This window comes from Brachyhypopomus gauderio, chromosome 2 (assembly GCF_052324685.1).
Source record: "Brachyhypopomus gauderio isolate BG-103 chromosome 2, BGAUD_0.2, whole genome shotgun sequence".
Taxonomy (NCBI): domain Eukaryota; kingdom Metazoa; phylum Chordata; class Actinopteri; order Gymnotiformes; family Hypopomidae; genus Brachyhypopomus; species Brachyhypopomus gauderio.
The window spans coordinates 46937162-47073324 of NC_135212.1; the positions used below are offsets into that span (position 1 = coordinate 46937162).

The 136163-nt window shown below is 42.8% G+C and overlaps 12 protein-coding genes and 2 long non-coding RNA genes across 16 annotated transcripts in view; 1 reads left to right on the top strand and 13 right to left on the bottom strand.

Moving 5' to 3' along the window:
- Nucleotides 1-3392: 3392 nt before the first annotated feature.
- Nucleotides 3393-5381, bottom strand: LOC143508498 (zona pellucida sperm-binding protein 3-like). The gene is made up of 6 exons (XM_076997042.1): nt 4766-5381; nt 4573-4691; nt 4389-4492; nt 3789-4317; nt 3620-3711; nt 3393-3498 (listed from the first exon to the last, which is right to left on the bottom strand). Exons 1-4 carry the CDS (start codon nt 5336-5338, stop codon nt 4136-4138), a joined length of 978 nt encoding a protein of 325 aa, XP_076853157.1. The 5' UTR covers nt 5339-5381; the 3' UTR covers nt 3393-3498; nt 3620-3711; nt 3789-4135.
- Nucleotides 5382-9742: 4361 nt separating this feature from the next.
- Nucleotides 9743-11729, bottom strand: LOC143508499 (zona pellucida sperm-binding protein 3-like). The gene is made up of 6 exons (XM_076997043.1): nt 11104-11729; nt 10911-11029; nt 10727-10830; nt 10127-10655; nt 9958-10049; nt 9743-9848 (listed from the first exon to the last, which is right to left on the bottom strand). Exons 1-4 carry the CDS (start codon nt 11674-11676, stop codon nt 10474-10476), a joined length of 978 nt encoding a protein of 325 aa, XP_076853158.1. The 5' UTR covers nt 11677-11729; the 3' UTR covers nt 9743-9848; nt 9958-10049; nt 10127-10473.
- A 6228-nt stretch (nt 11730-17957) lies between these two features.
- LOC143508500 (zona pellucida sperm-binding protein 3-like) lies at nt 17958-19941 on the bottom strand. Its single transcript, XM_076997044.1, has 6 exons — nt 19316-19941; nt 19123-19241; nt 18939-19042; nt 18339-18867; nt 18170-18261; nt 17958-18063 (listed from the first exon to the last, which is right to left on the bottom strand). Exons 1-4 carry the CDS (start codon nt 19886-19888, stop codon nt 18686-18688), a joined length of 978 nt encoding a protein of 325 aa, XP_076853159.1. The 5' UTR covers nt 19889-19941; the 3' UTR covers nt 17958-18063; nt 18170-18261; nt 18339-18685.
- Nucleotides 19942-24267: 4326 nt separating this feature from the next.
- LOC143508501 (uncharacterized) lies at nt 24268-25493 on the bottom strand. The gene is made up of 5 exons (XR_013129366.1): nt 25455-25493; nt 25271-25374; nt 24671-25199; nt 24502-24593; nt 24268-24373 (listed from the first exon to the last, which is right to left on the bottom strand). It is a non-coding gene; the product is annotated as an uncharacterized LOC143508501 (long non-coding RNA).
- A 115-nt stretch (nt 25494-25608) lies between these two features.
- On the bottom strand, nt 25609-26252 carry LOC143508696 (uncharacterized). Its single transcript, XM_076997357.1, has one exon. The coding sequence runs from the start codon at nt 26218-26220 to the stop codon at nt 25609-25611; it is 612 nt and encodes a 203-aa protein (XP_076853472.1). The 5' UTR covers nt 26221-26252.
- Nucleotides 26253-30649: 4397 nt separating this feature from the next.
- Nucleotides 30650-32632, bottom strand: LOC143508502 (zona pellucida sperm-binding protein 3-like). The gene is made up of 6 exons (XM_076997046.1): nt 32026-32632; nt 31833-31951; nt 31649-31752; nt 31049-31577; nt 30880-30971; nt 30650-30755 (listed from the first exon to the last, which is right to left on the bottom strand). The coding sequence occupies exons 1-4, from the start codon at nt 32596-32598 to the stop codon at nt 31396-31398; spliced, it is 978 nt and encodes a 325-aa protein (XP_076853161.1). The 5' UTR covers nt 32599-32632; the 3' UTR covers nt 30650-30755; nt 30880-30971; nt 31049-31395.
- An 8141-nt stretch (nt 32633-40773) lies between these two features.
- Nucleotides 40774-42760, bottom strand: LOC143508697 (zona pellucida sperm-binding protein 3-like). Its single transcript, XM_076997358.1, has 8 exons — nt 42153-42760; nt 41960-42078; nt 41776-41879; nt 41527-41704; nt 41332-41449; nt 41176-41267; nt 41007-41098; nt 40774-40879 (listed from the first exon to the last, which is right to left on the bottom strand). Exons 1-8 carry the CDS (start codon nt 42723-42725, stop codon nt 40821-40823), a joined length of 1335 nt encoding a protein of 444 aa, XP_076853473.1. The 5' UTR covers nt 42726-42760; the 3' UTR covers nt 40774-40820.
- Nucleotides 42761-47131: 4371 nt separating this feature from the next.
- LOC143508503 (uncharacterized) lies at nt 47132-49105 on the bottom strand. The gene is made up of 5 exons (XM_076997047.1): nt 48315-49105; nt 48131-48234; nt 47531-48059; nt 47362-47453; nt 47132-47237 (listed from the first exon to the last, which is right to left on the bottom strand). The coding sequence occupies exon 1, from the start codon at nt 49078-49080 to the stop codon at nt 48469-48471; it is 612 nt and encodes a 203-aa protein (XP_076853162.1). The 5' UTR covers nt 49081-49105; the 3' UTR covers nt 47132-47237; nt 47362-47453; nt 47531-48059; nt 48131-48234; nt 48315-48468.
- A 9955-nt stretch (nt 49106-59060) lies between these two features.
- LOC143508504 (uncharacterized) lies at nt 59061-61042 on the bottom strand. Its single transcript, XM_076997048.1, has 5 exons — nt 60244-61042; nt 60060-60163; nt 59460-59988; nt 59291-59382; nt 59061-59166 (listed from the first exon to the last, which is right to left on the bottom strand). The coding sequence occupies exon 1, from the start codon at nt 61007-61009 to the stop codon at nt 60398-60400; it is 612 nt and encodes a 203-aa protein (XP_076853163.1). The 5' UTR covers nt 61010-61042; the 3' UTR covers nt 59061-59166; nt 59291-59382; nt 59460-59988; nt 60060-60163; nt 60244-60397.
- A 4376-nt stretch (nt 61043-65418) lies between these two features.
- LOC143508505 (zona pellucida sperm-binding protein 3-like) lies at nt 65419-67401 on the bottom strand. The gene is made up of 7 exons (XM_076997049.1): nt 66795-67401; nt 66602-66720; nt 66418-66521; nt 66169-66346; nt 65818-66091; nt 65649-65740; nt 65419-65524 (listed from the first exon to the last, which is right to left on the bottom strand). The coding sequence occupies exons 1-5, from the start codon at nt 67365-67367 to the stop codon at nt 65953-65955; spliced, it is 1113 nt and encodes a 370-aa protein (XP_076853164.1). The 5' UTR covers nt 67368-67401; the 3' UTR covers nt 65419-65524; nt 65649-65740; nt 65818-65952.
- Nucleotides 67402-88484: 21083 nt separating this feature from the next.
- On the bottom strand, nt 88485-94821 carry LOC143508506 (uncharacterized). Its single transcript, XR_013129367.1, has 3 exons — nt 94762-94821; nt 94165-94262; nt 88485-88730 (listed from the first exon to the last, which is right to left on the bottom strand). It is a non-coding gene; the product is annotated as an uncharacterized LOC143508506 (long non-coding RNA).
- Nucleotides 94822-104809: 9988 nt separating this feature from the next.
- Nucleotides 104810-109891, bottom strand: ccdc47 (coiled-coil domain containing 47). 2 transcript variants are annotated; one of them, XM_076997050.1, is made up of 13 exons: nt 109782-109891; nt 108214-108506; nt 107841-107933; nt 107593-107767; nt 107183-107304; nt 107020-107085; nt 106821-106922; nt 106561-106671; nt 106314-106399; nt 106147-106205; nt 105267-105376; nt 105003-105170; nt 104810-104922 (listed from the first exon to the last, which is right to left on the bottom strand). In XM_076997050.1, exons 2-13 carry the CDS (start codon nt 108496-108498, stop codon nt 104842-104844), a joined length of 1458 nt encoding a protein of 485 aa, XP_076853165.1. In that variant the 5' UTR covers nt 108499-108506; nt 109782-109891; the 3' UTR covers nt 104810-104841. The 2 variants fall into 2 exon arrangements, with proteins under 2 accessions (XP_076853165.1, XP_076853166.1); XM_076997051.1 differs by lacking the exon at nt 109782-109891 and adding an exon at nt 109190-109615.
- Nucleotides 109892-110400: 509 nt separating this feature from the next.
- Nucleotides 110401-115390, top strand: dcaf7 (ddb1 and cul4 associated factor 7). Of its 2 annotated transcripts, none has more exons than XM_076997053.1 (7): nt 110401-110917; nt 111126-111284; nt 111377-111488; nt 111623-111741; nt 112814-113023; nt 113353-113470; nt 113698-115390. In XM_076997053.1, the coding sequence occupies exons 1-7, from the start codon at nt 110780-110782 to the stop codon at nt 113868-113870; spliced, it is 1029 nt and encodes a 342-aa protein (XP_076853168.1). In that variant the 5' UTR covers nt 110401-110779; the 3' UTR covers nt 113871-115390. The 2 variants fall into 2 exon arrangements, with proteins under 2 accessions (XP_076853168.1, XP_076853167.1); XM_076997052.1 differs by having other exon boundaries at nt 113353-113469; nt 113694-115390.
- A 304-nt stretch (nt 115391-115694) lies between these two features.
- kcnh6a (potassium voltage-gated channel, subfamily H (eag-related), member 6a) overlaps nt 115695-136163 on the bottom strand; it is a 35288-nt gene continuing 14819 nt past the window's right edge. The window contains exons 7-16 of the mRNA XM_076997054.1: nt 133227-133652; nt 131732-132149; nt 128923-129122; nt 128268-128520; nt 127618-127811; nt 126788-126884; nt 126315-126599; nt 125963-126167; nt 124749-124971; nt 115695-117942 (exon numbers count right to left, since the gene is read on the bottom strand). Of these exons, the coding sequence (XP_076853169.1) occupies nt 117535-117942; nt 124749-124971; nt 125963-126167; nt 126315-126599; nt 126788-126884; nt 127618-127811; nt 128268-128520; nt 128923-129122; nt 131732-132149; nt 133227-133652 (2709 nt within the window). The 3' untranslated portion in view covers nt 115695-117534. The remainder of the gene's footprint in view (nt 117943-124748; nt 124972-125962; nt 126168-126314; nt 126600-126787; nt 126885-127617; nt 127812-128267; nt 128521-128922; nt 129123-131731; nt 132150-133226; nt 133653-136163) is intronic.

The window sequence follows — 136163 nt, forward strand, 5'->3', positions numbered from 1 at the left end:
AATAACACTGCCATTAACTGGAAATGGCAAAACATACAAAAAAGTACAAATAAACCAAAAAAAATCTACTTACATCAACACCTCCACTCATTGGTTCAACTATAAACCAACCATCTAACAGACCTGGGGCCTCATGTATGAACGGTGCGTATGTACAAAAACATTGCGTACGCTATGATTCACGCAAACGGTCAGATGTACTAAATGTGAGTTGAACGTGAGAAAGTGCGTACCCTGACGACACTTTCACTTCAGGCGTACGCATGTTTCTAATGTGTTTTTGTCAATTAGTGACACTTAAAGGTGATGCATTGAAATTACAACTATTAAGATATCATTTACACACAAATTGTAGTAAGCCCTTATTGTGTGAAATAAAGTAAATTAATCTGAAAATTAAATACTAAATTAATCAGACATTTTCATTGCCTTACTGAAATAATTCAACGCGTTTCCACTTAGCCTAGATTATATAAACATGCATGAAATGTTGTGCTGGAGTTCTTAGGAGATGGCAGCGTTGGCATTACTGGAAGATATTGCTAATGGCCGAATTCGCCGAGAGCGCGTTTTCCGTGACCATTATGACATTTTGGCCCATGATGATGACTGGCTTATAAGCCGTTTCAGATTTCCAAGAGCTGTCCTCTTGTGCTGAGTTGGGTCCAGTTTTGGAGAGAGAAACGCGAGGAGTCGCGCATTGCCAGTTCCTTTACAGGTGCTGACAACGCTCGGCTTCCTGGCGACAGGCTCGTTTCAAAGAGAACTGGCAGACCGGTCGGGGATATCCCAGTCATCTTTGAGCCTTACCATGCCAACTGTTTTGGATGAGATCATCTGCCTATCAGCTAATTACATATGGTTTCCATATGAAGCCGTTTACCAGGCAACCATTAAAGCGCAATTTGCAGCGATAGCTGGTTTCCCTAATGTAATCGGAGCGATTGACTGCACATTTCTATAAAGGCACCATCTGAGGAGGAATTTGCTCATGTGAATAAAAAGCACTTTAATTCCATAAACGTGCAAATAATCTGATGCAAAAATGTGCCTTACTAATGTAGTGGCACGCTGGCCTAGGTCAACCCAATGATTTGTACATCCTTACAAACAGCATGGTTGGGATAAGATTACAAGCTAGCAGAGTGCGTGATGGGTGGCTTCTTGGTAAGCAACAAATTTAAAGCATTTAAATAAAAGCATGTGACATTTCCAGCTTAGAATCATTCATTTAAAACATGGGTAATTGTTAAATTACTTGGGAAACCGCGGCTACGCGCTCAATGCATGGCTAATGACCCTTTGTAATCCACAGACTGACCGGGAGCAGAGATACAATTCTCTCCATTCTCGCACCCGGTCAGTCGTGGAGAAGGCAATTGAGCAGCTGAAAAGCTGGTGGCGCTGGCTGGACAGGACCGTGGGAATGCTACTGTATCGGCCAGAGAATGTGTGTCGTATGGTGAGGGCATGTGGGGTCCTGCACAATGTTGCGCACAGGTATGCCGTGCCCTTGTTAGAGGTGGTTGAGCAACCAGCGGACCCAGAGCCACAACAAATTAAAGCACAGCCTAACCCAGGTTCCATACAAGCAATGCACAAAATCATAGCTACAATATTAAAATGTAAGAGACAGCATTCAAATTTGAACCAATTCTTTTATTGAGTGGCTGATGCTAGTGAGCGCATTTTTTAGGTGCATTATATAATTCTGCCAGTGTGCATTGTTCTGACCCCACAACATTTAAAGCTTCACACATGCTGTCCCTCTCAGACCTTTTGCACTTTGCCGTAATGCCACAACGTGACAAACAAACATTTTTTCCGCACCTCTACTTCATTGAGGAGCGTCTCCACTTCACATTCGGTGAAGTTCCTCTTCTTTCCCCGTTTAGACATGGTTTGTAATTGATCAGATAGGAAACTCTTCCAGTGCAGGGCAAATTTTAATGAATTTGCATATTTATAAGGAGGCGTGTCACAGGAGGAGTCAGCCACTCTCTTGATTGGGATGTACAAAAGAAATGTCTGTGGATTCCCGCACGGTTTGATACATCCGGCTTTTTTTTTGCGTACGCAATTTTCTGGATTTGTACGTACGCCAATTTTTAGTAAGAAATCCATGCAAGTCTTTGTACATGAGGCCCCTGGGGGGTATTTCAGAACGCAGGTTAAGCATCTATCTCAGGGTATGACAATGGCAAAACATACAAAAAAAAAGTACAAACAAGACTGCTGGTGATGATGGTAATTTTGCAAGTTGATTTTTCTTTTTCTGGTAACACTTGACGTCACAAAAGGTTAATGAAAGGGATATTTTAAGCATACTTTCAAATACTCTAACGAATGAGTTTAACAAATGCCTAGATAGCACAGACACGTCCCCGAGACGCAACATTAACATCAAAATATCACCCAAGCATCGCGTTCTATTATCGAACGTCATGTGTGTCCGATTCAATGCTCCTACATTGCTAGTGTCAAAATATCACTAGCGATCACGTTCCGATGCTTTGACGACCAATACCATCATTTAGTTATTTAACCTGGATGAATGTATGGATTGCTTATACCATCTGCACTAAAGGTACTGTGACTACTTGGCCTGGGAACTAGAACCACAACTATAGAACTACGTTTGGACCACAAATACGGACTTGTGCTAGCAGGCCGCCCAATGGAGGATGGGTTCTCTTTTGAGTCTTGGTCCTCCCGAGGTTTCTTCCTAATCCCCACCATCATAGGGAGATTTTCCTTGCCACTGTCGCCTTTGGCTTGCTCATTAGGGATCTGGACCCATACGATTGTAAAGCTGCTTTGACACATGTGTTCAAGCACTATATAAATAAATTTGACTACAGCAAAAGTTCAATATTGATCCACCCAAGACTTCTAGTCCAAATAAGCTTTGCTTGTGTAAACAGCACAGATAACGTCCCACTACGGCCTTGGTCAAACCAAGTATAAGGTGTACATGCATTCTAGGCCAATTTTAGGGATTACTGAAGGTAGGCTCAAATGGCAAGAGCAAGACTGCTTCATGAACCATTACAAATGACATTTTCAGGAGATGCAGCTACCCGAACTTCATTTCAGAAAGATCTCCAAGACAAGAAAGTTGTGCCTATTATGAGAACACCTTTCTCCAGCAGCATCTACCAACCTTCCTTTGTTACTCATGTCTGGGTTTGGCATCAAAGCTGGCATGCAGGTGTACAGCAATTTCACCTGACCTTTGGCAGTTGGTCATTTGCTCAAAATGCCATGTAGAAACCTAGGTCAAATTCAGGTTTGATCACCTTAAGCTACATTTGGCAATTAATACATTGATTTACATGACAGCTGAAGACCTAGACTAGGCTCAGCCCAATTGCATAGCAACACAGGACAGGTTGTGGAGTCAAAGCACAAGGTTTATTTCATTCAAGACATGGGGCCATCAAGCACTCTCCTTAACCATGATTGGACCAAGGATTACTTCTCCTTCCAGCAGAGTACCTGCAAAAAAAAAGGGGGGAAGGGATTTAGGCTCTGCTTGCAAGTTCACATCACCTTTAGTCCAAGCTCCAGACCTTCTCCAAGAAGGATCAGGTACCGGCACAGCATGGCAGGCACGTACCTCCGTCCTCAGACAAGTCTCGACCCTTCCGGAAGCTACAGGTGGTCTCGCAACAGCCACACACCTGGTCAGGCCCATATGCTGCAGTCCACCTGTAAAGCCAGAATACCCAAGTTTACCAGCTAGGCCTCACCAGTAACCTGCTGGTTTCAGGACCACAGCCACATACCTGTTGCTAGAGAACGAACAAGCTTTGTGCTCAGCATCAGCAGAGTAAGAAGCTGGAGTTGCCTTCATAAAGCATGTGAAGTAGAGCTGGAGAGACAGGGGTTAGTTCAGACAGCCAGTCATTCTACTCACCCCCCTACCAAACATGCTTACATACCAAACCACTGTTGTCCTGCTGAAACTTGAATGCCTCCAACTGAAACCTCAGCTTGTCTGCTTCAGTTTGGGGCAGGAAGTGAGAATGGGAACCTGTGAGCTTGGCATCAATCAGGCACCTGCAATCATTTGTGCAGTCAGACCACAACTAGCTGATCTCTACAGCCATCACAAAGCCCACAAGGAAGCCACTCACCCATGGTTATCTATGAAGGCATAACTGGGGACTGCAGTCACATCAGGAAACACCGTGGCCACACAGGTGTCCAGATACACACGAAGGGGCACATGGTAGAACTGAATTACAGATGCCTCAACACTGATCACATCATGCAGGAAGTACTGGTTGGAGAGCCTTTCAGATGTCCAGTCATCTGGGAGAAGAAACCTCATTAGGTCCAGTTCTGGCACAGATCAGTAGGTCTGGTGTAGCCATGGGACAAACCTGTCATGAGCCTCAGGGAGAAGACAAGCTGTTCCTCAGCAACTTGGGTAGAAGCATATGGGATCCAGGCAGGCATCAGAGCATTGCTGCTTACATTGTGGAGCCTACAAAGCATTTGATGGTCATCAGATTGAACAGAGCCTTCCAAATAATACTGAACAGCACATCTGGTAGGGTCCAATACCTTGGATAGTGACACTCGATGCGAACCTCAGCACCAACAGTTCTCACAATAGGAGTGTGAGCAAAATTGTGGGGAACATAGCGGACGTAGAAGACGTAGACCAGCTCATCTGGAGTCATCTGTTAAGAAAGAAGTGGTGTTATTGCATGCAGGTTTAACACAGCACTGAAGCGTTCACTTCATAGACACTCACACTGGTAGTACTGTTGCAGGCCTGCAGTGCTGACTGGAAGATGAGAACTTGAGCAGCACGGTCCTCCCCACTGACGGCACAGTTTCCCAGGGTGATCTCAGATGGATTTATCAGCTCACCGGTTCCAAACAGGTCCTTCTTGACCTCCACATGTACGCCAGTCTCACCACACTCTGCTGCTACACTTGCAGTAGGAACAGGGGGGCTCATCTGAAACTGCATTAGTGGCTGCCTTGCTGGTAGTTGAGGGTCATTGGGGAAATGCCATGCCACCTGCTTCACAGGTCCCTGAAATACTTGCTGGGACTGAACATTGGAAGGCTGCTGCACAGGTATCTGCACAGGATTCCAGGACTGCTGGCTAAATGAGCCTTGTGCAGGCCCTGTGGGGTTAGAAACATGGCTCCCCTGAGAAGCCCCTCCAGCAACCACTTGCCTTATTGCTTGAGGCTGCTGATGAGGTTGTAGTCCAGCTGGAAGTTGAGATTTGAACACTCCTTGTAGTTGTGCATCAGACAACACAAACACACCCAGCAACAGCACCACACCAAGCCCCACTTTGCTCAAACCCATTGTTGTTGTTGTTGTTGTTCTTCTTCTTCTCCCTAAAAACAATTAATTAAAAAAGCTCACACATAGCAGTCTTGTTTGACCATTCCATTTTATACCATAAAGGAGGCTTGCAGCCCCACCCCCTGCTAATGAGCTTAACGTCTCTCTGAACCTGATGATGACTTTACTACTCTTTCACAGCTGACACAAATCAATACTCCTCACTCTTAAAACAGGCTCTTAAACTGTTGTTTGCATGGGTGTATGGTTCTATAGAATTGCCCTAAAGAACTATTTTCAGTACTAGTTGGCACCTTTAAAGAGTGCTCTTGTACAGAATATATAGTAGTGGGCAAACGTTTTGAGAATGGCACAAGGTTCTGAGCAATTTTGCTGCCTCAGGTTTTTTTTAACCTTATTTCAGATGTTTATATGATATAATGATATAATTGATAGTACAATTATAAGCAATCCATATATTTATCTTTTTATTGACAAATGCATCCAGTTTAAATAATGAAATAATCTTATTATTAGTCATCAAAGCATCAAAACGTGATCGCCAGTGATGTTTTTTTGAGACTTTAGCAATGTGGGAGAATTTCATCGGTACAAATGAATGATTTACCTAACATAGATGGCAAGGAATAAATGCTCCAAGACAAAGAGGCACCTGGCCTGATTATTCGTCCATGTATAGTGTTGGTGCTATGGGTTTCTTGAGGACTGGATGGGAGACACCTGCATCTACATCACCATTGAAGCCCTAGTGTATTTGAAATGTATCTCAATGATAATTCTATGTTATGTAAGAATTTAAATTTGTGCATGTGTGTGTTTATGGCAGGGGCATATATATGGGGAGGGGGGAGTTGTGTGGTTTATATTACTGTGTGTGTGTGTGTGTGTGTGTGTGTGTCACACCTTGCTTCCAGGTGAGGGTAGATACAATCAAACGAGAGTATGGGATATATTAAAGAGCGATGGCAAGCCACCATAGCCCATTCGATACAAGGGTGTTTTTAATGAACACCCTAAATAACACTGCCATTAACTGGAAATGGCAAAACATACAAAAAAGTACAAATAAACCAAAAAAAATCTACTTACATCAACACCTCCACTCATTGGTTCAACTATAAACCAACCATCTAACAGACCTGGGGCCTCATGTATGAACGGTGCGTATGTACAAAAACATTGCGTACGCTATGATTCACGCAAACGGTCAGATGTACTAAATGTGAGTTGAACGTGAGAAAGTGCGTACCCTGACGACACTTTCACTTCAGGCGTACGCATGTTTCTAATGTGTTTTTGTCAATTAGTGACACTTAAAGGTGATGCATTGAAATTACAACTATTAAGATATCATTTACACACAAATTGTAGTAAGCCCTTATTGTGTGAAATAAAGTAAATTAATCTGAAAATTAAATACTAAATTAATCAGACATTTTCATTGCCTTACTGAAATAATTCAACGCGTTTCCACTTAGCCTAGATTATATAAACATGCATGAAATGTTGTGCTGGAGTTCTTAGGAGATGGCAGCGTTGGCATTACTGGAAGATATTGCTAATGGCCGAATTCGCCGAGAGCGCGTTTTCCGTGACCATTATGACATTTTGGCCCATGATGATGACTGGCTTATAAGCCGTTTCAGATTTCCAAGAGCTGTCCTCTTGTGCTGAGTTGGGTCCAGTTTTGGAGAGAGAAACGCGAGGAGTCGCGCATTGCCAGTTCCTTTACAGGTGCTGACAACGCTCGGCTTCCTGGCGACAGGCTCGTTTCAAAGAGAACTGGCAGACCGGTCGGGGATATCCCAGTCATCTTTGAGCCTTACCATGCCAACTGTTTTGGATGAGATCATCTGCCTATCAGCTAATTACATATGGTTTCCATATGAAGCCGTTTACCAGGCAACCATTAAAGCGCAATTTGCAGCGATAGCTGGTTTCCCTAATGTAATCGGAGCGATTGACTGCACATTTCTATAAAGGCACCATCTGAGGAGGAATTTGCTCATGTGAATAAAAAGCACTTTAATTCCATAAACGTGCAAATAATCTGATGCAAAAATGTGCCTTACTAATGTAGTGGCACGCTGGCCTAGGTCAACCCAATGATTTGTACATCCTTACAAACAGCATGGTTGGGATAAGATTACAAGCTAGCAGAGTGCGTGATGGGTGGCTTCTTGGTAAGCAACAAATTTAAAGCATTTAAATAAAAGCATGTGACATTTCCAGCTTAGAATCATTCATTTAAAACATGGGTAATTGTTAAATTACTTGGGAAACCGCGGCTACGCGCTCAATGCATGGCTAATGACCCTTTGTAATCCACAGACTGACCGGGAGCAGAGATACAATTCTCTCCATTCTCGCACCCGGTCAGTCGTGGAGAAGGCAATTGAGCAGCTGAAAAGCTGGTGGCGCTGGCTGGACAGGACCGTGGGAATGCTACTGTATCGGCCAGAGAATGTGTGTCGTATGGTGAGGGCATGTGGGGTCCTGCACAATGTTGCGCACAGGTATGCCGTGCCCTTGTTAGAGGTGGTTGAGCAACCAGCGGACCCAGAGCCACAACAAATTAAAGCACAGCCTAACCCAGGTTCCATACAAGCAATGCAACAAATCATAGCTACAATATTAAAATGTAAGAGACAGCATTCAAATTTGAACCAATTCTTTTATTGAGTGGCTGATGCTAGTGAGCGCATTTTTTAGGTGCATTATATAATTCTGCCAGTGTGCATTGTTCTGACCCCACAACATTTAAAGCTTCACACATGCTGTCCCTCTCAGACCTTTTGCACTTTGCCGTAATGCCACAACGTGACAAACATTTTTTCCGCACCTCTACTTCATTGAGGAGCGTCTCCACTTCACATTCGGTGAAGTTCCTCTTCTTTCCCCGTTTAGACATGGTTTGTAATTGATCAGATAGGAAACTCTTCCAGTGCAGGGCAAATTTTAATGAATTTGCATATTTATAAGGAGGCGTGTCACAGGAGGAGTCAGCCACTCTCTTGATTGGGATGTACAAAAGAAATGTCTGTGGATTCCCGCACGGTTTGATACATCCGGCTTTTTTTTTGCGTACGCAATTTTCTGGATTTGTACGTACGCCAATTTTTAGTAAGAAATCCATGCAAGTCTTTGTACATGAGGCCCCTGGGGGGTATTTCAGAACGCAGGTTAAGCATCTATCTCAGGGTATGACAATGGCAAAACATACAAAAAAAAAGTACAAACAAGACTGCTGGTGATGATGGTAATTTTGCAAGTTGATTTTTCTTTTTCTGGTAACACTTGACGTCACAAAAGGTTAATGAAAGGGATATTTTAAGCATACTTTCAAATACTCTAACGAATGAGTTTAACAAATGCCTAGATAGCACAGACACGTCCCCGAGACGCAACATTAACATCAAAATATCACCCAAGCATCGCGTTCTATTATCGAACGTCATGTGTGTCCGATTCAATGCTCCTACATTGCTAGTGTCAAAATATCACTAGCGATCACGTTCCGATGCTTTGACGACCAATACCATCATTTAGTTATTTAACCTGGATGAATGTATGGATTGCTTATACCATCTGCACTAAAGGTACTGTGACTACTTGGCCTGGGAACTAGAACCACAACTATAGAACTACGTTTGGACCACAAATACGGACTTGTGCTAGCAGGCCGCCCAATGGAGGATGGGTTCTCTTTTGAGTCTTGGTCCTCCCGAGGTTTCTTCCTAATCCCCACCATCATAGGGAGATTTTCCTTGCCACTGTCGCCTTTGGCTTGCTCATTAGGGATCTGGACCCATACGATTGTAAAGCTGCTTTGACACATGTGTTCAAGCACTATATAAATAAATTTGACTACAGCAAAAGTTCAATATTGATCCACCCAAGACTTCTAGTCCAAATAAGCTTTGCTTGTGTAAACAGCACAGATAACGTCCCACTACGGCCTTGGTCAAACCAAGTATAAGGTGTACATGCATTCTAGGCCAATTTTAGGGATTACTGAAGGTAGGCTCAAATGGCAAGAGCAAGACTGCTTCATGAACCATTACAAATGACATTTTCAGGAGATGCAGCTACCCGAACTTCATTTCAGAAAGATCTCCAAGACAAGAAAGTTGTGCCTATTATGAGAACACCTTTCTCCAGCAGCATCTACCAACCTTCCTTTGTTACTCATGTCTGGGTTTGGCATCAAAGCTGGCATGCAGGTGTACAGCAATTTCACCTGACCTTTGGCAGTTGGTCATTTGCTCAAAATGCCATGTAGAAACCTAGGTCAAATTCAGGTTTGATCACCTTAAGCTACATTTGGCAATTAATACATTGATTTACATGACAGCTGAAGACCTAGACTAGGCTCAGCCCAATTGCATAGCAACACAGGACAGGTTGTGGAGTCAAAGCACAAGGTTTATTTCATTCAAGACATGGGGCCATCAAGCACTCTCCTTAACCATGATTGGACCAAGGATTACTTCTCCTTCCAGCAGAGTACCTGCAAAAAAAAAGGGGGGGGAAGGGATTTAGGCTCTGCTTGCAAGTTCACATCACCTTTAGTCCAAGCTCCAGACCTTCTCCAAGAAGGATCAGGTACCGGCACGTACCTCCGTCCTCAGACAAGTCTCGACCCTTCCGGAAGCTACAGGTGGTCTCGCAACAGCCACACACCTGGTCAGGCCCATATGCTGCAGTCCACCTGTAAAGCCAGAATACCCAAGTTTACCAGCTAGGCCTCACCAGTAACCTGCTGGTTTCAGGACCACAGCCACATACCTGTTGCTAGAGAACGAACAAGCTTTGTGCTCAGCATCAGCAGAGTAAGAAGCTGGAGTTGCCTTCATAAAGCATGTGAAGTAGAGCTGGAGAGACAGGGGTTAGTTCAGACAGCCAGTCATTCTACTCACCCCCCTACCAAACATGCTTACATACCAAACCACTGTTGTCCTGCTGAAACTTGAATGCCTCCAACTGAAACCTCAGCTTGTCTGCTTCAGTTTGGGGCAGGAAGTGAGAATGGGAACCTGTGAGCTTGGCATCAATCAGGCACCTGCAATCATTTGTGCAGTCAGACCACAACTAGCTGATCTCTACAGCCATCACAAAGCCCACAAGGAAGCCACTCACCCATGGTTATCTATGAAGGCATAACTGGGGACTGCAGTCACATCAGGAAACACCGTGGCCACACAGGTGTCCAGATACACACGAAGGGGCACATGGTAGAACTGAATTACAGATGCCTCAACACTGATCACATCATGCAGGAAGTACTGGTTGGAGAGCCTTTCAGATGTCCAGTCATCTGGGAGAAGAAACCTCATTAGGTCCAGTTCTGGCACAGATCAGTAGGTCTGGTGTAGCCATGGGACAAACCTGTCATGAGCCTCAGGGAGAAGACAAGCTGTTCCTCAGCAACTTGGGTAGAAGCATATGGGATCCAGGCAGGCATCAGAGCATTGCTGCTTACATTGTGGAGCCTACAAAGCATTTGATGGTCATCAGATTGAACAGAGCCTTCCAAATAATACTGAACAGCACATCTGGTAGGGTCCAATACCTTGGATAGTGACACTCGATGCGAACCTCAGCACCAACAGTTCTCACAATAGGAGTGTGAGCAAAATTGTGGGGAACATAGCGGACGTAGAAGACGTAGACCAGCTCATCTGGAGTCATCTGTTAAGAAAGAAGTGGTGTTATTGCATGCAGGTTTAACACAGCACTGAAGCGTTCACTTCATAGACACTCACACTGGTAGTACTGTTGCAGGCCTGCAGTGCTGACTGGAAGATGAGAACTTGAGCAGCACGGTCCTCCCCACTGACGGCACAGTTTCCCAGGGTGATCTCAGATGGATTTATCAGCTCACCGGTTCCAAACAGGTCCTTCTTGACCTCCACATGTACGCCAGTCTCACCACACTCTGCTGCTACACTTGCAGTAGGAACAGGGGGGCTCATCTGAAACTGCATTAGTGGCTGCCTTGCTGGTAGTTGAGGGTCATTGGGGAAATGCCATGCCACCTGCTTCACAGGTCCCTGAAATACTTGCTGGGACTGAACATTGGAAGGCTGCTGCACAGGTATCTGCACAGGATTCCAGGACTGCTGGCTAAATGAGCCTTGTGCAGGCCCTGTGGGGTTAGAAACATGGCTCCCCTGAGAAGCCCCTCCAGCAACCACTTGCCTTATTGCTTGAGGCTGCTGATGAGGTTGTAGTCCAGCTGGAAGTTGAGATTTGAACACTCCTTGTAGTTGTGCATCAGACAACACAAACACACCCAGCAACAGCACCACACCAAGCCCCACTTTGCTCAAACCCATTGTTGTTGTTCTTCTTCTTCTCCCTAAAAACAATTAATTAAAAAAGCTCACACATAGCAGTCTTGTTTGACCATTCCATTTTATACCATAAAGGAGGCTTGCAGCCCCACCCCCTGCTAATGAGCTTAACGTCTCTCTGAACCTGATGATGACTTTACTACTCTTTCACAGCTGACACAAATCAATACTCCTCACTCTTAAAACAGGCTCTTAAACTGTTGTTTGCATGGGTGTATGGTTCTATAGAATTGCCCTAAAGAACTATTTTCAGTACTAGTTGGCACCTTTAAAGAGTGCTCTTGTACAGAATATATAGTAGTGGGCAAACGTTTTGAGAATGGCACAAGGTTCTGAGCAATTTTGCTGCCTCAGGTTTTTTTTAACCTTATTTCAGATGTTTATATGATATAATGATATAATTGATGGTACAATTATAAGCAATCCATATATTTATCTTTTTATTGACAAATGCATCCAGTTTAAATAATGAAATAATCTTATTATTAGTCATCAAAGCATCAAAACGTGATCGCCAGTGATGTCTTTTTGAGACTTTAGCAATGTGGGAGAATTTCATCGGTACAAATGAATGATTTACCTAACATAGATGGCAAGGAATAAATGCTCCAAGACAAAGAGGCACCTGGCCTGATTATTCGTCCATGTATAGTGTTGGTGCTATGGGTTTCTTGAGGACTGGATGGGAGACACCTGCATCTACATCACCATTGAAGCCCTAGTGTATTTGAAATGTATCTCAATGATAATTCTATTTTATGTAAGAATTTAAATTTGTGCATGTGTGTGTTTATGGCAGGGGCATATATATGGGGAGGGGGGAGTTGTGTGGTTTATATTAGTGTGTGTGTGTGTGTGTGTCACACCTTGCTTCCAGGTGAGGGTAGATACGATCAAACGAGAGTATGGGATATATTAAAGAGCGATGGCAAGCCACCATAGCCCATTCGATACAAGGGTGTTTTTAATGAACACCCTAAATAACACTGCCATTAACTGGAAATGGCAAAACATACAAAAAAGTACAAACAAACCAAAAAAAATCTACTTACATCAACACCTCCACTCATTGGTTCAACTATAAACCAACCATCTAACAGACCTGGGGCCTCATGTATGAACGGTGCGTATGTACAAAAACATTGCATACGCTATGATTCACGCAAACGGTCAGATGTACTAAATGTGAGTTGAACGTGAGAAAGTGCGTACCCTGACGACACTTTCACTTCAGGCGTATGCATGTTTCTAATGTGTTTTTGTCAATTAGTGACACTTAAAGGTGATGCATTGAAATTACAACTATTAAGATATCATTTACACACAAATTGTAGTAAGCCCTTATTGTGTAAAATAAAGTAAAATATAGCCGCAAGCGGCAATTGGCGGGTTCACACACGAATAGGCCACTTGGCTTCAATAGGCAATAGACCCAATAGGTTCTTTAGACCCAAAAGAAGCTGTTTGATTTATTTGTGCATTTTTTCCACTCAATGTGCAAAAAAATGTTCAATTGGGGCACTAAAGGCCCAAAAGGATCAAAATAATGTGTATTGGCAAAATGATTCAAATCACAGAACTAAATCACATGCTGAGATCAGCTTTGTGTGTGTGTTTGTGTGGTATTTCATGTGAGAAATAGTTTTCAGTCCGTTCCGATGTTTGGCCACTAGATGGAGCCCAAGTACTACCATACTGATATCTCATTAATCTCAGTAATGCAATATGACATTTTGGTGAATTAAAAGGTTCATTTCTGGTCAGGCAGTGCACTTTTTGTTATAAGATGCAATTGCAATGTTATAGAACTTATTGATCTGGATCATACAAGACCAATTACTTGTCTGTATTCTGCATAACAAGATTGCAGCATGAGTTTTTATGTTTTCTTAGGTTTTTGGGTACTGTAGCGCCCCCGACAGGCCAATTTGAACCAAACTTGGCATACCTCACAAGGACTTCAGGATATAAAAGCCTTTCAAATTGGGAATTGATTGCATACATGGTTTATGAGTTATAGCAATATAGGTCATATATGGCATGGCCACAATGATATAATGGGAAAATGGACCAATCAGAAAAATAAAAATCCAACATTTTTTTACTCAGTTTTTACCTACAGAGTCTACTGATTATGCTCATAGCAATTTTGCCATAATTGGATCAAATTCCTATGACTAGTTTGTAAATAGCTATTTTCAAACAATTGATGAATGTGACAAAAGTATGCATTTTTTAATAGGACTTGTAATTGCAAAGTTGTCAGGTCTACTGCAAGGAATAAAAAGAAACAAGTTGCATGTTCCTAAGTGAAAATTTGGAGGAGTTATGCATGATTTTCACAAATAGCGCCACCTAGTGGCCAAATGTTTCAAAACTGCACAGCATGACACATAGTCCTGAGATATGCACAGTGGTGAGGTTTCATGTTGTTTGGCCAATGGTAAGTCTGTCAAATGGCCAATTAATTCAAATAAAAATTAATTGGCTCATGGCGGCCATGTTTTTTGAGTGATGATGTCATCATTGTGTGTCTTGATATCACTTGGGCCCCTGATGATGCCTGTAAAGTTTTGGCTTGATGTGACTAATGGTTTCTGAGATACAGTTTTTCCCATGTTATAGCGCCCCCTATTGGACAATCGTGGCCAGCTTTGACGTATGACCTCGTAGTCATGTGCCCTAACAACGGTTAAAATTTTATGAAGATCGGTCAAAGCGTTGCTGAGATATGGCTGTTTAAGTAAATTTGGCCACGCCTCGGAGCTATTGATTGACATGTGACAACCAGACTGTATGCAAATCTCAAAATGTTTTTAAGCAACTTTGATAATGAGATTCTCCTGAATATTTTGACACCAAGGTTGTGGTGATCCGATGAAAAACCAGGGACTAGTACAAAAAAGTAGGTTTTGCATATTATGCAAATTAGCAAAAAATCTAAGTAGGCGGAGCTTAATGGTTCTTGAGGCTTTTTTGTTTGGCTTGAGCCAAGGAATCCATCAGAAGTGGAATTTTGTTTCTAGGCCCTACGGTTTGGGAGATAAGGACCAAAACGCAAAATGGTGCGCTATAGCGCCACCATCAGGCCAATGTGGGTCCCTGTCTCTATTTCTCTCATTGCACACCTGCTGCACCTTGCTGGCAAGTTTGGTCTTTCTGGGCCTTACGGTCTAGGCTGCAGTATGCGTTTTACAGGGGGAAAAATAATAATAATAATAATAAGAAAAATCTCAGCAATTACAATAGGTTTCCCACACTACGTGTGTGAACCCTAATTAATCTGAAAATTAAATACTAAATTAATCCGACATTTTCATTGCCTTACTGAAATAATTCAACGCGTTTCCACTTAGCGTAGATTATATAAACATGCATGAAATGTTGTGCTGGAGTTCTTAGGAGATGGCAGCGTTGGCATTACTGGAAGATATTGCTAATGGCCGAATTCGCCGAGAGCGCGTTTTCCGTGACCATTATGACATTTTGGCCCATGATGATGACTGGCTTATAAGCCGTTTCAGATTTCCAAGAGCTGTCCTCTTGTGCTGAGTTGGGTCCAGTTTTGGAGAGAGAAACGCGAGGAGTCGCGCATTGCCAGTTCCTTTACAGGTGCTGACAACGCTCGGCTTCCTGGCGACAGGCTCGTTTCAAAGAGAACTGGCAGACCGGTCGGGGATATCCCAGTCATCTTTGAGCCTTACCATGCCAACTGTTTTGGATGAGATCATCTGCCTATCAGCTAATTACATATGGTTTCCATATGAAGCCGTTTACCAGGCAACCATTAAAGCGCAATTTGCAGCGATAGCTGGTTTCCCTAATGTAATCGGAGCGATTGACTGCACATTTCTATAAAGGCACCATCTGAGGAGGAATTTGCTCATGTGAATAAAAAGCACTTTAATTCCATAAACGTGCAAATAATCTAATGCAAAAATGTGCCTTACTAATGTAGTGGCACGCTGGCCTAGGTCAACCCAATGATTTGTACATCCTTACAAACAGCATGGTTGGGATAAGATTACAAGCTAGCAGAGTGCGTGATGGGTGGCTTCTTGGTAAGCAACAAATTTAAAGCATTTAAATAAAAGCATGTGACATTTCCAGCTTAGAATCATTCATTTAAAACATGGGTAATTGTTAAATTACTTGGGAAACCGCGGCTACGCGCTCAATGCGTGGCTAATGACCCTTTGTAATCCACAGACTGACCGGGAGCAGAGATACAATTCTCTCCATTCTCGCACCCGGTCAGTCGTGGAGAAGGCAATTGGGCAGCTGAAAAGCTGGTGGCGCTGGCTGGACAGGACCGTGGGAATGCTACTGTATCGGCCAGAGAATGTGTGTCGTATGGTGAGGGCATGTGGGGTCCTGCACAATGTTGCGCACAGGTATGCCGTGCCCTTGTTAGAGGTGGTTGAGCAACCAGCGGACCCAGAGCCACAACAAATTAAAGCACAGCCTAACCCAGGTTCCATACAAGCAATGCAACAAATCATAGCTACAATATTAAAATGTAAGAGACAGCATTCAAATTTGAACCAATTCTTTTATTGAGTGGCTGATGCTAGTGAGCGCATTTTTTAGGTGCATTGTTCTGACCCCACAACATTTAAAGCTTCACACATGCTGTCCCTCTCAGACCTTTTGCACTTTGCCGTAATGCCACAACGTGCCAAACAAACATTTTTTCCGCACCTCTACTTCATTGAGGAGCGTCTCCACTTCACATTCGGTGAAGTTCCTCTTCTTTCCCCGTTTAGACATGGTTTGTAATTGATCAGATAGGAAACTCTTCCAGTGCAGGGCAAATTTTAATGAATTTGCATATTTATAAGGAGGCGTGTCACAGGAGGAGTCAGCCACTCTCTTGATTGGGATGTACAAAAGAAATGTCTGTGGATTCCCGCACGGTTTGATACATCCGGCTTTTTTTTTGCGTACGCAATTTTCTGGATTTGTACGTACGCCAATTTTTAGTAAGAAATCCATGCAAGTCTTTGTACATGAGGCCCCTGGGGGGTATTTCAGAACGCAGGTTAAGCATCTATCTCAGGGTATGACAATGGCAAAACATACAAAAAAAAAGTACAAACAAGACTGCTGGTGATGATGGTAATTTTGCAAGTTGATTTTTCTTTTTCTGGTAACACTTGACGTCACAAAAGGTTAATGAAAGGGATATTTTAAGCATACTTTCAAATACTCTAACGAATGAGTTTAACAAATGCCTAGATAGCACAGACACGTCCCCGAGACGCAACATTAACATCAAAATATCACCCAAGCATCGCGTTCTATTATCGAACGTCATGTGTGTCCGATTCAATGCTCCTACATTGCTAGTGTCAAAATATCACTAGCGATCACGTTCCGATGCTTTGACGACCAATACCATCATTTAGTTATTTAACCTGGATGAATGTATGGATTGCTTATACCATCTGCACTAAAGGTACTGTGACTACTTGGCCTGGGAACTAGAACCACAACTATAGAACTACGTTTGGACCACAAATACGGACTTGTGCTAGCAGGCCGCCCAATGGAGGATGGGTTCTCTTTTGAGTCTTGGTCCTCCCGAGGTTTCTTCCTAATCCCCACCATCATAGGGAGATTTTCCTTGCCACTGTCGCCTTTGGCTTGCTCATTAGGGATCTGGACCCATACGATTGTAAAGCTGCTTTGACACATGTGTTCAAGCACTATATAAATAAATTTGACTACAGCAAAAGTTCAATATTGATCCACCCAAGACTTCTAGTCCAAATAAGCTTTGCTTGTGTAAACAGCACAGATAACGTCCCACTACGGCCTTGGTCAAACCAAGTATAAGGTGTACATGCATTCTAGGCCAATTTTAGGGATTACTGAAGGTAGGCTCAAATGGCAAGAGCAAGACTGCTTCATGAACCATTACAAATGACATTTTCAGGAGATGCAGCTACCCGAACTTCATTTCAGAAAGATCTCCAAGACAAGAAAGTTGTGCCTATTATGAGAACACCTTTCTCCAGCAGCATCTACCAACCTTCCTTTGTTACTCATGTCTGGGTTTGGCATCAAAGCTGGCATGCAGGTGTACAGCAATTTCACCTGACCTTTGGCAGTTGGTCATTTGCTCAAAATGCCATGTAGAAACCTAGGTCAAATTCAGGTTTGATCACCTTAAGCTACATTTGGCAATTAATACATTGATTTACATGACAGCTGAAGACCTAGACTAGGCTCAGCCCAATTGCATAGCAACACAGGACAGGTTGTGGAGTCAAAGCACAAGGTTTATTTCATTCAAGACATGGGGCCATCAAGCACTCTCCTTAACCATGATTGGACCAAGGATTACTTCTCCTTCCAGCAGAGTACCTGCAAAAAAAAGGGGGGAAGGGATTTAGGCTCTGCTTGCAAGTTCACATCACCTTTAGTCCAAGCTCCAGACCTTCTCCAAGAAGGATCAGGTACCGGCACGTACCTCCGTCCTCAGACAAGTCTCGACCCTTCCGGAAGCTACAGGTGGTCTCGCAACAGCCACACACCTGGTCAGGCCCATATGCTGCAGTCCACCTGTAAAGCCAGAATACCCAAGTTTACCAGCTAGGCCTCACCAGTAACCTGCTGGTTTCAGGACCACAGCCACATACCTGTTGCTAGAGAACGAACAAGCTTTGTGCTCAGCATCAGCAGAGTAAGAAGCTGGAGTTGCCTTCATAAAGCATGTGAAGTAGAGCTGGAGAGACAGGGGTTAGTTCAGACAGCCAGTCATTCTACTCACCCCCCTACCAAACATGCTTACATACCAAACCACTGTTGTCCTGCTGAAACTTGAATGCCTCCAACTGAAACCTCAGCTTGTCTGCTTCAGTTTGGGGCAGGAAGTGAGAATGGGAACCTGTGAGCTTGGCATCAATCAGGCACCTGCAATCATTTGTGCAGTCAGACCACAACTAGCTGATCTCTACAGCCATCACAAAGCCCACAAGGAAGCCACTCACCCATGGTTATCTATGAAGGCATAACTGGGGACTGCAGTCACATCAGGAAACACCGTGGCCACACAGGTGTCCAGATACACACGAAGGGGCACATGGTAGAACTGAATTACAGATGCCTCAACACTGATCACATCATGCAGGAAGTACTGGTTGGAGAGCCTTTCAGATGTCCAGTCATCTGGGAGAAGAAACCTCATTAGGTCCAGTTCTGGCACAGATCAGTAGGTCTGGTGTAGCCATGGGACAAACCTGTCATGAGCCTCAGGGAGAAGACAAGCTGTTCCTCAGCAACTTGGGTAGAAGCATATGGGATCCAGGCAGGCATCAGAGCATTGCTGCTTACATTGTGGAGCCTACAAAGCATTTGATGGTCATCAGATTGAACAGAGCCTTCCAAATAATACTGAACAGCACATCTGGTAGGGTCCAATACCTTGGATAGTGACACTCGATGCGAACCTCAGCACCAACAGTTCTCACAATAGGAGTGTGAGCAAAATTGTGGGGAACATAGCGGACGTAGAAGACGTAGACCAGCTCATCTGGAGTCATCTGTTAAGAAAGAAGTGGTGTTATTGCATGCAGGTTTAACACAGCACTGAAGCGTTCACTTCATAGACACTCACACTGGTAGTACTGTTGCAGGCCTGCAGTGCTGACTGGAAGATGAGAACTTGAGCAGCACGGTCCTCCCCACTGACGGCACAGTTTCCCAGGGTGATCTCAGATGGATTTATCAGCTCACCGGTTCCAAACAGGTCCTTCTTGACCTCCACATGTACGCCAGTCTCACCACACTCTGCTGCTACACTTGCAGTAGGAACAGGGGGGCTCATCTGAAACTGCATTAGTGGCTGCCTTGCTGGTAGTTGAGGGTCATTGGGGAAATGCCATGCCACCTGCTTCACAGGTCCCTGAAATACTTGCTGGGACTGAACATTGGAAGGCTGCTGCACAGGTATCTGCACAGGATTCCAGGACTGCTGGCTAAATGAGCCTTGTGCAGGCCCTGTGGGGTTAGAAACATGGCTCCCCTGAGAAGCCCCTCCAGCAACCACTTGCCTTATTGCTTGAGGCTGCTGATGAGGTTGTAGTCCAGCTGGAAGTTGAGATTTGAACACTCCTTGTAGTTGTGCATCAGACAACACAAACACACCCAGCAACAGCACCACACCAAGCCCCACTTTGCTCAAACCCATTGTTGTTGTTCTTCTTCTTCTCCCTAAAAACAATTAATTAAAAAAGCTCACACATAGCAGTCTTGTTTGACCATTCCATTTTATACCATAAAGGAGGCTTGCAGCCCCACCCCCTGCTAATGAGCTTAACGTCTCTCTGAACCTGATGATGACTTTACTACTCTTTCACAGCTGACACAAATCAATACTCCTCACTCTTAAAACAGGCTCTTAAACTGTTGTTTGCATGGGTGTATGGTTCTATAGAATTGCCCTAAAGAACTATTTTCAGTACTAGTTGGCACCTTTAAAGAGTGCTCTTGTACAGAATATATAGTAGTGGGCAAACGTTTTGAGAATGGCACAAGGTTCTGAGCAATTTTGCTGCCTCAGGTTTTTTTTAACCTTATTTCAGATGTTTATATGATATAATGATATAATTGATGGTACAATTATAAGCAATCCATATATTTATCTTTTTATTGACAAATGCATCCAGTTTAAATAATGAAATAATCTTATTATTAGTCATCAAAGCATCAAAACGTGATCGCCAGTGATGTCTTTTTGAGACTTTAGCAATGTGGGAGAATTTCATCGGTACAAATGAATGATTTACCTAACATAGATGGCAAGGAATAAATGCTCCAAGACAAAGAGGCACCTGGCCTGATTATTCGTCCATGTATAGTGTTGGTGCTATGGGTTTCTTGAGGACTGGATGGGAGACACCTGCATCTACATCACCATTGAAGCCCTAGTGTATTTGAAATGTATCTCAATGATAATTCTATTTTATGTAAGAATTTAAATTTGTGCATGTGTGTGTTTATGGCAGGGGCATATATATGGGGAGGGGGGAGTTGTGTGGTTTATATTAGTGTGTGTGTGTGTGTGTGTCACACCTTGCTTCCAGGTGAGGGTAGATACGATCAAACGAGAGTATGGGATATATTAAAGAGCGATGGCAAGCCACCATAGCCCATTCGATACAAGGGTGTTTTTAATGAACACCCTAAATAACACTGCCATTAACTGGAAATGGCAAAACATACAAAAAAGTACAAACAAACCAAAAAAAATCTACTTACATCAACACCTCCACTCATTGGTTCAACTATAAACCAACCATCTAACAGACCTGGGGCCTCATGTATGAACGGTGCGTATGTACAAAAACATTGCATACGCTATGATTCACGCAAACGGTCAGATGTACTAAATGTGAGTTGAACGTGAGAAAGTGCGTACCCTGACGACACTTTCACTTCAGGCGTATGCATGTTTCTAATGTGTTTTTGTCAATTAGTGACACTTAAAGGTGATGCATTGAAATTACAACTATTAAGATATCATTTACACACAAATTGTAGTAAGCCCTTATTGTGTAAAATAAAGTAAATTAATCTGAAAATTAAATACTAAATTAATCCGACATTTTCATTGCCTTACTGAAATAATTCAACGCGTTTCCACTTAGCGTAGATTATATAAACATGCATGAAATGTTGTGCTGGAGTTCTTAGGAGATGGCAGCGTTGGCATTACTGGAAGATATTGCTAATGGCCGAATTCGCCGAGAGCGCGTTTTCCGTGACCATTATGACATTTTGGCCCATGATGATGACTGGCTTATAAGCCGTTTCAGATTTCCAAGAGCTGTCCTCTTGTGCTGAGTTGGGTCCAGTTTTGGAGAGAGAAACGCGAGGAGTCGCGCATTGCCAGTTCCTTTACAGGTGCTGACAACGCTCGGCTTCCTGGCGACAGGCTCGTTTCAAAGAGAACTGGCAGACCGGTCGGGGATATCCCAGTCATCTTTGAGCCTTACCATGCCAACTGTTTTGGATGAGATCATCTGCCTATCAGCTAATTACATATGGTTTCCATATGAAGCCGTTTACCAGGCAACCATTAAAGCGCAATTTGCAGCGATAGCTGGTTTCCCTAATGTAATCGGAGCGATTGACTGCACATTTCTATAAAGGCACCATCTGAGGAGGAATTTGCTCATGTGAATAAAAAGCACTTTAATTCCATAAACGTGCAAATAATCTAATGCAAAAATGTGCCTTACTAATGTAGTGGCACGCTGGCCTAGGTCAACCCAATGATTTGTACATCCTTACAAACAGCATGGTTGGGATAAGATTACAAGCTAGCAGAGTGCGTGATGGGTGGCTTCTTGGTAAGCAACAAATTTAAAGCATTTAAATAAAAGCATGTGACATTTCCAGCTTAGAATCATTCATTTAAAACATGGGTAATTGTTAAATTACTTGGGAAACCGCGGCTACGCGCTCAATGCGTGGCTAATGACCCTTTGTAATCCACAGACTGACCGGGAGCAGAGATACAATTCTCTCCATTCTCGCACCCGGTCAGTCGTGGAGAAGGCAATTGGGCAGCTGAAAAGCTGGTGGCGCTGGCTGGACAGGACCGTGGGAATGCTACTGTATCGGCCAGAGAATGTGTGTCGTATGGTGAGGGCATGTGGGGTCCTGCACAATGTTGCGCACAGGTATGCCGTGCCCTTGTTAGAGGTGGTTGAGCAACCAGCGGACCCAGAGCCACAACAAATTAAAGCACAGCCTAACCCAGGTTCCATACAAGCAATGCAACAAATCATAGCTACAATATTAAAATGTAAGAGACAGCATTCAAATTTGAACCAATTCTTTTATTGAGTGGCTGATGCTAGTGAGCGCATTTTTTAGGTGCATTGTTCTGACCCCACAACATTTAAAGCTTCACACATGCTGTCCCTCTCAGACCTTTTGCACTTTGCCGTAATGCCACAACGTGCCAAACAAACATTTTTTCCGCACCTCTACTTCATTGAGGAGCGTCTCCACTTCACATTCGGTGAAGTTCCTCTTCTTTCCCCGTTTAGACATGGTTTGTAATTGATCAGATAGGAAACTCTTCCAGTGCAGGGCAAATTTTAATGAATTTGCATATTTATAAGGAGGCGTGTCACAGGAGGAGTCAGCCACTCTCTTGATTGGGATGTACAAAAGAAATGTCTGTGGATTCCCGCACGGTTTGATACATCCGGCTTTTTTTTTGCGTACGCAATTTTCTGGATTTGTACGTACGCCAATTTTTAGTAAGAAATCCATGCAAGTCTTTGTACATGAGGCCCCTGGGGGGTATTTCAGAACGCAGGTTAAGCATCTATCTCAGGGTATGACAATGGCAAAACATACAAAAAAAAGTACAAACAAGACTGCTGGTGATGATGGTAATTTTGCAAGTTGATTTTTCTTTTTCTGGTAACACTTGACGTCACCTAGAATGACGTCACAAAAGGTTAATGAAAGGGATATTTTAAGCATACTTTCAAATACGCTAACGAATGAGTTTAACAAATGCCTAGATAGCACAGACACGTCCCCGAGACGCAACATTAACATCAAAATATCACCCAAGCATCGCGTTCTATTATCGAACGTCATGTGTGTCAGAGTTGCGATTTAAAGAGTGTCCGATTCAATGCTCCTACATTGCTAGTGTCAAAATATCACTAGCGATCACGTTCCGATGCTTTGACGACCAATACCATCATTTAGTTATTTAACCTGGATGAATGTATGTATTGCTTATACCATCTGCACTAAAGGTACTGTGACTACTTGGCCTGGGAACTAGAACCACAACTATAGAACTACGTTTGGACCACAAATACGGACTTGTGCTAGCAGGCCGCCCAATGGAGGATGGGTTCTCTTTTGAGTCTTGGTCCTCCCGAGGTTTCTTCCTAATCCCCACCATCATAGGGAGATTTTCCTTGCCACTGTCGCCTTTGGCTTGCTCATTAGGGATCTGGACCCATACGATTGTAAAGCTGCTTTGACACATGTGTTCAAGCACTATATAAATAAATTTGACTACAGCAAAAGTTCAATATTGATCCACCCAAGACTTCTAGTCCAAATAAGCTTTGCTTGTGTAAACAGCACAGATAACGTCCCACTACGGCCTTGGTCAAACCAAGTATAAGGTGTACATGCATTCTAGGCCAATTTTAGGGATTACTGAAGGTAGGCTCAAATGGCAAGAGCAAGACTGCTTCATGAACCATTACAAATGACATTTTCAGGAGATGCAGCTACCCGAACTTCATTTCAGAAAGATCTCCAAGACAAGAAAGTTGTGCCTATTATGAGAACACCTTTCTCCAGCAGCATCTACCAACCTTCCTTTGTTACTCATGTCTGGGTTTGGCATCAAAGCTGGCATGCAGGTGTACAGCAATTTCACCTGACCTTTGGCAGTTGGTCATTTGCTCAAAATGCCATGTAGAAACCTAGGTCAAATTCAGGTTTGATCATACATTGATTTACATGACAGCTGAAGACCTAGACTAGGCTCAGCCCAATTGCATAGCAACACAGGACAGGTTGTGGAGTCAAAGCACAAGGTTTATTTCATTCAAGACATGGGGCCATCAAGCACTCTCCTTAACCATGATTGGACCAAGGATTACTTCTCCTTCCAGCAGAGTACCTGCAAAAAAAAAAAAAGGAGGGGGGAAGGGATTTAGGCTCTGCTTGCAAGTTCACATCACCTTTAGTCCAAGCTCCAGACCTTCTCCAAGAAGGATCAGGTACCGGCACAGCATGGCAGGCACGTACCTCCGTCCTCAGACAAGTCTCGACCCTTCCGGAAGCTACAGGTGGTCTCGCAACAGCCACACACCTGGTCAGGCCCATATGCTGCAGTCCACCTGTAAAGCCAGAATACCCAAGTTTACCAGCTAGGCCTCACCAGTAACCTGCTGGTTTCAGGACCACAGCCACATACCTGTTGCTAGAGAACGAACAAGCTTTGTGCTCAGCATCAGCAGAGTAAGAAGCTGGAGTTGCCTTCATAAAGCATGTGAAGTAGAGCTGGAGAGACAGGGGTTAGTTCAGACAGCCAGTCATTCTACTCACCCCCCTACCAAACATGCTTACATACCAAACCACTGTTGTCCTGCTGAAACTTGAATGCCTCCAACTGAAACCTCAGCTTGTCTGCTTCAGTTTGGGGCAGGAAGTGAGAATGGGAACCTGTGAGCTTGGCATCAATCAGGCACCTGCAATCATTTGTGCAGTCAGACCACAACTAGCTGATCTCTACAGCCATCACAAAGCCCACAAGGAAGCCACTCACCCATGGTTATCTATGAAGGCATAACTGGGGACTGCAGTCACATCAGGAAACACCGTGGCCACACAGGTGTCCAGATACACACGAAGGGGCACATGGTAGAACTGAATTACAGATGCCTCAACACTGATCACATCATGCAGGAAGTACTGGTTGGAGAGCCTTTCAGATGTCCAGTCATCTGGGAGAAGAAACCTCATTAGGTCCAGTTCTGGCACAGATCAGTAGGTCTGGTGTAGCCATGGGACAAACCTGTCATGAGCCTCAGGGAGAAGACAAGCTGTTCCTCAGCAACTTGGGTAGAAGCATATGGGATCCAGGCAGGCATCAGAGCATTGCTGCTTACATTGTGGAGCCTACAAAGCATTTGATGGTCATCAGATTGAACAGAGCCTTCCAAATAATACTGAACAGCACATCTGGTAGGGTCCAATACCTTGGATAGTGACACTCGATGCGAACCTCAGCACCAACGGTTCTCACAATAGGAGTGTGAGCAAAATTGTGGGGAACATAGCGGACGTAGAAGACATGACTCCAGATGAGCTGGTCTATCTGTTAAGAAAGAAGTGGTGTTATTGCATGCAGGTTTAACACAGCACTGAAGCGTTCACTTCATAGACACTCACACTGGTAGTACTGTTGCAGGCCTGCAGTGCTGACTGGAAGATGAGAACTTGAGCAGCACGGTCCTCCCCACTGACGGCACAGTTTCCCAGGGTGATCTCAGATGGATTTATCAGCTCACCGGTTCCAAACAGGTCCTTCTTGACCTCCACATGTACGCCAGTCTCACCACACTCTGCTGCTACACTTGCAGTAGGAACAGGGGGGCTCATCTGAAACTGCATTAGTGGCTGCCTTGCTGGTAGTTGAGGGTCATTGGGGAAATGCCATGCCACCTGCTTCACAGGTCCCTGAAATACTTGCTGGGACTGAACATTGGAAGGCTGCTGCACAGGTATCTGCACAGGATTCCAGGACTGCTGGCTAAATGAGCCTTGTGCAGGCCCTGTGGGGTTAGAAACATGGCTCCCCTGAGAAGCCCCTCCAGCAACCACTTGCCTTATTGCTTGAGGCTGCTGATGAGGTTGTAGTCCAGCTGGAAGTTGAGATTTGAACACTCCTTGTAGTTGTGCATCAGACAACACAAACACACCCAGCAACAGCACCACACCAAGCCCCACTTTGCTCAAACCCATTGTTGTTGTTCTTGTTCTCCCTAAAAACAATTAATTAAAAAAAGCTCACACATAGCAGTCTTGTTTGACCATTCCATTTTATACCATAAAGGAGGCTTGCAGCCCCACCCCCTGCTAATGAGCTTAACGTCTCTCTGAACCTGATGATGACTTTACTACTCTTTCACAGCTGACACAAATCAATACTCCTCACTCTTAAAACAGGCTCTTAAACTGTTGTTTGCATGGGTGTATGGTTCTATAGAATTGCCCTAAAGAACTATTTTCAGTACTAGTTGGCACCTTTAAAGAGTGCTCTTGTACAGAATATATAGTAGTGGGCAAACGTTTTGAGAATGGCACAAGGTTCTGAGCAATTTTGCTGCCTCAGGTTTTTTTTAACCTTATTTCAGATGTTTATATGATATAATGATATAATTGATGGTACAATTATAAGCAATCCATATATTTATCTTTTTATTGACAAATGCATCCAGTTTAAATAATGAAATAATCTTATTATTAGTCATCAAAGCATCAAAACGTGATCGCCAGTGATGTTTTTTTGAGACTTTAGCAATGTGGGAGAATTGAATCGGTACGAATGAATGATTTACCTAACATAGATGGCAAGGAATAAATGCTCCAAGACAAAGAGGCACCTGGCCTGATTATTCGTCCATGTATAGTGTTGGTGCTATGGGTTTCTTGAGGACTGGATGGGAGACACCTGCATCTACATCACCATTGAAGCCCTAGTGTATTTGAAATGTATCTCAATGATAATTCTATTTTATGTAAGAATTTAAATTTGTGCATGTGTGTGTTTATGGCAGGGGCATATATATGGGGAGGGGGGAGTTGTGTGGTTTATATTAGTGTGTGTGTGTGTGTGTGTGTGTGTCACACCTTGCTTCCAGGTGAGGGTAGATACGATCAAACGAGAGTATGGGATATATTAAAGAGCGATGGCAAGCCACCATAGCCCATTCGATACAAGGGTGTTTTTCATGAACACCCTAAATAACACTGCCATTAACTGGAAATGGCAAAACATACAAAAAAGTACAAACAAACCAAAAAAAATCTACTTACATCAACACCTCCACTCATTGGTTCAACTATAAACCAACCATCTAACAGACCTGGGGCCTCATGTATGAACGGTGCGTATGTACAAAAACATTGCGTACGCTATGATTCACGCAAACGGTCAGATGTACTAAATGTGAGTTGATCGTGAGAAAGTGCGTACCCTGACGACACTTTCACTTCAGGCGTACGCATGTTTCTAATGTGTTTTTGTCAATTAGTGACACTTAAAGGTGATGCATTGAAATTACAACTATTAAGATATCATTTACACACAAATTGTAGTAAGCCCTTATTGTGTGAAATAAAGTAAATTAATCTGAAAATTAAATACTAAATTAATCAGACATTTTCATTGCCTTACTGAAATAATTCAACGCGTTTCCACTTAGCCTAGATTATATAAACATGCATGAAATGTTGTGCTGGAGTTCTTAGGACATGGCAGCGTTGGCATTACTGGAAGATATTGCTAATGGCCGAATTCGCCGAGAGCGCGTTTTCCGTGACCATTATGATATTATGGCCCATGATGATGACTGGCTTATAAGCCGTTTCAGATTTCCAAGAGCTGTCCTCTTGTGCTGAGTTGGGTCCAGTTTTGGAGAGAGAAACGCGAGGAGTCGCGCATTGCCAGTTCCTTTACAGGTGCTGACAACGCTCGGCTTCCTGGCGACAGGCTCGTTTCAAAGAGAACTGGCAGACCGGTCGGGGATATCCCAGTCATCTTTGAGCCTTACCATGCCAACTGTTTTGGATGAGATCATCTGCCTATCAGCTAATTACATATGGTTTCCATATGAAGCCGTTTACCAGGCAACCATTAAAGCGCAATTTGCAGCGATAGCTGGTTTCCCTAATGTAATCGGAGCGATTGACTGCACATTTCTATAAAGGCACCATCTGAGGAGGAATTTGCTCATGTGAATAAAAAGCACTTTAATTCCATAAACGTGCAAATAATCTGATGCAAAAATGTGCCTTACTAATGTAGTGGCATGCTGGCCTAGGTCAACCCAATGATTTGTACATCCTTACAAACAGCATGGTTGGGATAAGATTACAAGCAAGCAGAGTGCGTGATGGGTGGCTTCTTGGTAAGCAACAAATTTAAAGCATTTAAATAAAAGCATGTGACATTTCCAGCTTAGAATCATTCATTTAAAACATGGGTAATTGTTAAATTACTAGGGAAACCGCGGCTACACGCTCAATGCGTGGCTAATGACCCTTTGTAATCCACAGACTGACCGGGAGCAGAGATACAATTCTCTCCATTCTCGCACCCGGTCAGTCGTGGAGAAGGCAATTGGGCAGCTGAAAAGCTGGTGGCGCTGGCTGGACAGGACCGTGGGAATGCTACTGTATCGGCCAGAGAATGTGTGTCGTATGGTGAGGGCATGTGGGGTCCTGCACAATGTTGCGCACAGGTATGCCGTGCCCTTGTTAGAGGTGGTTGAGCAACCAGCGGACCCAGAGCCACAACAAATTAAAGCACAGCCTAACCCAGGTTCCATACAAGCAATGCAACAAATCATAGCTACAATATTAAAATGTAAGAGACAGCATTCAAATTTGAACCAATTCTTTTATTGAGTGGCTGATGCTAGTGAGCGCATTTTTTAGGTGCATTATATAATTCTGCCAGTGTGCATTGTTCTGACCCCACAACATTTAAAGCTTCACACATGCTGTCCCTCTCAGACCTTTTGCACTTTGCCGTAATGCCACAACGTGCCAAACAAACATTTTTTCCGCACCTCTACTTCATTGAGGAGCGTCTCCACTTCACATTCGGTGAAGTTCCTCTTCTTTCCCCGTTTAGACATGGTTTGTAATTGATCAGATAGGAAACTCTTCCAGTGCAGGGCAAATTTTAATGAATTTGCATATTTATAAGGAGGCGTGTCACAGGAGGAGTCAGCCACTCTCTTGATTGGGATGTACAAAAGAAATGTCTGAATTCCCGCACGGTTTGATACATCCGGCTTTTTTTTTGCGTACGCAATTTTCTGGATTTGTACGTACGCCAATTTTTAGTAAGAAATCCATGCAAGTCTTTGTACATGAGGCCCCTGGGGGGTATTTCAGAACGCAGGTTAAGCATCTATCTCAGGGTATGACAATGGCAAAACATACAAAAAAAAAGTACAAACAAGACTGCTGGTGATGATGGTAATTTTGCAAGTTGATTTTTCTTTTTCTGGTAACACTTGACGTCACCTAGAATGACGTCACAAAAGGTTAATGAAAGGGATATTTTAAGCATACTTTCAAATACGCTAACGAATGAGTTTAACAAATGCCTAGATAGCACAGACACGTCCCCGAGACGCAACATTAACATCAAAATATCACCCAAGCATCGCGTTCTATTATTGAACGTCATGTGTGTCAGAGTTGCGATTTAACGAGTGTCCGATTCAATGCTCCTACATTGCTAGTGTCAAAATATCACTAGCGATCACGTTCCGATGCTTTGACGACCAATACCATCATTTAGTTATTTAACCTGGATGAATGTATGGATTGCCTATACCATCTGCACTAAAGGTACTGTGACTACTTGGCCTGGGAACTAGAACCACAACTATAGAACTACGTTTGGACCACAAATACGGACTTGTGCTAGCAGGCCGCCCAATGGAGGATGGGTTCTCTTTTGAGTCTTGGTCCTCCCGAGGTTTCTTCCTAATCCCCACCATCATAGGGAGATTTTCCTTGCCACTGTCGCCTTTGGCTTGCTCATTAGGGATCTGGACCCATACGATTGTAAAGCTGCTTTGACACATGTGTTCAAGCACTATATAAATAAATTTGACTACAGCAAAAGTTCAATATTGATCCACCCAAGACTTCTAGTCCAAATAAGCTTTGCTTGTGTAAACAGCACAGATAACATCCCACTACGGCCTTGGTCAAACCAAGTATAAGGTGTACATGCATTCTAGGCCAATTTTAGGGATTACTGAAGGTAGGCTCAAATGGCAAGAGCAAGACTGCTTCATGAACCATTACAAATGACATTTTCAGGAGATGCAGCTACCCGAACTTCATTTCAGAAAGATCTCCAAGACAAGAAAGTTGTGCCTATTATGAGAACACCTTTCTCCAGCAGCATCTACCAACCTTCCTTTGTTACTCATGTCTGGGTTTGGCATCAAAGCTGGCATGCAGGTGTACAGCAATTTCACCTGACCTTTGGCAGTTGGTCATTTGCTCAAAATGCCATGTAGAAACCTAGGTCAAATTCAGGTTTGATCACCTTAAGCTACATTTGGCAATTAATACATTGATTTACATGACAGCTGAAGACCTAGACTAGGCTCAGCCCAATTGCATAGCAACACAGGACAGGTTGTGGAGTCAAAGCACAAGGTTTATTTCATTCAAGACATGGGGCCATCAAGCACTCTCCTTAACCATGATTGGACCAAGGATTACTTCTCCTTCCAGCAGAGTACCTGCAAAAAAAAGGAGGGGGGGAAGGGATTTAGGCTCTGCTTGCAAGTTCACATCACCTTTAGTCCAAGCTCCAGACCTTCTCCAAGAAGGATCAGGTACCGGCACAGCATGGCAGGCACGTACCTCCGTCCTCAGACAAGTCTCGACCCTTCCGGAAGCTACAGGTGGTCTCGCAACAGCCACACACCTGGTCAGGCCCATATGCTGCAGTCCACCTGTAAAGCCAGAATACCCAAGTTTACCAGCTAGGCCTCACCAGTAACCTGCTGGTTTCAGGACCACAGCCACATACCTGTTGCTAGAGAACGAACAAGCTTTGTGCTCAGCATCAGCAGAGTAAGAAGCTGGAGTTGCCTTCATAAAGCATGTGAAGTAGAGCTGGAGAGACAGGGGTTAGTTCAGACAGCCAGTCATTCTACTCACCCCCCTACCAAACATGCTTACATACCAAACCACTGTTGTCCTGCTGAAACTTGAATGCCTCCAACTGAAACCTCAGCTTGTCTGCTTCAGTTTGGGGCAGGAAGTGAGAATGGGAACCTGTGAGCTTGGCATCAATCAGGCACCTGCAATCATTTGTGCAGTCAGACCACAACTAGCTGATCTCTACAGCCATCACAAAGCCCACAAGGAAGCCACTCACCCATGGTTATCTATGAAGGCATAACTGGGGACTGCAGTCACATCAGGAAACACCGTGGCCACACAGGTGTCCAGATACACACGAAGGGGCACATGGTAGAACTGAATTACAGATGCCTCAACACTGATCACATCATGCAGGAAGTACTGGTTGGAGAGCCTTTCAGATGTCCAGTCATCTGGGAGAAGAAACCTCATTAGGTCCAGTTCTGGCACAGATCAGTAGGTCTGGTGTAGCCATGGGACAAACCTGTCATGAGCCTCAGGGAGAAGACAAGCTGTTCCTCAGCAACTTGGGTAGAAGCATATGGGATCCAGGCAGGCATCAGAGCATTGCTGCTTACATTGTGGAGCCTACAAAGCATTTGATGGTCATCAGATTGAACAGAGCCTTCCAAATAATACTGAACAGCACATCTGGTAGGGTCCAATACCTTGGATAGTGACACTCGATGCGAACCTCAGCACCAACAGTTCTCACAATAGGAGTGTGAGCAAAATTGTGGGGAACATAGCGGACGTAGAAGACGTAGACCAGCTCATCTGGAGTCATCTGTTAAGAAAGAAGTGGTGTTAATGCATGCAGGTTTAACACAGCACTGAAGCGTTCACTTCATAGACACTCACACTGGTAGTACTGTTGCAGGCCTGCAGTGCTGACTGGAAGATGAGAACTTGAGCAGCACGGTCCTCCCCACTGACGGCACAGTTTCCCAGGGTGATCTCAGATGGATTTATCAGCTCACCGGTTCCAAACAGGTCCTTCTTGACCTCCACATGTACGCCAGTCTCACCACACTCTGCTGCTACACTTGCAGTAGGAACAGGGGGGCTCATCTGAAACTGCATTAGTGGCTGCCTTGCTGGTAGTTGAGGGTCATTGGGGAAATGCCATGCCACCTGCTTCACAGGTCCCTGAAATACTTGCTGGGACTGAACATTGGAAGGCTGCTGCACAGGTATCTGCACAGGATTCCAGGACTGCTGGCTAAATGAGCCTTGTGCAGGCCCTGTGGGGTTAGAAACATGGCTCCCCTGAGAAGCCCCTCCAGCAACCACTTGCCTTATTGCTTGAGGCTGCTGATGAGGTTGTAGTCCAGCTGGAAGTTGAGATTTGAACACTCCTTGTAGTTGTGCATCAGACAACACAAACACACCCAGCAACAGCACCACACCAAGCCCCACTTTGCTCAAACCCATTGTTGTTGTTCTTGTTCTCCCTAAAAACAATTAATTAAAAAAGCTCACACATAGCAGTCTTGTTTGACCATTCCATTTTATACCATAAAGGAGGCTTGCAGCCCCACCCCCTGCTAATGAGCTTAACGTCTCTCTGAACCTGATGATGACTTTACTACTCTTTCACAGCTGACACAAATCAATACTCCTCACTCTTAAAACAGGCTCTTAAACTGTTGTTTGCATGGGTGTATGGTTCTATAGAATTGCCCTAAAGAACTATTTTCAGTACTAGTTGGCACCTTTAAAGAGTGCTCTTGTACAGAATATATAGTAGTGGGCAAACGTTTTGAGAATGGCACAAGGTTCTGAGCAATTTTGCTGCCTCAGGTTTTTTTTAACCTTATTTCAGATGTTTATATGATATAATGATATAATTGATGGTACAATTATAAGCAATCCATATATTTATCTTTTTATTGACAAATGCATCCAGTTTAAATAATGAAATAATCTTATTATTAGTCATCAAAGCATCAAAACGTGATCGCCAGTGATGTTTTTTTGAGACTTTAGCAATGTGGGAGAATTGAATCGGTACGAATGAATGATTTACCTAACATAGATGGCAAGGAATAAATGCTCCAAGACAAAGAGGCACCTGGCCTGATTATTCGTCCATGTATAGTGTTGGTGCTATGGGTTTCTTGAGGACTGGATGGGAGACACCTGCATCTACATCACCATTGAAGCCCTAGTGTATTTGAAATGTATCTCAATGATAATTCTATTTTATGTAAGAATTTAAATTTGTGCATGTGTGTGTTTATGGCAGGGGCATATATATGGGGAGGGGGGAGTTGTGTGGTTTATATTAGTGTGTGTGTGTGTGTGTGTGTCACACCTTGCTTCCAGGTGAGGGTAGATACGATCAAACGAGAGTATGGGATATATTAAAGAGCGATGGCAAGCCACCATAGCCCATTCGATACAAGGGTGTTTTTCATGAACACCCTAAATAACACTGCCATTAACTGGAAATGGCAAAACATACAAAAAAGTACAAACAAACCAAAAAAAATCTACTTACATCAACACCTCCACTCATTGGTTCAACTATAAACCAACCATCTAACAGACCTGGGGCCTCATGTATGAACGGTGCGTATGTACAAAAACATTGCGTACGCTATGATTCACGCAAACGGTCAGATGTACTAAATGTGAGTTGAACGTGAGAAAGTGCGTACCCTGACGACACTTTCACTTCAGGCGTACGCATGTTTCTAATGTGTTTTTGTCAATTAGTGACACTTAAAGGTGATGCATTGAAATTACAACTATTAAGATATCATTTACACACAAATTGTAGTAAGCCCTTATTGTGTGAAATAAAGTAAATTAATCTGAAAATTAAATACTAAATTAATCAGACATTTTCATTGCCTTACTGAAATAATTCAACGCGTTTCCACTTAGCCTAGATTATATAAACATGCATGAAATGTTGTGCTGGAGTTCTTAGGAGATGGCAGCGTTGGCATTACTGGAAGATATTGCTAATGGCCGAATTCGCCGAGAGCGCGTTTTCCGTGACCATTATGATATTTTGGCCCATGATGATGACTGGCTTATAAGCCGTTTCAGATTTCCAAGAGCTGTCCTCTTGTGCTGAGTTGGGTCCAGTTTTGGACAGAGAAACGCGAGGAGTCGCGCATTGCCAGTTCCTTTACAGGTGCTGACAACGCTCGGCTTCCTGGCGACAGGCTCGTTTCAAAGAGAACTGGCAGACCGGTCGGGGATAGAGCCTTACCATGCCAACTGTTTTGGATGAGATCATCTGCCTATCAGCTAATTACATATGGTTTCCATATGAAGCCGTTTACCAGGCAACCATTAAAGCGCAATTTGCAGCGATAGCTGGTTTCCCTAATGTAATCGGAGCGATTGACTGCACATTTCTATAAAGGCACCATCTGAGGAGGAATTTGCTCATGTGAATAAAAAGCACTTTAATTCCATAAACGTGCAAATAATCTGATGCAAAAATGTGCCTTACTAATGTAGTGGCACGCTGGCCTAGGTCAACCCAATGATTTGTACATCCTTACAAACAGCATGGTTGGGATAAGATTACAAGCTAGCAGAGTGCGTGATGGGTGGCTTCTTGGTAAGCAACAAATTTAAAGCATTTAAATAAAAGCATGTGACATTTCCAGCTTAGAATCATTCATTTAAAACATGGGTAATTGTTAAATTACTTGGGAAACCGCGGCTACGCGCTCAATGCGTGGCTAATGACCCTTTGTAATCCACAGACTGACCGGGAGCAGAGATACAATTCTCTCCATTCTCGCACCCGGTCAGTCATGGAGAAGGCAATTGGGCAGCTGAAAAGCTGGTGGCGCTGGCTGGACAGGACCGTGGGAATGCTACTGTATCGGCCAGAGAATGTGTGTCGTATGGTGAGGGCATGTGGGGTCCTGCACAATGTTGCGCACAGGTATGCCGTGCCCTTGTTAGAGGTGGTTGAGCAACCAGCGGACCCAGAGCCACAACAAATTAACCCTTATATGGTCCAAGGGTCTGTGGGACCCATTTTTAAAAAATCAGCTTAAAAAAATTCTACAATTTTTTTTTTTTCAAACTGAGATTCATTGGTCCTTGGCTCATTTTCTGTGAGCAACATAAATCAGAAAATATTTTCAATGACCACCCCCCCGTACCCCCCCCTTCACATTTGTATTACATACAGGGTCCAGGGTCCACGGGGCCCTGGGCTAGTCAAAGTGGGCAATCAACATTGGGTTGGGTAGTTGATAGTCGTCTGTATGACTTTAAAGGATATACAAACAAAGGACAGAGGAGTTTGGCATGCAAAGGTGAGCAACCATCAACACTTTTGATGGTTGTCACATCAGGGGTTGATTGCATATTGTCAGACAGCAGACGAAGAATCTCTATAGAGACAAAGGGGTGAGATCTGAAAGAAGCATCTTTTCTCTCAGCCCTCATTATCCCTCCCTCCTCTCTGGACCTGTGTGTGTGTGTGTGTGTGTGTGTGTGTGTGTGTGTGTGTGTGTGTGTGTGTGTGTGTGTGTGTATGTGTGTGTGAGTGTGTGTTTCATCCAATCATGGGGACATGATGCTATAAATGCTAAAAATGCTAAAAATGCTATAAAAGATGGCAAAGCGATTCTCAGTTCAGACTGCCTTACAGCTGCTATTGGAAGAGACAGAGGATTTTGATGGTGATTCAGAAGAAGAAATTTCAGGATCACATTTCTGAAATATCAGAGTCTGATAGTGATAATGAAAAGGAGGATGAGCAGCAGCCAGCTCCGTTAGCACCAGCCCGTCAGCAGCTAGCCATAGGACCAGCCTGTCAGCCAGCATGATTTATGATTCATTTCCTTATTGTGTTACATTTTAATAAAAAAGTAACTAATAAATAAATGAGAGCAAACTAATTTAACATATGTATTGTTTATTTTACTTGCAATTGGGCTAAATCTGCTGATTATTTTAACAAAAAATGCAATGGGTCCCCCACACCCTGCTGGACCCCAAGAAGGTAGACCACGCCCGGATCTCATCAGGGTTAAAGCACAGCCTAACCCAGGTTCCATACAAGCAATGCAACAAATCATAGCTACAATATTAAAATGTAAGAGACAGCATTCAAATTTGAACCAATTCTTTTATTGAGTGGCTGATGCTAGTGAGCGCATTTTTTAGGTGCATTATATAATTCTGCCAGTGTGCATTGTTCTGACCCCACAACATTTAAAGCTTCACACATGCTGTCCCTCTCAGACCTTTTGCACTTTGCCGTAATGCCACAACGTGCCAAACAAACATTTTTTCCGCACCTCTACTTCATTGAGGAGCGTCTCCACTTCACATTCGGTGAAGTTCCTCTTCTTTCCCCGTTTAGACATGGATTGTAATTGATCAGACAGGAAACTCTTCCAGTGCAGGGCAAATTTTAATGAATTTGCATATTTATAAGGAGGCGTGTCACAGGAGGAGTCAGCCACTCTCTTGATTGGGATGTACAAAAGAAATGTCTGTGGATTCCCGCACGGTTTGATACATCCGGCTTTTTTTTTGCGTACGCAATTTTCTGGATTTGTACGTACGCCAATTTTTAGTAAGAAATCCATGCAAGTCTTTGTACATGAGGCCCCTGGGGGGTATTTCAGAACGCAGGTTAAGCATCTATCTCAGGGTATGACAATGGCAAAACATACAAAAAAAAGTACAAACAAGACTGCTGGTGATGATGGTAATTTTGCGATTTTTCTTTTTCTGGTAACACTTGACGTCACCTAGAATGACGTCACAAAAGGTTAATGAAAGGGATATTTTAAGCATACTTTCAAATACGCTAACGAATGAGTTTAACAAATGCCTAGATAGCACAGACACGTCCCCGAGACGCAACATTAACATCAAAATATCACCCAAGCATCGCGTTCTATTATTGAACGTCATGTGTGTCAGAGTTGCGATTTAAAGAGTGTCCGATTCAATGCTCCTACATTGCTAGTGTCAAAATATCACTAGCGATCACGTTCCGATGCTTTGACGACCAATACCATCATTTAGTTATTTAACCTGGATGAATGTATGGATTGCCTATACCATCTGCACTAAAGGTACTGTGACTACTTGGCCTGGGAACTAGAACCACAACTATAGAACTACGTTTGGACCACAAATACGGACTTGTGCTAGCAGGCCGCCCAATGGAGGATGGGTTCTCTTTTGAGTCTTGGTCCTCCCGAGGTTTCTTCCTAATCCCCACCATCATAGGGAGATTTTCCTTGCCACTGTCGCCTTTGGCTTGCTCATTAGGGATCTGGACCCATACGATTGTAAAGCTGCTTTGACACATGTGTTCAAGCACTATATAAATAAATTTGACTACAGCAAAAGTTCAATATTGATCCACCCAAGACTTCTAGTCCAAATAAGCTTTGCTTGTGTAAACAGCACAGATAACGTCCCACTACGGCCTTGGTCAAACCAAGTATAAGGTGTACATGCATTCTAGGCCAATTTTAGGGATTACTGAAGGTAGGCTCAAATGGCAAGAGCAAGACTGCTTCATGAACCATTACAAATGACATTTTCAGGAGATGCAGCTACCCGAACTTCATTTCAGAAAGATCTCCAAGACAAGAAAGTTGTGCCTATTATGAGAACACCTTTCTCCAGCAGCATCTACCAACCTTCCTTTGTTACTCATGTCTGGGTTTGGCATCAAAGCTGGCATGCAGGTGTACAGCAATTTCACCTGACCTTTGGCAGTTGGTCATTTGCTCAAAATGCCATGTAGAAACCTAGGTCAAATTCAGGTTTGATCACCTTAAGCTACATTTGGCAATTAATACATTGATTTACATGACAGCTGAAGACCTAGACTAGGCTCAGCCCAATTGCATAGCAACACAGGACAGGTTGTGGAGTCAAAGCACAAGGTTTATTTCATTCAAGACATGGGGCCATCAAGCACTCTCCTTAACCATGATTGGACCAAGGATTACTTCTCCTTCCAGCAGAGTACCTGCAAAAAAAAAAGGAGGGGGGAAGGGATTTAGGCTCTGCTTGCAAGTTCACATCACCTTTAGTCCAAGCTCCAGACCTTCTCCAAGAAGGATCAGGTACCGGCACAGCATGGCAGGCACGTACCTCCGTCCTCAGACAAGTCTCGACCCTTCCGGAAGCTACAGGTGGTCTCGCAACAGCCACACACCTGGTCAGGCCCATATGCTGCAGTCCACCTGTAAAGCCAGAATACCCAAGTTTACCAGCTAGGCCTCACCAGTAACCTGCTGGTTTCAGGACCACAGCCACATACCTGTTGCTAGAGAACGAACAAGCTTTGTGCTCAGCATCAGCAGAGTAAGAAGCTGGAGTTGCCTTCATAAAGCATGTGAAGTAGAGCTGGAGAGACAGGGGTTAGTTCAGACAGCCAGTCATTCTACTCACCCCCCTACCAAACATGCTTACATACCAAACCACTGTTGTCCTGCTGAAACTTGAATGCCTCCAACTGAAACCTCAGCTTGTCTGCTTCAGTTTGGGGCAGGAAGTGAGAATGGGAACCTGTGAGCTTGGCATCAATCAGGCACCTGCAATCATTTGTGCAGTCAGACCACAACTAGCTGATCTCTACAGCCATCACAAAGCCCACAAGGAAGCCACTCACCCATGGTTATCTATGAAGGCATGTGGGGTCCTGCACAATGTTGCGCACAGGTATGCCGTGCCCTTGTTAGAGGTGGTTGAGCAACCAGCGGACCCAGAGCCACAACAAATTAAAGCACAGCCTAACCCAGGTTCCATACAAGCAATGCAACAAATCATAGCTACAATATTAAAATGTAAGAGACAGCATTCAAATTTGAACCAATTCTTTTATTGAGTGGCTGATGCTAGTGAGCGCATTTTTTAGGTGCATTATATAATTCTGCCAGTGTGCATTGTTCTGACCCCACAACATTTAAAGCTTCACACATGCTGTCCCTCTCAGACCTTTTGCACTTTGCCGTAATGCCACAACGTGCCAAACAAACATTTTTTCCGCACCTCTACTTCATTGAGGAGCGTCTCCACTTCACATTCGGTGAAGTTCCTCTTCTTTCCCCGTTTAGACATGGATTGTAATTGATCAGACAGGAAACTCTTCCAGTGCAGGGCAAATTTTAATGAATTTGCATATTTATAAGGAGGCGTGTCACAGGAGGAGTCAGCCACTCTCTTGATTGGGATGTACAAAAGAAATGTCTGTGGATTCCCGCACGGTTTGATACATCCGGCTTTTTTTTTGCGTACGCAATTTTCTGGATTTGTACGTACGCCAATTTTTAGTAAGAAATCCATGCAAGTCTTTGTACATGAGGCCCCTGGGGGGTATTTCAGAACGCAGGTTAAGCATCTATCTCAGGGTATGACAATGGCAAAACATACAAAAAAAAGTACAAACAAGACTGCTGGTGATGATGGTAATTTTGCAAGTTGGTTTTTCTTTTTCTGGTAACACTTGACGTCACCTAGAATGACGTCACAAAAGGTTAATGAAAGGGATATTTTAAGCATACTTTCAAATACGCTAACGAATGAGTTTAACAAATGCCTAGATAGCACAGACACGTCCCCGAGACGCAACATTAACATCAAAATATCACCCAAGCATCGCGTTCTATTATTGAACGTCATGTGTGTCAGAGTTGCGATTTAAAGAGTGTCCGATTCAATGCTCCTACATTGCTAGTGTCAAAATATCACTAGCGATCACGTTCCGATGCTTTGACGACCAATACCATCATTTAGTTATTTAACCTGGATGAATGTATGGATTGCCTATACCATCTGCACTAAAGGTACTGTGACTACTTGGCCTGGGAACTAGAACCACAACTATAGAACTACGTTTGGACCACAAATACGGACTTGTGCTAGCAGGCCGCCCAATGGAGGATGGGTTCTCTTTTGAGTCTTGGTCCTCCCGAGGTTTCTTCCTAATCCCCACCATCATAGGGAGATTTTCCTTGCCACTGTCGCCTTTGGCTTGCTCATTAGGGATCTGGACCCATACGATTGTAAAGCTGCTTTGACACATGTGTTCAAGCACTATATAAATAAATTTGACTACAGCAAAAGTTCAATATTGATCCACCCAAGACTTCTAGTCCAAATAAGCTTTGCTTGTGTAAACAGCACAGATAACGTCCCACTACGGCCTTGGTCAAACCAAGTATAAGGTGTACATGCATTCTAGGCCAATTTTAGGGATTACTGAAGGTAGGCTCAAATGGCAAGAGCAAGACTGCTTCATGAACCATTACAAATGACATTTTCAGGAGATGCAGCTACCCGAACTTCATTTCAGAAAGATCTCCAAGACAAGAAAGTTGTGCCTATTATGAGAACACCTTTCTCCAGCAGCATCTACCAACCTTCCTTTGTTACTCATGTCTGGGTTTGGCATCAAAGCTGGCATGCAGGTGTACAGCAATTTCACCTGACCTTTGGCAGTTGGTCATTTGCTCAAAATGCCATGTAGAAACCTAGGTCAAATTCAGGTTTGATCACCTTAAGCTACATTTGGCAATTAATACATTGATTTACATGACAGCTGAAGACCTAGACTAGGCTCAGCCCAATTGCATAGCAACACAGGACAGGTTGTGGAGTCAAAGCACAAGGTTTATTTCATTCAAGACATGGGGCCATCAAGCACTCTCCTTAACCATGATTGGACCAAGGATTACTTCTCCTTCCAGCAGAGTACCTGCAAAAAAAAAAAAGGAGGGGGGAAGGGATTTAGGCTCTGCTTGCAAGTTCACATCACCTTTAGTCCAAGCTCCAGACCTTCTCCAAGAAGGATCAGGTACCGGCACAGCATGGCAGGCACGTACCTCCGTCCTCAGACAAGTCTCGACCCTTCCGGAAGCTACAGGTGGTCTCGCAACAGCCACACACCTGGTCAGGCCCATATGCTGCAGTCCACCTGTAAAGCCAGAATACCCAAGTTTACCAGCTAGGCCTCACCAGTAACCTGCTGGTTTCAGGACCACAGCCACATACCTGTTGCTAGAGAACGAACAAGCTTTGTGCTCAGCATCAGCAGAGTAAGAAGCTGGAGTTGCCTTCATAAAGCATGTGAAGTAGAGCTGGAGAGACAGGGGTTAGTTCAGACAGCCAGTCATTCTACTCACCCCCCTACCAAACATGCTTACATACCAAACCACTGTTGTCCTGCTGAAACTTGAATGCCTCCAACTGAAACCTCAGCTTGTCTGCTTCAGTTTGGGGCAGGAAGTGAGAATGGGAACCTGTGAGCTTGGCATCAATCAGGCACCTGCAATCATTTGTGCAGTCAGACCACAACTAGCTGATCTCTACAGCCATCACAAAGCCCACAAGGAAGCCACTCACCCATGGTTATCTATGAAGGCATAACTGGGGACTGCAGTCACATCAGGAAACACCGTGGCCACACAGGTGTCCAGATACACACGAAGGGGCACATGGTAGAACTGAATTACAGATGCCTCAACACTGATCACATCATGCAGGAAGTACTGGTTGGAGAGCCTTTCAGATGTCCAGTCATCTGGGAGAAAAAACCTCATTAGGTCCAGTTCTGGCACAGATCAGTAGGTCTGGTGTAGCCATGGGACAAACCTGTCATGAGCCTCAGGGAGAAGACAAGCTGTTCCTCAGCAACTTGGGTAGAAGCATATGGGATCCAGGCAGGCATCAGAGCATTGCTGCTTACATTGTGGAGCCTACAAAGCATTTGATGGTCATCAGATTGAACAGAGCCTTCCAAATAATACTGAACAGCACATCTAGTAGGGTCCAATACCTTGGATAGTGACACTCGATGCGAACCTCAGCACCAACAGTTCTCACAATAGGAGTGTGAGCAAAATTGTGGGGAACATAGCGGACGTAGAAGACGTAGACCAGCTCATCTGGAGTCATCTGTTAAGAAAGAAGTGGTGTTATTGCATGCAGGTTTAACACAGCACTGAAGCGTTCACTTCATAGACACTCACACTGGTAGTACTGTTGCAGGCCTGCAGTGCTGACTGGAAGATGAGAACTTGAGCAGCACGGTCCTCCCCACTGACGGCACAGTTTCCCAGGGTGATCTCAGATGGATTTATCAGCTCACCGGTTCCAAACAGGTCCTTCTTGACCTCCACATGTACGCCAGTCTCACCACACTCTGCTGCTACACTTGCAGTAGGAACAGGGGGGCTCATCTGAAACTGCATTAGTGGCTGCCTTGCTGGTAGTTGAGGGTCATTGGGGAAATGCCATGCCACCTGCTTCACAGGTCCCTGAAATACTTGCTGGGACTGAACATTGGAAGGCTGCTGCACAGGTATCTGCACAGGATTCCAGGACTGCTGGCTAAATGAGCCTTGTGCAGGCCCTGTGGGGTTAGAAACATGGCTCCCCTGAGAAGCCCCTCCAGCAACCACTTGCCTTATTGCTTGAGGCTGCTGATGAGGTTGTAGTCCAGCTGGAAGTTGAGATTTGAACACTCCTTGTAGTTGTGCATCAGACAACACAAACACACCCAGCAACAGCACCACACCAAGCCCCACTTTGCTCAAACCCATTGTTGTTGTTCTTGTTCTCCCTAAAAACAATTAATTAAAAAAGCTCACACATAGCAGTCTTGTTTGACCATTCCATTTTATACCATAAAGGAGGCTTGCAGCCCCACCCCCTGCTAATGAGCTTAACGTCTCTCTGAACCTGATGATGACTTTACTACTCTTTCACAGCTGACACAAATCAATACTCCTCACTCTTAAAACAGGCTCTTAAACTGTTGTTTGCATGGGTGTATGGTTCTATAGAATTGCCCTAAATAACTATTTTCAGTACTAGTTGGCACCTTTAAAGAGTGCTCTTGTACAGAATATATAGTAGTGGGCAAACGTTTTGAGAATGGCACAAGGTTCTGAGCAATTTTGCTGCCTCAGGTTTTTTTAACCTTATTTCAGATGTTTATATGATATAATGATATAATTGATGGTACAATTATAAGCAATCCATATATTTATCTTTTTATTGACAAATGCATCCAGTTTAAATAATGAAATAATCTTATTATTAGTCATCAAAGCATCAAAACGTGATCGCCAGTGATGTTTTTTTGAGACTTTAGCAATGTGGGAGAATTGAATCGGTACGAATGAATGATTTACCTAACATAGATGGCAAGGAATAAATGCTCCAAGACAAAGAGGCACCTGGCCTGATTATTCGTCCATGTATAGTGTTGGTGCTATGGGTTTCTTGAGGACTGGATGGGAGACACCTGCATCTACATCACCATTGAAGCCCTAGTGTATTTGAAATGTATCTCAATGATAATTCTATTTTATGTAAGAATTTAAATTTGTGCATGTGTGTGTTTATGGCAGGGGCATATATATGGGGAGGGGGGAGTTGTGTGGTTTATATTAGTGTGTGTGTGTGTGTGTGTGTCACACCTTGCTTCCAGGTGAGGGTAGATACGATCAAACGAGAGTATGGGATATATTAAAGAGCGATGGCAAGCCACCATAGCCCATTCGATACAAGGGTGTTTTTCATGAACACCCTAAATAACACTGCCATTAACTGGAAATGGCAAAACATACAAAAAAGTACAAACAAACCAAAAAAAATCTACTTACATCAACACCTCCACTCATTGGTTCAACTATAAACCAACCATCTAACAGACCTGGGGCCTCATGTATGAACGGTGCGTATGTACAAAAACATTGCGTACGCTATGATTCACGCAAACGGTCAGATGTACTAAATGTGAGTTGAACGTGAGAAAGTGCGTACCCTGACGACACTTTCACTTCAGGCGTACGCATGTTTCTAATGTGTTTTTGTCAATTAGTGACACTTAAAGGTGATGCATTGAAATTACAACTATTAAGATATCATTTACACACAAATTGTAGTAAGCCCTTATTGTGTGAAATAAAGTAAATTAATCTGAAAATTAAATACTAAATTAATCAGACATTTTCATTGCCTTACTGAAATAATTCAACGCGTTTCCACTTAGCCTAGATTATATAAACATGCATGAAATGTTGTGCTGGAGTTCTTAGGAGATGGCAGCGTTGGCATTACTGGAAGATATTGCTAATGGCCGAATTCGCCGAGAGCGCGTTTTCCGTGACCATTATGATATTTTGGCCCATGATGATGACTGGCTTATAAGCCGTTTCAGATTTCCAAGAGCTGTCCTCTTGTGCTGAGTTGGGTCCAGTTTTGGACAGAGAAACGCGAGGAGTCGCGCATTGCCAGTTCCTTTACAGGTGCTGACAACGCTCGGCTTCCTGGCGACAGGCTCGTTTCAAAGAGAACTGGCAGACCGGTCGGGGATAGAGCCTTACCATGCCAACTGTTTTGGATGAGATCATCTGCCTATCAGCTAATTACATATGGTTTCCATATGAAGCCGTTTACCAGGCAACCATTAAAGCGCAATTTGCAGCGATAGCTGGTTTCCCTAATGTAATCGGAGCGATTGACTGCACATTTCTATAAAGGCACCATCTGAGGAGGAATTTGCTCATGTGAATAAAAAGCACTTTAATTCCATAAACGTGCAAATAATCTGATGCAAAAATGTGCCTTACTAATGTAGTGGCACGCTGGCCTAGGTCAACCCAATGATTTGTACATCCTTACAAACAGCATGGTTGGGATAAGATTACAAGCTAGCAGAGTGCGTGATGGGTGGCTTCTTGGTAAGCAACAAATTTAAAGCATTTAAATAAAAGCATGTGACATTTCCAGCTTAGAATCATTCATTTAAAACATGGGTAATTGTTAAATTACTTGGGAAACCGCGGCTACGCGCTCAATGCGTGGCTAATGACCCTTTGTAATCCACAGACTGACCGGGAGCAGAGATACAATTCTCTCCATTCTCGCACCCGGTCAGTCATGGAGAAGGCAATTGGGCAGCTGAAAAGCTGGTGGCGCTGGCTGGACAGGACCGTGGGAATGCTACTGTATCGGCCAGAGAATGTGTGTCGTATGGTGAGGGCATGTGGGGTCCTGCACAATGTTGCGCACAGGTATGCCGTGCCCTTGTTAGAGGTGGTTGAGCAACCAGCGGACCCAGAGCCACAACAAATTAAAGCACAGCCTAACCCAGGTTCCATACAAGCAATGCAACAAATCATAGCTACAATATTAAAATGTAAGAGACAGCATTCAAATTTGAACCAATTCTTTTATTGAGTGGCTGATGCTAGTGAGCGCATTTTTTAGGTGCATTATATAATTCTGCCAGTGTGCATTGTTCTGACCCCACAACATTTAAAGCTTCACACATGCTGTCCCTCTCAGACCTTTTGCACTTTGCCGTAATGCCACAACGTGCCAAACAAACATTTTTTCCGCACCTCTACTTCATTGAGGAGCGTCTCCACTTCACATTCGGTGAAGTTCCTCTTCTTTCCCCGTTTAGACATGGATTGTAATTGATCAGACAGGAAACTCTTCCAGTGCAGGGCAAATTTTAATGAATTTGCATATTTATAAGGAGGCGTGTCACAGGAGGAGTCAGCCACTCTCTTGATTGGGATGTACAAAAGAAATGTCTGTGGATTCCCGCACGGTTTGATACATCCGGCTTTTTTTTTTGCGTACGCAATTTTCTGGATTTGTACGTACGCCAATTTTTAGTAAGAAATCCATGCAAGTCTTTGTACATGAGGCCCCTGGGGGGTATTTCAGAACGCAGGTTAAGCATCTATCTCAGGGTATGACAATGGCAAAACATACAAAAAAAAGTACAAACAAGACTGCTGGTGATGATGGTAATTTTGCGATTTTTCTTTTTCTGGTAACACTTGACGTCACCTAGAATGACGTCACAAAAGGTTAATGAAAGGGATATTTTAAGCATACTTTCAAATACGCTAACGAATGAGTTTAACAAATGCCTAGATAGCACAGACACGTCCCCGAGACGCAACATTAACATCAAAATATCACCCAAGCATCGCGTTCTATTATTGAACGTCATGTGTGTCAGAGTTGCGATTTAAAGAGTGTCCGATTCAATGCTCCTACATTGCTAGTGTCAAAATATCACTAGCGATCACGTTCCGATGCTTTGACGACCAATACCATCATTTAGTTATTTAACCTGGATGAATGTATGGATTGCCTATACCATCTGCACTAAAGGTACTGTGACTACTTGGCCTGGGAACTAGAACCACAACTATAGAACTACGTTTGGACCACAAATACGGACTTGTGCTAGCAGGCCGCCCAATGGAGGATGGGTTCTCTTTTGAGTCTTGGTCCTCCCGAGGTTTCTTCCTAATCCCCACCATCATAGGGAGATTTTCCTTGCCACTGTCGCCTTTGGCTTGCTCATTAGGGATCTGGACCCATACGATTGTAAAGCTGCTTTGACACATGTGTTCAAGCACTATATAAATAAATTTGACTACAGCAAAAGTTCAATATTGATCCACCCAAGACTTCTAGTCCAAATAAGCTTTGCTTGTGTAAACAGCACAGATAACGTCCCACTACGGCCTTGGTCAAACCAAGTATAAGGTGTACATGCATTCTAGGCCAATTTTAGGGATTACTGAAGGTAGGCTCAAATGGCAAGAGCAAGACTGCTTCATGAACCATTACAAATGACATTTTCAGGAGATGCAGCTACCCGAACTTCATTTCAGAAAGATCTCCAAGACAAGAAAGTTGTGCCTATTATGAGAACACCTTTCTCCAGCAGCATCTACCAACCTTCCTTTGTTACTCATGTCTGGGTTTGGCATCAAAGCTGGCATGCAGGTGTACAGCAATTTCACCTGACCTTTGGCAGTTGGTCATTTGCTCAAAATGCCATGTAGAAACCTAGGTCAAATTCAGGTTTGATCACCTTAAGCTACATTTGGCAATTAATACATTGATTTACATGACAGCTGAAGACCTAGACTAGGCTCAGCCCAATTGCATAGCAACACAGGACAGGTTGTGGAGTCAAAGCACAAGGTTTATTTCATTCAAGACATGGGGCCATCAAGCACTCTCCTTAACCATGATTGGACCAAGGATTACTTCTCCTTCCAGCAGAGTACCTGCAAAAAAAAAGGAGGGGGGAAGGGATTTAGGCTCTGCTTGCAAGTTCACATCACCTTTAGTCCAAGCTCCAGACCTTCTCCAAGAAGGATCAGGTACCGGCACAGCATGGCAGGCACGTACCTCCGTCCTCAGACAAGTCTCGACCCTTCCGGAAGCTACAGGTGGTCTCGCAACAGCCACACACCTGGTCAGGCCCATATGCTGCAGTCCACCTGTAAAGCCAGAATACCCAAGTTTACCAGCTAGGCCTCACCAGTAACCTGCTGGTTTCAGGACCACAGCCACATACCTGTTGCTAGAGAACGAACAAGCTTTGTGCTCAGCATCAGCAGAGTAAGAAGCTGGAGTTGCCTTCATAAAGCATGTGAAGTAGAGCTGGAGAGACAGGGGTTAGTTCAGACAGCCAGTCATTCTACTCACCCCCCTACCAAACATGCTTACATACCAAACCACTGTTGTCCTGCTGAAACTTGAATGCCTCCAACTGAAACCTCAGCTTGTCTGCTTCAGTTTGGGGCAGGAAGTGAGAATGGGAACCTGTGAGCTTGGCATCAATCAGGCACCTGCAATCATTTGTGCAGTCAGACCACAACTAGCTGATCTCTACAGCCATCACAAAGCCCACAAGGAAGCCACTCACCCATGGTTATCTATGAAGGCATAACTGGGGACTGCAGTCACATCAGGAAACACCGTGGCCACACAGGTGTCCAGATACACACGAAGGGGCACATGGTAGAACTGAATTACAGATGCCTCAACACTGATCACATCATGCAGGAAGTACTGGTTGGAGAGCCTTTCAGATGTCCAGTCATCTGGGAGAAGAAACCTCATTAGGTCCAGTTCTGGCACAGATCAGTAGGTCTGGTGTAGCCATGGGACAAACCTGTCATGAGCCTCAGGGAGAAGACAAGCTGTTCCTCAGCAACTTGGGTAGAAGCATATGGGATCCAGGCAGGCATCAGAGCATTGCTGCTTACATTGTGGAGCCTACAAAGCATTTGATGGTCATCAGATTGAACAGAGCCTTCCAAATAATACTGAACAGCACATCTGGTAGGGTCCAATACCTTGGATAGTGACACTCGATGCGAACCTCAGCACCAACGGTTCTCACAATAGGAGTGTGAGCAAAATTGTGGGGAACATAGCGGACGTAGAAGACATAGACCAGCTCATCTGGAGTCATCTGTTAAGAAAGAAGTGGTGTTATTGCATGCAGGTTTAACACAGCACTGAAGCGTTCACTTCATAGACACTCACACTGGTAGTACTGTTGCAGGCCTGCAGTGCTGACTGGAAGATGAGAACTTGAGCAGCACGGTCCTCCCCACTGACGGCACAGTTTCCCAGGGTGATCTCAGATGGATTTATCAGCTCACCGGTTCCAAACAGGTCCTTCTTGACCTCCACATGTACGCCAGTCTCACCACACTCTGCTGCTACACTTGCAGTAGGAACAGGGGGGCTCATCTGAAACTGCATTAGTGGCTGCCTTGCTGGTAGTTGAGGGTCATTGGGGAAATGCCATGCCACCTGCTTCACAGGTCCCTGAAATACTTGCTGGGACTGAACATTGGAAGGCTGCTGCACAGGTATCTGCACAGGATTCCAGGACTGCTGGCTAAATGAGCCTTGTGCAGGCCCTGTGGGGTTAGAAACATGGCTCCCCTGAGAAGCCCCTCCAGCAACCACTTGCCTTATTGTTTGAGGCTGCTGATGAGGTTGTAGTCCAGCTGGAAGTTGAGATTTGAACACTCCTTGTAGTTGTGCATCAGACAACACAAACACACCCAGCAACAGCACCACACCAAGCCCCACTTTGCTCAAACCCATTGTTGTTGTTCTTGTTCTCCCTAAAAACAATTAATTAAAAAAGCTCACACATAGCAGTCTTGTTTGACCATTCCATTTTATACCATTAAGGAGGCTTGCAGCCCCACCCCCTGCTAATGAGCTTAACGTCTCTCTGAACCTGATGATGACTTTACTACTCTTTCACAGCTGACACAAATCAATACTCCTCACTCTTAAAACAGGCTCTTAAACTGTTGTTTGCATGGGTGTATGGTTCTATAGAATTGCCCTAAAGAACTATTTTCAGTACTAGTTGGCACCTTTAAAGAGTGCTCTTGTACAGAATATATAGTAGTGGGCAAACGTTTTGAGAATGGCACAAGGTTCTGAGCAATTTTGCTGCCTCAGGTTTTTTTTAACCTTATTTCAGATGTTTATATGATATAATGATATAATTGATGGTACAATTATAAGCAATCCATATATTTATCTTTTTATTGACAAATGCATCCAGTTTAAATAATGAAATAATCTTATTATTAGTCATCAAAGCATCAAAACGTGATCGCCAGTGATGTTTTTTTGAGACTTTAGCAATGTGGGAGAATTGAATCGGTACGAATGAATGATTTACCTAACATAGATGGCAAGGAATAAATGCTCCAAGACAAAGAGGCACCTGGCCTGATTATTCGTCCATGTATAGTGTTGGTGCTATGGGTTTCTTGAGGACTGGATGGGAGACACCTGCATCTACATCACCATTGAAGCCCTAGTGTATTTGAAATGTATCTCAATGATAATTCTATTTTATGTAAGAATTTAAATTTGTGCATGTGTGTGTTTATGGCAGGGGCATATATATGGGGAGGGGGGAGTTGTGTGGTTTATATTAGTGTGTGTGTGTGTGTGTGTCACACCTTGCTTCCAGGTGAGGGTAGATACGATCAAACGAGAGTATGGGATATATTAAAGAGCGATGGCAAGCCACCATAGCCCATTCGATACAAGGGTGTTTTTCATGAACACCCTAAATAACACTGCCATTAACTGGAAATGGCAAAACATACAAAAAAGTACAAACAAACCAAAAAAAATCTACTTACATCAACACCTCCACTCATTGGTTCAACTATAAACCAACCATCTAACAGACCTGGGGCCTCATGTATGAACGGTGCGTATGTACAAAAACATTGCGTACGCTATGATTCACGCAAACGGTCAGATGTACTAAATGTGAGTTGAACGTGAGAAAGTGCGTACCCTGACGACACCTTCACTTCAGGCGTACGCATGTTTCTAATGTGTTTTTGTCAATTAGTGACACTTAAAGGTGATGCATTGAAATTACAACTATTAAGATATCATTTACACACAAATTGTAGTAAGCCCTTATTGTGTGAAATAAAGTAAATTAATCTTTTTTTTTTTTTTTTTTTTTTTTGTACATATAACATGACAATAACAATACTCTGGGGTGAAGAACATATGACCAAAGGGTAAAATAATACAAAGGAGAAAAAAAGGGAGGAAAGGGGGGAGGGATTTTTTAAATATTACAGTTTTTTGTGTTTGTCCATGAGTGTGTGATTGTATGTGCCCATGTGTGTATAGGTGTGGTGAGGTGAGATATATGCAGATATATAAGTTAAATATTTGCTGTTTAGTGTTCGTTTGTGTTAGTGTGTGCATTCAGGTGCACATATACATATAAGATCTTTAGTATGTTTTATGTTTACATGTATTGTATTTGTATGTAAGGGGGGGTGTGAGGCTCACAGGCTAAGGTAACAATGTCATTTCAGAAGAGAAGTTAGTGTTGAAACCCATATGGACAGAGAATCTGTATCTGTGTGTGTATTAGAAGCGGGTGTATTATCAAGAGTAATATAGTCCAGAAGAAGATTTTTCCAGAGTGAGATGTCGGTTTTATGTCTTGTTTTCCAGTTCATGAGGATTGTTTTCTTGGCGATGGTTAAAGCTATAAGAAGCATTTTCGTATTAGTGCTATTAAGATTAGTGTTGGCTACGTCATTCAGTAAGCAGAGGGAAGGGGATAGTGGGATGTGGGAATCAAAGATGACTGATAGGGATTTTATAATTTTTTCCCAGAACTGTTGAATGGGTGTACAATGCCAGAAAGCGTGGATGTATGTGTCATGGGTATTTTGAGAGCAATTAGTACAGATGTTAGTAGTGAATCCCATTTTTGATAATCTCTCATTAGTATAGTATATTCTGTGAAGGAATTTGAATTGTAATAATTGTAAGTTTGAGTTATTAGACATACTGTAAATATTTTTGCATATCTGGGTCCAGAAGTCGGCATCGGGGGTGATCAATAGGTCCACTTCCCATTTGGATGTGGGGATGTAGAGAGAGTTATCGGCTTTGGAAATTGTTTTGTATATTTTAGATAGTAATTTTTTGGGAGTTAGGTTCATTAATGCAGATATTAAAGGTGGATGGTTTATGTTTATAGTTAATTTATTGTACCCTGCTTGTATGGCTGATTTAACTTGTAAATATTGAAGGAATTGATTACTCTTGATGCCATACCCCTGGATTAAACTGCTAAATGGGACTATGGTGTTATTGTGGAGAATATGTTGTAGGTGCGTTATACCCTTGCTTGACCATGTATGGAAGTGTAGTGTCTTTTGGTTGCTTAAAATGTCAGGGTTGTTCCAAATAGGGGTTAATTTAGATGGGGATAAGGGGGACTTAGTAATTTTATGGAATTTCCACCAGGCTGACAGAGCAGATGATATTGTTAAAGACTTGAAACAGGGCAGTGATTTAGCTGATTGGCTGAGGAATGGAAGATCTGAGAGTGGAATATTGCGACTGTGGGCTTGTTCAGAGTCTAGGAGAATATTGTCTGATTGGTACGGGTGAATCCATTTAAATATAAATTGCAATTGATTGGAAAGAAAGTATTGATAAAAATTTGGGGCGTTAAGTCCACCTTGTGTTTTTGGTTGTTGAAGTGTGTTTAGTTTGATTCTTGGTGGTTTATTTTTCCAATAAAATTTGATGATTATTGAGTCGAGTGAATTAAACCAGGAAGTTGTTGGGTGAGTGGGTATCATGGAAAAAAGGTAATTGACCTTAGGGAGGATAGACATTTTAACTGTAGCTATTCGACCAATAAGAGATAATGGAAGATTCATCCATCGATGGATATTGTCTGTTATGGTTTTGAGTAATGGGGTGTAATTGAGAGTAAATAACTCAGACAGTTTGGAGGAAATGTTAACACCCAGATAAGTGATATGAGATGTGCAGATGGGGATTGGGGGTGGGTTAGTTGTCATATCCCAGCTATTATTGCATATTGGTAGAATGGATGATTTTTGCCAATTGATTGAGTAGTCAGATATATTAGAAAAGATTTCTATGAGGTGAATAGTTTCACTTAGTGAGCTGTGGGGCTTCTGTAAAAATAGTAAAATATCATCTGCATACAGAGAGATTTTATGATGAGTATTGTTTGTTTGGATACCGATTATTGAATTATTTTGCCGTATGGCTGCTGCAAGTGGTTCTATAAAGATAGTAAATAGATATGGAGAGAGTGGGCATCCTTGTCTACATCCCCTGTGTAATGTGAATCTTTGTGATATTAATCCATTAGTAGTTACCGTGGCTGTTGGTGAAGTGTAAAGAATTTTAACCCAGTCAATGAATAACTCTCCAAATCCAAATTTCTGTAAAGTAGATATGAGGAAGGACCAATTTACTTTGTCAAATGCTTTTTCTGCGTCTAAGCTGACGATGATTGTTTCTAGTTTTTGTTGTATTGAGTAGTCAATTAGATTGAAAAGTCTGCGTGTATTATTTGATGAATGTCTGCCTTTTATGAATCCGGTTTGATCAGGGTGAATTATGGATGGGATAATTTTGTCAAGTCTGTGTGCGAGGGTTTTTGTAATAATTTTAAGATCGACATTTAGGAGAGATATAGGTCGGTAGCTAGATGGTAGAGTTGGGTCTTTATTTGGTTTCAGAATGAGTGAGATTGAAGCACTGTTCATGTGGTCCGGGATTATTGAGCATTGTTTTATTTCTAAGACTAATCTCTGAAATAAAGGGTTGAGTATGGTCCAAAAATGTTTATAGAACTCAGCAGGGAAGCCATCTGGCCCGGGTGACTTATTATTGGGCATGTTCATGAGGGATGTTAAAAGTTCTTTTTCTGATATTGGTATTTCAAGTGAATTCATTTGGGCTTGGTTAAGGTGTGGCAAGTGGATATTATCTAGAAAGGAGTGTATATGTTCTTGTTTGTTTTCTTTTGTTGATGAATATAAATTTGTATAAAAGGTTCTGAAGATATTGTTTATATGTTCTGGTGATTGGGTTGGCCTCCCTGTTGAGTCTTTTATAGAGGCTATTGTAAATCTTTCTTTATTTTGTTTGATTTTATTAGCTAGATATTTACCTGATTTGTTATTATGGTGGAACTGTTCTTGACGGAGTTGTTGGATTTTAAATTGTGTTTTTTTATTAATAATTTCATTTAATTCCATTTTGTATTTTCTTATTTCGTTTTCAAATTCATCTTGAGGGTTGTTTGCATGTAATGTTTCAAGTTGTTTTATTTTATGTTCTAGTTCTGTTTCATGTTTGGCCTCTTTTTTCTTTTTATAAGAGGAATACGAAATTGTTACACCTCTTAGTACAGCTTTTCCTGCTTGCCAGAGAATTGATGGGGATGAATTTGGAGAGTCATTCATTTCCAGATAGGATGCCCACTCTCTTTTAATAAGGGTATTAAACTGAGTATCATTGAGTAGGGAAGTGTTGAAACGCCATCTGTTCTTAGGGTTTGGTTTGTCAAGGAGTAGTGTAAAAGTGACTGGGGCATGATCGCTGATGATAATAGGATGTATTTGTGTGTTTGTAATGTTGGGTAGAAGTGAATTACTAAAAAGAAAATAATCAATGCGGCTGTAAGATTTGTGAACTGGTGAGTAAAATGTGAATTCTCTTGCTGATGGGTGTTGTAATCGCCAGCCATCACAAAGACCAAAATCACTCATGAATTGGTTTATGGTAACGGTTGACTGTGAGATGCGGTTGTTAGTGTTACTTCTGTCAATAGGTGGGTTGATAACGGAGTTGAAGTCTCCTCCTATAATAATAGGTAGGTCGAAAGTTGTGGTTAAGGTAGTAAAGATGGTATGGAAGAAATCTGGATTATCTATATTGGGTCCATATAAGTTGCATATTGTTAGAGGTTGATTGTTAATTGTTATGTTAATAATAATATAGCGACCTTCAGAGTCTGCAATGGTTGTATTATGAGTGAATGAGATATTTTTTTTAATTATTATGGAGACTCCTCTTTGTTTACTGTTGTATGTAGCTGAAAATGGTTGGTGAAAATGTTTAAAGTGTAGTGCGTTTTTGTCAGATGGGGATAGATGAGTTTCTTGCAATAAGCAAATGTCTGCTAGTTTGGAAATGTGATTTAATATTTTTGTTTTTTTTGCCTGTGAGCCGACTCCCCGGACGTTCCAGGATAGGAATTTTAATGTAGGCATCAAAGTGTTATTGTTAATGTAAGTTCTGTTAATTTCTGTGTGTGAGTAGGTGACAATAAAACAGGTGGTGAACAGATAAGGGGAAGCATAACATTAAATAAACAGAAAAGGATAAGTGTAGGGGGGTGAGACATTTTGAGGTGGGGGATCATAGGGTACATGTGCTGAGACTTCTTGGAGACAACTGCGTAGACATATTCAATATTTTTTTTTTGTTGTGTAATTAGGGTAATGCTCGGGTTTGTTTAGAGTTCACTGGCTTGTGTGTTTATGTTGGTGTGTATGAGTGTATGGCTGCTGTGATGTGATGATTGAGTGAGAGAGTTAGTAGAGCCAGTGGGTAGTGTCCTTGTTCCTGTATAGTTGTCCATTAATGTATAGTTTATCTACTATAATGACTGCTTTATGTCCTTGTTGAATCATTTCTTTGCGAATTGGAAATAATTTTTGACGTCGTTGCATGATTTCTTTTGGGAATTGGTCATTCAATCCGAAGTTGGTTCCTTTAAGCTCCTTTCCTTGTCGCTGTACTTGTATCTTTTGTTTAAAATGTTCGAACTTTGCGACTATCGGGCGGGGGCGCTTGTTCGTGGTGTTGTCTGATTTAGGTCCTATGCGGTGTACACGGGCAAAGGTGATATTTTGAACGGTGGTGGTCGGTATTTTGAGTTGAGTTTTAATGAATTGTTTGACTACTTGTTCTGCGTCTTCTGAGGGTTGTTCTGGAATGCCGTTAAAAATGAGATTGTCTCTCATGCTGCGCGTCTGCAGGTCCAGAATGGTTTCCTTCATGGCTTTGCTGTCCGTAGTTATAATAGCCAGTTCTGATGTGAGTGTAGTGACTGAGTTTTTGAGTGTATTGTTTTCTTTCGTCAAAGTTTCGATTTGGTGTTGACTGAATTCAAGACTTTGGCGAAGAGCAGAAAATTCCTTGTGTATAAGTTCAACAATAGAGATCCGGGTGTCCATGGCGGTGAGTTTAATATCAATTGAGCTAAGTATAACTGCGAGGTTTGCACAGCATGACGAGTCTGATTGTATGTCAGAGTTCATGTTGGTTGTGGTACCTGGGCTTGGAGAATCCGAGACTCGTGGACGCTTTTTATCGTGGCCGACGACCGGAGTCGAACCCGCGTTGTTATCTGTATTGTCCATTGTACACAGCTGGGTGTAATATCCGTCAATGAAGCTTTCTAACTGGTCCAGGGTGTTGCTTTGTAGTCCGGTTATTGTCAGGTAGATGAATAGGTTATATTGTGGTGGTAGTAGCCGTAGAGAAAAGTGCTAGTTTCGGATGTATCAGGAGTTGTTTTTTATCTAGCAGCAGATCGCCGCCATTTTGCTTCACGCAGAGTCTCACGAGAAAGTCAGCCCCTCACGAGAAAGTCAGCCATGTACACAGTAAATTAATCTGAAATTTACTTTAATTTACAAAGTAAATTAATCTGAAAATTAAATACTAAATTAATCAGACATTTTCATTGCCTTACTGAAATAATTCAACGCGTTTCCACTTAGCCTAGATTATATAAACATGCATGAAATGTTGTGCTGGAGTTCTTAGGAGATGGCAGCGTTGGCATTACTGGAAGATATTGCTAATGGCCGAATTCGCAGAGAGCGCGTTTTCCGTGACCATTATGATATTTTGGCCCATGATGATGACTGGCTTATAAGCCGTTTCAGATTTCCAAGAGCTGTCCTCTTGTGCTGAGTTGGGTCCAGTTTTGGACAGAGAAACGCGAGGAGTCGCGCATTGCCAGTTCCTTTACAGGTGCTGACAACGCTCGGCTTCCTGGCGACAGGCTCGTTTCAAAGAGAACTGGCAGACCGGTCGGGGATAGAGCCTTACCATGCCAACTGTTTTGGATGAGATCATCTGCCTATCAGCTAATTACATATGGTTTCCATATGAAGCCGTTTACCAGGCAACCATTAAAGCGCAATTTGCAGCGATAGCTGGTTTCCCTAATGTAATCGGAGCGATTGACTGCACATTTCTATAAAGGCACCATCTGAGGAGGAATTTGCTCATGTGAATAAAAAGCACTTTAATTCCATAAACGTGCAAATAATCTGATGCAAAAATGTGCCTTACTAATGTAGTGGCACGCTGGCCTAGGTCAACCCAATGATTTGTACATCCTTACAAACAGCATGGTTGGGATAAGATTACAAGCTAGCAGAGTGCGTGATGGGTGGCTTCTTGGTAAGCAACAAATTTAAAGCATTTAAATAAAAGCATGTGACATTTCCAGCTTAGAATCATTCATTTAAAACATGGGTAATTGTTAAATTACTTGGGAAACCGCGGCTACGCGCTCAATGCGTGGCTAATGACCCTTTGTAATCCACAGACTGACCGGGAGCAGAGATACAATTCTCTCCATTCTCGCACCCGGTCAGTCATGGAGAAGGCAATTGGGCAGCTGAAAAGCTGGTGGCGCTGGCTGGACAGGACCGTGGGAATGCTACTGTATCGGCCAGAGAATGTGTGTCGTATGGTGAGGGCATGTGGGGTCCTGCACAATGTTGCGCACAGGTATGCCGTGCCCTTGTTAGAGGTGGTTGAGCAACCAGCGGACCCAGAGCCACAACAAATTAAAGCACAGCCTAACCCAGGTTCCATACAAGCAATGCAACAAATCATAGCTACAATATTAAAATGTAAGAGACAGCATTCAAATTTGAACCAATTCTTTTATTGAGTGGCTGATGCTAGTGAGCGCATTTTTTAGGTGCATTATATAATTCTGCCAGTGTGCATTGTTCTGACCCCACAACATTTAAAGCTTCACACATGCTGTCCCTCTCAGACCTTTTGCACTTTGCCGTAATGCCACAACGTGCCAAACAAACATTTTTTCCGCACCTCTACTTCATTGAGGAGCGTCTCCACTTCACATTCGGTGAAGTTCCTCTTCTTTCCCCGTTTAGACATGGATTGTAATTGATCAGACAGGAAACTCTTCCAGTGCAGGGCAAATTTTAATGAATTTGCATATTTATAAGGAGGCGTGTCACAGGAGGAGTCAGCCACTCTTGATTGGGATGTACAAAAGAAATGTCTGTGGATTCCCGCACGGTTTGATACATCCGGCTTTTTTTTTGCGTACGCAATTTTCTGGATTTGTACGTACGCCAATTTTTAGTAAGAAATCCATGCAAGTCTTTGTACATGAGGCCCCTGGGGGGTATTTCAGAACGCAGGTCAAGCATCTATCTCAGGGTATGACAATGGCAAAACATACAAAAAAAAGTACAAACAAGACTGCTGGTGATGATGGTAATTTTGCAAGTTGATTTTTCTTTTTCTGGTAACACGACGTCACCTAGAATGACGTCACAAAAGGTTAATGAAAGGGATATTTTAAGCATACTTTCAAATACGCTAACGAATGAGTTTAACAAATGCCTAGATAGCACAGACACGTCCCCGAGACGCAACTTTAACATCAAAATATCACCCAAGCATCGCGTTCTATTATTGAACGTCATGTGTGTCAGAGTTGCGATTTAAAGAGTGTCCGATTCAATGCTCCTACATTGCTAGTGTCAAAATATCACTAGCGATCACGTTCCGATGCTTTGACGACCAATACCATCATTTAGTTATTTAACCTGGATGAATGTATGGATTGCCTATACCATCTGCACTAAAGGTACTGTGACTACTTGGCCTGGGAACTAGAACCACAACTATAGAACTACGTTTGGACCACAAATACGGACTTGTGCTAGCAGGCCGCCCAATGGAGGATGGGTTCTCTTTTGAGTCTTGGTCCTCCCGAGGTTTCTTCCTAATCCCCACCATCATAGGGAGATTTTCCTTGCCACTGTCGCCTTTGGCTTGCTCATTAGGGATCTGGACCCATACGATTGTAAAGCTGCTTTGACACATGTGTTCAAGCACTATATAAATAAATTTGACTACAGCAAAAGTTCAATATTGATCCACCCAAGACTTCTAGTCCAAATAAGCTTTGCTTGTGTAAACAGCACAGATAACGTCCCACTACGGCCTTGGTCAAACCAAGTATAAGGTGTACATGCATTCTAGGCCAATTTTAGGGATTACTGAAGGTAGGCTCAAATGGCAAGAGCAAGACTGCTTCATGAACCATTACAAATGACATTTTCAGGAGATGCAGCTACCCGAACTTCATTTCAGAAAGATCTCCAAGACAAGAAAGTTGTGCCTATTATGAGAACACCTTTCTCCAGCAGCATCTACCAACCTTCCTTTGTTACTCATGTCTGGGTTTGGCATCAAAGCTGGCATGCAGGTGTACAGCAATTTCACCTGACCTTTGGCAGTTGGTCATTTGCTCAAAATGCCATGTAGAAACCTAGGTCAAATTCAGGTTTGATCACCTTAAGCTACATTTGGCAATTAATACATTGATTTACATGACAGCTGAAGACCTAGACTAGGCTCAGCCCAATTGCATAGCAACACAGGACAGGTTGTGGAGTCAAAGCACAAGGTTTATTTCATTCAAGACATGGGGCCATCAAGCACTCTCCTTAACCATGATTGGACCAAGGATTACTTCTCCTTCCAGCAGAGTACCTGCAAAAAAAAAGGAGGGGGGAAGGGATTTAGGCTCTGCTTGCAAGTTCACATCACCTTTAGTCCAAGCTCCAGACCTTCTCCAAGAAGGATCAGGTACCGGCACAGCATGGCAGGCACGTACCTCCGTCCTCAGACAAGTCTCGACCCTTCCGGAAGCTACAGGTGGTCTCGCAACAGCCACACACCTGGTCAGGCCCATATGCTGCAGTCCACCTGTAAAGCCAGAATACCCAAGTTTACCAGCTAGGCCTCACCAGTAACCTGCTGGTTTCAGGACCACAGCCACATACCTGTTGCTAGAGAACGAACAAGCTTTGTGCTCAGCATCAGCAGAGTAAGAAGCTGGAGTTGCCTTCATAAAGCATGTGAAGTAGAGCTGGAGAGACAGGGGTTAGTTCAGACAGCCAGTCATTCTACTCACCCCCCTACCAAACATGCTTACATACCAAACCACTGTTGTCCTGCTGAAACTTGAATGCCTCCAACTGAAACCTCAGCTTGTCTGCTTCAGTTTGGGGCAGGAAGTGAGAATGGGAACCTGTGAGCTTGGCATCAATCAGGCACCTGCAATCATTTGTGCAGTCAGACCACAACTAGCTGATCTCTACAGCCATCACAAAGCCCACAAGGAAGCCACTCACCCATGGTTATCTATGAAGGCATAACTGGGGACTGCAGTCACATCAGGAAACACCGTGGCCACACAGGTGTCCAGATACACACGAAGGGGCACATGGTAGAACTGAATTACAGATGCCTCAACACTGATCACATCATGCAGGAAGTACTGGTTGGAGAGCCTTTCAGATGTCCAGTCATCTGGGAGAAGAAACCTCATTAGGTCCAGTTCTGGCACAGATCAGTAGGTCTGGTGTAGCCATGGGACAAACCTGTCATGAGCCTCAGGGAGAAGACAAGCTGTTCCTCAGCAACTTGGGTAGAAGCATATGGGATCCAGGCAGGCATCAGAGCATTGCTGCTTACATTGTGGAGCCTACAAAGCATTTGATGGTCATCAGATTGAACAGAGCCTTCCAAATAATACTGAACAGCACATCTGGTAGGGTCCAATACCTTGGATAGTGACACTCGATGCGAACCTCAGCACCAACGGTTCTCACAATAGGAGTGTGAGCAAAATTGTGGGGAACATAGCGGACGTAGAAGACATAGACCAGCTCATCTGGAGTCATCTGTTAAGAAAGAAGTGGTGTTATTGCATGCAGGTTTAACACAGCACTGAAGCGTTCACTTCATAGACACTCACACTGGTAGTACTGTTGCAGGCCTGCAGTGCTGACTGGAAGATGAGAACTTGAGCAGCACGGTCCTCCCCACTGACGGCACAGTTTCCCAGGGTGATCTCAGATGGATTTATCAGCTCACCGGTTCCAAACAGGTCCTTCTTGACCTCCACATGTACGCCAGTCTCACCACACTCTGCTGCTACACTTGCAGTAGGAACAGGGGGGCTCATCTGAAACTGCATTAGTGGCTGCCTTGCTGGTAGTTGAGGGTCATTGGGGAAATGCCATGCCACCTGCTTCACAGGTCCCTGAAATACTTGCTGGGACTGAACATTGGAAGGCTGCTGCACAGGTATCTGCACAGGATTCCAGGACTGCTGGCTAAATGAGCCTTGTGCAGGCCCTGTGGGGTTAGAAACATGGCTCCCCTGAGAAGCCCCTCCAGCAACCACTTGCCTTATTGCTTGAGGCTGCTGATGAGGTTGTAGTCCAGCTGGAAGTTGAGATTTGAACACTCCTTGTAGTTGTGCATCAGACAACACAAACACACCCAGCAACAGCACCACACCAAGCCCCACTTTGCTCAAACCCATTGTTGTTGTTCTTGTTCTCCCTAAAAACAATTAATTAAAAAAGCTCACACATAGCAGTCTTGTTTGACCATTCCATTTTATACCATAAAGGAGGCTTGCAGCCCCACCCCCTGCTAATGAGCTTAACGTCTCTCTGAACCTGATGATGACTTTACTACTCTTTCACAGCTGACACAAATCAATACTCCTCACTCTTAAAACAGGCTCTTAAACTGTTGTTTGCATGGGTGTATGGTTCTATAGAATTGCCCTAAAGAACTATTTTCAGTACTAGTTGGCACCTTTAAAGAGTGCTCTTGTACAGAATATATAGTAGTGGGCAAACGTTTTGAGAATGGCACAAGGTTCTGAGCAATTTTGCTGCCTCAGGTTTTTTTTAACCTTATTTCAGATGTTTATATGATATAATGATATAATTGATGGTACAATTATAAGCAATCCATATATTTATCTTTTTATTGACAAATGCATCCAGTTTAAATAATGAAATAATCTTATTATTAGTCATCAAAGCATCAAAACGTGATCGCCAGTGATGTTTTTTTGAGACTTTAGCAATGTGGGAGAATTGAATCGGTACGAATGAATGATTTACCTAACATAGATGGCAAGGAATAAATGCTCCAAGACAAAGAGGCACCTGGCCTGATTATTCGTCCATGTATAGTGTTGGTGCTATGGGTTTCTTGAGGACTGGATGGGAGACACCTGCATCTACATCACCATTGAAGCCCTAGTGTATTTGAAATGTATCTCAATGATAATTCTATTTTATGTAAGAATTTAAATTTGTGCATGTGTGTGTTTATGGCAGGGGCATATATATGGGGAGGGGGGAGTTGTGTGGTTTATATTAGTGTGTGTGTGTGTGTGTGTGTCACACCTTGCTTCCAGGTGAGGGTAGATACGATCAAACGAGAGTATGGGATATATTAAAGAGCGATGGCAAGCCACCATAGCCCATTCGATACAAGGGTGTTTTTCATGAACACCCTAAATAACACTGCCATTAACTGGAAATGGCAAAACATACAAAAAAGTACAAACAAACCAAAAAAAATCTACTTACATCAACACCTCCACTCATTGGTTCAACTATAAACCAACCATCTAACAGACCTGGGGCCTCATGTATGAACGGTGCGTATGTACAAAAACATTGCGTACGCTATGATTCACGCAAACGGTCAGATGTACTAAATGTGAGTTGAACGTGAGAAAGTGCGTACCCTGACGACACTTTCACTTCAGGCGTACGCATGTTTCTAATGTGTTTTTGTCAATTAGTGACACTTAAAGGTGATGCATTGAAATTACAACTATTAAGATATCATTTACACACAAATTGTAGTAAGCCCTTATTGTGTGAAATAAAGTAAATTAATCTGAAAATTAAATACTAAATTAATCAGACATTTTCATTGCCTTACTGAAATAATTCAACGCGTTTCCACTTAGCCTAGATTATATAAACATGCATGAAATGTTGTGCTGGAGTTCTTAGGAGATGGCAGCGTTGGCATTACTGGAAGATATTGCTAATGGCCGAATTCGCAGAGAGCGCGTTTTCCGTGACCATTATGATATTTTGGCCCATGATGATGACTGGCTTATAAGCCGTTTCAGATTTCCAAGAGCTGTCCTCTTGTGCTGAGTTGGGTCCAGTTTTGGACAGAGAAACGCGAGGAGTCGCGCATTGCCAGTTCCTTTACAGGTGCTGACAACGCTCGGCTTCCTGGCGACAGGCTCGTTTCAAAGAGAACTGGCAGACCGGTCGGGGATAGAGCCTTACCATGCCAACTGTTTTGGATGAGATCATCTGCCTATCAGCTAATTACATATGGTTTCCATATGAAGCCGTTTACCAGGCAACCATTAAAGCGCAATTTGCAGCGATAGCTGGTTTCCCTAATGTAATCGGAGCGATTGACTGCACATTTCTATAAAGGCACCATCTGAGGAGGAATTTGCTCATGTGAATAAAAAGCACTTTAATTCCATAAACGTGCAAATAATCTGATGCAAAAATGTGCCTTACTAATGTAGTGGCACGCTGGCCTAGGTCAACCCAATGATTTGTACATCCTTACAAACAGCATGGTTGGGATAAGATTACAAGCTAGCAGAGTGCGTGATGGGTGGCTTCTTGGTAAGCAACAAATTTAAAGCATTTAAATAAAAGCATGTGACATTTCCAGCTTAGAATCATTCATTTAAAACATGGGTAATTGTTAAATTACTTGGGAAACCGCGGCTACGCGCTCAATGCGTGGCTAATGACCCTTTGTAATCCACAGACTGACCGGGAGCAGAGATACAATTCTCTCCATTCTCGCACCCGGTCAGTCATGGAGAAGGCAATTGGGCAGCTGAAAAGCTGGTGGCACTGGCTGGACAGGACCGTGGGAATGCTACTGTATCGGCCAGAGAATGTGTGTCGTATGGTGAGGGCATGTGGGGTCCTGCACAATGTTGCGCACAGGTATGCCGTGCCCTTGTTAGAGGTGGTTGAGCAACCAGCGGACCCAGAGCCACAACAAATTAAAGCACAGCCTAACCCAGGTTCCATACAAGCAATGCAACAAATCATAGCTACAATATTAAAATGTAAGAGACAGCATTCAAATTTGAACCAATTCTTTTATTGAGTGGCTGATGCTAGTGAGCGCATTTTTTAGGTGCATTATATAATTCTGCCAGTGTGCATTGTTCTGACCCCACAACATTTAAAGCTTCACACATGCTGTCCCTCTCAGACCTTTTGCACTTTGCCGTAATGCCACAACGTGCCAAACAAACATTTTTTCCGCACCTCTACTTCATTGAGGAGCGTCTCCACTTCACATTCGGTGAAGTTCCTCTTCTTTCCCCGTTTAGACATGGATTGTAATTGATCAGACAGGAAACTCTTCCAGTGCAGGGCAAATTTTAATGAATTTGCATATTTATAAGGAGGCGTGTCACAGGAGGAGTCAGCCACTCTCTTGATTGGGATGTACAAAAGAAATGTCTGAATTCCCGCACGGTTTGATACATCCGGCTTTTTTTTTGCGTACGCAATTTTCTGGATTTGTACGTACGCCAATTTTTAGTAAGAAATCCATGCAAGTCTTTGTACATGAGGCCCCTGGGGGGTATTTCAGAACGCAGGTTAAGCATCTATCTCAGGGTATGACAATGGCAAAACATACAAAAAAAAGTACAAACAAGACTGCTGGTGATGATGGTAATTTTGCAAGTTGGTTTTTCTTTTTCTGGTAACACTTGACGTCACCTAGAATGACGTCACAAAAGGTTAATGAAAGGGATATTTTAAGCATACTTTCAAATACGCTAACGAATGAGTTTAACAAATGCCTAGATAGCACAGACACGTCCCCGAGACGCAACATTAACATCAAAATATCACCCAAGCATCGCGTTCTATTATTGAACGTCATGTGTGTCAGAGTTGCGATTTAAAGAGTGTCCGATTCAATGCTCCTACATTGCTAGTGTCAAAATATCACTAGCGATCACGTTCCGATGCTTTGACGACCAATACCATCATTTAGTTATTTAACCTGGATGAATGTATGGATTGCCTATACCATCTGCACTAAAGGTACTGTGACTACTTGGCCTGGGAACTAGAACCACAACTATAGAACTACGTTTGGACCACAAATACGGACTTGTGCTAGCAGGCCGCCCAATGGAGGATGGGTTCTCTTTTGAGTCTTGGTCCTCCCGAGGTTTCTTCCTAATCCCCACCATCATAGGGAGATTTTCCTTGCCACTGTCGCCTTTGGCTTGCTCATTAGGGATCTGGACCCATACGATTGTAAAGCTGCTTTGACACATGTGTTCAAGCACTATATAAATAAATTTGACTACAGCAAAAGTTCAATATTGATCCACCCAAGACTTCTAGTCCAAATAAGCTTTGCTTGTGTAAACAGCACAGATAACGTCCCACTACGGCCTTGGTCAAACCAAGTATAAGGTGTACATGCATTCTAGGCCAATTTTAGGGATTACTGAAGGTAGGCTCAAATGGCAAGAGCAAGACTGCTTCATGAACCATTACAAATGACATTTTCAGGAGATGCAGCTACCCGAACTTCATTTCAGAAAGATCTCCAAGACAAGAAAGTTGTGCCTATTATGAGAACACCTTTCTCCAGCAGCATCTACCAACCTTCCTTTGTTACTCATGTCTGGGTTTGGCATCAAAGCTGGCATGCAGGTGTACAGCAATTTCACCTGACCTTTGGCAGTTGGTCATTTGCTCAAAATGCCATGTAGAAACCTAGGTCAAATTCAGGTTTGATCACCTTAAGCTACATTTGGCAATTAATACATTGATTTACATGACAGCTGAAGACCTAGACTAGGCTCAGCCCAATTGCATAGCAACACAGGACAGGTTGTGGAGTCAAAGCACAAGGTTTATTTCATTCAAGACATGGGGCCATCAAGCACTCTCCTTAACCATGATTGGACCAAGGATTACTTCTCCTTCCAGCAGAGTACCTGCAAAAAAAAGGAGGGGGGGAAGGGATTTAGGCTCTGCTTGCAAGTTCACATCACCTTTAGTCCAAGCTCCAGACCTTCTCCAAGAAGGATCAGGTACCGGCACAGCATGGCAGGCACGTACCTCCGTCCTCAGACAAGTCTCGACCCTTCCGGAAGCTACAGGTGGTCTCGCAACAGCCACACACCTGGTCAGGCCCATATGCTGCAGTCCACCTGTAAAGCCAGAATACCCAAGTTTACCAGCTAGGCCTCACCAGTAACCTGCTGGTTTCAGGACCACAGCCACATACCTGTTGCTAGAGAACGAACAAGCTTTGTGCTCAGCATCAGCAGAGTAAGAAGCTGGAGTTGCCCTCATAAAGCATGTGAAGTAGAGCTGGAGAGACAGGGGTTAGTTCAGACAGCCAGTCATTCTACTCACCCCCCTACCAAACATGCTTACATACCAAACCACTGTTGTCCTGCTGAAACTTGAATGCCTCCAACTGAAACCTCAGCTTGTCTGCTTCAGTTTGGGGCAGGAAGTGAGAATGGGAACCTGTGAGCTTGGCATCAATCAGGCACCTGCAATCATTTGTGCAGTCAGACCACAACTAGCTGATCTCTACAGCCATCACAAAGCCCACAAGGAAGCCACTCACCCATGGTTATCTATGAAGGCATAACTGGGGACTGCAGTCACATCAGGAAACACCGTGGCCACACAGGTGTCCAGATACACACGAAGGGGCACATGGTAGAACTGAATTACAGATGCCTCAACACTGATCACATCATGCAGGAAGTACTGGTTGGAGAGCCTTTCAGATGTCCAGTCATCTGGGAGAAGAAACCTCATTAGGTCCAGTTCTGGCACAGATCAGTAGGTCTGGTGTAGCCATGGGACAAACCTGTCATGAGCCTCAGGGAGAAGACAAGCTGTTCCTCAGCAACTTGGGTAGAAGCATATGGGATCCAGGCAGGCATCAGAGCATTGCTGCTTACATTGTGGAGCCTACAAAGCATTTGATGGTCATCAGATTGAACAGAGCCTTCCAAATAATACTGAACAGCACATCTGGTAGGGTCCAATACCTTGGATAGTGACACTCGATGCGAACCTCAGCACCAACGGTTCTCACAATAGGAGTGTGAGCAAAATTGTGGGGAACATAGCGGACGTAGAAGACATAGACCAGCTCATCTGGAGTCATCTGTTAAGAAAGAAGTGGTGTTATTGCATGCAGGTTTAACACAGCACTGAAGCGTTCACTTCATAGACACTCACACTGGTAGTACTGTTGCAGGCCTGCAGTGCTGACTGGAAGATGAGAACTTGAGCAGCACGGTCCTCCCCACTGACGGCACAGTTTCCCAGGGTGATCTCAGATGGATTTATCTGCTCACCGGTTCCAAACAGGTCCTTCTTGACCTCCACATGTACGCCAGTCTCACCACACTCTGCTGCTACACTTGCAGTAGGAACAGGGGGGCTCATCTGAAACTGCATTAGTGGCTGCCTTGCTGGTAGTTGAGGGTCATTGGGGAAATGCCATGCCACCTGCTTCACAGGTCCCTGAAATACTTGCTGGGACTGAACATTGGAAGGCTGCTGCACAGGTATCTGCACAGGATTCCAGGACTGCTGGCTAAATGAGCCTTGTGCAGGCCCTGTGGGGTTAGAAACATGGCTCCCCTGAGAAGCCCCTCCAGCAACCACTTGCCTTATTGCTTGAGGCTGCTGATGAGGTTGTAGTCCAGCTGGAAGTTGAGATTTGAACACTCCTTGTAGTTGTGCATCAGACAACACAAACACACCCAGCAACAGCACCACACCAAGCCCCACTTTGCTCAAACCCATTGTTGTTGTTCTTGTTCTCCCTAAAAACAATTAATTAAAAAAGCTCACACATAGCAGTCTTGTTTGACCATTCCATTTTATACCATAAAGGAGGCTTGCAGCCCCACCCCCTGCTAATGAGCTTAACGTCTCTCTGAACCTGATGATGACTTTACTACTCTTTCACAGCTGACACAAATCAATACTCCTCACTCTTAAAACAGGCTCTTAAACTGTTGTTTGCATGGGTGTATGGTTCTATAGAATTGCCCTAAAGAACTATTTTCAGTACTAGTTGGCACCTTTAAAGAGTGCTCTTGTTTTCTTTAATTGATTTAATGTATAATATTGCCATGATTTACCTTTAAAGTATGCCCACACTACAGGATAATTGGTCTGATTTTAAATCCAGTTTGCCCATCCTGATTATTACATAATTTCAAAATCATATTTATTCTATTATCTTCCCAATAACCTCATGGTGTACAGCCGGGGTCGGCAGCCTATGGCACGCGTGCCACCGTTGACATGCCGAGGCATAATCACTGGCATGCGCCACGCTGGACCAGGATCAGCAGAAAAATTTAACATATATAGCCGCAAGCGGCAATTGGTTCACACATGAATAGGCCTCTTGGCCTCAATAGGCACAAGGAAGCCCAATAGGTCATTTAGACCCAAAAGTGAAAAGAAGCTGTTTGAGTGGAAAAAATGCATAAATAAATCAATGTGAAAAAACATTCAATTCAACTGAGGCAGTAAAGGCCCAAAAGGATCAAAATAATGTGTATTGGGATATTGAGTCAGATCACAGAACTAAATCACATGCTGAGATCAGCTTTGTGTGTGTTTGTGTGGTATTTCATGTGAGCAATAGTTTTCAGTCAGTTCCGGAATTTGGCCACTAGATAGATCCCAAGTACTACCACACTGATATCTCATTAATCTCAATAATGAAATAGGACATTTTGGTGAATTAAAAGGTTCATTTCTGTTCAGGCAGTGCACTTTTTGTAAAAAATAATAATAAAAAAAGATTCAGTTGAGGCACTAAAGTCCCAAAAGGTTCAAAATAAATTGTATTGGCAAAATAGGACATTTTAGTGAACTAAAATGTTCATTTCTGGTCAGGCAGTGCACTTTTTGTTATGAGATGCAATTGCAATGTTATAGACCTCATTGATCTGAATCATACAAGCCCCATTGCTTGTCTGTATTCTGCATAACAGCATTGCTGCATGAGTTTTTATGATTTTTTAGGTTTCTGGTCACTGTAGTGCCCCCTCTTGGACTTGGACTCCCAACCAAACTTGGACTCCCTCACAAGGACCTCAGTCTATAAAAGCCTTTCAAATTGGGAGTTGATCACTTACATGGTTTATGAGTTATAGCAATAAAGGTCATTTATGGCATGGCCACAATGATATAGTGGGAAAATGGACCCACCTGAAAATGTAAAAATCCAACACTTTTTTCATAATTATTTACCTACAGTGTCTACAGATTATGCCAATGCCACTCTTGCCATCATTGGTTCAAATTTCTAGGACTAGTTCGAAAAGCTATTTTCAAACAATTGAGGAATGTGACAAAAGTATGCATTTTTTAATAGGACTTGTAATTGCAAAGTTGTCAGGTGTACTGCAATGAATCAATAGAATCCAGTTGCATGTTCCTAAGTGAAAATTTGTAGGTATGCTTGATTTTCACAAATAGCGCCACCTAGTGGGCAAATGTTTCAAAACTGCACAGCATGACACATAGTCCTGAGATATGTACAGTGGTGAGGTTTCATGTTGATAGGCCTGTCATGTTAAGTCTGTCAAATGGCCAAAATCAATTAATTGGCTCATGGTGGCCATGTTTTTTGAGTAATGATGTCATCTTGCCCTTTGCGCTCCCAAAATGCTGGATTTCTCCTAGTTCCAAAAATTAGTAAAACTACAGCCAGAGGCAGAGCTTTCTCTTTTAAAGCCCCTCAATTATGGAATAGCCTTCCAGCTCCAATCCGAGATTCTGACACAGTTCCAATCTTTAAATCTAGACTTAAGACTCACCTGTTTAGTCAAGCCTTCAGCTAAAATTCCCCTTGTAAGGTGTAGGGGCTTGGGGGCCCCCAGACATTGAGATTTCTGGTGATCTGAGATGTTGATGCTGTCATCCAGCTGTGTCTTGGCATCACTCTATTTGTGACTATGACTTGACTGGAAAGCAATGTCTCAGTGAGCCCTCATGCCTGTAGTCACCTCTGAACCCCTCCCTTTAGTTATGCTGCTATAGATTAGTCTGCCGGAGCCACATGCTGATCACTGGCACGTGAGCTACGTACATTTAAATTAATGGTGGTTTAAATTCATGTCCACTCAGTCTGTATTATCTATCTTCTTGCATGGCTCTACCCAAGACGATTGGATACAGGCACCTGCAGGCACCTGGGGGATGGTCTGGCTGCCGGTGGATGTGCTGATACCGGGGTTCACCTGGGGAGTAACACTGCAGTTGGAGCCTACAATACCAGCATCACTGCTCCGACACGGAATGAAAGCCTGGCATTCATCAACAGACATTTACAGTGACAATATCAAAACCCAGAACTTTCAATTCTACCTTTTACCTAGTCTGATTGTGTGAATTGTGTGTGACTTGTGTATTTGTGTGTTAACGGGCCGCCCAATGGAGGATGGGTTCCCTTTTGAGTCTTGGTTCTCCCGAGGTTTCTTCCTATTCCCCACCACCATAGGGAGTTTTTCCTCGCCACTGTCGCCTTTGGCTTGCTCACTAGGGTTCTGGACCCATAGTATTGTTAACCTTGTAAACCCTGTAAAGCTGCTTTGCGACAACTTGAGTTGTTAAAAGCGCTATACAAATAAACTTTGATTGATTGATTGATCATTGTGTGCCTTGATAGCACTTGGGCCCCTGATGATGCATGTAAAGTTTTGGCTTGATGTGACCAATGGTTTCTGAGAAACAGTTTTTTCCATGTTATAGCGCCCCCTATTGGACAATCGTGGCCAGCTTGGACCTGTGACCTCGAAGTCATGTGCTCTATCAGCTGATCAAGTTTCATGAAGATTGGTCAAAGCATTGCTGAGATATAGCTATAACTTTAACATGTCTAGTCAATGAGTGTGCCACCATTAACAAATAAAATTGGACGGGGGGGGGGGGGGGGGGGGGGGGGGGGGGGTATTTGGATGTTGCGTACTGACAGTCACGCTGTCTACATTCTGAACAGGGCTGCCCTCACTTCAGCCTAAATTCCAGCACTTTTCAAACCTGGGACACAAAGCAACATTAATTTTCATCAGGTAATGTTCCTTCCCCTGTTTTTGAGGGGCAGTCATGGCCTGGCGGTTAGGGAACTGGTCTTGTGACCGGAGGGTCGCAGGTTCGATTCCCAGACCTGAGACCATGACTGAGGTGCCCCTGAGCAAGACCCTTAACCCTCAATTGCTCACTTGTATAAAAATGAGATAAAAATGTAAGTCGCTCTGGATAAATGTAAATGTGTTTCTTTATACTACTACATATCGTTTCGGGCAACACTGCACGCGGAAAGTATAAACGCCTCCACAGTTCGTGCAGGTTTCCGCGAGGTGGGCGGAGTCGAGCGCTATGGTCACTCGCGAAAGTATAAACAACTGCACCATATAAACTGACCCATATAAAACTCTAAAATCTACATCAGGGGTCTCCAACACGTAGCTCGCGAGCTACCAGTAGCTCGCCACTCCTTTCCGAGTAGCTCACCAAAGGGCCAATGAATTACATATAAATTTGTAAACCTAATTGGTCCCATCGAGAAATCTACTTAAATTTATGTCCAATCAAAATTCACAGTTGTCCCTCCCCTTCTAACACTAAATGATTATTCGCCAATTATACAACAGTTAGTTCACAATCCGACTGTTTGAGAAGTGTTCTAACCCTGCAGATATGTGTGATAACAGCACGGTATTCTCATTCTCTGTATCACTCCGCGGACGCGTTGTCAAGTAACGGCATGTACATATATTCACGATAACACACTCCCTCTCGTGTTCTATTGCTCAATTAGCTGTCAATCAAAAAGTTAGGCTGCCGTCAATATTGAATAAACCAGGGGTCACCCACATCATGAGTCGTCCGCTGGCTTGTTTTAAAAATAGCACACTAGTGCCATGCACCAAAGCACTGCATCGTTTATGTATTTGCTACTATTATAGATTGTCCGCAGTTGCTAGCGGTCTTCCCGCTTAGCAATTGACACACGCAACTTTTCGTTCACCCCCCCCCCCCCCGATTGATGCGTACTAATCTGGTAGCCCTCCACAATAATTGGTATCCAAGAAGTAGCTCCCAGTTTCAAAAAGGTTGGAGACCCCTGATCTACATGCTACAAATCACAAACCGAACTTGCTTCTGGAATCTTCTGGAGTTGACCTAGCAGTGCCTGTGCATGTGCTTGACCTCAGCCTCAACGTGACGTGTTGTATTGGGCTTCATGATGTGACAGATGCAGACAGTACATAGCCAACATCTCCTGCACTGCACACTTAACAACTCCCTCTTGTTTTGTGCTTTTGTGGGGAAAAAACCCAAACCATCCTGTTTGTTTATTGTACATATTCCCCTCTTCCTTATAAAACATGGGTTAAAGCAAGAAATTTTCATTTGACTGAAAATTTTTCCTGGCAAAAGACAATGCCAGCAATTACTGAAAATGTGGTGTAGTTGGGACACAGCCTCTTTCGCCTAATTCTACACAATAAATACATTTATAAATTACATTAATCTAAACAGCCTGTGTAAGGAGAGAAGAGAGAATCTATGAAGCTACAAAATACAACACCTGAGCAATAAATGTACATAAATGTTTATATAATGGAGTTATCTGGGGGTCCTCCTCAAATTTAGTGAATCCTGGTTTACAAGGTATGAAGCTCTATTGTTTTTATCAGATTCACTATCGCAAAAACATAAGCAATAAGATTAGCTGCTTTAAGTAGGTATGTTACAAAAAAAGTTAAAGTCCAAAAATGGCAAATTCACACCACTGGATAGAGCCTTTATACAAACAGAACAACACCGTCCATGTTAAGATTGGTTTAGAAAAAAAAAATGGCATTTTAAGTCTGGTTCTAGGCCTGAGCTCCGTGGTTGGGAGGGTGCTGTCCAGGGTTTCCCTCTCCCAGCCGCTGGGGCGGGTATGCGGGGGTCACTGGGAAGTGCGTCCTTGGGACTCCACTGCTCCTGGAGGGGGCGCAGGTGGGCGGGATTCCCTGGTCTTTTTCTGCCTGCTTCTGGCCTCTGGGGGAATGTTGTCGCAGCTTTCTACCCTCGCTATTAAGTGCATTCCGTGCATTTATCCTCTGTTGCACTTACATAAACAAACACACTCACACACATACATCAGTCATTTGTGTAGTTTTCCAAGTGCTGTATGTCTCAGGTACATTTTCTGCTCTTCTTTCAGGAGCAGCAGCTGGTGAACCATTGCAGTGGTCATTTGTTCTGTGTTCTTTCTGCCATTCTGTCTTCTCCCTTTTTACTTTCTCTCCCCCTTTTTTCTCTCCTCTCCTGTATGGTCCACCTAACCCCAATTATTTTCATTTGATCCTTACATAAAAACTAAGTTGTCCCCCAAAGATGGTGGGGTGGAGGTGGGCCAAAAAAAAGGGTTGGGGGTGTGAGGAGCGTGTCCTCCCCAGAGTTGAAATGAAACCTATACCACTGTCTTTGAGAGGGCAGGCTGGAAGAGTCCTGGGAATCAAAGGAACAAACTTTGGCACTTATTCCAGATTGTTGCATGCAGTGTAGCATCTCTTGATAAACTTTTATTCAGAGTTCAAAGTGGAATCAGTTGAAAAGTTGGAAAACCAAAGGTTTGACTTTGGAATTGTTGATCAGAGACCAACAAGCCTTCAATTATATCTTGAAATGTGAGATGCTGTGATGTGTAGTCGGTGTGGGTGGAGAGTGTGTCCATGTAATATCTGGTGCTCCATGTCGATTGGTTCAGATAGGATTTACATTATATATATATATATATATATATTATATTTTACCTTGAATGTATATATATATATATATATATATATATATATATATATATATATATATATATATATATATATATATATATATATATATATATTAGGGCTGGGTATCGATTTAAATTTCAAGAATCGATCCGATTCCGAAGATTAAGAATCGATTTATTTCGATTTAATCCGATTTAATCGATTCGATCCAATTCGGGGTTTAGTGTTATTAAAAATGTATTTGAGCTGTTTCCTGACTATGTACAGAAGCAACATGTTAAAACTAGTATTATATCGATATTAATCAGCAAATAGTTACTGGTAGTTGGTAGTTACTGACGGCTGGACAATAAACAGAGGACATCTTTGAGGTGTCTATATCTGCAACAGTGGACTCCTACTGGGACACTAACCAGTGCATTATTATTATGATTGAAATAATTAAGAATTCACCCAAAAGCTGTTGCTACCAAATGCATTTTTATTTTAAAAGTGCTCACACTTAATAAACTGAAATTATAAAATTTAAACGTGTATTTTTCTTTAAAGTGTGAATATAATAACAGAACTGTCACGTTATGGTCCCCGACCCCTCCCTGTTGGGCGTGTGTTAACGGTGTCTGCGTCTACTCGTCTGCGTCTGTAGATCTCAGTGGGTGCGGGTGCGTCTTGTGATAATCCTCACCTGTGGCTCGTCTCGTCATCACGTGGGGTTTATGTGGTTTGTCTATTTAATGTGTGTTCGCGCAGCGTCCTGTGCTCGTCGTTGTTTGAGTCACACATGTTCTATGTAAATGTGCTTTATGTGCGCTGTCTGCGCTTTGGTAAATGTAATAAACGTAACGATTTGGAAAGTGCAAAGGATTATGTCTCGTCCATCGCCTTGCGCCCAACGTTACAAGAACATTTTTAACTTTTATTAAATGTAAAAACACTGGGTAAACTGTCAGTGACATGGACTAACTGTAAATAGTCACTGACACTGGATAAACTGTCCTTCTGCTTTTAGATTGCCGATTTGACTATCGTCGTTACTGTCACTGTCCGACGCCATGTTGTTTTACAGTTAGTTAGACCGAGCACGCCTGCGTGAATTCAGTGACGAGGCGGGTGTAAAAGTTCACTAAAAAAATCGATCTTTGGACGTACGAATCGATTATCAGATCATCTTATGTGAATCGATTCTGAATCGGAAAATCGATTTTTTCAACACAGGCCTAGTATATATATATATATATATATATATATATATATATATATATATATATATATATATATATATATATATATATATATATATATATACATACATATATATATACATATATGTATATATATATATATATATATATATATATATATATATATATATATACATATATATATATATATGTATCAGTAGCGAACCGTGACCATTAAACCTGGGCCCGCTACAACCCCCCCCCCCCCCCTCCCCCCCGATTTTTTTTTCCCTCTCCTAATAAACTGCAATAAAGAATAAAGAAAAAACCGAGACGATAGTATAGCTTTAGAAACGCATGTAGTGCGTTCAAATAGCATTTGTACTAGATAACTAGTTAAGCAAAATAAGTTTCCAAACAAAATAAGGTTTCACAGCTCCATGGTTCTCGGAAGCGGAATATGTAAATGAGGATGTCAAAGGGCCGAATCGAAACTAGCTAGCGGCGGTAGGCTAACAACAGCTAGCGTCGCCACAGCGGGCGGAAATTATCATACAGTTAAGCCCGCCCACTAAGAGGGAGGATATGATTGGTCAATTTTACTGTCATTGGAAACTGGTATTGCGCTGAATTATAACTGCCAGGCCCTCTGTAAACGAACAGCGGGCATCACAGTCCTGATAGGGGGAGACACAGGCTCACAGGCTTCCACTTAACCCCTCACCTTCCAACACAGATTGAATAGACACGGTTGAATAATCTATTTGCTTATATTTTTGTAATTGTTTAGATGTCGATTGTAAAACTGTAAGTAGATAAAATAAAATAGGATAATTATATATATAATGTTTTAAGAATATTTTAGGCCCTCTGAGAGGGCGTAGATGGCCCTGACGGTTCCCCACTGATTATATATATATATATATATATATATATATATATATATATATATAGAGAGAGAGAGAGAGAGAGAGAGAGAGAGAGAGAGAGAGAGAGAGAGAGAGAGAGAGAGGGAGGGAGAGAGAGAGCAAATTTTTGTGTACAGTTTCCAGAACATTTTGGCTAGAGGACCTTCATAAGCTGTTCCTCCTATTATTAATTCAGAAGCTCTTTGCTTGCACAGCTGATGAAGGAACGTCCTGTTTCTCTGGAAACTTTGTGTACTTCACTACACCAGCTCTGTGTGTGTGTATATATATATATATATATATATATATATATATATATATATATATATATATATATATATATATATATATAATGTATTCATATAAGTAAACATCTTATTTTATACATATTAGTGCTGTCAATTCCAGGTGCCGCGATTAAAAGTCCTCACCAGGATTTTGCTCAAGCCTGCTAGATTTTCTAATTAGCAATCCAGGTAAAATTTGTGGAATCAACACAATCCAGGAAGCCTGAGCAAAATCCTGGTGAGGACTTTTAATCGCGGCACCTGGAATTGACAGCACTAATATATATACACTGCTCAAAAAAATAAAGGGAACACTTAAACAACACAATATAACTCCAAGTCAACCACACTTCCGTGAAACCAACCTGTTCAGTTAGGAAGCAACACTGACTGTGAATCAATTTCACCTGCTGTTGTGCAAATGGAATAGACAACAGGTAGAAATGAGAGGCAATTAGCAAGACCCCCCCTATAAAGGAGTGGTTCTGCAGGTGGGGACCACAGACCACTTCTCAGTACCTATGCTTTCTGGCTGATGTTTTGGTCACTTTTGAATGTTGGTGGTCCTTTCACACTCGTGATAGCATGACACGGACTCTACAACCCACACAAGTGGCTCAGGTAGTGCAGCTCATCCAGGATGGCACATCAATGCGAGCTGTGGCAAGAAGGTTTGCTGTGTCTGTCAGCGTAGTGTCCAGAGGCTGGAGGCGCTACCAGGAGACAGGCCAGTACACCAGGAGACGTGGAGGAGGCCGTAGGAGGGCAACAACCCAGCAGCAGGACCGCTACCTCCTCCTTTGTGCAAGAAGGAACAGGAGCACTGCCAGAGGCCTGCAAAATGACCTCCAGCAGGCCACAAATGTGCATGTGTCTGCACAAACGGTTAGAAACTGACTCCATGAGGATGGTATGAGGGCCCGACGTCCACAGATGGGGGTTGTGCTCACAGCCCAACACCGTGCAGGAGGCTTGGCATTTGCCAGAGAACACCAGGATTGGCAAATTCGCCACTGGTGCCTTGTGCTCTTCACAGATGAAAGCAGGTTCACACTGAGCACATGTGACAGAGTCTGGAGACGTCGTGGAGAGCGATCTGCTACCTGCAACATCCTTCAGCATGACCGGTTTGGCAGTGGGTCAGTAATGGTGTGGAGTGGCATTTCTTTGGAGGGCCGCACAGCCCTCCATGTGCGCACCAGGGGTAGCCTGACTGCCATTAGGTACCGAGATGAGATCCTCAGACCCCTTGTGAGACCATATGCTGGTGCGGTTGGCCCTGGGTTCCTCCTAATGCAGGACAATGCTAGACCTCATGTGGCTGGAGCAGCGTTTCTCAACCGGGGTGCCGTCTGTCTTCATCGGGGGTGCCGTCAAAATATTCTGATGTGAAATAAAAAACTATAGTTTTAAAAATTGAAGTTATTATACGCTTTAAAAATCATTAAAATGTATTTCATATGACCAGATCTCTCAAGTTTGGTGGGCGTGAGCTTTTTTTCCGGCGGGGGGGATTGGAATCTGTCGCGATGGTTAGTGTAGCGGCTGTGTGTGTGTGTGGTTGGGGAGCGGGCTGGCTAAAGTCTACCAAGAAACAGCGCGATCTATATTCTGATTGGTTCAACCTGTTATAATATACAACCGATGGATTGGCTGAATATGCTGCGGTGTGCGGCGATTAGATTATTAAAAAAATAAATTAATAATAATATTCAAGCGTGAGAAATTCCATGTGTGGCGTGAGCGTGTGAAATCGCTAAATATGCGATACAAATATCTTTACATTTTCTTTAATACCGGTTTTGGTTCAATTGCTAAAATATATCTTAAGTAGGTGATTGTGCTACCAACATACACTTTTACATGTTGGTGGAGGGACTGGACAACAGAGCACAGTATCTCTGTTCGCAGTATGACCTGCCTGAAGGTAATTGTACTAGTGTTGTCAAAAAAATCGATATGTATCGATACTGAACATTCTGAAACGGTACAATACTCGTTTCTCTTAAGTATCAATTCTTTTTACATAAAATGCGCTTTCGTTTGAGCCACCCAAGCCGCCGTAATGCACAGGACAGTTTGTAATGCTAAAATGGCAGCTAAAGCAAACGCAGTGCTGTTGGATTCGAAGCAGATACAGATGGAAAACCGAAGGACACGAACAAGCCAGTTTGCAAGCGGTGCTTTTGGAACATTTCAACGAAGGGCGCTAAAGCCTGGTTGAGTGACCAGCGCTTGACTCCAGCCACCTCGCGCGAACCTCCGCGAGCGGTGGAGGCGTTTATACTTTCCGCTTTGCAGTGTTGTCCGAAACTATATGTGGTAGTATAAAAGAGACACCCCTCAACAACAGGGGAATGAACACTTACCTGACGAATTTTAATGCTGCTTTGTGTTTCAGGTTTGAAGGTGCTGGAATGTAGGCTAGAGTACTTTAAAATGCTTGAAATTGTAACTACTTCGTTTCACAACAAATATCTGTCTGACTGAACAGTTCACTTGCATTACGTTAACAAATACGAGCCTCTTGTAATTCCAGGACGAAACATGAGAGAACGTGAAGACGTTAAGATTGGGCGTTTTGAAATTAAACAACCATTAAATTATGTGGTAAAAAGCACAATTTTTTACCACATTACCACATTTTTTACCGAAACTCGGCCCGATCGAAAAATAGTCGCACGAGTGAAAAATCGGCTGAAAATGGGCCAAAAATCGCACAGTGTACACCCAGCTTAAGTTATGTTTTTTGTTGAATCTCCGTAGCGTTCTCCTGTCACGCCCCTTGATCTCGCCGCCCATTGTTAGTCTTGATCAGCTGTTTATGTTTAACTCCTTGATGTGTTTGGTTTATATTCCCGTGTGTAATATAAACATTGTTGCGAGAGTTGTATGTTCTGTTCCCCGTGTTTGTTATCGGATCTGCCCTTGGTGTTTAACTTTGATCATTGTATGTTCAGCGTTTGGTCCTTTCGATTAGATTTGTTTCGAGTTGTTTCGCAGATCATCCTATGTTTGGTTTTATACTCTTTATTGAGTCAACGCGTTATTGTTTCCTGATGGTTCGTTAGTGAAGTTAGTTGATTTCGCCAGGTCTGTTTTGCATTAGTCCGGTTTATTGTATTGTCCTTTTTGAATACGTTTGTTTGTTTACTGTTTGTGTAATAACTCGTTCATATTTTTGTATTCCTTGTCGTGTCTGAGAGGTGTGGGTAACTAGTCTGTGTACTATTGTTCACTCAAGGAGTTTTACCATTGCATTCGCAGTATTTCGTTGTCTGAAGCTCCGAGTGTTAATGTAAATGAAATGCCTCGCCATTAAAGAGCGATTCGAGCCGATTAGGTTAGGAGACGGGAGGAAACTCCTACTCCTACCAATAAATCTGACTCTCAGCAGCATCTGTGTCCTTCTCCTAGTTCTTGCATGTTACATCCACCTTATACAGGTGTATGAACCCTGCAAACATGACTTTGTTCATTGCGCTGAAGGCGCGGCACGCGCAAAGTTACAAAATTCGAGAGATGCACGACCTCGCGTGCGCAGCGCTTCAGCGCGATGAACAAAGTCATGTTTGCAGGGTTCATACACCTTGTGGAATTCAAACACTTGTATGTCACTTTCAAGGTCCATTTCAATATTTCCCAGCATGAGCAAAGACACTTCGTCAGACGTTCAAAAGACGTCCACTGAAAAGCCAGAATGAAAGTTTTTGCGACGTCTTTTTTAAACGTCTTTTGAACGTCTATTGCTGCCGTTCAGTTGCAGTTTTTGCACGTCCACTGACATCCAATAAAGGTCCTAGGCAGACGTTCAGATAGAAAATTCGTCATAGATGTCCATGTTAAGTTAAGGTTAAGGTCCTAGTCACACTGTCAGATTTTGAACCAGTTTTGAACGTCCACCAGACATGGGTCTGGACTGACCTACGTGATACAGACATGATTTTAACGTCTTTTTGATATCGCATGTTTGTTGGGATAAGTTAAATATTTATACATATACTCTAAATTATTCGCTTTTTTACCACATTATTTAATGGTTGTTTATTTTCGTCTTCACGTTCTCTCATGTTTCGTCCTGGAATTACAAGAGGCTCGTATTTAACGTCATATAAGTGAACCGATCAGTCAGCTATTTGTTGTGAAATGAAGTTACACTTTCAAGCATTTTTTAACACAAAGCAACATTCATTTGTTTATAAAAAAAATAAAAAGGCTTTAAAACAGAAATTAGCACAGTATCTGACTTTGGTATCGAATTTTAATATATTTTTAAGTATCGTATCGAAGTTGTAATTCTTAGTATCGTGACAAGCCTAAATTGTACATTTTAATTGTAATTGTAAAAAATACCAGCATAAAATGGATCAATTATTGACTGGACCTGCTGTACTCTATACAAATAGAATCTTCAACCAGACAGTACTGTGATGTTTCCTCGCATTGTGGGTCATTCATCCCCTGAGTCAGGAAACCACTTCATTCTTTGGATTAGTGCAAGATATTCTACTCTAGGTGGAGTTGTACAATCTGCTGTAAATGGCTTAATATGCAGCCAATGGGATATTTATTTTAACAGGTGTTTTGTGGACACTTAAAGAAGATTCGCATATATGATTCACTGAACAAGTACAAGGAGGTTGTGACAAAGGATATGGATTTACTGAGGCAAGTTCTTTATGAGTGATATTAATTTTTTATTTAAACATAATGCTTTTTTCTCTCACTCTTACTCTCACAGGGTGTTTGTTGAAAGAGTGCTGTCTCTTTTTTACTACCCCCACCCCCTCCCCTCTAGCCATGTTTTTCAGGATGTTTGGCAGTTGAAAGAGTGGACAGTGGAATACTCAACACAGTGGCACCAGCAAGATTCTGACAACTGTGGGGTATTTGTATGCACTGTAAGTCAAGCTTGATTTGTTAGAATTAACCAGTTGTACTGGAGCGGTGTTCATGAAGCAAAGACGTGTACTGTAAAAAATGCTTTTGGCCGATAAAGTGCAGTCATTCTATCCAAAACTTTGTGAATAAAACCACTAAGCACACTTCGATCTACATGCGTTTTCTAAAGCCTAATGTTTCATTGATAATGGCATAACTGCATTGTGTGATTGTACCACTCTAGCTATTCCCTCTAGCCAGTGTTCACTTGCACTTTATTTCATTTTGTGTATAAATAAATGTATTTCACGATGCAGGATTTCTGACATGTCCAGGGCTTGCATTATTCAGCTTACTAAGACATTCTGCTTTGTAAAATACCCTTTACAAAGCAAAAATTAGTTGAGCCAAAGAAAGCTAAATATTCCAATTGGGCAAACTTCAAATTTTGGGAGCTAGTCAGTTCCTCTGCACTTTTGATACTGGGTAGCCTTATTTTTTTTTTAATAATTTTTCACTCATCTTTTCTGTCTGTTTGTTTACTAAACCCATAATTGTATCAGGGACCATAGGCATTGTAGCTATTGTTTTGTGTTTTATGGCAAACAGATGGCAGAGATGGAACTACAAGGGAAACAAATGACATCAGAATCACTAAAACATTCACATCTACAGTATTTCCGGAGGTACCATGCTACATTGGTGAAAGATGTAGTTATAGAGGTTAGTGAAAAGAATCCAGCTTGCTGTACCTGAACTTTTTTTTATTACCTTTGGTAATATTGAGATTTTTTTATATAATAATTTTTAACCTTACATTCTTAAAGGACTCTGCAAAGACTAAGAAGACAAATACAAATGCTACAGATTGCATGGCCAGTAAACTGAACGTGTGTACATTCCAAAAAGTGGGCCAAAAATGGTATGTACTTCATGCAATGTGTTTATGGAATGTAGATAAAAATACAAAGTGATCTCACTTCTATTCATATCTTAGGTCTCTCTATCCTGAAGTTGACACAATTCAGTGGGTTCAGTGTGACTTGTGCAAGGGCTGGTTGCACACTGATTGTGCTGGAGTGTCAGAGGCAGATGTCAAACGTGGATCATTTAAGTGTGGCTGTGAAATCACACAACCATATACCTATGACAGGTATGCAACTGCATTTGTGTGAGTGTTTTTCTTGGATCAATAAATTGTATCTGTATCACAGCACCCTGAACACTCTACTCAAGGATGGTTTGGAGGCTTTGTTAACTGATGATGAAATTAAGGTATTTCAACTCTTACTGTGTGAGCTGGTGAAGTGAAAAGTTGAACAAATGTTGAAGTTTGTAATTTATTCATTAATATATATTTCCCCCTAGAGCTTGCTTTTACTTAGATTGTTCACACATAGCCATTGAATGTTGAATTGATTCATTGATTAACTGATAAAATTTTGGATAGTGATTTTAAATGATTTTTGTTTTATAGATTATTAATAAATAATGTGTGTAACAAAATCTGTCTCAGGCCATACATGGGGCTCTTTACAAAGGACAAAAGCGATCAAATCGTTGGTACCTTTGGAAGCACCCACAAACTTCACCAAAACTTAAACAATGCCTCAAACCAAGGATGACCCCTTTCAGTGATGAAGTTGTAAGTGAGGACATCTTTTAACCTTTTTTATTTGAAGTTTAATATAACATTACTGTATCTTCTGTTTGCTATATTCAATTACATTTGTCTTCATTGTTCCATGTCTTATCTATAAGACACAACAGCTACTTGACAAAATTTCCAAGGCACTAAACATGCAAAATGACTTCCCAAACCTTGACCTCCTTTTTGACGTGTTGCTCCCAGAGGTATTTGTTTTTGTACTGACAATTTCACTTGAACAGGTGAGCTGTACATGGGTTCATTTAAATTTTTTAAAACAGTAAAGTTGTAACGCGAACCCCCAGGGAACAGGGGACTCGCGGGGGTTTTGTAGGAGATGAACCCAGGGGCAAAACCCAAAAGAAAACACGACAAACTGAGACCGCCGTCACTAAGCGGGAAACACGGAAAAGAAAACTGAGTAAAAACTCAGAAAATGAGAACACACACACACACACGGAGGAAAGCACTCGACGTGTCGTGACAAAAAGGGAGCACAAACGAACAAAATAAAAACTAGCCAGGGAGCTGGCTGAAAACAAATAGCACACGGAGGAAACCACTCGACGTGTCGTGATCAAAGTAGCACAAACAAACAAAATAAAAACTAGCCAGGGCTGAAAACAAAAGCATAAAAACTAAAAATATAGAGAAGAAAACAGCTTGGGGAAAACTTGAGAAAGGCCAGTAAGGGCGCAGGAGAAGAGAGCAGAGAGAGAGAGAGAGAGAGAGAGAGAGAGAGAGAGAGAGAGAGAACTGCTCAATAACCAGGAGTAGGGCTGGCTGCAAGAGCGAGAGGCAACAAACAACTCAGCAGTGAGGTACTGCAACCGTGCCCATTAAATAGGGGAAGGCACAGCTGCAGGTCCTCACCACTGATTGCATCTCCCACGAGTATTAGCTCGTGGGTTCCCTCCAGTGGCGACAGGAGGGCTGGTCCTGGACCCAGTCCTGACACTACCACGAGTATTTGCTCGTGGGTTCCCTCTGGTGGCGACAGGAGGGATGGTCCTGGACCCAGCCCTGACAAAAGTAGCATTGACAATCAAAGCCAAGGGTTTTTTTTTGTAAAAAAAAATTATATAAATTAAAAAAGAATTTAAATATTTAACTAGTATTCATGCATATCAGTGATTATAGTTCCCTTAAACAGGACAAATGCACTAAAATATGAAAATCACAACTCTTGGCAAAATAAGAACACTTGCAGTTACTAATGAAGTTTTTTTTCTGTGGCCCTGCCCCCTCAAAGGTTACACTCAAAATTATTGAGAAACATATATTCCGCTATGCAGCAGAAACTTTACTTGCCTCTGGCTATGCTATAAAAATCAAGGTACAGTACGTTTTAATATCTTGTACTTTTCACTCATTACTATTACATGTGTGGCTATAAACTTTGCCATGAGGCAGAAAGTAACAGTACAATGTCTTTTTCCAATGATTCACCTTATTTTAGGTTCATCATGTAACAATACAAATTTACTTGACTTTAATTAATGTTTGTAATACTCTTCTGATGTATAGAAATCTTCCAATATTTTAACTTAAGGTTCATATTTTTAAGTTTTCATAAAGGCTTTTCTTTTCTTTTTAATAAAATTCACTTTGTTAACCTACAACAGTTTAAATATATATTTTTAATTAATTCCTTACATGTTGGATTAAAACAGTGCTTCTCAAATAGTGGGGCGCGCCCCCCTGGGGGGGGGCGCAGTGCAGTGCCTGGGGGGGCGCGCATGTGACCTGGTTTAAGCCTACTTTCGCGAGTGACCGCAGCGCTCGACTCCGCCCACCTCGCGCAAACCTCTTCGAACCTCTTATACTTTCAAATCAAAATCAAATATATTTGTATATTTTATTTGTATATTTGGCACATTCTGTGCAGTGTTCTCCGAAACGATGTGTGGTAGTATAAAGAAACACCCCTCAAAAACAGGGGAAGGAACATTTACCTGACGAATTTTAATGTTGCTTTGTGTTTCAGGTTTGAAAGGTGCTGGAATTTAGGCTAAAGTACTTGAAAATGCTTGAAATTGTAACTACTTCGTTTCTAGGGTTGCCATCTGTCCCGGTTTTCCCGGGCTGTCCCGGTTTTCCTTCTTTTATAATATTTGGTATTTGGCAAAAAAAATCATTTAATGTCCCGGTTTTCACTAGTTTAGTTCTAACGACTATTTAGACTGTTTTAAATCTGCACACTTTAAATCTGTTTTTTTTCTCGCTGTGTCCATTTAACACCCCCCCCCCCCCGTAACATTTTACGTTCGCCACCCCGTGTAAGTATGACAGTGTCCTTGTTTTTGTCAGACATAGGTAGCAACCCTATTCGTTTCACAACAAATATCTGTCTGACTGAACAGTTTTCTTGTAAACAAATACGAGCCTCTTGTAATTCCAGGATGAAACATGAGAGAACGTGAAGACGTTAAGATTGGGCGTTTTGAGAATAAACAACCATTAAATAATGTGATAAAAAAGCGAATTATTTCGAATCATTTTGAGTATATGTATAAATATTTAACTTAATTAAGTTTAACGTGCTGGGAAATATTGAAATGGACCCTCGCGCCGCGTCAAGTTTATAGCCTACTTGACGCGTCGCGAGCGGCGCTCGTGAAAGTATAAACAAGGCTTAAACCAGCTTCATTGTCAGCCTGAGCGCGGGGAGTCATCGATAAAGAGACAACATGGAGAAGTATTTAACAGGAATTAAAAGAAAGGCGCAGAGAGAAGAAGATAATGACACCAACAAAAAATCTAAAACGAGGAAATATGATGAAGCGTATGTAGCGCTTGGCTTTACCGTTAATAATGTGGGAGACGAAGAAAGACCGGTGTGCCTTTTGTGTCTTAAAATGTTGGCAGCGGACAGCATGAAGCCAAATAAATTAAGGCGTCACTTAAAGACGGTACACCCCAATCACGCTGACAAGCCGCTTGAGTTTTTTAATCGAAAACGTGACGAATATTTACACCAATCATCCCGCTTTGTGAAAGCTACTTCAGAAAACCAGCGAGCACTGTTAGCATCTTACAAGGTAGCGTATCAAATTGCTCAGTGTAAAAAACCCCACACCATAGCGGAGGAGCTGATACTGCCTGCAGCGTTAGACATGGTCTCTGTCATGCTGGATGACAAAAGTGCTGCAAAAATAAAAACTATCCCTCTGTCCAATGACACTGTTGCCAGACGTATAAATGACATTGCTTACGATCTTCAAGAGCAACTGATAGATAAACTCAAAGACAAACGTTTTGCCCTACAATTTGATGAAGCAACAGACAGTAACAAAGATTGTTTGTTTGTGTCTTATGTACGTTTTGATATGACAAACTCCCTGTGTGAGGATCTACTTTTTTGTAAATGTCAGAAACAGAGCCACAGCTGAAGAGCTATTCAAAATACTGGACTGTTTTCTGACTGAGAATGGACTAAAATGGGAGAACTGCATTGGTGTTTGCAGTGATGGAGCACAGACCATGGCAGGGATGAGAAAAGGAGTTCAGGCACTCATCAAAAAGGCCTCACCCAATGCTAAGTGGACACACTGTGTTATACATAGAGAAGCATTGGCTTCAAGGCACCTTTCCTCTGAATTAAGTGAGGTTATGACTGACATCATAGGTGTGGTCAATTTTATAAAGACCAGACCACTAAAAACAAGAGTCTTCTCTGCTATCTGTGAGGAGATGGGAGCTGAACACCAAGCTGTGCTATTTCACAGTGAAGCACGGTGGCTGTCACGAGGAAAAGTTTTGTCCCGAGTTTTTGAGCTCAGAGAGGAGATAAGAATGTTTTTGGTTCAGGAGCACAAGTATGAAGTTGCAGTAAAATTTGGTGATGAGAACTTCCTGGGGAAATTGGCCTACCTGAGTGACATATTTGGAAGGCTTAATGAACTGAATCTCCAGCTTCAAGGGAAAGATAAACACCTCCCTCAGGTAACAGACAAGATCAACTCTTTCACGCGGAAGCTTGCCATGTGGGGCAGGCAACTCGATGAAGGAAAAACAAATTCATTCGAGAACCTGCATGAATTTGTTGACACATCTGACTATGATGCCACCTCAGTGATTCCCTGTATCAAGCAGCATATATCATCATTGATGGAATTCTTTGAAAAGTACTTCCCTGAAAAAAGTTCCCAGTTTGATTGGGTCCAAGATCCTTTCAATGCACCAGCTCCTACAGGTTTCAGCTCTGCAGAGGAGGACCAGTTCATTGACATGACATCTGACTCCACATTGAGACTGAGATTCACATCACAGACACTGAGTGAATTCTGGCTGAGTGTAGAGAGGGAGTATCCACTCTTGGGGCAGAGGGCTATGGGCATCCTTATTCCTTTTGCAACATCATATCTTTGTGAGACTGGCTTCTCTGCTGTTGCTGCACTAAAGACCATGTACAGGTCCCAGCTAAACATTGAACAGGAGCTGAGAGTGGCAGTGTCATGCTTCAAACCCCGCTTCGAAAACCTGTGCACTGCAAAACGGGCTCATTGTAGCCATTAGTTCTGACTCAATTTGATATAAAAAAAAAACAGCACAAATTGTTGCATTGCATGTTTTGTAGGTTTAAAGTGTTAATATATTGTGCTCCTGAATTAATGTTGCTGATCAAGTTGAATTTATTATTATTTATTGATTTTATTTAATTAAATTGTTTAGTATCAAATGCCAGTCAGTTCAAAAATGTTTCTAGTTTAAATAGGGATCTCATTTTTTTTTCCATTTCATGCAAACTGATGCACTTCACTTCATGATGCAATTGTTTCTGTTACAAATTAAAAATCAAAGTTAATAAAATAATTATTTGTTATTTCTTCAGTGTTAATAAGGACCTTATTAAGGTGTACTTACTTTTATAGATAGGCCTAAATGATACTACAGTGGGTGTATAAAAACATTTTTATCCCATTTTGTCATGTATGGGGTTTATACGCCCACAGAATTTACAGTCGCGGCAGATAGTAGTGACTAGGGTGGTGGTGGAGTGAGTGTGTGTATATGTCTCCCTTTTTTTTGGGGGGGGGCAAAATGTTTTCTTCTTCCTAGGGGGGGCTTAACAGAAAATAATTGAGAATCACTGGATTAAAAGTATTAGTTTTGTAACAACTGACTGCAAGTACCAAACACTCACATAAGACTGATCTGGTACTCGTTATCTGTAGGCTTTAAGACTTAAGTCCGGACCTGGGGCCTCATGTATAAAGACTTGCGTGGATTTCTTACAAAAAATTGGCGTACGTACAAATCCAGAAAATGGCATACGCATAAAAAAAATCCAGATTTATCAAACCGTGCTTACGCCGGAATCCACGCACATTTCTTTTGTACGTCCCAATCAAAGTGGAATTGAGCGCACACGAGAGTGTGGCTGACTCATCCTGTGACATGCCCCCTATAAATATGCAAATTTATTTAAATGTGCCCTGCACCGGTGGCGTTTCTTCTCTGATCTATCACGAAATATGGCTAAACGTGTAAAGAAAAAGAACTTCACTAACTGTGAAGTGGAGACGCTGATTAGTGAAGTAGAGAAGTGAAAGAAATATTTGTTTGGCACGCTGTCCTCGGGCATAACGGCCAAGCGTAAAAGGTTGGAGTGGGACAGCGTGCATGAGGCTGTAAATGCTGTGGGGTCTGAAGGGCACACACTGGCTGGAAAAAAAAAAAAAGTGGTCAGACATCAAGCTGACTACGCATCACCAGAGTGTTACCCAAACAGGCCGTGTACTGACTACGGCTGTCCTGCAATCACAGGACGAGATTGTGAGGGGAATCGGTGAAATTTCTAGAGACCTAAGAAATATCTGTGATGTGCTCACAAGAATCAGCAACTCAATAAATTCATTCGTTAATAAATGAATACTGTCTCTTACCTTTTTTATATTGTAGCTATGACATGTTGCCTTGTTCGTATGGAACCTGGGTTAGGCTGTGCATTAATTTGTTGTGGCTCTGGGTCCGCTGGTTGCTCCACCGCCTCCAACAATAGCACAGCATACCTGTGCGCAACATTGTGCAGGACCCCACATGCCCTCACCATACGACACACATTCTCTGGCCGATACAGTAGCATTCCCACGGTCCTGTCCAGCCAGCGCCACCAGCTTTTCAGCTGCCCAATTGCCTTCTCCACGACTGACCGGGTGCGAGAATGGAGAGAATTGTATCTCTGCTCCCGGTCAGTCTGTGGATTACAAAGGGGGGTCATCAGCCACGTCTTGAGCATGTAGCCGCTGTCTCCTAAGTAATGTAACAATTACCCATGTTTTAAATGAATTATTCTAAGCTGGAAATGTCAAATGCTTTTATTTAAATGCTTTAAATGTGTTACTTACCAAGAAGCCACCCGTCACGCACTCTGCCAGCTTGTAATCTTATCCCAACTATGCTGTTTGTAAGGATGTGCGAATCATTGGGTTGATCCAGGCCACCGTGCCACTACATTAGTAAGGCACATTTTTGCATCACAGATGATTTGCACGTTTATGGAATGAAAGTGCTTTCTATTCACATAAGCAAATTCCTCCTCAGATGGTGCCTTTATAGCAATGTGTGTGCCGTCGATCGCTCCGATTACATTAGGGAAACCGGCTATCGCTGCAAATTGCGCTTTAATGTTTGCCTGGTCAACCGCATCATACGGGAACTTTATAGACCTCGCTGACATGCAGATGATTCCATCCAAAACAGCTGGCATGGCCCGTCTCAAAGATGACTGGGACATCCCCGACCGGTCTGCCAGTTCTCTTTGAAATGAGCCAGTTGCCAGGAAACCAAGCGTTGTCAGCACCTGTAAAGGAACTGGCAATGCGCGACTCCTCGCGTTTCTCTCTCTAAAAACTGGACCCAACTCGGCACAAGAGGACAGCTCTTGGAAATCTGAAACGGCTTATAAGCCAGTCATCATCATGTGCCAAAATATCATAATGGTCACGGAAAACGCGCTCTCTGCGAATTCGGCCATTATCAATGTCTTCCAGTAATGCCAACGCTGCCATCTCCCATAAACTCCAGCACATCATTTAATGCATGTTTATATAATCTAGGCTAAGTGGAAACACGTTGAATGATTATTTCACTAAGGCAATGACATTTGTCACACTTGGAGTACTGCCCAGTGGTTTGGTCAATTGCTGCTGATAAACATCTGAAAAAACTTCAAATTGTACAGAACAGGGCAGCCAGATTAGCTCTTCATTGTTCTTATCGTGTTAATGTGTGTGAAATGCATAGACAATTATCATGGTTAACTGTGGAAGCTAAATTGAAATCTTGTCTTTTGTTATTTATGCATAATGTTATCTGGAAAAATACTCCATATTTCTTTCATGAAAAATTTGTGTTTTCAGGTTTTTGTCATGGGTATAAAACACGTCAAGTGAGCACAGGTCAGCTGGTGGTGCCAAGTCCTAAATCGAATTTTATGAAAAGAACTGTTCTTTATAGGTCTTTCTTGGCTTGGAATATGCTTCCTATAAACGACAGGTTGATAATTAGTAGATTTACTTTTAAAAAGTTACTTAAACAAAATTTGATTAAGCTTATATGAATGTAGGGGTGTTCTCTGTCTCTGTCGTTCATTTTGTGCTTAAGTTTTTGGATTTTTTCTGTTTTGTCTTTTTTGTCTTCTGTTGAATTTGTCTGATTTATGTTAATTTCTGATTGATTGTTTATTTCAATTGATTTTGTTTCTCTGTGGACCCCAGGAATACTAGCGACCACATTGTGGAAGCTAATGGGGATCCTAATAAAGAATAAAGAATTGTCCGATTAATTTACTATTTAATTGTCTGATTAATTTACTTTATTTTAACTAATAAGGGCTTACTGCAATGTGTGCGTGAAGGATATCTTAATAGTTGTAATTTCAATGCATCACCTCTAAGTGTCGCTAATTGACGTACATCTGACCGTTTGCGTGAAACATAGCATACGCAATGTTTTTGTGCATACGCACCGTTCGTACATGAGGCCCCTGCACACCGAGGGCCAGAACTCTATTGGACCATGATACTTGACATGATGCTTTGTGTTTTGTTTTTCTTTATCACGTTCAATTTATAGATATTTGATATCATGAATGTTACCCAGAAAAAGAATATTATGGCAAATTAACCCATAAGATACCACGGTGACAAATATGTTACAAACACTTTAAATGGTCGGTGTGTTCCTTATAAGTTAATCCTTCATTTTAACTCATACTATCCCTAAGTGACACACAGGACACTTCCTGGATGCAGTCATGTGACAGTTGTGAATTTGTTTGTACATGTGACCTCATTTCCAAAATGGTGGTGTGCTTGATTGGCACAATACACAAAATCTGCTCATTTTAAAAATGCCTGATTTTGTTTATAAAAGGTATGTTCCAGCCCATTTAATTATTCTATCTTTTTAATAACATGTCCTATATTACATATATTCTGTTTTGACCCAATTTCTTGAACAAAATTATGAAAAAGAAGTTAGGAAAAGGTTCTTGTGACATATATGTCACATGGGGATTTTAACCTTCAGAGTTATGTAAAATGCCATGTGACATATGTCACAATAAGAAAAATGCTAATAAGAATCAATTAATTCAATTGTTTTCAATCAATATTTTCTGATGATGTTCAATTCAAGGCATATTTAAACAAATATAAACCTAAAATCAAATTAATTTCAGATAAATTTAGTATTAAAATTTATTATTAAACAATTATTGCATAACAGTATATCACTCCATGGTTTTATGTGACATTTAACACAAATAAGACTTTTACTGTATGTTGACCGTATTTCAACATAATTTTAATGATTTGTAGTATGAATTCCAATAAGCGATACAGTGTTCAGGATTTACTCAATATCATCACTGGAGATGACAGTGAGTTTGAGGGATGTGAAGAGAGCTCAGATGAAGACCCTGAAGAACCACAACCACAATTACATCTCTCTCTCTTACACACACACACACACACAGTCACAGACACAGTCCCCCACACACAGTCCCACACACAGACGCTGACACACAGACGCTGACACACAGACGCTGACACACACACAGACGCTGACACACACACAGACGCTGACACACACACACAGACGCTGACACACACACACAGACGCTGACACACACACACAGACGCTGACACACACACACAGTCACACACACAGACGCTGACACACACACACAGTCACACACACACACACAGACACACACACACACACACACACACACAGACACACACACAGACACACACACAGACACAGACACACACACAGACACAGACACACACAGACACAGACACACACACAGACACAGACACAGACACACACACAGACACAGACACACACACAGACACAGACACACACACAGACACACACACACACAGAGTCACACACACACAGAGTCACACACACACAGAGTCACACACACACACAGAGTCACACACACACACAGAGTCACACACACACACAGAGTCACACACACACACAGAGTCACACACACACACACACACACAGAGTCACACACACACACACACACACAGAGTCACACACACACACAGAGTCACACACACAGACACAGCATCTCTCTCTCTCACACACACACAGACACACATACACAGCATCTCTCTCTCTCTCTCACACCCACACACACACAGACAGTCACAAACACACACAGTCACACATACACAGCATCTCACACACACACACACACACACAAACACACACAGTCACACACACAATATGATATAAAAACTGCAAACCGTATAAAATTACATGTTAACAAATACATTTGAAAAATAATATTGTTAGTTTTAACCAGCAGTGTTATAAACGCAAATAAAAGGGAAAATCTGATTTACTAAGAAAAAACTCAAGTCAACAAATCAACTTGATGTATTTTCAGACTAGGAATAAATATACCACAAAGACCCGATGTGACATATTTGTAACATTACAGATCTTTGATACTAAAAGGTAAAATCTCAAAAACAAATTCAGAAATGTGTTCCTTGTAGTCCATTCAGTCGGTTTTCAATCCCACATAATTTTCCATTAAGGTGATCTGGGTCTGGGATCTTATGGGTTAAAGTGGTTCATAATAAATTGTAAACTGAATGGGGTCTATCGTTTAATGGCAATACACAATTGCAATAAATTGTAGTTTAATTGACTACAATTGTTTAATTACAAAATTGCCTACAATTGTTTTTTTTTTTTAACACAAATAACTGGACTGATAAATTGTCAAAATTTGCACAATCATTTGCACCATCAAATTATTATTTTCACATTGTATTATTTTAAGGATTAGATGTACATGATCACAGTTACTGATTTTCTGGTAGCCTATTCCACTCAGCAGTAGCATATTCCATCCAGCAGTGCTATATCGGACTCAGCAGTGGCATATTCCAACCGGGCCATGGTACTGCACTCAGCAGTGTCATATTCCACTCAACAGTGGCATATCTGACTTAGCAGTGGCATATTACGCTCGGCAGCGGCATATCTGACTTAGCAGTTGCATATTACACTCGGTAGTGTCATATTACGCTCGGTAGTGACATATTACGCTCGGTAGTGGCATATTAGCAATGGCATATTACGCTCGGTAGTGGCATATTACGTTCGGTAGTGGCATATTAGTAGTGGCATTTTACGCTGGTAGTGGCATATTCCGCTCGGGTATATCGCACTTAGCTGTACGTTTCCTAAAGGTACACTACTACCTCAGGTAACGTTAGCTTAGCCTTTTAGCCTAATGTTTTTTTCTTTCGGAAACTTTATAAAGTGGGAAAGTCCACTAAAAGTCGAGTATATTGCCCTTAGACAGTGGCATATACCAAAGGACACCGGAAGTGCCAGTGGCACGTGAAACGTCATTTCCTTTTATGCCAGTGGCATAAAAACGTCACATGCCAGTCCACAAAATGCTGCTACCCCTTCTCCACACAAGAGGGTCTTTAAGTAGAGCTTTCAAAGTCTCTTTGATTGGGATATACTGCGCAAACTGTTCCTTATGGTTTTCATCAGTCCCTAAACTAATAGCTTGAGGATGCACATAAGAAAACTTTGTCTGAAAATATTGCCTTCTCAAATACTCAGTAGCAATTGCAGGGCTACAGGATTGATGCAAACTTGTGTCATTTACACTTGTCAAGACATCTGTCAAGTTTGTATTAGCTTGTAGGGCACCTTTAATTTGATTTATTGTGTACTTGTGACCCACATCATTGAGACTGTTTACTTCCTCCACAATCATCTATATAGTGGAGGAAGGTACAAGGTACTTGGCCTGCAACTTCATGGAAAACATGCACACATTTCTCATATATAACCCATTCATATTAACTGGGTCCAGGGTATCCTCAGGCTCATCATGTATTACACTTTCATCTGACTGACACTGAGAAAACTGAAGACTGGCTAGCCACAGAATGAACAAAATGTACATCCAAGACTTGCATAGGTGTAGCATTTTTATGTTTTCTACAAATGTGTGCACTAAAAGATGACCTTGATGAAAATGGTTTGCTGCAACCTTTGAATGGGCACTGCACAACTTTGAAACATGAGACTTCAAATGGTCTAAAAGATCTTTCAGATCAACACATTGTTTCTGGCAATTACATTTTTCACATTTCAGTAAGCCCTGTAATGGTTCATACTCTGGCTGTTTATGGTGGCGATAAATGTGACTTTTAAAGGAGTTATATTTGGTAAACCTTAATTTGCAGCCAACTATACAGCAGGCATATGTACCATGTGTTTCATGCTTATGCAATTCTTGATGATTTACATATCCTTTCACTGTTTTCAAAGAAATGCCACATGTGAAAACTTCAACATGACTCGTCATGCTGCAATCCAAGCTTACTTGAGTGTAATGCTGGAGCGTGGAGACTTCTGGCAGTTGTAATGTTTATTCCAGGAGCCTCAGTTAGCTAGCAAACGTCCCAATTACTGGTACTGCAGCTGTGGGGAAAAAGTGACAAAAGTGAGTTTGCAAATGCTTGAGTCTAGTAAATAAAAATCATAACGGTTAACAGCGGCTAACACAGAATCATCTATGGTTGGTCTAACTTTACCTGTACAAGGACAGCCACAAATACAACCTAACACATTCCTACAAAAATAATGTACATAACCTTCGCAATACGGCTTCCCAAAAAGTTTTGCTAACTTTTCAAATAGCAGATACAACTTAGCTAGTGAGCTATGTTCCCTAGCAAGGTGCTAAGTCCCCTAGCAAGGTGCTAAGTCCCCTAGCAAGGTGCTAAGTCCCCTAGTAAGGTGCTAGGCCCTTGGCTAGGTGCTATGTTCTTTAGCTAGGTCCTCCGGCTAGATGCTAGCTAATTAATGTAACGTTAACCAATATAATGCGCTGTTTTTGGTAGGCAATCAAAATGTACACCCCTAAGTAGGATTCAGACGTTTGCAATATTTTATTCGAGTACTTAAGTTCTTAGTTTACCTCACAAACGCGATGCTCTCTCTCCTGGAACACGCGTGAACAGTGCAGCTGCTGTCTCCATTATGGTTTGCTTCCCGGTGCAACGAGCTTTTGACTCTGATTGGCTGCAAATCAATTGCCCAGAAAATAATTTGCTAAAAACAGAAGTGTTCAGCATTCTGTCGGCAGAATTCGTTTGACATTTATTTCCAATCAAATTCACATTTAAAATAAACAAACAAATAAAATATTATATAAGAATTATTTATTATGCATAGAATCATTTTTTAAATATATAGACTTAAATTAACCCTATAAGACCTGACACATAAAATAATCATTTAAAAATTCCAATTTATTTAAAATCATGCATTTTTTTGTTAACCTTTAACTAAAAATCACAATTTTTTTATTTTTGGATAACATATATCCTTAATGTATCACATATGATAAAGTAGGGATTTGCGTTTACGTATGGAATCTATTTAAACATTCTATAAAACAATGTGTCTGTGATTTCTGTGATACTGGATGCAGCATTTATTCTCTTTTATTCTCTTTTATTTATTATATCAGTTAAAACGTTTTTAATGAAAACAGATTTCATGAAGTTAACAAAATAATTTTCAAACAAGTCTTTTTCTTTCAAAACGTAAAATCTGAGCCAACACATCCTGTACACTCAATATTTTGTACATCTAAAGGAAAAAAATAGAATTTCTGTAATATAAATAATAGTTAGAAGCCTTGCTTAATGTGTATTACTTTTTTTCTAATGTATTATTTGAATTGGCATATTTATGTATTTATTTATCAACATTCAACAAATAACTAATTGCAATAATACCTGGAGAATCAAATCTGATACGCATATTCTCAAACTCAAATTAGGATAATTTGTGTTTTTTTAAAACATCAAAAAGTTATTTTAGTGCCCTTAATGCTCATATTCACATATGTAATAAACTTTATATTTGTATCATACCTTAGACTGCCTAAATTGATCACAATTCGCTTGAAACTTTCCCACAACTCCTCACGATGCTAGCTGCCAAAACTCTATGGTACAAAAAACCGCATTCAAACACTTGTACTTCACTCATTGTCCAATGGGGGCTCAAAAACAGTTATTGGAAGAGATGTACATTTCTATTGGTAATTTTTTATGCGATAGCTTTTGAAAGAGATGGGTCCAAATATCACTTATCATATATGATATGGAAGGCTTTACAGGGTTAAGAGTATTTTATATTATAATATGAATTTTACATGAAGGTATTCACAATACGATGGAAGACCATGGCCCAATTCCAGGCCTGTTGCTCTGTTGCTATAAATATATATATAACATATATAAACATGTTTGTACAAACACACATACATATATTAATTTATGTTCTGTTTTGGATGCTGATGATATCCTGGTAACCCAGTACAAATCAGTATAGACAAGCTAAGAACAATATTGGCAAATTTGCTTTCAGTATTTTTCATTTTGAAAGCTGTTTGCAGGTTGTTACTTGGACTTGAAAGTGCCTGTAGATAACAGTAGATAACAATTTTTATAACGTGAAAATCACATATTTAACATGTCAAAACTTAAATTAAAACATGCATCAATGTTGTCTTGTAATATTTCCTTGCAATTATGCATTTTATTAACAGTATTGTAATGTATTGACAGTGATATATCACCATAACAAAATATATTTTTGTAAAATTCCAGAAGATTCTATTACTTTGTCTCAATAAGATTAATCAAGATTACTTTCTTTTTACAGTTTGTTTAGTTAAAATTATTATATAAAAATAGTTTAAAAACAGATTTATAATGTATTTAATTTATAGAGATTTTTCTTGTTAAATCACATGACATTTTTAAATAAACAGTTTGTTCTGGTAATTGTAATACACTTTCCCTGCCATTTTAAAATACAGGAAAAATTGTAAAATTTATTGGGAAAAACTTGTAAAAAACCTGTTTTTTTTTTTTTTTTTATAAGCATCTCCAGGTCTCCAGATCTGAACCTGATCGAAAATCTGTGGAGACACCTGAAACTCTGTGTTGCCCAGCGACAGCTTAGAAACCTCAAGGATCTGGAGAAGATCTCTATGGAGGAGTGGCCCAAAATCCCTGCTGTAGTGTGTGCAAACCTTGTAAAGAACTACAGGAAAGATCTTACTTCTGTAATCGCAAACAAAGGTTTCTGTACCAAGTATTAAGTTTTGTTTTTCTGATGTATCAAATACTTATTTCCTGCAATAAAATGCAAATTAATAATTTAAAAGTCATTCAGTGTGATTTTCTGGATTTTGTTTTTAGATTCCATCACTCACATTTGAAGAGCACCTATGATAAAAATTACAGATTTCTACATGCATTGCAAGTGTGAAAACCAGCAAAATCTGCAGCGTATCAAATACTTGTTAAAGTCAAAGTCAAATTTATTTATATAGCGCTTTTCACAACACACGTTGTCACAAAGCAGCTTTACAATCGTATGTGTCAAGATCCCTAATGAGCAAGCCAAAGGCGACAGTGGCGAGGAAAAACTCCCTATAGGGTGGGGATTAGGAAGAAACCTCGGGAGGACCAAGACTCAAAAGGCAACCCATCCTCCATTGGGCGGCCCGTTGGTCGCAGGGTAGTTCCACAGCAAAAGGCTCCTGTTCCCCGGCCAAGCAGCCTCACTGTAATCAATTTCTGTAGTTTTCACAGCATTATTACTGTAAATGATCAAATTCTTACTATAGAACCTGTTTACAGCATGTTACTGTAGTTTTTACAGCATTATTACTATAAATGATCAAATTCTTACTGTAGAACCTGTTTACAGCATGTTAGCCTACTGTAAATCTGCAAAGCATCATGGTCAAAATGTTCTCCGTGTTCTCCGAAACGATAGGTGGCAATAGGTGGCAGTGGAGAATAAAAAACCTCTGCAAAACTGGGGAAAGAACATTTTTACCTGACCAGAGACCGTATATATACACCAGGCATCAAACATAAATATGGCTTTGCAATGTTGTCCGAAATGATATGTGATAGTATAAAGAAACACCCCTCAAAAAAAGGGGAATGAACATTTACTTGACGCATTTTAATGTTGCTTAGTGTTTCAGGTTTGAAAAGTGCTGGAATTTAGGCTAAAGTACATTAAAATGTTGAAATTACGTTAACAAATACGAGCCTCTTGTAATTCCAGGACGAAACATGAGAGAACGTGAAGACGTTAAGATTGGGCGTTTTGAAAATAAACCACCATTAAATAATGTGATGAAAAAGCGAGTTATTTCGAATCATTTCGAGTATATGTATTAATATTTAACTTAATTATGTTTATCGTGCTGGAAAATATTGAAATGGACCTTTAAAGTGCCGTACAAGTGCTTTAATTCCACCTTGTAAAGGTGTATGAACCCGGCAAACGTCTTTGTCCATCGCGCTGAAGCGCGGCGCGCGCGCGAAGTTACAAAATTCGAGAGGAGCGCGACAGCGCGCGAGGCCCTCGCGCACGGGCGGAGCCACAGCGATTACGTCATTTTCGCCGCACGGACCCTCACGCCGCTCGCGGCACGTCAAGTATAAACCAGGCTTAAGTGCGACAGCATACAGGGAGAAAAAAAGAGTGATCGTACTACAATGGATCAATCATCTATGAATACTGAACTCTAATACTGAAGTTTTAGTTACTTAAAGAGTTAAAGTTGTTTAAAGTATACTTAAAATACACTTTTTGCACTAGCCTTTTTTAACTTCTAAATGTGAATTCCAGAGTGCACTACTATTATTTATGTTAATTTATATTAATGTGCAATTATTTATTTTTCTGTTTTAATGTGGTAGGGACTACACCTTTTATTTATTTGACATTTGTGAAACAAAATACAATATTCATTTGTTTGTTTATAAAAAATAAATAAAAAGCCTTTAAAACGGAAATGAACACAGTATCTGACTTTGGTATCGAAAATCGTATCGAATTTCAATACTTTTTAAAGTATCGTATCGAAGTTGTAATTCTTAGTATCGTGACAACACTAGTCCGCCCCTGCATTCATCCATCTCTGATTTGTTTTTCAGGTTTGTTGTTCCTGCCATCAGTGCTAATCTAGCAAGAACTGACACTCTGGCTACTGCAGGTTGACACTTTCGTGAGGCTAGCCACATAATTCTTTTTGGAGAGGCACTTGAATGCTTTAAAAAATTATTATATTATATATATATACAGTCATGCCCAAAAGTATTCATACCCCTGGCAAATTTTGACTTAAATTTAATTTTATTTAGAAATTGTATTTTTGACTGGAAATGACACAGGCATCTCCCAGGAGATAATACGATGATGTACAAGAGGCATCATTGTGGGAAAAAATATTTCTCAGCTTTTATTCACATTTGAACAAAAAATGGCATGTCCAAAATTATTCATACCCTTTGAAAACTGTCACAGTATATAGGAAAATCCAAAGTTCTATACCATTCCAAATAGTCCAAGCTGTTTTAAAGCATCCTAATTACCCTGATTCATTGGGAATAACAACTCCAGAATGTTTTTTTTTTCCCTCAGGGCAAATTTTATTAGATCGTTTGCCAAAGTGGACAGTCTTTTTCACTGCCTGCTAAGCCCTCCTGAAGCCAGAACTAGTGGACACAGGGAGAGGCCTTGAGGAGCCTCTCCCTCGGTCTGCAGAGCTCTGACTCTCTGGGTTGCTTCTGCTGGGGCAGGATGAGAGTTCTGCTCTATTGGCTGAGCTTTTGTCTTGGTCCTCTTGGCCGCTGCTCTCTTGGCTCCTGCAGTGCTCGTGGTTCTTCTTCCAACTCTTCCACCATCGTCCCAGCGTTCTCTTCTCAGAGCTCTCAGGTTTTCCATCTTTTTTCTCAAACGCTCTATCCACCATTTGCTTCACCTTCAGGCGGCATGAAGCCTTATCCCTTCTCAACTCTTCCTGATCTCTCTTCCTTTCATCCCCCATCCTCTTAATTTCTTGCTCCATTAGAAGATTTACATCTTCTACATTCGACTTCATCTTCTCAAACTCTTTCTGACATTCCGTCAGTGTTTTTCTCTCCCTCTCCCACTCTTGCTGCCTCACCTTCTCCCTTTCTTTGAGCTTTGATCATCTTGGATATTATTCTCAATTCTCATATACAACATCTCCTGCTGTTCACGCAGTGTCTGTGTGTCATTCTTTGTTTGTTCCTGTCCACTTCTTCTCAGATTTTCACTTTCCATCGCATTCTTACTGCACTCCATCTTCTTTCTTATCCCACTCTTCACTGTCCACTACTGTATTAATTGGTTGAATGTTCAGCTGTGATGCTGTACAATTTCTCCTCTTTCTTTTTTATTTTATTTTTTTATTCTCAGGGCAAATTTTATTAGATTGTTTGCCAAAGCGGACAGTCTTTTTCACTGCCTGCCAAGCCCTCCTGAAGCCAGAACCAGTGGACACAGGGAGAAGCCTTGAGAAGCGAGATCGGATCAGGTCAGTCTTTGTCACTGCCTGCCAAGCCCTCCTGAATCCAGAACCAGTGGACACAGGGAGAGGCCTTGAGGAGCGAGATCGGCTCAGGTCCTCCAGGTGGTGCAGGTCTTGACCTTCCAGACGCAGCTTTTCCCAGCTCTGCTCAACAGCCTTCAGATATCTCATGTACTGGCAGTACTCCTTCCGAGAGCACAGCACCTTCTCATCATGAGTAATGAGGCCGTGTTTAAGAAGTAGCCTTTTTCTGCTTGGCTGGCTAAAGAATCCCTTCAGGTGAGGATCATGCAGATTGCAATAGGTCCAGTCTTTAAGAAGTAACCTTTTTCTGCTTGACTGGCTAAAGAATCCCTTCAGGTGAGGATCATGCAGATTGCAATAGGTCCAGTCTGTCAGGTTCATGTAGGGATCCCACAGGTCAAATGTTGGGAATGGTTGTCCAAGTCTCTCTCCCAGTTTGCCCCTGTAGTAGAGCTCAGAAGGTCTGGAAGGCCCTGGAAGACACTTGCCTTTCTTCATGCTTCCAACTGTGCCAATCTTGTTACATTTCATTTTCTTCATATCCGTAGTTGTGGTAGTCTCTTTCTCAACAAATATCTTACTGGTGTCCACTGCCTTGCCGACGGCCTTATATACACGTCGGGTTATGTTGTGTTAATGTCGTTACTATAGAAAAGGAATTCTACTAATTAACAACGTCATGTATTGTGACGTCATTTCAGGTTTGCCAACTCTCACGCATTGAGCGTGAGACACACGCATTTGACTATCTTCACACACTCTCATGCCACAAATCCGATTTCTCACGCCGAAGAAAAAAAAATCTAGTTTATTTACCTCTGATCCATATCTATGATTCAATGAGTTACTAGTTTGCTCTGGCGCCAACCACTGGCGATCGATCGATCACGATATAATACTTAATTTGTGTCCATTTTACACCCCCCCCCATTCAGTGTGATTTTCTGGATTTTGTTTTTAGATTCCATCACTCACACTTGAAGAGCACCTATGATAAAAATTACAGATTTCTACATGCATTGCAAGTGTGAAAACCAGCTAAATCAAATAATTGTTCTCCTCACTGTATATATATATATATTAGAGAGAGAGAGAGAGAAAGACACTCTACTCTGTTAAGAAGGATTTTTCCAGAGAGCAGTGTTCTGGCTATGGCTATGAAACATATATAACAGGAACAAAAATAAAATAAAATACAAAAACTAGAAATGGGAAAACAAATACATACTGATTAATATACTGTGACTAATATCTTAATATATATCATGACTGAGAATGTACTAGGACTGATATTTAATATCTTAATATATTTGTTAATATGTATCATATACATTTTTGTTTAAGTGTAATAAGGTGTAAGCCTTAGTGATGGGATTTTCGGCTCTATTTTGAGATGCGGCTCTAATGGCTCTTCTTACTGTGGAGAGCCGGCTCTTTCGGCTCCCAAACGGCTCCCCATATATATTTTTTACATTATTAATTAATTAATAGCTTAATACTAATTTTATAACATTTTGTTTCATTATTGACATTGTTAAGCACTTGTGATGAGTAAAAATGCTGCATAACAATGCTTTATAAATAAAACTTTTATTATAACCAATTATTAAATGATCACAAAATAGTACCAAAATAGAACGCAATACAGCTTGGTCAATTGCCTGCCGTTTCCACAAAAAAAGTGGAGATAACTTTTTTTCAGTGTTTTCCCACCACATTATTAACTGAAATCTGCGTGTGATTGGTCAGATGTGTTGAGCACACGCTTGACATGCGGGCAGTGGAGACATTCTTTGCAGTGTTGTCCGAAACGATATGTGGTAGTATAAAGAAACACCCCTCAAAAACAAGGGAAGGAACATTTACCTGACGAATGTTGCATTGTGTTCCAGGTTTGAAAAGTGCTAAAGTAGGTTAAAGTACTTGAAAATGCTTGAAAATGTAACTGTATTTTGTTTCACAAAAATAGCTGTCTGACTGAATCGATGTGATATAAAAAGCCCAATTGTTTCGAATCATTTCGAGTATATGTATAAATATTTAACTTAAGTTTAAGGTGCTTGGAAATATTGAAAATGGACCTTGAAAGTGACGTTCAAGTGCTTGAATTCCACCTTGTAAAGGTGTATGAACCCGGCATACATAACTTTGTTCATTGCGCTGAAGAGGTGCACGACCTTGCTTCGCACTGGGGTCCTTACGCAGGGGCGGAGCCACCGCGATTGCGTCATTTTCGGCGCACGGACCCTCGCGCTGGTCGCAAACTGGCACAAACTGAGGAAATAAACTCTCCGCTCTCTACCACTGGCAGAAGCAGAGCAATAGGCGCAAGGAGAGGGAGAGACAGTGAGGCACCGAAGGACAAATAAAAACGATGTTGGAAAAAACTGTGGCACTTGCAGAGCACAAGCGCAATACTGAAGGAAAAAGCGGCTCCCAAATAGGATCCTAAAACGGCTCCCATTGCAGAGCCGGTTCCAATCGTTCACTTCAAAGAGCCGGCTCTTAGAACCGGATCGTTCGCGAACGACACATCACTAGTAAGCCTAAAACCTTTCAACTCCAGGTTCAAATCTCACTCCAAGTGTGAGTGAGAGTTAACTACATGGGGTTGACGCGAACTTAATAGGCTTATCTATCTACCTATTTTTCACAAGAGCTTGTGGCTTGTGGTAAATGTACGATCTGGTAAATGTAGGGGTAAATGTACACTCTTCTGTCTTGTCCCCGGTGTAGATAGCACTAGGTCCTGCGTCACAACATGAATGAAGATCATTCGTATGAATGAACGCAATTTGGCCTATATATATATATATAGATATAGATATTATCTCCCGACCCCCCCCCCCCCCCCCCCCCCTCAAAAAAAAAAAAATCCTCGGATCTACACGATTCACGCAGGTCACCCTTTTCAACTTCAAAACAGCTAATTTCGCCGAAAGGTGACAGATTTTCATGCCTTCGATGTTAAAAGGAACACACTGCAGAATCTTAGAGATGATCTGTCCACTTATCCTAAACATCCAGGTGTTTAATCAAGGACCCAATGAAAGTGAAGAATTCAAGTTTAGAACCAAGTCTAAATTCTCAATATGGTACAGTTTACTCATACTGACTCCACTCCTAAATATCAGATTTAAACATGCAGCCCTGCCAACAGAAGCCCCACCTACAGGTCCCAAATGCATGCTTTCATTTACACATTTATGGTGCAATCACACCACAGAAAAAACAAACAGCAGCGGATTAATGGAATTAAATTGTTCAGTGCATGATTTATTTAGGTTTGCTCATTTTGTCTTTAAACCAAGAACAAACAAACAAATAAAAAGACAATACAGAATGATACATAAGGTCAAAGTGAAGGGTTGTCGCGTAGGCATCAGCATGAGGTCCTTGCAACACCACGTGACAATTACCGCGCACAGACGATAAATTAAAAACGTTACTTATATTAAACACATTTATAGATTGCATTGGCTCAAGGATGACAAGTTTACATGCCAAGCCCTTACTTGATATATATCCCCCCCAAAACAACTGTGTGTGTTTTCTTCATAAAAATGCAGCTTGACTGTATGGGCTTGTGAAATGGAGCCCAGCACTGCAAACCACCCGTTTCCTCATGTACACAGCTCCCCAATCAACTGTACAGCTCTACGTCCTTGACCATGTGGCAGGGGGATGGGGGAGGGGCCGGGGTGATGTCCAGCTTACGGGAGCACCAGCCACCAGTATGGAAGGTACATGTGAAATTTCCCACCTGCACGGTTTACCCGAGCACTCTATGGATGGTGAGGAGTCTTTCGGGAATTTGGTGGAAAATTGTGGTAACATTCTGGATGGCTGTAGAAGTGTAGCATGCACGTTATAGAGCTACGCGGCATACACGTAGTACGAATGGTGCTGGATAAATACCAGTGAGCGGGTTATGGCCGACAGTGAGATGCAAGGGACCTGGACTAAGGAAAGTTTTTCTGCTACTTCTCCAGAGGAGAGACCAAAATCATCTCAGGTGATAAAATACACGATCCGTAAAATACACACAACAATCGTTTGATCTTGCATGAAGACAGATTATAAATACAATGCCTGAACTTTGCCTGCACGCCTTCACTTGTGGGAAGTCATTGGATAAAGCTTTTGAATTCTGAAGGTGTACCATACCATGAGAATAAAGGAGGACGTTCAGTGTTGTGCAATTATTCTAGTTCTGCAGTTCAATACGTGAAAAACTAAAAAAATTGTGCACCAATCATATGGTTTACCTACATCAGTTTTATCCCAAAACGTGTCCCAAATATTTTCTTTAAGTCTGATGTCCACAAATCAAATTATGTTTACCAAACTATTAGACCTCTATTCTGTATAAAATATATCATTTAGGTAGTGATAATGTTTTGAAGATCCTATCCCCCAATCCAGCTCTCTCGGACACCTCAGACTAATGTCTTAACAAATGATTAATTAAGCTCTACTTCATGACTGGACAAGGGGGTTGACAGCTGCACATTAGGACAGGAGCAATGGAAGAAGTGATTACATTCTCAAATATTAGGCGCTATGGAAGAGTATATGCCTGTTTTTTTTTTTTTACATGGCTTTCACTTTAATTTGCTTCATCTTCATTTGCTTCTTTTCCATTTTTTTCTGCTCTCGGCGCTGAGCAGCCTCCTGCAAAAGACGGAGAGATTAATTCCAGCACATCGTTACATTCTCACAGTTCACACACTTATACTATATCTCTGCCACACCTCTAGGCGGCGCTGTCTCTCGGGGTCTTCTTCGTTCATGATCCTCTCCTTCTCAGCTCTCCTCTTCTCCTCCCGCCGTGTCTGCGCCGCCTCCTGCCTCTGAGCGTGAGTTTGCTTCAGAAAGTTCTCCTCCACGCGGGCACGGTTCCTCTCGGACTTCATCTTTCCCTGCACACGTTCACAGAAACACACGCCCACACACATCATTAAATAACGTGTTAGATGGTCCACTGGGTGCATGTCTGTTAGTGGGCGAGGGCTCACCTCTCTGTTGAGGCGGAGCTTCTTGACTTTGTCGATACTGTAGATCACCATGTTCATAAGAGGCAGCAGGCTATCCATATCTTTGGGAGACGTGTTACCCATCCCAGGCACTACACACACATACACACAGAGTTGCTGTATACAAAATCAGCCCATTAATATTATGAGCAATAATGCAGAGGAAAGGCCATTTATGTAGATTTTTAATTGTGACCTTTTTACTAATAAATGACTGGATATTTACTACGGCATGCCGAGCATGATCAGAGAAGCAGCTGTCGCAGGTCATTAACAGTAATAGTAGTGGTTCAGGTTACGATGATTTACAAAACTTACTCTTTATACTGCTCTGGATGTCTGCCTTGAGACACTTAACTAAATTTGGCGTGTTTCCTTTTTTAGTGACAAATGTTTTAAGATACCGTTTTCATAATGGCTTTGCATTGCATTGGTGGTGGTGTTGGTGTTTCAGCATTCTGGATTATTAGTGTGTAGGCTTATTATGTTGCCCTTGTGTGGTCTGGGAGAGCTGTGAAACCTTTGGTACCCCGGGAAACAAGAATAGAAACGTTTTCATAATTTTGGTATTGACCCGGTACAAAGTATCGGTTCTTGTGACCTCTCTAGTCTAAATAACATTCTGATAAATGATTGTATAGTGAATCTTAAAGAATCAAACTCAGAAACTACAGTAGGCAGATGATTAAGGGATTACGTTTACAGCATATGACAGATGCTCGTATCCACAGTGATTTGCAGGTGTAAACATTTGGAATTAAACATTTATTTTTATATGTGCCCAAAGGTATCAAACGTAACCATGTCTACCAGCATGATCTATGAGCTATACTACAAGAGCAGGCTTGGAAGCTTCTCTCACCATTAAATGTAAACAGTAGTGTTTTCTTAGTCTCAGGGAGCTTCAAGGGCTGGCCCTCCCTGAAGAAAAACAAACATCACCATAACTTTAGAAAATAAATCAAATCGGTTTTAGTTAAATACATAAACAGCAAGAAATATGGAAGCATCAGCAATGCAATCACTTACTCTTGCATAACTTTTGGACCAGAAAATTGGTCAGAGAAATGGATGGACTCAATCTTCTCGGCATTGTTGCTGATGTAATGAACCATCTAATAGAGAGGAGGTCAGAACCAACAAATCAGCAAGCACTAGAGGATCTAATGGTGTGAAACAACAGAACTCAGAAGGTCATTAGTTCTGGAACGTCCAGTGGTCCAAAGGGGCGTGGCTCAAACCACAGTAGGAGAGACCCTGCCTCCGCACTGCCAACCTTGTTATCCATCACTCCATCTGTGACCTCGCCCATCTCTGATAGGATGGCTAGAGATTCAGGGAGGCCGTACTTTGCACCCGACTTGGGCTTATCTCCGCAGAACTCACTCTGGACAAGAACAAAGATGTCAAAGGGAACAACAAAATAAAAAAAAACAGAAGAAAAACCAAAATATTAAAAAAACCCAAAAGATGTTAAATGTTATAACACATGTCTAAATATATTTGTCCAAAGGACAATGGTCCAGCACTTCTTACCAGGTCCTGCATCTCCTTCTGCAGCCGACCCAAGGCCTTCCGATTGCCCAGAGCAAATACAAACGTGTCCATGTCCTCATCGGTCAGTGTCACTTTGACTTGCTGGAGACAGGACGGATACAAAACAAATAACTCTCTTTTCAAACTGCAGCACAGCACAACTGCTCACGGTTCATACCCACCACTAGTTCATACCCACCACTTGGTCACAGGTTGGCCTCATCATCCTTGCCAGCACATTCAGCAGATCCTGTCTTTTAAGAAACTGTAAAGTACACAAAGATAATCCAATTCAAGCATTTAGAAGGGCTGCAGAATGAACACGGGACAATAAGAAGTGTTGACACACACACACACACTACCTTGAGCTGAATGAGCATGCCTTCACAGCACACGCGCCCTGAGCACCACAGGTTGTAGATGTGCTCGTTCTCCTGGTTCAGCTTCCCTGTGCTAGTGGCCTCTTTACTCGTGCCATCATCACCTATACGACATGCAGCAGTGAGTCAGCAAACCCAGCAATCCAGTGAGCTCAGAGTCCCGGGGCTTATATTCTAGTATTTATTACCGTTTTATACACAGTCCAGCACCCAGAAGACATTTCTGAATAAGTGAATACGACATAAACAAATGCATAACAAATGCACATATAATGCATATAATAAGTGCCAGAGAATTTTTTTAAGGGATAAATGGAGACTATCACTATAGCAGTGACGGAGATGGAGAGAAAGCAGTAGTGTAAGGGAGTGTGTTGGGGTGACGTTCTTACCAACAAGAGCAAAGTTACTTTCCAGCAGCTCCCTGTGGGAGTTGAACCAGGCTTGAGCGAGCCTGCTGTTCTTGTTCTTGCCAACAATGTAATTCATGATGTATGCTAGGAGGCCTGTGACCATCAAGATCTCCATGTAGTAGCTCTCCCAGCTGTTCTGCAGGTGTGCCGGGACCTAAAGCACGAAAAACACTCAGTCGACGTGTCCGTCTGAGGAGCTACGAATGGTACACGTGAATGTATTTTACCTCTCGGTAGATGAGTGTGTCTTTGAAGGATGGGTTGGATTTTTCATATCCCTCAAATTCCTCGTTGTCATACTTGCTGTACATGTCCTGATCCTGTGGTAGCAATGGTAAAAGAAAAATCAAATTAAAAAACATGAATCAATAATTAAATTTGGGCCCTATTCTGGCTGTAAGCCCAACTGTAATGTTCCTATTAATTTATTTCCCTTTAGAGAAGTTTTGTAATCGGCCCATGTTCTTATAGCAGCTTTAAAAATTCAGGCATGTTATTTTTATTTATTCAACTCAATAAGCAATGAAACAATTCAATAACAGGAAACCCAAGTACCAACCCTCCCCTTTCAACCTCACTCTGAACGCCCATGGCATTCACCTGTGTATCTGCGTCCTCAAACTCATCCTGCCCTTCCTCGATCTCCACTGTGGCTTCATCCTCATCATCTTCCACAGGCGTGGACGAAGGCGCTGGCCTCGGGGGAGGTTGGCTGTCTGCTTCTGCCGGCTGGTCTTCACCCACGTCCTCAAACTCAGCAAAGTCATTGTCATCGAACTCGGTCAGGTCCTCACTGTCATCAAAGTCGTCGTTGTAGCGCCCCCTGGTGTCTGGCAGGGCCAGCAGCAGGAGGAGAGCAGGGAGCAGTAAGAGACAGCTCCTCATGGCTCAGCCTGCAACAGGAGAAATATACATTTTAATTACATTGTAAATATAATAAAAGAGAACACAGACAGATACCAAAAATTGGATTTGAGATTTAAGATTTAGGGAAGGGCAGTTTCAGGTATTATACCGATGCTGGAACTGAGCAACTGTCAGGAACAGCTGGTCAGATGTCATAGCTGTGAGTACATGTGAGTGTTTCTTCACTGTTCACCTAAGATTAACTGAAAACAAGAACAAAGGCCCCTATCCCTACATGCCCCCCTCCTGTTTTTGGTAAAACAGAGGAATAACCACACCCAATGTAGTGTGAGGTTCAGCAGAGATGTAAACTCCAGACAAGTAAGATTTGTTAGTGACCGTTTGTTGTGGAGTGCAGATTTGTAAGAATCACAAATAGATTAACATAACATGTGCATTCAATAAGTAAATATGAAAGGCAACAAGTACCAAATAATTTACATGTTATTAACTGTTCTGGAGTTGAGGATAAACATTCCTTGGACAAACCACTATCATAAATTTCACTGTTAATTTCAGCAAATTGAGGTGGCTTGGTTTCATCACAGCTTGAGTTTCCTGATTGAGTTTACAAGATATAGCTTCTGGTCAAATTATGTACACATCTTCCTGAATATTAACCACAGTTAGGACAAATATCTCAGGTAACAGCATAAACTAGTGAACCCACCAATCACTGCACGTCTCTGCTGAACTCGCTAGCTAGCAGCCGTTTAGTTAAACATCCATCCAGCTAGTACATGTAGCACAGCCGTCTGGTCACGCTGCCAACTCCCACCTTTGTGCGACGATACGTTTGGCCAACGCGCCGGCCAACACTGCACTTACACCGAACACCGACCGAGTTCAGCTCCGCGACTAACCCCAGACACGGAACAGACACGCGGCTAACGCTGGCTAATCCCGAGGAATTAGTCGCTGGCCAACGAAAATGTTGATCAGCGTGTCATCTACACGTTAGCCAATTAACTAGATCATTCAAAATTATTTAACTGGTTCATATTTTCTCGAGTTACGGGTCAACCACTACTAAAAGTGTTTACGACGTGCCACAAGCGGCTAGTCGGCCTCGCCCTGGTTGCCCGGTGATGAAACCTCACGCGCCAGCCGCAGGCAGCAGGCTAACCTGTTAGCCGACTAGCTAGTAAGACTGGTTCCAGCGCGGCGGCTAGCTAACGAAGACCCGAACCCGTGTGAAAAAATTGCGACGCCGGTGACTGGCCATGTTTTGACGATACTAGAATTTTTTTTTGACAATTTACCTTAAAAAATCACGCGTTGTAGAACAGGTGCTTATTGCTGGGCTCGACACATTTAAGGCTCAGCCCCCACAGGTCGAGTCCGTCCCAGAAGTATTTGCCGTGATAAATATCATAATAAGAGTCCTAACTAGCGTAAATACCGAAAAAAATATTCTAAGAATTTGATACACCGAAATGACTCACGTGGATTCATTCTGACTAATATAAGTTATTTAGTTAGATACTTATCTATCTGGATATTTACATTTTACGGCATTTGGCAGACGCCCTTATCCAGAGCGACTTACATGTTTATCTCATTTTTTTATACAAGTGAGCAATTGAGGGTTAAGGGCCTTGCTCAGGGGCACCTCAGTCATGGCCTCAGATCTGGGAATTGAACCCACGACCCTCCAGTCACAAGACCAGTTCCCTAACCGTCAGGCCACGACTGCCCGACTGGATAATTCTGCATTAACAATTTCAAAATGCTGCCAACTTTAATTCACGTAATAACGGAGAATAAAATCTAATATTAATAGAATACTTTAATTATTTAATCCGTTATAGCCTAATATCTCACTCCGCTTTTAAAAGGCGTGCGTTTATCGTTTGGACTTTTACGGGCAGGACTTTTACGTTGAAGTTGACCGGGACGGTTCGATCAAAACCTTAACCGGACTCCGTTTATGGTTTTAGCTTGCCGACGAGAAAAGGCCCGTGGAGGTTTTATGGACCTACACTGACAAGAACCACGTTGTTTTATTATGCTGTGTAATATCCGAGCGCAAGTGAACCAGGACCGACGTGTACACGCTAGCTAGCTAACCTAGTTAACGCCAGTTCACCTTTATAGCCCAGAGACTGTTGTGATGACATTCCCTTTGTCTGGAGTAACGGGACGCGGGGTCGCAGTTTCACCGTAAAACAGACATTTTTAAGTTCTTTTTGGGGACTTTCTTTAACTGACCCGCATTGTTAGGTTCTCGCTTATCTCGACCCGATCGTTCTCCCCCGAAATGTCGCTCCACGGTAAGAGAAAAGAGATCTACAAGTACGAGGCGCCGTGGACGGTGTACGCCATGAACTGGAGCGTGAGACCCGACAAGCGCTTTCGGCTGGCGCTGGGCAGCTTCGTGGAGGAGTACAACAACAAGGTACACGGTTCCGTCGGGGCGAGAGCCTGTCACGGTGTCTTAGAGAAACTCGTTTGCCCTCATCTGTGTCCTCTGGCCCACTGCTACCAGATTTGCAGACGGGCGGCCTTGTACGTTTGTCGTTGCAAACTGGCTGGAAAGACCGTCGTGTGTGTTGAGAACGCAGTTGGTCAGTTCACGTCTCACCGCTCCGACATGTCTGGTGCAGGTGCAGCTGGTGGGACTCGACGAGGAAAGTTCGGAGTTCGTGTGCCGGAACACGTTTGATCACCCGTACCCCACGACCAAGATCATGTGGATCCCTGACACGAAGGGGGTCTACCCAGACCTGCTTGCTACCAGCGGAGATTATCTGCGTATCTGGAGGGTCTGTAGAACTGCGTAGTTGTCGGCGTGTCGTCTTCTCTCTTCCTCGTGTATTTTAAATACACCGGTTCCTCTCCTGTCTCTCTCCTTCAGGTAAACGACACGGAAACTCGTCTTGAATGTCTTCTAAACAATAACAAAAACTCAGACTTCTGCGCACCTCTAACTTCTTTTGACTGGAATGAAGTTGACCCCAATCTTTTAGGTAAGAACACTATCACAAGTCTTAAGTCTGTAATTCAGTTTTTTTGTTCATGTGTGCAAATCTGTTTATGCTATACATTTTCACTGTGTACATCTTCCATTGAATCTCTTTTTTTTTATTTTATTGGCCCTTAGGCACTTCCAGCATCGACACTACTTGCACCATCTGGGGGCTAGAGACAGGGCAGGTACTGGGGAGAGTCAACCTGGTGTCGGGCCACGTTAAGACCCAGCTCATCGCCCATGACAAAGAGGTTCGTGTCAGACAGACAGACTCCTAGGCAACTAATGTGTTTGTGGGGGCTGGAAAATTTCTGCTGAAGTAGTGAAATCCTTTTGAGGTATTTAACTTGCACACCTTATAAACTTTGTTGGAATTGTTTCCTATATCGAAAACTTCTTAATCAGGTATACACACATGTACACACACATTTCAGCAAATGACTCCAGTGTATTATAGTCGAAGAACTAGAGCAAGAATTTTAAGTGTTCACTTGCACAGTTGATGAGACTCCTCTCTGAAATTGATAAATTATTTATGTCTTCTTTCTTTGGAAAACGTATAATACTTGTTTAAGGGTGTTTTCACATTTAGAGTTTTTTGTCCAGACCCAATACTGCTTGTTCCCCATGTTTGGTATGTTTGTCCAGTAAGAACGCTGTTTTTGAGCCCTGGGATCAGTATATCTGATCTTCCTGTAATTGGTGGTATGGAGTTGCTTCAATCCACAATTCATAGGGTTTGCGTGTTGGTTCATTGTGGGGTTGTGTTATTTTTGGTTAATTTTTTAAACGCTTTAATTTAGGGTGCCACTTGGGCATTCAGGTTTTTTATAGTGTGGACATGATTGCAGTGTATTTTATATGGACTAGCCATATGAGGGTCTTATTGTATAACATTATGTCACAGAACTGGAACAGTTTTATTGTATTAAGCTGACCTTTGCAGAGCAAGTTCATCTAGTAAGAGCATTGTGGCAAAATCCACATCTCCTGTGCTGGCTAGCATGGCTTTCTTATACTGGGTTCCTGCGCAGTGAAATGCCATGTATCCATGAAGCTCTGTTCTTTGCCACCTACCTGTTTTTATCCCAGAAAAGTGGCTAACGTTTTGCGAACCTGCACCCAGAAAAGTGACATGTGAAATTGTGCAATTAGTATGTCATTGCGTACGAGTATTTGGACGTATTTCGTCTGTGAAGACAATCCAGTGAGAATGAGCCCAGAGTCGGTCCTGGGGGTTGGATTAAAGTGTGATACGGTAGTAAAAACACACCCAAAAATGCATGCATTTGGTGCAGAGCTGACCCATGTCACTGGTTGTAGGTGTATGATATTGCATTCAGCCGTGCGGGTGGAGGCCGCGACATGTTTGCATCAGTGGGTGCAGACGGATCGGTACGCATGTTCGACCTCCGTCACCTGGAGCACAGCACCATCATTTATGAGGACCCCCAACATCACCCTCTGCTCCGCCTCTGCTGGAACAAGCAGGACCCCAACTACCTGGCTACCATGGCTATGGATGGCATGGAGGTAAACACACGAACCTCGATTCCACGGGTCGGCTTGGTAGTGACAGATACATGATTTCAATAAGAGATTCAGTGTGCATGAGAAGATTGGATATTAACAGGTTTTGCATAAAGCTGTTGTGCAACTAGACCACACAAGACATGGTTGCGGTTCTACAATCCTACATGTGAGACTAGCTGTTTATGGAAGTTTTTCCTTTCTTGGTCCAAATCTCTCTCGTGCGTTATCATTAGACCCTCATCTTTCCCACCTGCATTCCTCAGTAGTCTCCATAGATTGCATCAGTTGCACTAGCCTGGGGTAAACCCAGTGCCCATGTCTGCCCCCAGGTGGTCATCCTGGATGTGCGCGTGCCTTGCACGCCTGTGGCTCGGCTCAATAATCACCGGGCATGTGTGAATGGCATCGCTTGGGCCCCACACTCCTCCTGCCATATCTGTACTGCAGGTAAGAGACCAGAACAGCTACACGCATGCATACATTACGGAGTGTGTGTTGGTGTGTGTCTGTGTGTATGAATTCTTTTATGAATGTCAAGCATGCTTTCACGTAACATTTCAGGTCTTTTCCCACTTTAAAAGAATGCCAAGGGAGTTGCATAGTGCTACAACTCCTCTACTGGGTCACCATACCGTTGCCTTTACCTGGTCCCCTCACTTTCACTCCCACTGTAGCGGACGATCACCAGGCACTGATCTGGGACATACAGCAGATGCCCCGGGCCATCGAGGACCCCATCCTGGCGTACACGGCCGAGGGAGAGATCAACAACGTGCAGTGGGCCTCCACGCAGCCTGACTGGATAGCCATCTGCTACAACAACTGCCTGGAGATCCTGCGTGTTTAACAGTGGCACGGCTGCTGCTCCAAGCGCCCCGCCCACTGTGGGCGGGGCTGGTTCCAGTATCACGCAGGAGAGGGTAGGGGGCGGATGGTTCCTGTGCTGCTGTACAGGGGTGGAGGTTGCAGGATGGCTGGGGTAGGATCTGGGTTTGAAAGGAAAGATGTGTGTGAACTCTGTTTATAGATGTATGGGTGCGTGCGTGTGTGTGTGTGTGTGTATGCATTCATTTTTGCTCACCTATTTTAATGGTCTGTAACATTTGCATGTTGGTATTCGTGCATTAGACTCCTACTGGCATCCGGACTTTGGTTTGCAGTGTATTTACTTTTTGATTTTCTATTGCAATGATTTTATGTGTATAGCCATATCGATGCAGTGGACACGGCTGCATCATTTATGGACCAGTAACCGGGGAGGGGACTTGTAGGTCACTATATTTTAGGTAGAAAATCAAGACTGTAGGTACCAAGCAGCAGGCATGAACATTTTCAGATTACCTTAAAATGCTTTTTTTACTGACTTGTGGCAAATATTTATCTTTGAGCAAACTAGAGAAGTATAAACTTGCTAAAACATGCCAGCCTCCCCCTTTATTACGTTAGCAACATGCCATGGTTTAGTTTATGCACGTCTTCTGAAATTATGTCTACTATGTCAAGCACACGCAGCTAATAGTCTCGAACGGTTGACGGACAGGAGCAATTGTGAGCGTGTTAAACATGGAAAACTAGTACATCCTTGTTGTGAAAGGCTTTTTCAGGACTCGTTATAAGTCAGTTATTTAACTGTAAGAAGGGGAGAAAAAGTTGGTCTCTCTTAAGACAAAGTTGACTGAGTTTGGCCAAGGGAATGGATGTTTTCCGCATGCTTTTGGAAGTCAAATTGGTTGATGGTGTTTAAATACAGGCTACCTTTCACACTGTGTCTGAGGTGTGAAATGAACTCTGTTCTTTTTGTTCTCGTTTCATCTCGTGTGCTCTGCCGTCTTCTGTCCGCTGCCTTTCACGTCATCTTCCTTAGGTTCTTGTTTTAAAAGTCCCTTCGTCTCGAGCAGCGTTTTCTGAGGTCTGGCTGTGGGAGTCCTTGGCCTCCTCGGCTCTTGAGCTCGGGTATCCACACCGGGTTTGCTCATGAGAAGAATCTGACATCTCTGAGCTCGGAAAGTTCTAGAAAGTGCAGATCCGGGAGGGCCTCAGGCTCAGGAGACGCTGCTTTTCTTAGCATGTTTGTGCTCGGTGTGAGAGATGTACATAGCTACATATATAAATATAAATAATCTAGGGCAAATGTTCATCTAGTGGCTCCTCCAGAAGAACTGACCATTACAGGTTATTTGGTCCAGGGAAAGTGGCTGTAATGCAAACACATGGTAATTGCCTGTTCACTGTTTCATGGCTGAAAAGGAACACAGAAGGTTTCTGGGACCCCCATCCTGATCCTAAGCTCTCTGAAAGAGTGTATATGTGATTCCGTGTGTGTGCCTAAACACAGTTTTCTATTAATAAACTTGCATTGTTCTTCCATGGAGTGTTTTGAGTTTGTATTTGTGCCTGAAGTTCAGAGGACAAACGCAACAGCAGGTGAGAAAACACCTGACCACTCGCACCTCCTGCCTTCTCTGAGTGCTTGTAGAAAGGCATTTCTGCTGACCATCAATGCACACCTGATTAAAAATCAAACATTCTTTCTTAAGGAACATTTTTACCCAATGTGGTTAAAACACAATAGTGCAGTCATTAAAAAGGTTATCCCATAAGCACTTGAATTTACTGTCGGTACAGACCTAACGATGTCTGAACATTTGCAATTTTTCAGTCAGACACACACTGTGTTATAAATAGCCTTTAATCTAAAAAAAACAAAACAGCAATATCGTTTCTTGTGCTTTTGGAAACCTTAACAGTCCTATTTTCAGTTGAACTACATATGCATTCACATCCTTCATATGGCTACACCCACTGAAGCAGAGCAGCACAAATCAGTTAACAGTGACTGATGAAACATTCCACACCTCTGGCTAATCAGCTGGGGCTTTTTTTTTCATAGAACGCACATACACGCAGTCAAGCAGCTTACCAGGAACACACTGGTTAAACTATGCAGGACCATACAAACAAACCTTTCATCCTGCGTAGCTTGTTCCATTAACACACTCCCAGGACTATAAGCACACCTTAACATTAACTAGGAAGCAAGCTGAACAGAGTTTGGGCTTCAAATTGACTGCCTTGTTCAGTTTTTGCCTTGTTACTCTGTTCACTGACTGTCCACTTAGTTGGCTTTAGCTTTTCCTTAGTGAATGGCTGATGAACTCACATCTGATGTGTCTGGTCATTTACATGATCACAACTGATCTGAATTAAAAGCTTATCATCCACAAAAATAGAAGTAGAGCATAACTGAAAATTAAAAAATCTATACATTGAAAATACATCTCTATAGCATAACAACAGGAATAAAGGGGAAACAGTTTGAAAACGGCCAAGATATTTTGTTGCAGTATTGAAGTCTTGTGAGAATAATTTATGACCGGTTCCACACATCCCAGGTAGGATCAGACAGGCAGCGAGGAATGAAGAGTGTGGAGTGGAATTACAGGACTGGTCTCTGCAATCTCAGTAGTCCACGGAAGAGCAATAGCTCTGCGTTTGAAGTTTAACCAGATACTGTTATGCAAAAGCCAAATCTTGACATTACAGTTTTGATAACTTTCAATCCATAATGTGTGATGTCAAAAACACAAATAAAAACCAGGTGATTTTGCCCTGCTTGAAGAGCAGGGCACCTGAACAAACATGGTTTACTGGAGGAGCTTCAGAGAACTACAGCAAGATCTCTACAGAACTATGGGAAGGGGAGGAGGAAGCACAGCCAGGCGGCTCATCACATCTCCTTTCCCCCAAGGTGAGATAGGGAACCTTTGAAACATATACAGTAATATGCACATTTGACTCCGTGCTCTCTGGTTCCTGGGGCAGCCAGACTCAAGTTCCTTCTCTCCCTGCAGCTGTCCCAGTGCATTGTGGGGTGACTTTTTGGCATGGATGCATGTTTGCATCAGTGCCTTGATGCTCACGCATAGAGTGAGGAAGAAGTCACAAGTGGCAGTCCTGTTGTGCTGCATGGACAGTCAGGAACAAACTCAGCCTACATCTCTAAAAGGTAACGCTCTTCTCCAAACATGTAACTCCTTTGAATTACATAACCTTTGCCAAGTAATTTTTGCTGTGACTGCACAGCTGGCTCTGCATAAAGCCATTTATTAACATGCAATACTTAATTCTGTCCTGAAGTGGCCACTTGCCAGTGAGGACTGGTTTATACTAAAAATCACACCGTCTTCCACAACTGCCTCAAGTTGGGGAGCCAAGATTGCTCAGTGCTTGATTTGCATTTTTGACCAAGTATAATACCAGAAGCCAACATGTGTTATAGGTGTGAATAGTGTGTGTGTGTGTGTGTGTGTGTGTGTGTGTGTGTGTGTGTGTGTTGGGGGGGTGACCTATGCAGATTGGTCTCAATATCGGCTTGCAGATCACCATAACCACACATACTGCACTTGATCTGGGAGAAGGGGTGTATGGACAGGAGCACAACCACAGGTCTGCTGTAGCCTGGGGGCAGCTTGCTGGAGTGGGGGGGTGAAAGAACAGTCCTCTAAGGGGCTCTATCTGCCTGGGAGGACGGGCTCAGACTCGTGTCTGGCGATCTCGGCTGGGTCCTGCAGACGGCTGGAGCTTTCCAGGTGCTCAGGGAGGGATGGGAAACGCAGGCTCCCAGACAGCAGTTCAGCGGTCTGGTGCTTAGACGGGGCTGGTTCCTGAGCTGGGGGGTCGATGTGGACTTGGGGCAGAACATGTGCCTGGATTTGATGCTGGAGGTGGGACTGAGGTGTGACCTGTGCCGCGCTTTGTTGCTTGAGGTGGGGGAGTGATTTTAGAACCGGCTGGCAGCTGGCAGCTGGCAGAGTACATGTCTCAGGGTACACTGGCACGATGCTGTCTGGAGCTACATTCAGGTGAATGCCAAAAAGAGACTCATGGGATGCTGGTGACTTGTAGTCAGAGTCAGGAGTCTGCAGGATATAAAGACAGATAAGCACAGATTAACACACTGTAGCCAATCAGGGGAATTCATGTGGACCAACTGAAGTTTGAGTCAACTTTTAAGATCATACTTGTAGTTCAGTTCCATTGTTCTGGACCAAACAAAAAAATGATTCATTGTTACATTTTCGTCCTGGTTTTGTTAGCATTCACATTCACACAAATGTATAATCCAACAAAATAATAATAAAAAAGGCTATGATGCACATATATACGTGGGCTTAAAACAAGTATACACTTTGCTGTATTTTTACAATCTGGAAACACAGTGGTGGTAAAATGATTTAAAAAGTCAACACAGCACCAGAAATTCCTCCGCTACACATACCAAAGAAAGATAGATACGCATAATAAAAATAAAAAGGCTGTGTGGCAACAATGTGCACATAGATTATGATACCTATAACTTGAGAAACAAAGCAATCTTACCAGAGTCTGAGCTAAAGTCACCAAGTCTGAACATAACTGTATAAGCAATAAGCCAACAGTAACCATTTCACCTTGTTGCTACCGCCCGTGTCCCCAAGGCAACTCTCTCAATCTACTCTCCTTTTGAAGACCTGCTGCAAACTTGAGTCAGTATCAGTACAACAATAAGATGTATACGTTGCCAATTCATAAATCACTTGCATCAAAATATCCAAAACCATTACAAAATACAATATATGGAACAAAACTACCTCTTTAAAACCAGTAAAGATTAAGTTGAGGTTCTATTCCAAAAAGTATGTAGTTCTTCTCCCAAAAGTACTCACCGAAACTCATTCGCAGCATGAGGTATAACATTATAGGTCAGCTACCGTGATTTCAAGAGAATGTAAAACTAAATAAAATATTGTGGAAGGTTCTATCCTGGTCTGTGGCACTTTCTGCATTTTTTCACCCATTTCTCAGTATCCTGGTACATTTCCACACAGAAGCATCTAGGTTTTAGCAGGGTTCATGTTCAACCCCTTGGTGTTCCATGTTATCATGATCTCTCTCTCTACTAGTACAGCCGCTACAGCCACATAGACAAAAGCAGAGTTATTTGTGGCATTCACCACTCACTGAGGATCAACATCACGATATACTAAGCCTTCATCTGTCTTGAATGTGCCTCAACTGCATTAGCAGACGCTTCACTTGTCTAGACACATAAGACCTCTCCTGATCTCCGGATTTCTTTCTTCCTATCCCAAAACCTCCTAAACATTTAGTGTAGGGTATCTGGCTTGAAGAGCACCAAGCTCTGTGTTAGTGTAACTAGGTAGAGGTATTGTCCTGAGACTCAGTGCCTTCACTAATCACTCCAGACTGTAGGATGCGAATCTGTCTAACCATACAACACTTGACCCAAACTGCCACTGCTTCAGGGTCTTGGGGAGTTCCTTTATTCGCCACATCGCATATAGCAACACATCCATTATACTCCTCATTCACACTACTGTCAGGTTCTCCTGCAGCTGTGTTGTGTCTCCCTGGGTGATATTTAACTTCAATATCACAGTTACTTGAGCCATCCTCTGATCGTGGACACTAAGCTCAGTGGTTTTCAGGTGCCACAAATCTGTATAGACAACATATTTTGATCCTAAAAAATATCCTCTCATTTTTTTGGTGATGGCCTGTTTAAAGGCAAGACATTCAATCTATAGAAGGCTGTCATTTCTGTAATTTCCCTCTGCCTTATGTAGCTGTCTACTGGCATCTGGAGCTGGTAGATTACTGCACCTTACCCATGATTAAGCATGAAATCTGCATAGAATTAATGAATGAAAGAATGTTCAGTTTATATAGCACCTTTCAAGGAATCCCTTTACAGTCTAACACCGGTACAACTGCACACGACTATTCACACATACACGCACAAGAAGCAGCAACCAATTGCACACAGCATACTCTCTTCCGGAAACCTCCGCCCCCTGGGGGGACTGAATCGGGTGCAGGAAGGGGAGTCAGGGCAGGCCCCAGCGCTGCCCCGCCCGTGACCACCAGAGGGCGCTCACGGTCCCCCGTCAGGGCAGGTCCCTCTTCTACGCATGCCATGCATACCAGAAGGCGTGCGCATTCCACAACACGCAATCAGCAAAGATGAGCCGCAGCCGGATTTCATCCTTCTTAAGGAGGCCGGCTGCGACTCGTCTTTGCTGAGTTGTTTGATCTTTCATGCGGCCAGCCGGTATCGTGGGTTTACACTCCGATTTCTTATGCTCCAGTGTTATTTTCTCTTCGCTATCTCCTATCTCTTCGAGTTTATCTCCTGCGCCTTTTGGCCCATCTCAAGTTTTCCTCCCGCTGTATTCTTCCTGTCCGAATTTTGTTTCATTTCAAGTAGAGCTTTGATTATCCCCGTTGTTGGTCGGGTAGTCGGGTTTTTTCCCTGACTGTTTTTTGTTTCATCTTTCCTCTCTCTCTCTCCTTCTCGTTTTCGCGTTGAGGTTTTCCGCGTCTTTCTGTTGTCATTCTGATTTGGTTTTCCTTTCATTTAGTATTTACTGCGCGTCGAGTTCCCTCCGCGTTATTTCTCAGTTCACTGTGTTTTACCCTTCATTATATTTAGCCTTAGGGTTTTTCTTTTTCTCTTTTCCCGCACTCCTTTTGGCGGAGGTTTCAGTTCTTTGTTTTTGTTTGTTTATGGTTTGGCATTTGGGTCCCTTTAGTCTAACACCAAGCAGTGTGTGCGCGTGCGCACCACCTGCCTTACAAGGGGTGAGAGGACCCACAACACCCAAGACAGAGCACCATCCACCACTGGGCATACAGACACACACATTCATAGACAGACACAGTCACACATACACACACTTAGAGAGTAGTTTTTCAGGGAAAGCCAATTTACCTAACCACCATGTTTTTGGAAGTGTGGGAGGTAATCAGAGACCCTGGAGAAAGCGCAACCAGACACAGGGAGAACATGGAAACTCCAGTGCTGAGAGACAAATGTGCCTTGCTGCCCGGGAGCAGAGGTGACTAGCATTCAGCTGGGCACAAAGATTCAAATTCATTTCTTCTCCTAGCAATGTCTTCATGAAGGCACAGGCCGACAAGATCATGAAGCACACCAACCAGTTTTGAGAAGCCCTCAGTGAACCTTCTGTATTGAAACCCAAGAAAGAGCGCAACTCCTTAACCGTGCTGGCAACCTTCCACTGCTTGACTGCCTCAAATTTATATCGCGATGTGTACCAATGCCCTGGGCGGATATCTCTTGGCCCAGGAAACAAACTCTCTCCTGCAAAAATAGACACTTTTCAAACGTCTCTTTAAGGCCTGTCCCTTACATCTGGGCCACTACAATCCTGTCCAAGTGCTGACTGAATGTCTGAGAGTACACCGGTATGTCATTCAAGTGCACGAACATAATTTGAAACACTAGGTTTTTTGTTGTGAATTTCTGGAATGCCGAAGGAGCATTGCAGACCCAATTTGGTCTTTGCATTTCGTCCCCTGTAGTCTACATGACAACCACCAGATTTCCTGACTGGGACATGTGAAGCAGAAGTACTGTTGCTTTCTTCAGTCACAACATAAGAGCATCCTCTAAAGTTCCAGTGGGCCTAGCTGGTAAGTCAATGGCAGAACACCATGGTTTTGATAGAGCCTCAGACATTACAGCCCTATTCCCCTTAGCACCAAGCTCCCCCAAACAACATGTAATGGCGTCATCCGTTACTTTAATGAAAATCGACTATGGCTTCTCTCTAACAAACGTATGTAACTCTCCCTTAAGGCGTGCACAAAGATCTTCATCCTCTACCTTTTTACAACCTTGAAGGCATGTAGCAATTGAGACACTTTTCAGACAGTGCACTTTTCTCTGAAAGCTGCTCTCAAGTACACGAGGTGGTCACTTGACTGCGTGTCTGATCCTGGAGAGGTTTCTCCCTGTCCCGCGACACCCTCTCTACTGCTCCAATAAACTCATCAAACGCCCTTCCATCCTTACTCAAGTCCCCACTGAAAGGCTGAATGTGTCTCTCCCTCAGAATGTAAACGTAAGACTTTGTTGATCCATTACTTAACCTGCCAGTGGTTGCATAGATTCCCCACTGAAAAACTACTGAGTTCTACAATTTGCTGCTGAATGTCTTCCGTGCTACTCTCACCCAGCAGCTTCATTTAGACCTGAAGGTATTTCATCGACGTCAGACACCTTTCACTGAGTCCTTCTGTCCATGTAAGGACGCAGGTCACTGCAGTCTCTGTGGAGACTGACAGCTGTGCTGAAATGATGACAGATATGCACTGAGGTCCAGTAGCCCGTTTGTCCAGCATGTCATTACCACAGGCACCTCCCACTCCACCAGCACCAACCAACCTGCACCACTACCGTATCTCTCCTAACTGCGCTTGTGCCCCCAACTGTCAGAAAATACCCCACTCCTGGAATCAAATGTTAGATCTGAACCAAAACAGGACACAAAAATAATTTTACAGGTTTCTGACTGCTTTATTTTGTTGTCTTCTTTCTAGGTATCAGCACTGGCAACTGTTTATGGCAGTGCTTGAGCTCGAGTAGTTTGGACTTAAACCTGTTTATACTAGATAGAGATGCATATTCTGACTAAACACTTAGCACTTTTGTAAGTCGCTCTGGATAGGAGCGTCTGCTAAATGCCGTAAATGTAAATGTACCTCTTAGAAGGGGAACAACTGATAGGAGGAAGCTAATTTATTCACTTGATCGGTTGAAATCAAGATTAAGTGGAATGCCACAGACCACACTCAAGACAATGACAATAAGATATGGAAATATGGTAGTGGTTGTATTTCTGTACACCCAGTGGCGTTCACTACTTACTGGGTAGACATCTCTCACTATCACTTTAGAGACCATGAAGCACTGTAGTGGTAGCCCCAAAACACAAGGGACTTTTACAGGTATCAATGGATGACTCTTAAATATTTTAAATTATTAACTGGGTGATTAGTTAATTAGTAGTAATAGTACTCTGAACACCGAGCTGGACACACTTCCAAGAATATAAGGCACACATGTGAAATCACACCATAGCAACAAAAAAAAATAAGTGCTGTCAAAATGAAAGCGCATATGGTTAAAAACAAGAAGAAAATTATCTAAGATAATTCACAAAGACATGCGTGTTCCAATAACTAGGTTACTGTTAGATAGTAGCTCACTTGTGGGCATACTCCCAAAGAAAATTAGTGAACATTTGCTGCATTTTTAATTAATCCTATGTGCTCAAAGCAATAATCACTTTAGAGCTTACACTTCTTGTTACAAATCTAGTGAGTGTAGCAGAGGTGGGACCAAGTCAGTGTTTTGCAAGTCTCAAGTAAGTCCAAGTCTTTATCCTCAAGTCCCGAGTCAAGTCTCAAGCAAAGACAGTCAAATCAAGTCAAGTCTCGAGTCAAGACAGGCAACAGTCAAGTCAAGTCCCAAGTCTGAAACTTGGAATTTCAAGTCCTTTCGAGTCTTTTTTTTTTTTTTAACCAATGTTGCAGGTATATTTTAAATGTAAATAATAGATATGTGTTCTTTTTTAAATCTGTATTCTCCTCAAATCTTGATAAAACATGTGCAACTGAAAACACGAAGTATAAAAAAAATTTAAATTACACCTCTTTATTGCAGTTCAATTTGTTAAAGTTAGCTGCAAAAATATTCATACTTTAAACTACAATTTTCCAGAAATAAATATTCTGTGAAAGTCATAAGTAGAACTCCATGTTCAAATAAAAAGTGCTGATATTTTCACAGTACAATACAAAGAACCATAACAGCATTTTTCCCTCTCTTCTCTTATCTGGTTTCTTGGAGAACATGTGTGTCCATGTGTGAGTGACACAAGACAAACAAATATAAGAACTGAACAATTAACAGGAATCAGGAATGCAACTTTAGACATTTCAGTAAACTATTCGGCATTGCATTTGCAAAAGACCAAACTGGCCAAAAGTCTGTATGTCATTTGTGCACGATGAGGCCGTAGAATGATGTCCCCATAGCTGAAAACTCGCTCCACTTTTGTCAATATATTTTTTTCTCGACGTAGATGTCTTCAAATACACAATCCATGCTGAGATAGAACTGGATATGATGGTGACAGAGAGAGGCTCTCTTCCCTGAGTTCAGATACAGAACCCAGGGTTGCCAACCCTCACGCATTGATCGTGAGACACACGCATTTGACCGTCTTCACACGCTCTCACGCCACACATCCGATTTCTCACGCCAAAAAAAAAAATCTAGTTTATTTACCTCTGATCCATATCTATGATTCAATGAGTTACTAGTTCGCTCTGGCACCAACCACTGGCGATCGATCGATCGCGATATAATTTAATTTGTGTCCATTTTACACCCCGCCCGGTAACAATTCACGTTCGCTGACCCCCCCATTTGATTGGTTGTGCTGCAGCTCATGCGCACACACACACACAAACACACACACACAACGTACAGAGTGTGGAAAAGCAGAGGACCGGTCTGCGTCAGAAGGACGCAAATGAAATGAATGGGGCGCACTTTATAAATATTAATATGCGTTTTAAAATTTTGATTTGGGGTAAAAAAAAAATCAAGTCTTTGCAAGTAAACAGGTCCAAGTCCAATTCAAGTCCCAAGTTATTGGTGTAAAAGTCCAAGTCAAGTCTAATTCTCTGAATATTTTTTCAAGTCAAGTCAAAAGTCTTAATATTAATGACTCGAGTAATATTAATGACTCCAAGTCATGTGACTCGAGTCCCCACCTCTGGAGTGTAGCCCATCAGTCACTGAAGCCTCTCCACACCTGCAGACTTGACAGCATGGTGTGAAAACACTCACGTTGTTGGGGGACACCGGGCTGTCGCGGGTGAGTGAGGTCACGGTGGCAGGGTCAGGGCCTTGGTGGACAAGTGTCCTTGTCCCGTAGGTGCTTGGAGGGGCAGGCGTTTGCGCCAGTGACTCTGGAGACACGGCTGCACTGTAGGCCGGGGGCACGAGGGTCACCTGCCTCTGCAGGAGCTGCAGAATGACGCTGATATCCGCCGTCATCCGCGTCTCCAGCCTACGGGGGGAGACAAGAAAAAGACAAGAGAGAATTGCTGAAGTTTTTTCCTCTCGTTTATAATCGCAAACAACCTGGCTGACAGCTTTGGAGTGAGAAATGAATCAATGAGAAATGCTGCATCAAATTACACATTCAGCAGTCACATGACACCTCCGTTAGTAGTCACATGACACCTCAGGTAGCATCCCATTTAGCAGTAGTTGGGCCAGTTTCTCAGCTTTTTCTCTGCATCCTCTCACACTGTATTGGGGTGATTTCTTTAAGCCTACAAAATTCCTGGCAAATCTGCTTCTTATAGAAATGAAAGCTGCTACCTAGACCTGCATGTCATTATGAATTAAACAGGTTTATTCAAAACATGCCATTATGGATTTAACAGGTTTATTCAGATGTTCTGGGAAACAGTATAACACATCTTGCCATTTCTTCACATCCCATTGCCTGTGTAGTTATTTGCCAGTTGCCAACTTTCCACCGGTCCCTCCAATCAGATTCTATCCCTCCCCTTAATAAAGTCTGTTTGTGCTTGCATCCTGTCTACCTTGTCATTTGTGATGGATAGTAGGATTTAATATTAGGTTTGAATTTTCTTAAGTTGGCTTGTAGATGAGCCAATCCAGTCATGCAAAGGCAATTGTGAGTTAACATTCAAAATACATTTTAGTCTAGTCTTAATCTTGGTCTGGGAAACTGGCCAATAAACCCCCCCCCACAAATAATTTAATAAAAACATGGCAGAAAGCATGGTTTGCATGAAACATCAAATCAAGAGATTTGCAGCAAGAGACGAGAGTGACTATTCTGCGACTTTTACTTTTATGAAAGAGCTTTATACTCCACTGGGCTGTGCATAAACCCAACAGGCATGTAATTACATAATCCCAAGAGACAGAGGATGGAGTGAGACTAGACAGCTAATCCTTTCATGGGGCTTGTTTAACCATTGGGTCCGGTGTGCTCTGATGGGTCTTGGCCCCCATGTTCGGACCTGTTAAGCTGAGCTTGGAGCAGCTCCAGGCGGGTCTGCAGCTCACTGGGCCGTTCCTCCATACACGTGCTGCGCTGGCGTTGCTGCCGGAGTTGGTGCTTGTGCTGGTGCTGGTTCCCGGGCCGCGCCGATGCGGACCGCTGTGGGCTCTCGGGGTACCGACTCGCCCCATGCTCATGCCAGCAGCTCAGCATGTTTAGAGAGACTAGAAGAGCAGAGACACCGAATGTGAAAACTTTTTTGCAAGTCAGTCGCTACTGTTAAAGAACACGTGTACCATCTCTGCATCTCGCTGACTCCCCCTCCCTCTCTCCCTAACGTCCCCTCTCTGCCTCTTTCTGTGTCTCTGTACCTGGGTAGGGCTGTGCCCCCTTGGCCATAGCACCCCCCATACATGATGACGAACTGTTGGGGGGCAGAAGGTTGACCACAGTAGGGGCATATCCATGGCGGGACAGTGGTTCTAGAGCGTAGGCTTCTCCCCGGCCAGGACCCGGAGGCTTCACCTCCTCCTCACTGGTCAGGGAGTGAGCACTGGCACTGCTGTATAGTTCATCCCACTGTGAGCGCGACAGCGCCTCCCTGTGGTTGGCCATGGGGTTGCATGACTGATAAGCATCTTCCCTGTCCATCCCATCTGAACAGAGGAAGAGAAGAGGGATCAGACATGCATGACAATGCAAGAGAGGCTGAACATTTCTCTCTCACTTCATCACTAACACACACAGCCTACAATTGATACATAGGAGATCAATTAAATTCATGTTTTTCCATTCTCACCCCCCCCCCCCCCCAACATACAAGCGTGCATTTGCAGGGCATTACCGGGTCGGTTCCGCTGTACAGTAGGCCTTCGTCGACGAGCACGGCGGCAGCCACTGTCTGACTCCCCGCTGGGGGTTGCTTGCATAATTCTGTCTGCCTGATACATACAAGCTTCAGTAACACACATCACTACAAATCTCATACACAGCTCCAGCTTTCTCCACCTGTTCTTACACTTCCTAAACACAAACACACTAGTAAAACATCAGTATTGTTCACCACCTTTCAAAATGAAAACATAATAAAATATGTGGCCAGCTCTGAGGCATTATCTGATCTCACACATGAAGCATTATCTGATTTCACATATGAAGCATTATCTGATTTCACATATGAAGCATTATCTGATCTTACACATGCAGTATTATCTGATCTTACACATGCAGTATTATCTGATCTTACACATGCAGTATTATCTGATCTTACACATGCAGCATTATCTGATCTTACACATGCAGTATTATCTGATCTTACACATGCAGCATTATCTGATCTTACACATGCAGTATTATCTGATCTTACACATGCAGCATTATCTAATCTTACACATGCAGTATTATCTGATCTTACACATGCAGTATTATCTGATCTTACACATGCAGTATTATCTGATCTTACACATGCAGTATTATCTGATCTTACACATGATGCCTTATCTGATCTCACACGTACAGCATTTTGGGATTTTAACCCGTACATTTCCCTTTCGTGCTTTTAGCTGCTCAAATACTTACATTCATTTCAAATAGCAACTAAATGGGTTCCAGTAGTGTCTACACTGGATTACACAGCAGCCTTGTGTGAATGTGAACGTCCGGTGGTGGACTCACATCTCGGAGGTTGAAGGTGATCTCCAGGTTGGACCAGAAGCTGTCGGAGAAGTCAGGGTACATGTCCAGCACCTCCAGCAGGTCGTCCCTCAGGATCTTGTGCAGGTCACAGTAGGTCAGAGCACGCACATCAGCGCTCGACTTCCCAGGTCTGCCATACAGGCTGATGGGCTCTCCAAAGATATCGTTCTTACCTGGGTGCAAAGCAGAAGAACAGAGACAATGGACTTGAACCTCATTACAGTCACTTTATTTAGGCTTAAATCAGGCATTTGTAAACAGTTCATTTTGTAAACACTAGATGGCACTGAATAGATTCAGATATAAAGACGTTGCCAAGCTCAGGATTGGTGTAACTGTTTGACCTAATGTTAATAAATATGGCATGATCAATAAGACATACAGTTCCTCTGGTTCACTAATGCTCGCCAAACAGGGATGAGGAAAAAACAAACCACACGAAGATAGAAAAACAGACAGAAAGGCAAATATAATAAACCCTAATGGCCTGTAGAGAATCACATATGCCACATACAATAATTAAAAATAAATATGTGATCCTGTTTCTTTGGCAACCTTATGGAACACACTAGAATGTTTTACCAGGCTGGAAAAGAAGGACAGGAAACCCAGAGTTGCACGTCTCGTACCCAGAATAGCCACCACTACGTTGTCACGGAGGATCTCGATGGAGCCGCGGGAGATGAAGTAGAGGGCCGTGAGCACGTCGCCGCTGTGCACGAGTGTGTCGCCCGGCGGGGCGTGTGTGGTCTTAAAGCGCATCGCCAGGGCACGCAGACAGCCCTTACTGGCGCCGCGAAACGCCCTACAGTTCTGCAGCAGACTGCGGTTCAGGTGCAGGCAGATATCAGCCTGCAGACACTCGGGGAAGCCCTTCAACACCTGGACACAGGAGCAGAGACGGGGGGACAGAAAGAGAGGGGGGATGACCCGGACGTGGTAGAGACCAAAAGAAGGTAAGTGGAAAGAGAGAGAGAGAGGACAGAAAGAAAAAAAAGGAAGAGAGGCAGACAGGAAGATGATGGGACCGATAACAGTGACAGAGAAAAAGAAGGAAAAGCAAAAAAAATTTGAGAAAAGAGTAAGGAAGTCACTGAGGAAAAAAATGACTGTTGAATAAACAGTACTATGAAACCAGAAGAGGGGTCTTCAAGGTGAGGAAGCCCTTGCGCTCAGGAAACAGATATGGATCTGCTCTGATAGGATCTGGGTAATTGAGTGAATCGCTTTGATGTGATCTTGGGCTCACTGGGCCAGACAAGGAGGAGAGTGGGCAGAGCTTACGGCATTCATGTCGATGCCGTTGGTGTAAGACCAGGCGTGTTGGAAGTACTCCTCCAGCCTCTGGCGCAGACCGCTGGGGATCTGGTGGAAGCGTATGAACTCCTTCACACGCAGCATCTGTGTGTGGTAGCGGGCCGTGCCGGAGTACAGCCGCTGGATGATAGCCGACACATTCCCGAAGATGCTGGCGTACATCAGGGCTGGTCGGCAGAGGGAGGGAGGGAGGGAGGGAGGGAGGGAGAGAGAGAGAGAGAGATGAATCTGTGTACATGCTTTTGCATTGGCATTTGACTTGCAAAATGTTTTTCTCACCATCTTTTCAGTGTTTATAGTTTATCATTCCTCTCCCCTCCCTGTCTTCTAGAGTCTGCCAGGCTCAATAAAGGTCTTCCAGTATTCACAATCACATGACTATTACCTTACTAATGAAGGAATTAATACACATTTAATCATATGTCCATCTCTTTACTCTTTTAACCAATAACTGTTAAGATATGAGATCTTTTGTTAGTAAGAGATGAGATCCCTTTTAGTTAGTTCGTGGAATATCCAAAGTCTCTCTGTTCATCCATTCTATGAGTAAAAACCGAGTTCAAACCCAGAACGTCAGTATATAATAATCAGTATACTATTATAGTAAACATGTCAGACATAATAGTCATGTGCAGAAACATACTGTCCCTCAGGATGCAGGAGATCCTCTTGTTTACCTTCAAACACACAGACCTAAATCATGGCAGAGATAAGGAGAAAGATCCTTCTTTCGTGATCTTTTACTCCACTACACCTTTCCTCTCATGGACCTCGTCCTTCACTGTCAATGTTAATGGGTTCAATAGCCAAAGATACCAGAGGAGCCTTGCAAACTTTTCTCACCTAGTCCTGCTTATAGATCACCAATCCTATTAACTCCTGACAAGTGAATTCAAGACTAACAAATCCAGTGAAATGCCTTGTTCATGACAGAGGTCAGAGGAGAATGGCCAGACTGGTTCGAGCTGATAGAACGGCAACAGTATCTCAAATAACCAGTCGTTACAACCGAAGCATACAGAAGAGCATCTCTGAATGCATAATACGTCGAGGTGGATGGACTACAACAGCAGAAGACCCCACCGGGTGCCACTCTTGTCAGCTAATAACAAGAAACTGAGGCTACAGGCTCACCAAAATTGGACAAGAAGACTGGAAAAACATTGCCTGGTCTAATAGGTTTCGTCTAATGCCTGGTCAGACTGGTTTCTTGAACATGACAATTAGTAAACTATAGTCAAATGGCCTCCACAGTCACCAGACCTCAATCCAAGAAAGTACCTTTGGGATGTGGTGGAAAGAGAAATTTGCATCATGGATGTGCAGCCGACAAATCTGCAGCAACTGTGTGATGTTATCATGTCAATATGGACCAGACTCTCTGAGGAATGTGTCCAGTACTTTGTTGAATCTATGATACGAAGGATTAAGGCAGTTCTGAAGACAAAAGGGGGTCCAACCCAGTACTAGCAAGGTGTACCTAATAAAGTGGCCGGTGAGTGTATAAGAGGAAACTGTAAAATCACAAGAATATAATTCAGACAACTGTCCAATAAAAACATAGAGATGTGTCTTGAAAATCTATTCAAACAAACTACCCAACAATCTCACATGTAACCATTAACACATCCAAGATAAAGGAGAAATTTCTGAGCAAGCTTTGAAAAACAACCAAAACTAACTTGACCACGAATTACCCCCAATGACACCATATGGCTCTGACAGAATCAGGATGTTGTTGTCTAGGTGGTGAAGAACTGCTGACCTGAATGTGGCCTCATTCCAACTCTTTAATCATGATCTCCAAACTGGCAAAATGTTCCTGAAATCTAAAATGGAGAATATCATACCCAACCTACAAGAGGGGACACAAATCTGACTCCATCTACCAGGACGTCAGTGTGTGCAGTAATATGGGGAAGGCTTTCTGCTTTACTGTTATTTATAAACAGCCGACTACATTCCTTCTTTACCTTAAGTCTTAACTAAGATTTAAATTCTTTTTTTTACCAAATCACCACAGTACTGAACATATGTTATACCTTCGTACCCTGTTCGTTTCTATAAACAAGTTATAGGTGATATTGGTACAAAAGTTTGACCTGGACTCATTGTAAACAATACAGGAGCTAAGTATTTATGTAGATAACATGATGCTGCCGTCCGCAACAACACCAGTCTGACCAAACCCAAAACACTAATCACTAATCAGAAAAAGGCAATCAAATCCACAAATTGACATTCCAATCTAGTCCAAAATGGTTTATAGCATTACTGCACTTACTACATTGTATGTGCAGTACATGAGATATGGGGTCCACTCAGTAAGCATGAGTATACTCTAATGTATAAACATATCCCAGAGTTACACAGAATTGTGTAGAAATAAATCACACTTACTGATTATACCTAATATTAATAACCTAAAAAATGGGTTACATCTATATCCAGGAAAGAAAAACACACTGTAACATGCAGTTAAGAGGTCAGACCTAAGCTCACTCCCCTCTGTAGCTGCTCCGTATGATGCCTGCTGCCCATTAACAGACAGCAGCCTCAGACAGAGAGAGATACAGAGAGATAACGACAGAGTCAAAAAGGCAGGCAGCAAGAATGAAAGAGAGAGAGAGAGAGGGAGGGAGAGAGAGAGAGAGAGACAGTGTTCACCTAATATGGTAAAGTCTGCACTGTGTGGCTGAAGTTTGCAATCCAGCCCTAGAAATCCTGCACGCCGTGGGACCACAGCAGACGTGGGTGAAGATCGGGCTTCACTTACATCCAATGAGCATGACGCAGATGGAGAAGATCTTCTCGGGGTTGGTGTTGGGCGAGACGTTGCCGAAGCCGACGCTGGTCAGGCTGCTGAAGGTGAAGTAGAGTGCCGTCACGTATTTGTCCTTGATGCTGGGCCCCGAGGAGCCGTCGCTGTCGTTGTAGCGCTTGCCGATCTGGTCGGCGAGGTTGTCCAGCCAGCCGATGCGCAGGCCCCCCACGCGGTCCGAGCTGGTGCGCTCCACGTTGCCGATGGCGTACCATATGCAGGCCAGCCAATGGGCGATCAGTGCGAACGTGCACATGAGCAGGAAGAGCACGGCGGCGCCGTACTCCGAGTAGCGGTCCAACTTGCGCGCCACACGCACCAATCGAAGCAGACGTGCAGTCTTAAGCAGGCCAATCAGAGTGGTGGTCTGGGGCTGGGGGAGTCAAACAAAAGGGGGTTAGTCATAAGCTCCTATTGTTTGCAGAACTTCTTCACAGATATGGGAACTTTTCCAACATGTCACATTAGTTCTGGAGTGGTAGCGTACTGCCAAAGTTCAATGTGTTCCCTGATTTAACACACTGCTAAACCATCATCAACACTACACCATCCGCCGCTGTGGCTCATGAGCCTTGGGTTGAGATGAGTGTGTGGGCACTCTTTTGACAATCAAAATAACTGGCAAAAACTAACCTAATAAAAAATATGTCAGTGCAAAAAGTCTATGCTTAAAGTGATGAAATGGTATGAAAAAGCCGATGGGTCGTAACATAATACATCATAAACGCAATTTTTACATAAAAGATGAAGCAGTAAAACTATAATAATTAATAATAGGAAATAATTCAACATCTTTAAAGTAATAGCAATGGTATAGATCTGACTCATGTAAAGCTGCACTATATAAATAAAATGAAACCGAAATTTAATTAAGGATTACAAAAAGGTACATCATGCATTCCCTATATCAACATATGTATTTGTAAGCTGTATTCATATGTGTATTTCGTTGCATGCTCTGCTCATAATCAACAGCCTGTGCAGTTGGGATGTGTGTGTTTGTGGAGTCAGAACATCCCTGATCTTCACCTCTACAGCAAACAACATCAATACAGCAATACACACAACTCAATACCACACTCAGAACGGGCTACACAACCCACACTGCTGACATAGAAAGCTATAGGCTATTGAAATCTATATAGAGTCATCAGGATTACAAGTGATGCAGGAGATCAAATAGGATTCTGTTTGATGTGGTCTTGTGTTGTATACTCATCCATTACAATTGTTATTCTCTTGGACTATACATGCCCTGCCCAGTTTACCTCCCTCTGTGTCTCTCACTCTGTTTCTCTCTCCCTCCCTTTCACTCTCACCAATATCCCCCTTTCTCTATCCTATCTTCTTCATCTTCTCTTTCTCTCTTGCCCTCTCCTCTCCCTCTCTTTCTGCTTATATCGCTCTCTTCTACCCCCTTCTACCCCCCCCCTCCCCCCCACCACCTCACCTCGTCCGAGCCTGAGCGAAAGATGAGCAGGTCGAAGGGGATGGCGGCCACGATGTCGATGAGGAACCAGCCCTTGAAGTAGTGCACGGCGATGCGCGCCGGCTGGCTCACCACCTCGTCGTTGCCGTTCACGTAGGTCGTGCGGAAGTTGATAGCGATGTCCACGATGAACATGACGTCCACCACCAGGTCGATGACGTTGAGCGGGTTGCAGGCGTAGCCGCAGGTGCGTCCCCTCTCCTCCTCCGGCTCGCTGAGCAGGAAGGCGGCCGAGTAGGGCGTGAACACGGCCGTGTAGAGCACCAGCAGCAGGATCACCCAGTCCCACACCGCCTTGAAGGGGCTGTAGTGCAGGATGGTCCATCTGTGGATGCGGGGCGCCTGGAGCTTGTACTCCGGCAGGACGTCGGCACCCAGCGACAGCACCTGGGCCACAGGGACGCTCGGTCATGACCATGATACTGGTCATGATTCAGTATATTTAACATTTTGCAGTCCCTGTTGGAGTATGATAACTGTTGTCTTTGAGTGGCCAGGGTGTGAATATGTCTAGTGAACAAAATTCAAGCTTCAGAGACAGCAGTGATGAAATGGCTAGAGAAGCCAAGACACTCCCACGCTATAACAGGGCCATCGTGGAGCTACGCCTGCGTGAACCACGATCCTCCCACGCGATAAGGGTGGAGCTACACCTGCGTGATCTCACCACATCACAACAAACGCACCCCCAGACTCCACCACACCAAGACAAGCGCAGAGGATGAATCACTGATGAATCACTTCAACAGCGCTGCATTCATTCATAAACATCAGCCAAGCAAACAAATGTACTCATACTTTGAAAAGGGAACTTAAGATGTCAGGTTTTCACATTTAAAGGATTTTCACTAATCACCTGAAATTCACTCTTCTTAATACTGAACACGGGTTAGATACAACTACGACTACAACCTTTAGGCTGTGCTCACTTTTTTGATGATAGGTTATATTGTTTCCAGCCCACATTTACATCTTCTGAGGATAGATACAGCACTCTTGGAGAGGTCCTCTAGATGAAGGTATTGTAATGGTGATTACACACACTGTTTGCATGTTACGTGCCCCTGTATCCACTGTCCATGAACGGGACCGGGGTAAGAGGCGTGCACAGCTGTTCCTGAGCTGGCCCGTCCAGGGGAGCCTCTCATCTCTCACTCTAACGCAACTGTGTCGGCAAATCTTTCAACGATCACGCCGACAGCAAACAACTCTAACGCCCCATTAGTGGACAGCGATTAAGGCTGGCCCAGGGGACCATAGCAACTGCTGGTTACCATGGAAACCACAAATTGATTACGGAACATCAGCGAATGTGGAGGACTTTGGTGGGTTGAGAAAAAGAGGGTGCAGGGTACCACACATGGTACCACACATGGTACCACACATCCTTCCTGTGGCCCTCACCTGTTGCCAGAGGATCTGCAAACACTTTCATGTGTTGCGATGTACGTAATGTATCTCAGATATGACAAAGATGATGGCAGTTCAGCCCATAAATGTGAAATTATATGAACAAATCATATAATGATGTACTAGTACTTTTTAAAGACCTGACTGCAATAACACTGACTGCAAAGAGAGCAAAGCCAACCCTATTTCAGCAGACTAAACCCTGTTTTTTCCGCTGGGTGCAACAACCATCTGTCCTAATAACATGTATGTCCTAGAGCACCGAGGCTCAGACGACCCCGTACTTTATACCGTACTTTATACTAAACAGACGAAAACATAGATGATGTTGGAGCCGAGTACAAAAACACACAACCTCAGGTATCCTCAGAGAGGACCTGAACAGAAGGGTGCACCTTTAGCCCCATTAGAGAGGACCTGAACAGAAGGGTGCACCTATAGCCCCATCTCGTTCCATGTCTCCAGTCTAGGACTGCTTCAGCCCCGCTCTGTGGAGTGCTGTGCTGGTGTAGGGGTGTGTCCTTACTGACCGGCACGACGATGACCGCGTCCAGGTCCACGTTCTCCAAAGCACCGTGATCACTCCCACAACAACCGCCGCACAAACGAATCCTTGAACAGCCTCCCACGGTAGACCCGCCATCCCAAACCGGACACTTCCCCCTACCCTCCATGACCCCGAATACACACACACACTCACACACCCCTGCGCTCTCTAACTACAGCTCTACTGAAGCCCTCGCGGGGGAATGCAAAGCCAATCAGATTAGAAGAAGCAGGCATCAAGATGTCTCTTGTCTCCCAGCGCCGAGCCAGACAGGACTGCTGACTCGTCTCAGGACCTTTTATAAATGAGGCTTGTGACAGAGGTCCAGCCCCACGTGATCGTGTGGTTCCACCGCTCTGAGCGCGTGCGTATCGGGATGAACTAACCTAGTTAGCAGGAAATCGACAGAAAGGCGAGGAGAGCTGGTTTTTAGGAACATGTTCAGCACTTTCCAGTCAAACTGGAACTCAGTGTGACTGTGCAGGTCTCTCTTTCTCTCTCTATCTTCATCTTGTTTTTTGTTTCTATTTTTCCTCTCCCTTTCTATCTCTCTTTCTGGACTGCAGCAGCGAACAGGAAGCTTTGATGTCTTCGCATCTGTCCTTATTTCTTCTAAAAAAATAACAGCAAACAGCATGTTTTGGTACCAATATAAGTGCACCAGTGGGTGAGCTAGAAGCGGCTGTCCATCTGGTGATGAACACAAACATCCACTCTCCAGGCAAATGAGAAATCTTTTGCATTACAATTTGCATAGCCTCAGACACCACAGCAACGAGTAGCTTAGCAGCCATAATGCCACATGTAACTCCAACATGATCACAGTGCTCCCATGTACAAAGCGCTGACCACACCTGACCAGTCTGATCTGGTGTACAAAGCCCTGACCACACCTGATCACAGTCTGATCTTAAAAACGAAAACACCCTGTTGGCACAGAA

Excerpts from the sequence above, each read along its gene's own strand:
- LOC143508498 (XM_076997042.1), bottom strand. The coding sequence starts at position 5,338 with ATGGGTTTGAGCAAAGTGGGGCTTGGTGTGGTGCTGTTGCTGGGTGTG. Across the intron at positions 4,692-4,765 it reads CCTGCAACAGTACTACCAGT|ATGACTCCAGATGAGCTGGT; the intron begins GTGAGTGTCTAT and ends CTTTCTTAACAG. Across the intron at positions 4,318-4,388 it reads CTCCCTGAGGCTCATGACAG|ATGACTGGACATCTGAAAGG; the intron begins GTTTGTCCCATG and ends TTCTTCTCCCAG.
- LOC143508499 (XM_076997043.1), bottom strand. The coding sequence starts at position 11,676 with ATGGGTTTGAGCAAAGTGGGGCTTGGTGTGGTGCTGTTGCTGGGTGTG. Across the intron at positions 11,030-11,103 it reads CCTGCAACAGTACTACCAGT|ATGACTCCAGATGAGCTGGT; the intron begins GTGAGTGTCTAT and ends CTTTCTTAACAG. Across the intron at positions 10,656-10,726 it reads CTCCCTGAGGCTCATGACAG|ATGACTGGACATCTGAAAGG; the intron begins GTTTGTCCCATG and ends TTCTTCTCCCAG.
- LOC143508500 (XM_076997044.1), bottom strand. The coding sequence starts at position 19,888 with ATGGGTTTGAGCAAAGTGGGGCTTGGTGTGGTGCTGTTGCTGGGTGTG. Across the intron at positions 19,242-19,315 it reads CCTGCAACAGTACTACCAGT|ATGACTCCAGATGAGCTGGT; the intron begins GTGAGTGTCTAT and ends CTTTCTTAACAG. Across the intron at positions 18,868-18,938 it reads CTCCCTGAGGCTCATGACAG|ATGACTGGACATCTGAAAGG; the intron begins GTTTGTCCCATG and ends TTCTTCTCCCAG.
- LOC143508696 (XM_076997357.1), bottom strand. The coding sequence starts at position 26,220 with ATGGGTTTGAGCAAAGTGGGGCTTGGTGTGGTGCTGTTGCTGGGTGTG.
- LOC143508502 (XM_076997046.1), bottom strand. The coding sequence starts at position 32,598 with ATGGGTTTGAGCAAAGTGGGGCTTGGTGTGGTGCTGTTGCTGGGTGTG. Across the intron at positions 31,952-32,025 it reads CCTGCAACAGTACTACCAGT|ATGACTCCAGATGAGCTGGT; the intron begins GTGAGTGTCTAT and ends CTTTCTTAACAG. Across the intron at positions 31,753-31,832 it reads ATCGAGTGTCACTATCCAAG|GCTCCACAATGTAAGCAGCA; the intron begins GTATTGGACCCT and ends AATGCTTTGTAG.
- LOC143508697 (XM_076997358.1), bottom strand. The coding sequence starts at position 42,725 with ATGGGTTTGAGCAAAGTGGGGCTTGGTGTGGTGCTGTTGCTGGGTGTG. Across the intron at positions 41,705-41,775 it reads CTCCCTGAGGCTCATGACAG|ATGACTGGACATCTGAAAGG; the intron begins GTTTGTCCCATG and ends TTTTTCTCCCAG. Across the intron at positions 40,880-41,006 it reads AGACTTGTCTGAGGACGGAG|GTACTCTGCTGGAAGGAGAA; the intron begins GTACGTGCCTGC and ends TTTTTTTTGCAG.
- LOC143508503 (XM_076997047.1), bottom strand. The coding sequence starts at position 49,080 with ATGGGTTTGAGCAAAGTGGGGCTTGGTGTGGTGCTGTTGCTGGGTGTG.
- LOC143508504 (XM_076997048.1), bottom strand. The coding sequence starts at position 61,009 with ATGGGTTTGAGCAAAGTGGGGCTTGGTGTGGTGCTGTTGCTGGGTGTG.
- LOC143508505 (XM_076997049.1), bottom strand. The coding sequence starts at position 67,367 with ATGGGTTTGAGCAAAGTGGGGCTTGGTGTGGTGCTGTTGCTGGGTGTG. Across the intron at positions 66,721-66,794 it reads CCTGCAACAGTACTACCAGT|ATGACTCCAGATGAGCTGGT; the intron begins GTGAGTGTCTAT and ends CTTTCTTAACAG. Across the intron at positions 66,522-66,601 it reads ATCGAGTGTCACTATCCAAG|GCTCCACAATGTAAGCAGCA; the intron begins GTATTGGACCCT and ends AATGCTTTGTAG.
- ccdc47 (XM_076997050.1), bottom strand. The coding sequence starts at position 108,498 with ATGAGGAGCTGTCTCTTACTGCTCCCTGCTCTCCTCCTGCTGCTGGCC. Across the intron at positions 107,305-107,592 it reads AAGTAACTTTGCTCTTGTTG|GTGATGATGGCACGAGTAAA; the intron begins GTAAGAACGTCA and ends CATGTCGTATAG. Across the intron at positions 106,672-106,820 it reads AGAAGGAGATGCAGGACCTG|AGTGAGTTCTGCGGAGATAA; the intron begins GTAAGAAGTGCT and ends GTTCTTGTCCAG.
- dcaf7 (XM_076997052.1), top strand. The coding sequence starts at position 110,780 with ATGTCGCTCCACGGTAAGAGAAAAGAGATCTACAAGTACGAGGCGCCG. Across the intron at positions 110,918-111,125 it reads TGGAGGAGTACAACAACAAG|GTGCAGCTGGTGGGACTCGA; the intron begins GTACACGGTTCC and ends TGTCTGGTGCAG. Across the intron at positions 113,470-113,693 it reads CCTGCCATATCTGTACTGCA|GTAGCGGACGATCACCAGGC; the intron begins GGTAAGAGACCA and ends TTCACTCCCACT.